At 47.5% G+C, this 107,844-nt stretch overlaps 1 protein-coding gene across 4 annotated transcripts; it reads left to right on the forward strand.

The window, feature by feature from the left end:
* Positions 1-8,382: 8,382 nt before the first annotated feature.
* LOC138674932 (solute carrier organic anion transporter family member 1B3-like) lies at positions 8,383-86,560 on the forward strand. Of its 4 annotated transcripts, none has more exons than XM_069762766.1 (15): positions 8,383-8,558; positions 46,932-47,061; positions 50,850-50,991; positions 51,067-51,199; positions 51,280-51,395; positions 52,557-52,703; positions 52,805-52,903; positions 62,053-62,262; positions 62,752-62,916; positions 63,643-63,838; positions 63,911-64,076; positions 69,750-69,937; positions 82,873-82,937; positions 84,044-84,161; positions 86,231-86,560. In XM_069762766.1, exons 2-15 carry the CDS (start codon positions 46,945-46,947, stop codon positions 86,430-86,432), a joined length of 2,064 nt encoding a protein of 687 aa, XP_069618867.1. In that variant the 5' UTR covers positions 8,383-8,558; positions 46,932-46,944; the 3' UTR covers positions 86,433-86,560. The 4 variants fall into 4 exon arrangements, with proteins under 4 accessions (XP_069618867.1, XP_069618869.1, XP_069618868.1 ...); XM_069762768.1 differs by having other exon boundaries at positions 8,470-8,558; positions 50,876-50,991; XM_069762767.1 differs by lacking the exon at positions 8,383-8,558 and adding an exon at positions 18,718-18,753.
* The last annotated feature ends 21,284 nt before the right edge of the window (positions 86,561-107,844 follow it).

Raw genomic sequence — 107,844 nt, forward strand, 5'->3', positions numbered from 1 at the left:
GTTCTCAGGGATTTCACCCAGCTCTCAGGGATTTCACCCAGCTCTCGGGGATTTCACCCAGCTCTCGGGATTTCACACAGCTCTCGGGGATTTCACACAGCTCTCGGGGATTTCACACAGCTCTCGGGGATTTCACCCAGCTCTCGGGGATTTCACACAGCTCTCAGGGATTTCACCCAGCTCTCGGGGATTTCACACAGCTCTCGGGGATTTCACCCAGCTCTCGGGGATTTCACCCAGCTCTCAGGGATTTCACCCAGCTCTCAGGGATTTCACACAGCTCTCGGGGATTTCACCCAGCTCTCGGGGATTTCACACAGCTCTCGGGGATTTCACCCAGCTCTCAGGGATTTCACCCAGCTCTCAGGATTTCACACAGCTCTCGGGGATTTCACACAGCTCTCGGGGATTTCACACAGCTCTCAGGGATTTCACACAGCTCTCGGGGATTTCACCCAGCTCTCGGGATTTCACACAGCTCTCGGGGATTTCACCCAGCTCTCGCGGATTTCGCACAGCTCTCGGGGATTTCACCCAGCTCTCAGGGATTTCACACAGCTCTCGGGATTTCACACAGCTCTCGGGGATTTCACCCAGCTCTCGGGGATTTCACACAGCTCTTGGGGATTTCACCCAGCTCTCGGGGATTTCACCCAGCTCTCAGGGATTTCACCCAGCTCTCAGGGATTTCACCCAGCTCTCGGGGATTTCACACAGCTCTCGGGGATTTCACACAGCTCTCAGGGATTTCACCCAGCTCTCGCGGAGTTCGCACAGCTCTCAGTAATTTCATGGATCGCCCCCAGACACAGGGCCACGGGTTCTCGGTACCGGGCCTCTCTGGTTCGGTTCTGAGGCTGTCACGGTGGCTAGACCCGGTCCGTGACCCTGCTAAGGGGCGTCCAATGAAGGTGGTGGTACAGTCTGTCATGGGTTCGTGACGCCACCTGTGGTGTTCGGTCAGGGTGACCGATGCTGCTGTGGGGTCCGCTGGAGTGATGAAATGGCAGCTGGATGGTATACCTTCCCACAGGTGAAGTGTGTCCCCAGGGCTTCCCAGTAAGGTGGATGGTGATGGTGTGAGGTGCAGTCAATAACGAGGACACAAGGTTGCAGTCTCTTTACATCTTTACTGAAGACTTCAGGATCCTCAATCCAGAGCACGTTTAACAGGGCTCTCAGAGCCCGGCCGGTCCGATGGCACATCCTGAGTTTCCTTCGCAGATGGAATTCGTTGCCTACCAATAGCGCCTGTGTGTTGTAGTCCTACCCTGCTGAGCATTTGGAATAGTCCTCACAACTGCTGCTCTCGTTCGTTCTCTACAGCTCTCTCTCTCTTTAGTTCCAGATGTTACTAGTTTCTCGTCCCCCAGTATGTTATGGCTAGGACGCACCCGTATGACGGGAAGGCTTGGAGGTCTTCCTGGACCCTAGAGACGCCCCTCTCCCAATGTTGCCCCCTATGTCTTCTTAGGAAATTTAAGGTAGACAGTCGACCTATAATTAACTGTCCAGCGGAGTTTGAAGTAAGGCCTGAAGTCAGTTACTCCTGCGGTGTTCCGGCCACCGACTACGCGCCTCAGTAAGATGTTGCCTCTCTCTTGCGGCACGACTCCTACTGGCTCTCCTTTGTACTTGATCTCGTTTACACTGTTCCACAATATCCTTCCCTTCGTGTCTCTCTCTTGGATACCGCCGCGGGGTGTGCAGGCGCGGTTCCGTTACTTTCTGTTCTGTCGCTAGGCACCTGCCAGGTTCCCACGCCTGACAGGGACCCCCCTGTGCCTTCTCCCTGCAACACCCCCTGCCACGGGATGTTGCCTGAATCTAACCCAGTCAGCTTCTGACTAACTTCTTCCCCAGCCCCTAGTTTTACCAGTGTGAGGAGTGGCCCAATAAATAAAGCCTTTTTCTGCCCCTTGTGGCCGGAGTGTGAAGTGTAATGTGTTCTGGTGATACCTGGTCAGGAGAATTCCTTAGTGCCATCAGACGTACCGCTGCTCTCCTTAGCGGCAGAGTGCCATACTGCAACGACCAGGTCTCTGGGGCGCTGCATTCACACAGCTCTCGGCGATTTCACCCACCTCTCACGGATTTCGCACAGCTCTCGCGGATTTCGCTATGCACATGTGAGGATTCCTCCCTGAATCTATTTCCACACTTAAGCACTTTATATTACTTTATGCAATTTTGCACGGCTTTTTTGTGTGACCTCCACCCATTGCTATTTACATTGTTTATATATTGTTTTTGTATATTTTTTGTTTTTTATATTTGTTATATATATATATTTTTAAACTTTTTTCTGGCACAATGACACAAGAATTTCAGGGAATTGCCTATATTCCGTAAAGGGGAATCATTACCTTGCACATACCCATTGGTGGCACTTATAGGAATTGTGTTCATGGGTTTACTTTTATTATACATACTGTCCTGATTCGCACAACAGTTTGTTTTATTTTAAAAATTATTTTTTTCTGTATTGCTACTATTAGTTATTAAAGATATTATTTTATAATCCAGTTTGGTCTCCCTGGTGCATCCATAATACTGGTGTTTGGGTTTGTTTCTGGTTATGAGTGGTTTCCACTTTTCTTTCTTGTTTTAACACCTAGGGCAATCACTACTATTAATATATTAATCTTATTTTTAAAAAATCTTTTATAGTTTTATATTGTTCCTAGGTGATCCAACTGTATCTTGTGTGTATAGGTTGTGTATGTGACACATGAATTGTCGGCTTTCCAAAGGACATCGGTGGGTAAAAATCAGACGGCACTCGCATGGCCCGTGTGGTGTCCGAGTTTTGCTCGCGCCAATATTCTTGCATTGGCGAGTCTTGGCCGAGTCTTGGTGACAGTCGCAGCATGCTACGATTTTACACACAGTCCGAATACCGCTGAGAAAATAAACGGTGATGTGAGCTGCCCTATAGAGTAACACTGGTCCGAGAGCTGCGATGTTTTCTCGCATCGCATCCACCCGTATTCCACGCAGTGTGACCCCGGCCTGACGCAGTGTGTGCTCTCAGCTCCCGCAGTGCCAGTGTGTGACGGGCTGAAGATTCACATCAGGGAGTGCTCCACAGCCAGTGCTGCCAGACAACATACGGGGACGTGAGGAGGTTTTTAATTGGGGGTGGACCTTTACACTGAGCTCCTGGGCACGCCAGGGGTGCACGCAAGACCCTCAGTTACACATGTAGCAAATGAGTAAAATCTACTGTGCAGGTACACATCACTTGTGTCAGCCACAGCAGGATGGTTGTCATTATTCATTATGGGATCTTTGGCAGCTCTGGTCCCACTGAAATTTAAATGTTGTTTTTCCTTTTTGGTCTGACAAGACTTAGGCCGGCGTCACACTGGCGTATTGCATCGGATGCGAGAACATCAGATGCGATATGCTAATGACACTCGGCTCCTGCTCGCAGTCATGCGTCTGTGCTCCAATTCTCTCGCACCGGGAGGATCGGAGCACAGCTGCGGAGGAGGCGGAGAAATGAATTTCTCCATCTCCCCCATTGCTGGGGTCCGATTATACTGCACAGCACTCGGATGATATCTGTCTCACTCACACTCCTAGGCTTATATGGGTGCGAGCGAGCATGCTGCGATTGTCTCGGACCGAGGAAAATGGCTGACAAAAAAATCGGCTGCTGGGAGCTGCCCCATAGCTTAACATTGGTCCGAGTGCAATGCGATTTTTTATCGCATTGCACTCGGCCGTTTAGAACACCAGTGTGACACCGGCCTTAATGTCAGTCTCTTGCTGGCAGCTTTTTATCGGCTGGTCGTCTGAGGTTGGTTGGTAACCGCTCCCTCCTTCCTTTAAATAGTCACATTACCCATCCCCTGATCATTGGTTATAGAATTCTTCGAGGCAGACCAGCCAGGGGTGAGGAGCTCTCCTGTGACGGTGATGCTGCTGTTATGGGAGTTCAGACTTCTAGTTCCTCTTTCTCTGCTGCTGTGGAGCTTAGCAGCGGAGCCTTAAGCTGAATATTTTGTTCCTTTTTCTTTGTTTGTCCCATGTTTGTTGCTTCCACTGTGTTTACACCATCTGCAGTGGTGAGGCTAGAGTCCTTGCCTGCCAGTGCACTAGCCAGGGTATATTGAGGTGACATTCAGGGACTAGGTACATGACTGCGGCAGGGGGAAGGACCCGCATAGGGCATTAGGGGAGCTTAGGGACAGGGAAGGATTGATGTCAGGAGCTGTCCCATCCCTCGCTCCCCAACGTTAGAGCTTTCCTCTCCCTTTTCCATCTGATCAGTGTATGCTATGTTGCCTGCCAGACTTACCCGTGTTCGGATGTGACTTTATTACCAACTGTACCATTTTCCGGAGACCTTGTGGCTCAAGGTGAAGCTTTCGCATGCCTGATCCAGACCCTCACGGATGAGGATACAGAGTTGTGGGCACAGGTGGTGCAGCAGCTTCAGCTTGGTCTCGGCTCATGCCCAGGCTCAAGTGGAACCTAAGATTTCCCTCCGATACAGGATCTTTGGAGGGAGAGATACATTTATGGTTTTTAAGGAAGCCTGTAAGTTATATTTCAGGCTCCGTCCTCATTCCTCAGGGAGTGAAGTCAGCCTTCTCCCTGCCGCACGACTCTCCATCTTTGTGATAGGTGGTCAAGTCCTATGTAACACCACAGATAACACAGTGATAACTCTCTGAGAAGATAATGTAGTAGATGTCACCTGAGGCCTATATGTCATGGATCCCCCAGTATATGTCGGGGATCCCAACACTATGTCACGGTTCATGGGGAGGATACCTTTATCATCCCCACTACTCACACCAATTTGTCACAAACCGGGATTGTTTGGTTGCCCCTGGTTCCTTCTGAAGGGGATTTATCTATATCCCACTTCCCAGTTCCGGTTTGAAACTTGCAGCTCTCTGGCGCCCCCTTACCCTCAGGTCAGTCAGGGTACTGCAACTAGGGTAATTAGTCACCAGAAGGGCTGCCTGCTATGTACTGGCTATTGGGCGCGCTGCAGCGAGGGCAATATAACTCCTCCCACACAGGCGGGAACAATAATTAACAACGCCGCAGGCCACTGCAAAGACGCCGAATTGCACAGTACAAGGTGTGCTGCTACAAGCTCCAATTTTCAAAGGATTAATGGGTCCGGAGCCAACCCAAAATCAGTAGCGTAATTCACCTCAGAGGACGCGACAGCTCGTTATAGAGCATGGAGAGACAAGCTAGTAATTTTATACTTTACTCCCAAAAAAGGTAGGCAAAGTATAAAAAGATATTATAAAGAAGACAAATCATACGTGCAATAAATTTACAAATAAAATGGGATTAAAATTGAAAAGAACACTTAAATTTCTCTCATATCATTTCAGATCATGGCAAACCATGTAGCTCAGGGGAGAGGCGACATCAAAATGCATTTATGAGCATCTCTCAGCTAGCTTCCTGATCAAAGGCTAGTGAGTACTGAGCTCTCAGGGTCTTATACCATTAGGTCGTGACATCACTGAGTGGGCAGAGCTATGAAATGCACTCCTACTTTCTCAGAGGGACTCAGAGTTAGGGAACATTCATATCCACTGTAGCTCCAGGATGCAACCTCGTATAGCAATGACGAAATTTCCATTGATCTTGTTTTGCGACTAGCATTCTATTAAGAACACACACAACCTGGCTACGCACAGCGAGTAAACAGTAATTCATTTCTCAGATACCAAGGGTACAGAAAATTGGGAAACACACTGGATGATGGCCCAACCAACGCAGGAGCCAAATATGTAACTTGCATAACTCTGTCACTAATTGGGGTCAAGTTATGCCTTACTATAAAGGTTGTACATGAACAAGGTAGCACATGGTATTTCAGACAAAAGGATTCCTACACACTCCTGCCTTCAAGAAGGAGGAGGGGGACAGAGTCCCACACTGGAGTTTCAAGTTACAGCTGTATTCAGGGGGGAGGGAGTTGACTGCAGGCCAAGACAGGGAAGGAGCCTTTTTTCTGCAAAGTGAAGAGGGGGGTCGGAATGGCCCACAGTGTGTCTGTGCTCAGCTTTAAGGGATGTAGCAGAGCTCAGTGAGCGTGATCATAGACAATCAAATACCTCATTTTCCTGACACCTCCCCCTTTTGGACTGCTCTACGGAGGCAGGGCCTCTCGGTAATCCGCCATGCGCACCTCGTCAGGTGGGACAATCCATCTGCATTGCCATGTTTCCTGCCTATTTTGTGTTTGATTGTAAAATCGTTCTGCTGGAGGGCAAGGCTCCAGCATAACAACCTTCCGTTGGTTCCATACATGGCTTGTAGCCAGCACAGAGGGTTGTGGTCGGTCACCACAGTAAAGGTGCGACTGTACAGGTAGGACTGCAAACATTGCAGGGCCCAAACTATGGCCAGGCACTCCTTCTCGATGGTGGAATAGGCCACTTCCCTCGGCAGTAGCTTCCGGCTCAGGTGCAACACGGGGTGCTCATGGTTCCCTGAGTCGACCTGGCTGAGCACATCACCGAGGCCAAACTCACTGGCATCCATCTGCACCAAGAATGGTCGACTGCTGTCGACTGCTTTCAACACAGTGGCGTTGCACAAAGCTGTTTTCAAAGCTTCGAAGGCCCCCTCACAGCCATCGGTCCAGTCGACTCTTTGGGGTAGCTTCTTCCTGGTAAGGTCCGTCAAGGGTTTTGCCAGGCTACTATAGTGCTGTACGAAGCGTCTATAGTACCCTGCAGTGCCCAGGAAGGACATCACCTGTTTCTTGGTCCTGGGTGTTGGCCAGGACACGATCGCATCCACTTTCCCCGGCTCTGGCTTTATGGAGTTCCCACCTACCCAGTGCCCCAGGTAGTGGACCTCTCTCCTGCCCATCTGGCACTTTCCCGACTTGATGGTCAGACCGGCTCAGTGAAGTCGCCTGAGCACCTCCTCGAGATGCTGCAGGTGTTTATCCCAGGTGGAACTGAAGATGGCAATGTCATCCAAGTACGCCACAGCATACTTCTCCAGTCCCTGAAGCAGGTGGTTGACCATCCGCTGGAAAGTGGCAGGGGCATTCTTCATGCCAAACGGCATGACCGTGGACTCATACAGTCCGAAGGGTGTGATAAAGGCGGACTTCTCCTGCGCCTCGGGGCTCAGGGGAATCTGCCAGTATCCTCGACTCAGATCCATTAAGGACAGATATTTTGCGCCAGCTAACTTCTCAAGCAGCTCCTCGATGCGCAGCATTGGGTGCGAGTCAGAGGCTGTAATGGCGTTGAGCCCCCTGTAGTCCACGCAGAACTGGGTGGTCCGGTCCTTCTTTGGCACGAGAACTACAGGTGAGGCCCACGCGCTCTTTGACCGTTGAATCACCTCCAGCTGTAAGATCTCATCGATCTCCTGGCGCATAATCTGCTGCACCTCATCGGAGATACAATAGGGTGTTCGCCGTAGTGGGGCGTGATTCCCGGTGTCCACCTCGTGGACTGATAACTCAGTCCTTCCAGGTCGGTTGGATATGGTAGATGTCACCTGCAGTCCTATGCAACACCACAGATAACAGTGATAACTCTCTGAGTACAGATAATGTAGTAGATGTCACCTGCAGTCCTATGTAACACCACAGATAACACAGTGATAACTCTCTGAGTACAGATAATGTAGTAGATGTCACCTGCAGTCCTATGCAACACCACAGATAACACAGTGATAACTCTCTGAGTACAGATAATGTAGTAGATGTCACCTGCAGTCCTATGTAACACCACAGATAACAGAGTGATAACTCTGAGTACAGATAATGTAGTAGATGGCACCTACAGTCCTATGTAACACCACAGATAACAGTGATAACTCTCTTGAGTACAGATAATGTAGTAGTTGTCACCTGCAGTCCTATGTAACAACACAGATAACACAGTGATAACTCTCTGAGTGCAGATAATGTAGTAGATGTGACTTGCAGTCCTATGTAACAACACAGATAACACAGTGATAACTCTCTGAGTACAGATAATGTAGTAGTTGTCACCTGCAGTCCTATGTAACAACACAGATAACACAGTGATAACTCTCTGAGTACAGATAATGTAGTAGATGTTACCTGCAGTCCTATGTAACACCACAGATAACACAGTGATAACTCTCTTGTGTACAGATAATGTAGTAGATGTCACCTGCAGTCCTATGTAATGCCACAGATAATATATTGATAATTCTCACTGACTAGAGCAACTTGAAAATTCTAATAATTTACAAAATCTTTAATAAAATGTTCTTTCTACACTGACTGCATTGAATTTACATAGGACTGCCTGCAATAGGGAAGCTATCATTGTCTCCTTTGGGGTCTGTCACCCTCAGGATGGTCTCTCCCTCACGCATTCTCCGGGCGCTATCCCTGATCAGGAATGTCGCGGAGACGTCCCGCCGGGCGCAGTCAGAGCACGGAGCCTTTGTGTTGGGATTAGTGAGGTCTCTGTGCCCCGCTGAGATCTCACTCCATGGGAACACGGCGTCCTGAGAAATGTCCTTCCAGTGTCCCCGGTCCGAGGCGCAGAGGCCGATGAATCCGCCGGAACAAGGTGAATTTTTACAGTATTCTCCACTTTTTATTGGCTGCACAAAATGTATGTTCTGGGTCAAAACCAGCACAACAAACAGGGAACTGGAAGAGCTAACACCACATCATAGGGGGCGCCACCAAGAGGACGATGAGGAGCGGTGCTGTGCAGTGTATATATACAGGAGGAGCGGTGCTGTGCAGTGTATATATACAGGAGGAGCGGTACTGTGCAGTGTGTATACAGGACAGGAAGAGTGGTACTGTGCAGTGTATATATACAGGAGGAGTGGTACTGTGCAGTGTATATACAGGACAGGAAGAGTGGTACTGTGCAGTGTATATATACAGGAGGAGCGGTACTGTGCAGTGTATATATACAGGACAGGAGGAGTGGTACTGTGCAGTGTATATATACAGGAGGAGTGGTACTGTGCAGTGTATATATACAGGGGAGAGGTACTGTGCAGTGCATATATACAGGACAGGAGGAGTGGTACTGTGCAGTGTATATATACAGGAGGAGTGGTACTGTGCAGTGTATATATACAGGGGAGAGGTACTGTGCAGTGTATATATACAGGACAGGAGGAGTGGTACTGTGCAGTGTATATATACAGGAGGAGTGGTACTGTGCAGTGTATATATACAGGGGAGCGGTACTGTGCAGTGTATATATACAGGAGGAGAGGTACTGTGCAGTGTATATATACAGGAGGAGCGGTACTGTGCAGTGTATATATACAGGAGGAGTGGTACTGTGCAGTGCATATATACAGGACAGGAGGAGTGGTACTGTGCAGTGTATATATACAGGAGGAGTGGTACTGTGCAGTGTATATATACAGGGGAGCGGTACTGTGCAGTGTATATATACAGGAGGAGAGGTACTGTGCAGTGTATATATACAGGAGGAGCGGTACTGTGCAGTGTATATACAGGACAGGAGGAGTGGTACTGTGCAGTGTATATATACAGGAGGAGCGGTACTGTGCAGTGCATATATACAGGAGGAGTGGTACTGTGCAGTGTATATATACAGGAGGAGTGGTACTGTGCAGTGTATATATACAGGAGGAGCGGTACTGTGCAGTGTATATACAGGACAGGAGGAGTGGTACTGTGCAGTGTATATATACAGGAGGAGCGGTACTGTGCAGTGCATATATACAGGAGGAGTGGTACTGTGCAGTGTATATATACAGGAGGAGTGGTACTGTGCAGTGTATATATACAGGAGGAGTGGTGCTGTGCAGTGTATATATACAGGGGAGAGGTACTGTGCAGTGTATATATACAGGAGGAGAGGTACTGTGCAGTGTATATATACAGGAGGAGCGGTGCTGTGCAGTGTATATATACAGGAGGAGCGGTACTGTGCAGTGTATATACAGGACAGGAAGAGTGGTACTGTGCAGTGTATATATACAGGAGGAGCGGTACTGTGCAGTGCATATATACAGGAGGAGTGGTACTGTGCAGTGTATATATACAGGAGGAGTGGTACTGTGCAGTGTATATATACAGGAGGAGTGGTACTGTGCAGTGTATATATACAGGAGGAGTGGTACTGTGCAGTGTATATATACAGGAGGAGTGGTACTGTGCAGTGTATATATACAGGAGGAGTGGTACTGTGCAGTGTATATATACAGGAGGAGTGGTACTGTGCAGTGTATATATACAGGGGAGAGGTACTGTGCAGTGTATATATACAGGAGGAGTGGTGCTGTGCAGTGTATATATACAGGAGGAGTGGTGCTGTGCAGTGTATATATACAGGAACGGAGGAGAGGTACTGTGCAGTGTATATACAGGAGGAGAGGTACTGTGCAGTGTATATATACATTAGGAGTGGTACTGTGCAGTGTATATATACAGGAGGAGTGGTGCTGTGCAGTGTATATATACAGGAGGAGTGGTACTGTGCAGTGTATATATACAGGACAGGAGGAGTGGTACTGTGCAGTGCATATATACAGGACAGGAGGAGTGGTACTGTGCAGTGTATATATACAGGAGGAGTGGTACTGTGCAGTGTATATATACAGGGGAGCGGTACTGTGCAGTGTATATATACAGGAGGAGAGGTACTGTGCAGTGTATATATACAGGAGGAGTGGTACTGTGCAGTGTATATATACAGGAGGAGCGGTACTGTGCAGTGTATATACAGGACAGGAGGAGTGGTACTGTGCAGTGTATATATACAGGAGGAGCGGTACTGTGCAGTGCATATATACAGGAGGAGTGGTACTGTGCAGTGTATATATACAGGAGGAGTGGTACTGTGCAGTGTATATATACAGGAGGAGTGGTGCTGTGCAGTGTATATATACAGGGGAGAGGTACTGTGCAGTGTATATATACAGGAGGAGAGGTACTGTGCAGTGTATATATACAGGAGGAGCGGTGCTGTGCAGTGTATATATACAGGAGGAGCGGTACTGTGCAGTGTATATACAGGACAGGAAGAGTGGTACTGTGCAGTGTATATATACAGGAGGAGCGGTACTGTGCAGTGCATATATACAGGAGGAGTGGTACTGTGCAGTGTATATATACAGGAGGAGTGGTACTGTGCAGTGTATATATACAGGAGGAGTGGTACTGTGCAGTGTATATATACAGGAGGAGTGGTACTGTGCAGTGTATATATACAGGAGGAGTGGTACTGTGCAGTGTATATATACAGGAGGAGTGGTACTGTGCAGTGTATATATACAGGAGGAGTGGTGCTGTGCAGTGTATATATACAGGAGGAGTGGTACTGTGCAGTGTCTATATACAGGGGAGAGGTACTGTGCAGTGTATATATACAGGAGGAGTGGTGCTGTGCAGTGTATATATACAGGAGGAGTGGTGCTGTGCAGTGTATATATACAGGAACGGAGGAGAGGTACTGTGCAGTGTATATACAGGAGGAGAGGTACTGTGCAGTGTATATATACATTAGGAGTGGTACTGTGCAGTGTATATATACAGGAGGAGTGGTGCTGTGCAGTGTATATATACAGGAGGAGTGGTACTGTGCAGTGTATATATACAGGACAGGAGGAGTGGTACTGTGCAGTATATATACAGGACAGGAGGAGTGGTACTGTGCAGTGTATATATACAGGAGGAGCGGTACTGTGCAGTGCATATATACAGGAGGAGTGGTACTGTGCAGTGTATATATACAGGAGGAGTGGTACTGTGCAGTGTATATATACAGGAGGAGTGGTACTGTGCAGTGTATATATACAGGAGGAGTGGTACTGTGCAGTGTATATATACAGGAGGAGAGGTACTGTGCAGTGTATATATACAGGAGGAGTGGTGCTGTGCAGTGTATATATACAGGAGGAGTGGTACTGTGCAGTGTCTATATACAGGGGAGAGGTACTGTGCAGTGTATATATACAGGAGGAGTGGTGCTGTGCAGTGTATATATACAGGAGGAGTGGTGCTGTGCAGTGTATATATACAGGAACGGAGGAGAGGTACTGTGCAGTGTATATATACATTAGGAGTGGTACTGTGCAGTGTATATATACAGGACAGGAGGAGTGGTACTGTGTAGTGTATATATACAGGAGGAGAGGTACTGTGCAGTGTATATATACAGGACAGGAGGAGTGGTACTGTGTAGTGTATATATACAGGAGGAGAGGTACTGTGCAGTGTATATATACAGGACAGGAGGAGCGGTACTGTGCAGTGTATATATACAGGAGGAGTGGTGCTGTGCAGTGTATATATACAGGAGGAGCGGTGCTGTGCAGTGTATATATACAGGAGGAGCGGTGCTGTGCAGTGTATATATACAGGAGGAGTGGTACTGTGCAGTGTATATATACAGGAGGAGTGGTACTGTGAAGTGTATATATACAGGAGGAGTGGTACTGTGCAGTGTATATATACAGGAGGAGTGGTACTGTGCAGTGTATATATACAGGAGGAGTGGTACTGTGCAGTATATATATACAGGAGGAGTGGTACTGTGCAGTGTATATATACAGGAGGAGTGGTACTGTGCAGTGTATATATACAGGAGGAGTGGTACTGTGCAGTGTATATATACAGAAGGAGTGGTACTGTGCAGTGTATATATACAGGAGGAGTGGTACTGTGCAGTGTATATATACAGGAGGAGTGGTACTGTGCAGTGTATATATACAGGAGGAGCGGTACTGTGCAGTGTATATATACAGGAGGAGTGGTACTGTGCAGTGTATATATACAGGAGGAGTGGTACTGTGCAGTGTATATATACAGGAGGAGTGGTACTGTGCAGTGTATATATACAGGAGGAGTGGTACTGTGCAGTGTATATATACAGGAGGAGTGGTACTGTGCAGTGTATATACAGGACAGGAGGAGGGGTACTGTGCAGTGTATATATACAGGAGGAGTGATACTGTGCAGTGTATATATACAGGAGGAGTGGTACTGTGCAGTGTATATATACAGGAGGAGTGGTACTGTGTGGTGTATATATACAGGAGGAGTGGTACTGTGTAGTGTATATATACAGGAGGAGCGGTACTGTGCAGTGTATATATACAGGACAGGAGTGGTACTGTGCAGTGTATATATACAGGAGAAGCGGTACTGTGCAGTGTATATATACAGGACAGGAGGAGTGGTACTGTGCATTGTATATATACAGGACAGGAAGAGTGGTACTGTGCAGTGTATATATACAAGACAGGAGGAGAGGTACTGTGCAGGGTATATATACAGTATAGGAGAAGTGGTACTGTGCAGTGTATATATACAGGACAGGAGGAGTGGCACTGTGCAGTGTATATATACAGGACAGGAGGAGTGTGTGATGATAATGTATAATATGATTTTTAGTTTTCCCTGTTAGTACACATACTGTGGTCTCTGACCCCCCTTCTCTCTGTGTTTCTGCTTGCTGAGATGCGTTTGTGTGGATCCCAAATCCCTCATGGCCCCCACCACAAGAATTTTTATTGCGCCTGTAGCCACACAAATCTCCCTCCAGTACTAGCTGAGACTGGTCTAGTCTCTCTCAAAAGACATGAGGTTCGTTGTTCTATTATAATAAGATATTGGGCCACCGATTTGGGCTAGAAAAATAAGGAGTATATATTGCTAACTTCCATCGGTAGATCTGTCAAACACTGTAAGCGCGAGCAGCTAAACACAAGTACAAAGTGCGGATTTCTCCAGGACCATGTGGAACAACTAGGACGAATTTAGTATCATTAGAAAGCCAATTTTAAAATAAGATGAATGATGGGTGTGCTGTGATTCTGACATGTTCTCAAGCTAAGATAAGAGAATTACAAGTATTGTTGGTAAAAACTGTACATCTGAGGAGAGGGGAGGGCAATGCTGAATCAAACCCCTTTAATGATGTCACAAGCCTGCAGTTATAAGTTGCTGCACTTGACCCAGCCTTCATTCTTGCCTGGGACTTCAATACAGGCAGCCTCCATGATGCATTGGGACATTTGGGGCTCCGCCTACCAGCATGGTTTGCCTGAAATTATCTAAGCAAATGTGAGTTTATTTTCCTATAATCCATGTTTATTTTATAATTGCTTTGTACATACTTTGTCTCATATTGTAACATCTGTATATACCTTTTATAAACACTGCCTGATCTTTTTATGGAGTAAAACGTATAAAGTACTAGTTTCATTCTCCTGCTCTAAAATGTACCCTAAGTCTTCTGAAGTGAATTGCGCTACTGATTTGGGTTGACTTCGGACCCGTTTAATCGGAGCTGGTGGCAGCATACTTGTTCTGTGCATTTGGGAGTCGTTGTAGTGACGGTGGCGTTAATAATTATTGTTCCTGCCTGAGTGGGAGTAGTTATATCGCCCTCGCTGCAGTGTGCCCAATAGCCAGAAAATAGCAGGCAGCCTTTCTGGCGACTATTTACCCTAGGTGCAGTACCTAGACTGACCTGAAGGTAAGGGGGCGCCAGAGAGCTGCAAGTTCCAAACCGGAACTGGAATGCGGGATATACATAAATCCCTGCAGTTTGTGATTTTGTAGCAGCAGTGAGATAACTAAAATAAGCCCCTGCGGTAAATTGATAGGTCAAAAGACTTGTTTGTGTTTTTATCACATTGTAGCAGTGGAAGGATAACTAAGATAGCCCCCCTGCACATGTGATAGCCGTGTGCTGGCCCAAGGTCATCCCCGATTTGTGACATAGTGGTGTTAGCACAGTGGGAATCATGACAGAGTGGTACTGTGCAGTGTATATATACAGGCCAGACAGGAGGAGCGGTACTGTGCAGTGTACATATACAGGACAAGAGGAGTGGTACTGTGCAGTGTATATATACAGGAGGAGTGGTACTGCGCAGTGTACATATACAGGACAGGAGGAGTGGTTACAGGAGGAGTGGTACTGCGCAGTGTACATATACAGGACAGGAGGAGTGGTACTGTGCAGTGTATATATACAGGAGGAGTGGTACTGTGCAGTGTATATACACAGGAGGAGTGGTACTGTGCAGTGTATATAAACAGGACAGAAGGAGTGGTACTGTGCAGTGTATATATACAGGACAGGAGGAGTGGTACTGTGCATTGTATATATACAGGACAGGAGAAGTGGTACTGTGCAGGGTATATATATAGGATAGGAGGAGTGGTACTGTGCAGTGTATATATACAGGACAGGAGTAGTGGTACTGTGCAGTGTATATATACAGGACAGGAGGAGTGGTACTGTGCAGTGTATATATACAGGACAGGAGGAGTGGTACTGTGCAGTGTATATATACAGGACAGGAGGAGTGTGTGATGACAATGTATAATATGATTTTAAGTTTTCCCTGTTAGTACACATACTGTGGTCTCTGACCCCCACTTCTCTCTGTGTTTCTGCTTGCTGATATGTGTTTGTGTGGATCCCAAGTCCCTCATGGCCCCCACCACAAGAATTTTTATTGCGCCTGTAGCCACACAAATCTCCCTCCAGTAGCAGCTGAGACTGGTCTAGTCTCTCTCTCAAAAGACATGAGGTTCTTTGTTCTATTATAATAAGATAGTGGGCCACCGATTTGGGCTAGAAAAATAAGGAATATATATTGCTAACTTCCATCGGTAGATCTGTCAAACACTGTAAGCGCGAGCAGCTAAACACAACGAGTACGATTTCTCCGGAACCATGTGGAACAACTAGGACGAATTTAGTATCATTAGAAAGCCAATTTTAAAATAAGATGAATGATGGGTGTGCTGTGATTCTGACATGTTCTCAAACTAAGATAAGAGACAGACAGGAGGAGCGGTACTGTACAGTGTACATATACAGGACAGGAGGAGTGGTACTGTGCAGTGTTTATATACAGGAGGAGTGGTACTGTGCAGTGTATATATACAGGACAGGAGTGGTACTGTGCAGTGTCTATATACAGGACAGGAGGAGTGGTACTGTGCAGTGTATATATACAGGATATAAAGGTGGTACTGTGCAGTGTGTATATTTATACACACACACTCAGTCTTCTCCATATGTCACTTGTGCACATATCAGCTATACCTGTCACCCCAATAGAGGTCAGCCTCATGTCAGACATACAGTGGGTACGGAAAGTATTCAGACCCCTTTACATTTTTCACTCTTTGTTTCATTGCAGCCATTTGGTAAATTCAATAAAGTTCATTTTTTTCTCATTAATGTCCACTCTGCACCCCATCTTGACTGAAAAAAACAGAAATGTAGACATTTTTGCAAAGTTAATGAAAAAGAAAATCTGAACTATCACATAGTCATAAGTCTTCAGCCCCTTTGCTCAGACACTCATATGTAAGTCCCATGCTGTCCATTTTCTTGTGATCCTCCTTGAGATGGTTCTACTTTTTCATTGGAGTCCAGCTGTGTGTAATTAAACTGATAGGACGTGATTTGGAAAGGCGCACACCTGTCTATATAAGACCTCACAGCTCACAGTGCATGTCAGACCAAAGGAGAATCATGAGGCCAAAGGAACCGGCCAAGGAGCTCAGAGACAGAATTGTGGCAAGGCACAGATCTGGCCAAGCTTACAACAGAATTTCTGCAGCACTCAAGGTTCCCAAAAGCACAGTGGCCTCCATAATCCTTAATTGGAAGAAGTTGGGGACCTCCAGAAGTCTTCCTAGACCTGGCCGTCCAGCCAAACTGAGCAATCGTGGGAGAAGAGCCTTGGTGAGAGAGGAAAAGAAGAACCCCAAGATCACTGTGTTAGGGGTTGAGTTCCTGCCTCTGCACAGGGGGAATCTCGAGCCACCTCCGCTGCAGTCTCCCATTCTTCTCCAGCCGTGGTGGAGCCTGCTCAGCGGAGACGTCGGTCCCAGCGTCTGGCTCAGCCTAATACTGTGCGGATGGTTTTTTGCTGCTTTCCCAGGCTTAGCCATTGTAGCCAGTACTGGTCAGCGGCGAGCAGACGTCTCTGGGACTAAGTCCTGCTTTTTCCCTTCTGAGCATGCCCAAGGTAAGACCTCTCATTGGCGGTCAGGGGTCACATGCTCAGGTACTGCTGCAGCTCTCATTGGTCCTCTAGGAAGGTCCTGAAGTTGCTCAAGTACTGTAGCAGCTTCCATTGGTCCTCTAGGAAGGTCCTGAAGCTGTTGCAGCTATAAAAGGTTCGCATGGCCACACGGCCATGCGCTAGTATCACTTCATGTTATGAGCTTGCTATTTGTGGTCATGCCTGTATGATTTTATTCATGGACCCGGCTGAAATAAGCTCTTAGAATACCGGCACCTCCGGTGAGGAGTTTGTATGTATGTATTCAGGGCTGGCTCATAGACTCTAGAATTCCGGTTCCACCGGAGAGGAGTGTTTGTGTCCTTCTCTGTGTGCGTGACCACTGACTGCCATCAACTCAGCAGTTAACGGTGTTCCCCTGTGATGCTAACAGGGCACAGCGTGTTCTTTGCAGTGCGACTCAGTGAAGTAACTGAGTTTACTTATATCTCCATATAGTGCCACCATCTTCTAGCAGCAGGTTCTCTCCTGCACGGTGGACCCCGGGCTGCGAACACACCAATTATAACATCTATATTAACTCGGTGCATTCCGCCAGTCCTTACACACTGTGGCTGAGCTCCAGAGATGCATTAGGGAGATAGGTAACTTTGTGGAACTTTCTCCTATCACTGCAGCCCTCCACCAGTCAGGCATTTATGGCAGAGTGGCCCGATGGAAGCCTCACCTCAGTGCAAGACATGAAAGCCGCATAGAGTTTGCTAAAAAACACATGAAGGACTCCCAGACAATCAGAAATAAGATTCTCTGGTCTGATGAGATGAAGATAGACCTTTATGGTGATAATTCTAAGCGGTATGTGTGGAGAAAACCAGGTACTGCTCATCACCTGCCCAATACAATCCCCACAGTGAAGCATGGTGGAGGCAGCATCATGCTATGGGGGTGTTCTTCAGCTGTAGGGACAGGACGACTGGTTGTCATTGAAGGAAACATGAATGCTGCCAATTACAGAGATATCCTGGATGAAAACCTCTTCCAGAGTGCTCTGGACCTCAGACTTGGCTGAAGGTTCACCTTCCAACAAGACAATGACCCTAAGCACACAGCTAAAATAACAAAGGAGCGGCTTCAGAACAACTGTGTGACCATTCCTGACCGGCCCAGCCAGAGCCCTGACCTAAACCCAATGGAGCATCTCTGGAGAGACTTGAAAATGGCGTCCACCAACGATCACCATCCAACCTGATGGAACTGGAGAGGATCTGCGAGGAAGAATGGCCGAGGATCCCCAAATCCTGGTGTGAAAGACCTGTTGTATCATTCCCAAGAAGACTCCTAGCTGTACGAGCTCAAAAGGTGATTCTCCTCAATCCTAAGCGACGGGGCTGAAGACTTATGACCATGGGAGATTTCAGTTTTTCTTTTTAAATAAATTTGCAAAAATGTCTACATTTCTGTTTTTTCAGTCAAGATGGGGTGCAGAGTGAACATTAATGAGAAAAAATGAACTTTATAGAATATAATAAATGGCTGCAATGAATCAAAGAGTGAAAAATTTACAAGGGTCCGAATACTTTCTGTACCCACTCTACGTTATCACCCCTGTACATGTCAGCGACAATTAGAAGAATGTGAAGTTTGGATGGATCCCTGAGTAGAGGGGCTCGGGGCAGGACGAGTTAATCATTGCTATACCTGATTACAACAGCTGTGGGGCAGTTCATCCTGGAGTAGACACTGCATGGAGCCAGCACAGCCGCACAGGTAAGGCATTGCCCTTACTTATATTACTGGAAACATTTGGAGCCTCTATAACCTGGGGGTTTCAGGGGTGGCCCACAGAGGTGGAGGGCACCGGCCTATTATAAGCTTTGCCCTGACCTTAGAAAGTGATGAGCACCATGGCTTACAATTATTGGGCGGATGTTTTGGGTGGGCTCTATACTGAGGGGCTCCAGTACTGTTCCAGCAAGTTTTAGCAGGGCCACTCCAGTATGTGGACACAGGGAGAGAAATTATAATGGCACACCTAAGAGCAGGAGAGAAGTGGGCGCTCCGGAGCCTGTAGGTCTACTCTGCACAATCCGAGAAGTCCTACACTCACGGAAGGTGTAAGCCCAGATCTTCATTATATCACATTGATCCACCTGAACAGTTCAGCCCGGGCTTCCCACCCAGTGTCTCTACTCTGTAGGTCTACTCTGCACAATCCGAAAAGTCCTACACTCACGGAAGGTGTAAGCCTAGATCTTCATTATATCACATTGATCCACCTGAACAGTTCAGCCCGGGTTTCCCACCCAGTGTCTCTACTCTGTAGGCCTACTCTGCACAATCCGAAAAGTCCTACACTCACGGAAGGTGTAAGCCTAGATCTTCATTATATCACATTGATCCACCTGAACAGTTCAGCCCGGGTTTCCCACCCAGTGTCTCTACTCTGTAGGCCTACTCTGCACAATCCGAAAAGTCCTACACTCACGGAAGGTGTAAGCCTAGATCTTCATTATATCACATTGATCCACCTGAACAGTTCAGCCCGGGCTTCCCACCCAGTGTCTCTACTCTGTGGGGCTACTCTGCACAATCCGAGAAGTCCTACACTCATGGAAGGTATAAGCCCAGATCTTCACTATATCACATTGATCCACCTGAACAGTTCAGCCCGGGCTTCCCACCCAATGTCTCTACTCTGTAGGGCTACTCTAACTATGGAGAAAGGAAATTTGTGCACGTTTTACTTAACTGATTTATGTCCACCTCTCCACCTTTATTCTACACAGACCTTACCTCTACTTTTGGGCTATGCTTTCATTGCCACAGAATCGTACCCTGACAGTTTATCACCACAGCTCTCTTTCTTCTGGATTATCAGATACTCACAAAAGCTACAGAGGAATGCACACAGTGAGATAAACTGCAGCTGATACAGGGTAAATAGGGGAATAGACAGAGGACTTTTAGAGGAAAGGCCTCATACAAATGATGTGGACTAGAAAGATGGTATCTTCAGAAGATAACGCTCTATCTCCAAATCTTACATTTCACCCAAAGAATATTCAGTGTGGTACAAAATGTCTATTTTCAAGGATTCCTCAGTCCTAGCGCTTCACCCTGAAATGTGTCCTCAGGCCTAGGGATGTGTCCTCAATCATCTAACTTCACCCATAGATATGTCCTCAGTGCTCGCAAGTCATCCTGGGATGTGACCTCTGTCCTAGCGCTTCACCTCAGGATATGTCATTAGACCTCACATTTCACCATGGGATATGTCCCCAGTCGTAATGCTTCACCCTGGGATGTGTCCTCAGTCCTTACACTTAAAGGGAACCTGTCACCCCCAAAATCGCGGGTGAGGTAAGCCCACCGGCATCAGGAGCTTATCTCCAGCATTCTGTAATGCATTCTGTAATGCTGTAGATAAGCCCCCGATGTATCCTAAAAGATGAGAAAAAGACGTTAGATTATACTCACCCAGGGGCGGTCCCGCTGTTGGTCCAGGTCCGGCGCCTCCCATCTTCATTCCATGACGTCCTCTTCTGGTCTTCAGGCTGCAGCTCCAGTGCAGGCGTACAATGTCTGCCCTATTAAGGGCAGAGCAAAGTACTGCAGTGCGCAGGCGCCGGGAAAGGTCAGAGAGGCCCAGCGCCTGCGCACTGCAGTACTTTGCTCTGCCCTCAACAGGACAAAGTACACCTGCACTGGAGCTGCAGCATGAAGACCAGAAGAGGACGTCATCTGATGAAGATGGGAGGCGCCGGACCCGGACCAACAGCGGGACCGCCCCTGGGTGAGTATAATCTTTTTCTCATCATTTAGGATACATCGGGGGCTTATCTAAAGCATTCCAGAATGCTGTAGATAAGCCCCCGATGCCGGTGGGCTTACCTCACCTGCGATTTTGGGGGTGAAAGGTTCCCTTTAATCCTTGGATATGCTCTCAAACTTCCCTCCCCCTGGATGTGTCCCCAGTCCTATTGCTTCACCCCAGTACATGTCCTCAGTCTCAGTGCTTCATCACTGGATGTATCCTCAGTTCTTAGCTTCATCTAAGGCTACTTTCACATTTCTGTCGGTAGCCGCCCGTCACAAAGCGTAGGCGCGACGTACCGAAGGAAGATTGTTCTTTCACATTTCAGTCTGTATTCTGGGTGAGGAAAGAGAGTGAGTGCGAGATTTCCTACTGGGCAGGTGCGGTCTGAAACACTGGATACTACGTACAGAAAAACGTTCCCTTGAACGAAACGTGTGTCCATCCGTCGCAATACGTCGCTAATACAAGTCTATGGGAAAATGCAGGATCCTGCATTTTCAAAAATCGACGTATTGCGACGGCAGAGGAAAGACGGAAGTATGAAAGTGGCATAAGGAAATATCCTCCATTCTATCGCTTCACCCCGGGATGTGTTCTGCTTTATACCTGGATATATCCTCAGTCTTAGTGCCTCATCACGGGATGTGTCCTCATTCCTAGCGCTTCACCCTGGGATGTGTTCTCAGTTCTATGCTGAGATATGTCCTTAGCCCTAGCACTTCATCACGGGATGTGTCTTAGTCTTCACGCTTCACCCCAGGATGTCTTCTCACTCGTCATGCTTAATCCTGGGAAATGTCCTGACTCCTAAGGCTTCATCCTGGAATATATTGTTAGCCTTCACACTTCATTCCAGTATATGTCCTCAATCATCACCATTGGATGATGCCCCAGGATGTGTCCTCAGCGCTCTGCTGTATTCCAGGATATGTCCTCTGTCCTAGCTCTTCTCTCGGGATCTGTCCTCACGCTTCATTCCGGGATGTGTTCTAAGTCGTCATGCTTAATCCTAGGATATGTCCTCACGCTTCTGCCTGGTATCTGTTCTCAGTTCTTGTACTTCATCCCAGGATATGTCATTACGCTTCACCTGGGATATGTCATCAGTCCTCACACTTTGCCCCAGTGTATGTCCTCAGTCCTAGCACTTCTCCCTGGGATATGTCCTAAGTTTTCTGCTTCATTCCGGGATTTGTCATCAGTCCTAGCGTTTGTCCCGGGATATGTCCTCAATAGAGTGGAGCAAATTTGTTTGGATTCGGTTGCAGAATCTGAATTTGCCATATTCATGCCATATTGGTACCCTATTCATGCCGAATTTATGTTTAATGATCGGTTTGGAACATATTTGGTAATTTCTACTCCCATTGACTCTAATGACATTCGTCTGTGTTTGAATATTTCAAAAACAATATTCGCTGCCGATCGTATTTGGACCCAAATCCGAACAAATTCGCTCAACTCTAGTCCTCTGTCCCAATGCTTCACCACGGGATGAGTCCTTAACTGTCACATTTCACTCTTGGATATGTCCTCACTCTTAACCCTGGAATGTGTCTTCAGGCTTCGCCCTGGGATGTGTCCTCAGTCCTCTGCTTCATCCTGGCATATGTCCTCCGACCTGATGCTTTGTTTCGGGATGTGTCCTCAGTATTTATCATGGGATGTGTCCTCATTTGTTTTGCTTCACTCTGGAATGTATCCTCACTCTTCATCCTGGCATATGACCTCAGTCCTACTGCTTCTCCTGGGTGTGTCCTCAGTCCTGCCGCTTCATCACAGGATGTGTCTTCAATAGTCACTCTTTACTCTGGGATGTGTCCTCACTCTTCACCTAGGGATGTGTCCTCACGATTGACCCCGGGATGTGTCCTCAGTCCTCTTCTTCATCCTGGCATATATCCTCAGTTCTAGAACTTCTCCTGGGTGTGTCCTCAGTCCTGATGCTTCTTCACGGGATGTGTCCTCACACTTCATCCTGGGATATATCCTCAATCCTAGCGCTTCTCTCTGGGATATGTTCTCAGTCCTTATCATCTTTGCCTCGGGATACGTCCTCAGTGCTGATTAATTGTGGGATATGTCCTCAGTCCTTGTGCTGCTCTCTAGGATATGTCCTCAATACTCAACCCAGGATGTGTCCTCAGTTTTAATGCTTAGCCCTGGGATGTGTCCTCAGTGCTCTGCTTCATTCCGGTAAGTCCCCAGTCCTAGCTCTTCTCTGAGGATGTGTCCTCACACTTCGCGCTTAATCCCACAATATGTCCTCAGTCCTAGTATTTCACCCCAGGATATATCCTCACGCTTCACCCCGGAATATATCCTCAGTCCTCACTCTTCACCCTGGATATGCCCTCAGTTCTCAAGCTTTGCCCCAGTGTATGTCCTCAGTCCCTGCGCTTCTCATTGGGATACGTCTCAGTCCTCTCCTTCATTCCGGTATATATCCTCAGTCCTAGAGCTTCTCCCAGTATGTGTCCTCAGTCCTGAAGTTTCTTCACAAGATGTGTCCTTACAATTCATAACGGGATGTGTCCTCAATTGTAACGCTTCACTCTTGGATGTGTCCTCACTCTTCACCCCGGGATGCGTCCTCAGGCATCACGCTTCGCCCAGGGATGCATCTTCAATCCTTCATCCTGGCATATGCCCTCAGTCCTAACGCTTCTCTCGGGTTGTGTCCTCAGTCCTGACGCTTCTTTAAGGGATATGTCCTCACAATTCATCACGGGACGTGTCCTCAATTGTCCTGCTTTACTGTGGGATATGTCCTCACCCTTCACCCTGGGATATGTCCTCAGTCCTTATGCGTTTCACTGAGATGTGTCCTCTGCTTTATCCTGGTATATTACCTCAGTCCTAGCGCTTCTCCTGGGTGTGTCCTCAGTCCTAGCGCTTCTCCTGGGTGTGTCCTCAGTCCTAGCGCTTCTCCTGGGTGTGTCCTCAGTCCTGATGCTTCACCCTGGGATGTACCCTCACGCTTCGCCTCGGATGTGTCCTCAGTCCTGACTCTTCATCACAGGATGTGTCTTCAAATATCACGCTTCACTGTGGGATGTGTCCTCACACTTCACCCCGGAATATGTCCAAAGCCCTTTGCTTCATCCTGGCATATGTCCTCAGTCCTAGCGCTTCTCCGTAGTATATCCTCAGTACTGACGCTTCACCCCGAGATGTGTCCTTAGTCTTCATGTTTTGCTTTGGGATGTATCCTCAGTCCTCTTCTTCATCCCGGGATATGTCCTCAATCCTAGCAGTTCTCCTGGGATGTATCCTCATCCTGACGCTTCATCACGAGATGTGTCCTCACAAATCCTCATGGGATGTGCCTTCAAATGTCACGCTTCACTGTGGGATGTATCTTTAGTCATAGCGCTTCTCCACAGAATGTGCTGTCAGGCTTCACCCTTGGGTGTGTTCTCAGTTGTCACGCTTCACCTCAGGACGTCCTCAATCCTCCCTCTTCACCCTGGGATGTATCCTCAGTCCTAGCACTCCTCCCTAGGATGTGTCCTGAGACCTCAAGCTTCATCACCGCATGTGTCCTCATACTTCACCCTGTGATGTTTCCTCAGGCCTCACATTTCAACACTGGATGTATCCACTCCTCATACTTCATCCTGGGATGTGTACGCAGTCCTAGGGCTTCACCTAGGGATTGAAGTCAGTTTTTATGCATCATCCTGAAATATCTTGTGATGCCTTACATTTTATCCCAGGAGAACTCTTTAATCCTCCACAGATTATTTATTCTGCACTAATTGGTGGTTGAAGTTACTATGACCTTCCATTCCACATGGAATAAGATGCCCCATACAGACCTCCATATAGATTAGATAACGGTTATCTCTCCCAACTTCACCATTAACAAAAATGCTCATTTGAGTTCTACTATATTCTCTGTGAGAGACCTGCTGCCACATTTCTGTCTCTGTCCTCTTCTTCCAATCTCCTCTGTCCTCCTCTTCCAATCTCCTCTGTTCTCCACCTTCCTTCAGACTCCTCTGTTATTCGACTTTCTCCAAACTCCTTTGTCCCTTTGTTCCTCCAGACTCCTCTGCCCTACTTCCTCCACCAGACTCCTCTGTCCTCCTCTTCCACCAGACACCTCTCTTCCTCCAAACTTCGTCTGTCCTCCCCTGTGCTTTTTCCTCCATACCCCTGTTCCCCTCCTTCCTCCTTTGTCCTGTTACTCTCTCTAGAATATTCTGTCTTCCTCTGTCTCCTGACTCCTCTGTCCTCCTTCCACACTTCTGTGTCTTCCTTCTGACTCCTCATCCTCTTTTTCCCCCAGACTCCAATGTCCTTCTGCTCCTCCCCCAGACTCCTCTGTCCTCCCAATTCCTCCAGACTCCTCCGTTCTCCTACTTCCTCCAGATTTCTCTGGATCGCCCCGTCAGGGCAGCGGAGTACTCAGTTCACTTGGGGGATGTCACGGTGGCTGACCCGGTCCGTGGTCCTGGGATGTCTGTATTAAAGGGAAAGGTCTTTAAAGGGGAAATGTTCGTGACGCCACCTGTGGTGTTCGGTCAGGGTGACCGACGCTGCTTTAAGGGGTCCACTGGGGTGATGTTATTGCAGCTAGATGGTATACCTTCCCACAGGTGAATTGTAACCCCAAGGCTTCCCAGTGTGTAGATTGTGGATGATATAAGGTGCAGTTAAGAACGAGGACACAAGGTTGCAGTCTCTTTACCTTTACTGAGGACTTCGGCATCCACAGTCCAGGGCACCAGACTACAGGGCAGGCAGAGTCCGGCCGGTTTGGAGGCAAATCCAGAGTCCCCTTGTCCAGGTAGAAATCAGTAGCCTTCCTCTAGCGCCGTGGTCTTGTAGTCCCTTACTGCTGAGCTTCTCATAAGGTCCTCACAGATGTTGTAGATGTTATGTCTCTCTCTGTGCCCCGGATAGGATAGGACAAACCCGTATGACCGGTGGCTTGAGGTGGTTTATAGGGACTTTATCATGCCCCAGCCTCTAAGGGGTGTCACCTTGCCTCCTGGGTGTAGGGCGGACAGGTAACGTGAGATTAGAGCAAATATATATAGGGGCTGCTGCAGATCCACAGGTCTTCACCGACCAGAGAAAATAATGTCTTCAAAGGGAGATTTGTAGTTAAAGTTCTGCGCTGCCGCTAAGATGAATTTCAGGAGAGTATAGTTGATTCACAGTGGTTTTATTCTACGCGTTTCAGGGGTCTCATGCCCCCTTCATCAGGAAATACCACAGAGAATATACAGGCATCACAGGTATAAATAGTTTTGCCAGATTACAAAAAAAATGGGCACCAACAGGTCAGATGACTGAATAGGAAAAAAAAAAAAAAAGAAGAAACGATCTCTACTTAAATGGAGAACGGTAAGGCATTCGCTTCTGAACTGGAATAACTCCTTTTCTTGCAGGTTCTTGTCCATTTAAGTAGAGATCGGTTTTTTTTTAGTTTTTTTTATTATTATTTCCTCCTAAATGCTGCAAACTTGGACCTATTGTCTAGCAATATATAAGAAATCATTGTATTTTTTTCATTATATATACCGCTCTAATAATTTGAATTGTTAATTGTGTGTTATTATTGAACTTTGACACTGAGTCATCTGACCTGTTGGGACTCTTGAGCAAGGCATAAAGGGTCGTTGCTCCCTCGGTGTTCCGGCTACCGGGATCCTGCGCCTCAGAAGGAGGCAGCCTGTGTAGGGCTGGTCCCCTTCTGGTATCCACTCCTTTGCTATGACTTCTTTTCACCCTCTCTGCAAAACAGTTCTCCTTCTGCGTCTCTTTCTAGGAGCTGCAGCTCTCAGGGCATGCACAGCTCCGTGTCCTTCTGTCTCGATCTCTGACAGGATCCCACCCCTTTCAGGGACCAACTATCTGAGCGAAGTTCAGCCAGCAACTCTCTAACTTTCCCTACAGGCAACCAGTTTTACCAATGTGGGGAGTGACCTAATAAATAGGAGCAGAGCTCCCCCTGGTGGCCTGGAGTGTGAAATGTGTTGCATGTTTGTGATACCTGGATGCAGTTGTCCTTCTTTGCCTCCAAACCTAATATCACTCTCCCCTAGAGGAAAATGACATTACTGCAACGACCAGGACCCTGGGGCGCTGCATCTCCATCTTCTTCTTTCACCAGACTCCTTCCTCCTTTTACTTGCTCCAGACTCCTCTGTCCGTCTAATACTCCCCTAGAGTCCTCTGTCCTCCTACTTCCTCCAGACTCCTGTGTTCTCCTACTTCCTCCAGGCTTCTCCTTCTTCTTCTTTCTCCAGACTCCTCCGTCCTTCTACTTGCTCCAGACTCCTCTTTCTCCAGACTCCTCTGTCCTCTTCTTCCTCCATACTCCTCTGTCCTCCTCCTCCTCCAGATTCCTCTGTTTTAGTTCCTTAAAACTTCTTTGTCCTCTTTTTCCTCCAGTCTCCTCCATCATCCTCTTCCTCCAGAATCCTCTGTCCTTTTCTTCCTCCATACTACTCTGTCATCTTCTTCATCCAGACTCCTCTGTTCTCCTTACTCCTCTGTCCTCCCTCCACACTTCAGTCTTCCTTCAGACTCCTCCTTCTTCTTCTGTCCCCAGATTCCAATGTCCCTTTACTCCTCCCCCACACTCATCTGTCCTCTTCTCCCCCAAACTCCACTGTCCTTCTACTGCTCTCCAGAATCCTCCATCCTCCTGCTTCCTTCTCTTTCTCCAGACTCCTCCTTGCTTCTACTTGCTCCACACTCCTCTGTCTCTCTACTCCTCCCCCAGACTTCTCTGTCCTCCTACTTCCTCCAGACTCCTCCGTTCTCCCACTTGCTCCAGACTTTTACATCCTCCTTTTTCTGCAGACTCCTCTGTCCTTCTACTTGCTTCAGACTCCTCTGTCCTCTTCTTCCTCTAGTCTCCTCTGTCCTCCTCTTCCTCCAGACTCCTCTGTCCTAGTTCCTCAATACTCCTTTGTCCTCTACTTCCTCTTCCTCCAGTCTCCTCCATCATCCTCTTCCTCCAGAATACTCAATCCACTTCCTCCAGACTCCTCTGTCCTCCTCTTCCTCCAGACTCCTGTGTCCTCTTCTTCCTCCAGACTCCTCTGTCCTCCTCTTCCTCCAGACTCTTTTGTCCTTATCTTCTGCCAGACTTCTGTCCTCTTCTTCCTCCAGACTCCTCTGTCCTCATTTTCCTCCAGACTCCTGTGTCCTCTTCTTCCTCCAGACTCCTCTGTCCTCCTCTTCCTCCAGACTCTTTTGTTCTTATCTTCTGCCAGACTTCTCTGTCCTCTTCTTCCTCCAGATTCCTCTGTCCTTGTTTTCCTCCAGACTCCTGTGTCTTCTTCTTCCTCCTTACTCCTCTGTCCTCCTCTTCCTCCAGACTCCTCTGTCCTAGTTCCTCAATACTCCTTTGTCCTCTACTTCCTCTTCCTCCAGTCTCCTCCATCATCCTCTTCCTCCAGAATACTCAATCCTCTTCCTCCAGACTCCTCTGTCCTCCTCTTCCTCCAGACTCTTTTGTCCTTATCTTCTGCCAGACTTCTCTGTCCTCTTCTTCCTCCAGATTCCTCTGTCCTCGTTTTCCTCCAGACTCCTGTGTCTTCTTCTTCCTCCTTACTCCTCTGTTTTCCTCTTCCTCCAGACTCCTCTGTCCTAGTTCCTCAATACTCATTTGTCCTCTACTTCCTCTTCCTCCAGTCTCCTCCATCATCCTCTTCCTCCAGAATACTCAATCCTCTTCCTCCAGACTCCTCTGTCCTCCTCTTCCTCCAGACTCTTTTGTCCTTATCTTCTGCCAGACTTCTCTGTCCTCTTCTTCCTCCAGACTCCTCTGTCCTCGTTTTCCTCCAGACTCCTGTGTCTTCTTCTTCCTCCTTACTCCTCTGTCTTCCTCTTCCTCCAGACTCCTCTGTCCTAGTTCCTCAATACTCCTTTGTCCTCTACTTCCTCTTCCTCCAGTCTCCTCCATCATCCTCTTCCTCCAGAATACTCAATCCTCTTCCTCCAGACTCCTCTGTCCTCCTCTTCCTCCAGACTCTTTTGTCCTTATCTTCTGCCAGACTTCTCTGTCCTCTTCTTCCTCCAGACTCCTCTGTCCTCGTTTTCCTCCAGACTCCTGTGTCTTCTTCTTCCTCCTTACTCCTCTGTCTTCCTCTTCCTCCAGACTCCTCTGTCCTAGTTCCTCAATACTCCTTTGTCCTCTACTTCCTCTTCCTCCAGTCTCCTCCATCATCCTCTTCCTCCAGAATACTCAATCCTCTTCCTCCAGACTCCTCTGTCCTCCTCTTCCTCCAGACTCTTTTGTCCTTATCTTCTGCCAGACTTCTCTGTCCTCTTCTTCCTCCAGATTCCTCTGTCCTCGTTTTCCTCCAGACTCCTGTGTCTTCTTCTTCCTCCTTACTCCTCTGTCCTCCTCTTCCTCCAGACTCCTCTGTCCTAGTTCCTCAATACTCCTTTGTCCTCTACTTCCTCTTCCTCCAGTCTCCTCCATCATCCTCTTCCTCCAGAATACTCAATCCTCTTCCTCCAGACTCCTCTGTCCTCCTCTTCCTCCAGACTCTTTTGTCCTTATCTTCTGCCAGACTTCTCTGTCCTCTTTTTCCTCCAGATTCCTCTGTCCTCGTTTTCCTCCAGACTCCTGAGTCTTCTTCTTCCTCCTTACTCCTCTGTCTTCCTCTTCCTCCAGACTCCTCTGTCCTAGTTCCTCAATACTCCTTTGCCCTCTACTTCCTCTTCCTCCAGTCTCCTCCATCATCCTCTTCCTCCAGAATACTCAATCCTCTTCCTCCAGACTCCTCTGTCCTCCTCTTCCTCCAGACTCTTTTGTCCTTATCTTCTGCCAGACTTCTCTGTCTGCTTCTTCCTCCAGACTCCTCTGTCCTTGTTTTCCTCCAGACTCCTGTGTCTTCTTCTTCCTCCTTACTCCTCTGTCTTCCGCTTCCTCCAGACTCCTCTGTCCTTTTTCCTCAATACTCCTTTGTCCTCTACTTCCTCTTCCTCCAGTCTCCTCCATCATCCTCTTCCTCCAGAATACTCAATCCTCTTCCTCCAGACTCCTCTGTCCTCCTCTTCCTCCAGACTCTTTTGTCCTTATCTTCTGCCAGACTTCTCTGTCCTCCTCTTCCTCCAGACTCCTCTGTCCTTATTTTCCTCCAGACTCCTGTGTCTTCTTCTTCCTCCACACTCCTCTGTCCTCCTCTTCCTCCAGACTCCTCTGTCCTCCTCTTCCTCCAAACTCCCCTGTGTGCCTCTTCCTCTAGACTACTCTGCCCTAATTCCTCAAGTCTTCTCTGTCCTCTTCTTCCTGCAGTCTCCTTCATCATCCTCTTCCTCCAGCACCCTCAATCCTTTCCCTCCAGACTCCTCTGTCCTTTTTTCCATACTCTTCTGTCCTGAATTTAGTCTAATGTGTATGAAAACGTTAAATAATTCACTCTGACTCCACAGCGTGATATGCTGAACGAAGCTGTGTCATGAGGACATTTTTTGATACATGTAATTTATTATGCTTTGCTTTTATATCGCCATGATATTCTGCAGCCACTTTATAATCACTGTCCCCATAGGGGCTCACAATCTAATTACCTTATCACAATGTCTATATGGTTGCATCTTTCTGTTACTATGTGACTGAGTTCTGAGGGAGGTGAAGAGGTGAAGCTAAATCGAAAAAGGTGAATGGGGCACGGGGTGATAACTATTTTCACTGTAAAAAAATGATTGAGTTGGAAACCTTTGTATGTCCATGGAATATAAACCTTTGTCGGATTGGTCTGATTTCCCAGGCACTTCTCCTTCCCCTCCATGTAATAAAAAAACACAGAGACAACTTATATGCAGGAAGAACAGTGTCAAAGAGACGAAAGATTGCACAGATCTAGCCGCTATGAATGACAGAGAGCAGGCACCACTGCCAGGGATCACCTAAAGCATGCTACTGAACAACATGGCATATAAACAAAGAAAGAAAAGGCGTAGCATGCAGACAAGAGGGATCACCACCAAAAGTATATATCAAAAAGTATACATTTTTATTAAACCAACCGCTGTTATCAATTTGTCCGTGAACAACACTCCACTGCCTCCAATCGACAGGACAATTACGAAATTGTCTGACAAGTGATGGACAAGTCCACAGCTGTTTTCACTACTAGGCTGGTTATTAGGAAACTCACTGTGCACATATGGTATATACGCCTCCGATTCCAACACTATCTGTGCCACTATCTGGTCGCTGAGGCAGAAGCTTTGACACTCAGAGCGAAAAAAGTCTATTTGGGGATTAATCGTATTAACCTGGGTAGTGCATTCCAAAGAATTGGCGAAGCACGTGAAAAGTCTTGGAGACGGGAGTGGGAGGTTCTGATTATTGAGGATGCTAACCCTAAGGTCATTAGCAGAATGGAGAGCACGGGTAGGCTGGTAGACTGAGACCAGGGAGGAGATGTAGGGTGGTGCTGAGCCATGGGGAGCACGGGTAGGGTGGTAGGCAGAGACCAGAGAGGATATGTAGGGTGGTGCTGAGCCATGGAGAGCACGGGTAGGCTGGTAGACTGAGACCAGGGAGGAGATGTAGGGTGGTGCTGAGCCATGGGGAGCACGGGTAGGGTGGTAGGCAGAGACCAGAGAGGATATGTAGGGTGCTGCTGAGCCATGGAGAGCACGGGTAGGCTGGTAGACTGAGACCAGGGAGGAGATGTAGGGTGGTGCTGAGCCATGGGGAGCACGGGTAGGGTGGTAGGCAGAGACCAGAGAGGATATGTAGGGTGGTGCTGAGCCATGGAGGGCACGGGTAGGGTGGTAGACTGAGACCAGGGAGGAGATGTAGGGTGGTGCTGAGCCATGGGGAGCACGGGTAGGGTGGTAGACTGAGACCAGGGAGGAGATGTAGGGTGGTGCTGAGCCATGGAGGGCACGGGTAGGGTGGTAGGCAGAGACCAGAGAGGATATGTAGGGTGGTGCTGAGCCATGGAGGGCACGGGTAGGGTGGTAGACTGAGACCAGGGAGGAGATGTAGGGTGGTGCTGAGCCATGGAGAACACAGGTAGGGTGGTAGGCAGAGACCAGGGAGAAGATGTAGGGTGGTGCTGAGCCATGGAGGGCACGGGTAGGGTGGTAGGCAGAGTCCAGGGAGGAGATGTAGGGTGGTGCTGAGCCATGGAGAGCACGGGTAGGGTGGTAGACTGAGACCAGGGAGGAGATGTAGGGTAGTGCTGAGCCATGGAGAGCACGGGTAGGGTGGTAGACTGGGACCAGGGAGGAGATGTAGGGTGGTGCTGAGCCATGGAGAGCACGGGTAGGGTGGTAGACTGAGACCAGGGAGGAGATGTAGGGTGGTGCTGAGCCATGGGGAGCACGGGTAGGGTGGTAGACTGAGACCAGGGAGGAGATGTAGGGTGGTGCTGAGCCATGGGGAGCACGGGTAGGGTGGTAGACTGAGACCAGGGAGGAGATGTAGGGTGGTGCTGAGCCATGGAGGGCACGGGTAGGGTGGTAGGCAGAGACCAGAGAGGATATGTAGGGTGGTGCTGAGCCATGGAGGGCACGGGTAGGGTGGTAGACTGAGACCAGGGAGGAGATGTAGGGTGGTGCTGAGCCATGGAGAACACGGGTAGGGTGGTAGGCAGAGACAAGGGAGAAGATGTAGGGTGGTGCTGAGCCATGGAGGGCACGGGTAGGGTGGTAGGCAGAGACCAGGGAGGAGATGTAGGGTGGTGCTGAGCCATGGAGAGCACGGGTAGGGTGGTAGACTGAGACCAGGGAGGAGATGTAGGGTAGTGCTGAGCCATGGAGAGCACGGGTAGGGTGGTAGACTGGGACCAGGGAGGAGATGTAGGGTGGTGCTGAGCCATGGAGAGCACGGGTAGGGTGGTAGACTGAGACCAGGGAGGAGATGTAGGGTGCTGCTGAGCCATGGAGAGCACGGGTTGGGTGGTAGACTGGGACCAGGGAGGAGATGTAGGGCGGTGCTGAGCCATGGAGAGCATGGGTAGGGTGGTACTGAGACCAGAGAGGAGATGTAGGGTGGCGCTGAGCCATGGAGAGCACGGGTAGGGTGGTAGGCTGAGACCAGGGAGGAGATGTAGGGTGCTGCTGAGCCATGGAGAGCATGGGTAGGGTGGTAGGCTGAGACCAGAGAGGAGATGTACGGTGGAGCTGAGCGATGGAGAGCACGGGTAGGGTGGTAGACTGGGACCAGGGAGGAAATGTAGGGTGGTGCTGAGCCATGGAGAGCACGGGTAGGGTGGTAGACTGAGACCAGAGAGGAGATGTAGGGCGGTGCTGAGCCATGGAGAGCACAGGTAGGGTGGTAGACTGAGACCAGGGAGGAGATGTAGGGTGGTGCTGAGCCATGGAGGGCACGGGTAGGGTGGTAGGCAGAGACCAGAGAGGATATGTAGGGTGGTGCTGAGCCATGGAGGGCACGGGTAGGGTGGTAGGCAGAGACCAGGGAGGAGATGTAGGGTGGTGCTGAGCCATGGAGGGCACGGGTAGGGTGGTAGGCAGAGACCAGGGAGGAGATGTAGGGTGGTGCTGAGCCATGGAGAGCACGGGTAGGGTGGTAGACTGAGACCAGGGAGGAGATGTAGGGTAGTGCTGAGCCATGGAGAGCACGGGTAGGGTGGTAGACTGGGACCAGGGAGGAGATGTAGGGTGGTGCTGAGCCATGGAGAGCACGGGTAGGGTGGTAGACTGGGACCAGGGAGGAGATGTAGGGCGGTGCTGAGCCATGGAGAGCATGGGTAGGGTGGTACTGAGACCAGAGAGGAGATGTAGGGTGGCGCTGAGCCATGGAGAGCACGGGTAGGGTAGTAGGCTGAGACCAGGGAGGAGATGTAGGGTGCTGCTGAGCCATGGAGAGCATGGGTAGGGTGGTAGGCTGAGACCAGAGAGGAGATGTACGGTGGAGCTGAGCGATGGAGAGCACGGGTAGGGTGGTAGACTGGGACCAGGGAGGAAATGTAGGGTGGTGCTGAGCCATGGAGAGCACGGGTAGGGTGGTAGACTGAGACCAGAGAGGAGATGTAGGGCGGTGCTGAGCCATGGAGAGCACAGGTAGGGTGGTAGACTGAGACCAGGGAGGAGATGTAGGGTGGTGCTGAGCCATGGAGTGCTTTGTGGATGAGAGTAGTAGTTTTGTACTGGATTCTTGAGTGGATGGGTAACCAGTGTAATGACTGGCACAAGGTAGAGGCATCGGTGTAACGACTGGTGAGGAATATGATACTGGCAGCGGCATTCAGGACAGATTGGAGCGGGGAGAGTTTGGTAAGAGGGAGGCCGATTATTAGAGAGTTACAACAGTCCAGACGAGAATGAATAAGAGAAACAGTAAGGCTATGTGCACACGTTGCGGATTTTGCTGCGGATCCGCAGCGTTTTTGCAGCTGCGGATCCGCAGCAGTTTCTCATGAGTTTACAGTACAATGTAAACTTATGGGAAACCAAAAACGCTGTGCCCATGCTGCGGAAAAAGCCGTGCGGAAATGCAGCGGTTTATTTTCCGCAGCATGTCAATTCTTTGTGCGAAATCCGCAGCGGTTTTCCATCTGCTCCAATAGAAAACTGCAGATGGAAAACCGCAGCAGAATTTGCATTAAAAACTGCGATAAATCCGCAGTAAAAACCGCAGTGGTTTTGCACTGCGGATTTATCAAATCCGCTGCGGAAAAATCCGCAATGGAATCCGCAACGTGTGCACATAGCCTAAGAGTTTTTGCAGAGTCGAAAGTAAGAAAAGGGCGAATTCTAGAAATGTTTTTGAGATGCAGGTAAGAAGAGCGAGCCAGTGATCGAATGTGGGGGGTGAATGAAAGGTCAGAATCAAGGATGACCCCAAGGCAGCGGGCATGTTGCTTTGGAGTAATGGTGGAACCGCACACGGAGATGGCAATGTCAGGCAAAGGTAGGTTAGTAGAGGGAGAGAACACGAGGAGTTCAGTTTTTGACAGGTTCAGTTTCAGATAGCGGGAGGACATGATGTTAGAGACAGCGGTAAGACAATCACTGGTGTTTTCTAAAAAGGTCGGCGTGATATCAGGAGAAGAGGTGTATAATTTGGTGTCGTCAGCATAGAGATGGTACTGGAAACCAAATCTATTAATTGTTTGTCCAATAGGGGCAGTATACAACGAGAAGAGTAGGGGGCCTAGGACTGATCCTTGAGGAACCCCAACAGTAAGGGGAAGGTGAGAGGAGGAACCAGCAAAACATACAGTGAAGGATCGGTCAGAGAGATAGGAGGAGAACCAGGAGAGAACGGTGTCCTTGAGGCCGATGGAGCGGAGCATAGTGAGGAGGAGCTGATGATCCACAGAATGCTGCGGAGAGATTCAAGAGAATTAGCATGGAGTAGTGACCATTAGATTTAGCTGTTAGTAGGTCATTAGAGACTTTAGTGAGGGCAGTTTCAGTAGAGTGTAAAGAGCGGAAACCAGATTGAAGAGGGTCAAGAAGAGAGTTATCTGAGAGATAGCGGGTAAGACGGGAGTGGACCAGGCGCTCGAGGAGTTTAGAGATGAAGGGAAGATTAGAGACAGGTCTATAGTTAGCGGCACAGTTTTGGTCGAGGGATGGATGTATGATGGCATGCTTAAATGAGGAGGGAAAAATACCAGAAGAGAGAGAGACATAGAATATTTTTGTTTGGTGAGAGGTGACAGCCGGGGAAAGGGACTGGAGGAGATGGGCGAGCGAGAAGATGCAAGGAGCCTGATTACTTCATCTTCTGTGACTGGTTCAAAGTCAGAGAGTGAAATAGATGCAGTGGGAGAGGGAGGACAGTGCATGGTATGAGGGGATTGGGAGATAATTTCCTGTCTGATATGGTCATTTTTTATTTTGAAGTAATTGGCCAGATCGTCAACGCGGAGATCCTTGGTTGGGGCCTGTGCTCTTGGGTTGAGTAGAGAATGAAAAATTTTTCAAAGAGACATCTAGGGTTATTGGACAGGGAGGTGATGAGAGTGTTGAAATAGGTTTGTTTGGAGAGGTGAAGGGCAGAGTTGTATGCTTTTAGCATGAACTTATAATGGATGAAATCTTCGGGTAGATTAGATTTTCTCCACAGGCGTTCGGCGCACCTGGAGCACCGCTGTAGGAAACGTGTTTGCAGCGTGTGCCACGGTTGTCGCCGTCTGTGCCGAGTTGTTCTATGTATAGGAGGTGCAATTTCATCCAGGGCACTTTGCAGGGTTTCATTGTAATGCTTCAGAGCAGAATCAGGACATGAGATGGAGGAGATTGGGGCCAATGAGGACTGCAAGTTCTTCATAAGTTTCTGGGTGTTAATGGCCTGTATGTTTCTATAAGTGTGGAAAGTGGGGGTGACCTGAGCGGGATGGCAGTTCTTGATAGAGAATGAAAGAAGGTTGTGGTCAGAGATTGGGAGAGGGGAGTTTGTGAAATCGTCCGCTGAGCAAAGCTGGGAGAAGACCAAGTCGAGGGAGTTTCCATCTTCATGAGTTGGAGAGTTAGTATGCTGCAAGAGGCCGAAAGAGGAGGTTAGAGATAAAAGGTGAGAAGCAGATGGGGAGAGGGGAGAGGCAATGGGGATGTTGAAATCACCCATGATGAGGGTGGGGGTGTCACAGGATCGAAAGTGTGGAAGCCAGGTGGAAAACTGATCCAGGAACTGATGGGAGGGGCCTGGAAGACGATACACCACCGCCACTTGCATGGAGAAGGGGATGTAGAGTCTGAGAGCATGGACCTCAAAAGAAGGGAAGATAAGTGAGGGTAGTTGGGGGATAACCTGAAAGGTACATTTGGGTGAAAGGAGCAGACCAACCACTCCACCTGCTCTGTCAGCCTCACAGGTTCCTGGATCCCTCTTCTCCTCAGAGGTATCCCCCAAACAGTTCTCACTGACCCCGGTAAGTATCACTCACAGCTGTCAGACCGTCCACTCTGGAGGTATCTCACAGACCTCCTTCCTCTGGCTCAGACTAGCCAGCAATGCTTCCCAGGCTGTGCGATGTCCACCAAGCAGGTTTTGGTCTGTAGCCACACACGCAGGAACACTTGTCCTTCACTGCACACAGACCACTCTGTAGTGTCCAGCGTGGACATATGGAAATCTGTCCACACTGACAGACTCCCAAACACTCATTTTTGGTGACTCAGAACAGGTCTGGTCAGTGATGTGGCTATTTTTTTTTTTTTTTAATTGTAGAATCCCCAACTTCTACGATATCGTCACCCCTGGAGGTCTCAGGCAGGAGATATTACTGCATGTTTTCTACCAACAGACAGGAAACATGGCATATATATCGTCATCCCTCCTGCCGATATTAATTTGGAAGTGTTACCGTAACCGCCCAGTGATGGAAGACAATGTGTTAAATATCCAAGAGATAAAGTATGAAAGGCAGCACTCACCAGTTTCCTCTGTGATTTAAAACTTCTTTATTTTCACTAATCTGTCCGTCCATCTCGCGCTATAGCGGTGTGTGAGGGGAGACATGCGGGGAGGCAGGAGGACCACGACCGTTTTGCGCTCAGGTAGCTCTTCAATGGGTCCAAGATAAAATCATGTGTGATCACTTCCTCTTGTAGGAGGTGAAACACAGACATTAACATACATTTACATATGCATCAACTCGGATGCAACATTACTTACAAAAAAATTAACGTCAAATTTTTCATTTAAGCTTAAGGGGCCCTGTGCTTTGGCATTTAGGATCCATTTTCCCCCTCTGACTAATCATGAATTATTATGACCCTCTCCTTGTAGTTGACATTTTCTAATCCTGAAAATCCCAATAAGTGTCGTTGGGCATTATGGCATTGCTGCACGTGTCCTACTAGATTATGTTTATGTGGCAGGGGGTTTTATTTCTCTGGTAGAAACGTATCGTGTGTTTGGGTGTCTCCTAACGTTTTGCTTTTTCTGTATGAAAATCAGGGTTTGTGTAATGCTCTATCCTGTAGGTCTGAATCACTTTCTATGAGATGTCAGGTTTTTTTGAAAGCGATTTGTATTAAGTTTCTATTCGCATTATGTTTAAAACTAAAAATTATTTTTTTTATTGATTACACTGGTCAACGCATTTTTTCTGGCAAAAGGTTTTAAAACATATTTTAAGTCAATTTTGGCTGCCGATTACGAATATAAACTCCGTTTTTGGCCATCACATCAGGATTTCGAGAGATTTTCTATTTTTGATGAAAATTACTTCTTAATGTTTTATGATAAAAACACGATTTTCGATACTACATTTTGTATATTTTTAATCAAGGAATAACAAAGATTACAAAGTCTATGTACAGCAAATCACATATACTTACAGAATTAACCTACAGAATATAAACACATATATATGGCGCACAGATGATGGACACATGGCCGTTATGTGAACTTTCTTTTCTCGGCTGATCTGTGATGTGCGGCTTCTGGGTTGTCTCTCATCGAGCTCCAGCAATAGTCGCCATCATATGTGAGTCCCACCGGCCCTGATACCGTTCTTTCATTGTTTTAATGTCCTGATGAGAACGTTCCCCTTGTTCCTCGCTCACATCCCCGAGGTTCTCTGTAAATAGTGACTCTCGATCCTCATTCTCCATCCCAGATTTCGCAGACTCGTTAGTAGATCTTCCACAATCTCTTCATAGTTCTCGGCTTTCTTATTCCACATTACACAATCCATTCCAAGCTCTTTCTTCTGTCTCATTCATTGATGTGATCACATTTGGGTCTCTCATAAGTCTTCTTATTTCAGGTCCATCCAATATTCCAGCCTTTTTCTTCTCTTCACTAAGACCAGGAAGAGTTGAACATATATAGATAAAGCATCCTCCACTGTGATTGAGAGCTCTGACGAACTGCTTCATCCATCCAAGCTTTATGTGTACGGGAGGAAAGACAATGTCCTTCCTATAGAGGATCATGGATGACATTCTTATCGCCAGAGGCCAAACTCTGTCGCTGAGGCCGTTCAGTGTTCACCCAATGCTCTGCTGTAGCTCTACTGTCCCAGTAGCCCAGAAAACAAGGGCGTTATCATAACAAATGGGAATTCTGCATGTTCAAAGAAAGCAAAGATATTCTCACATTTATTGGGAGACTAAATGAAAACTACATTTACCTTAGTGAACCGTATAAACCGGCACTTTTCATACACTACTTATATTTATCATGGAATTCATCAAAATGGGCTATATACCTATAGAGCAAAAACGTGATGTGATAGAGAAATTATAAGATCGGATTTGAATTCAGCGCCCTCAAATTAGTCTAAAACTGTTCTTAAAGTCCATGCCAGAAATTTATTTTTTTTGTAGACCAGTGTTATCAGATTGTTTAGAGTCATTAACTTTTTTGAGTTTTTGTCTTTGTTTTTTAATTAATTCCTCTTGTGATTTTTGATATGCCTTATTTTGTGCTTTCTTTAAAAGAGAAGGAGGGTATCCGCGTTTTAATAATCTATCAATTAATTGTTCTGCTTGTTTTAGAAAATGTTCATTTTTGTTGTTCTTCTTCTGGGATATTGGCTGCATGGTTTGGTTTTTTCGTGTGCTGCGGATGTGCACTGCTGAAGTGTTACAGCATATTAGTTGCTGTGCTTTTTCTGATGTTTTTGTGCTGATAATTCCTTGAACTGTGTGGATTTTGACATCTAAAAATTCCAATGAATCTTTCCTGCCCAGTGATGTAAGTCAAGGTGTAACGCTCGACACTTCATCACAACTCTACAAATGTGACTTTCAGAAGTGTCGGACCCCAGGGGTTCATAAAATAATATCCATAACCTGAATGGGAGCTCACATCAGTCTGTGTGCAGCGCTGTGCAGTTAGGGATCCAAGGGCCATAAATCTGTCACCTCCTGTATTCCTAGGCCGCTGGGGGCTGGGATTTGTGTCTGTGATCTATCAGATGACCAACTTTAATTATCTGCTTGTAAGATACAGGAAATATATATATCTCTGTGATTCTTCAGAATTTCTTTTAGACTTTTCCTGATGAAGAGACCTGTGTAGTCTCGAAGCTGCAATTTGTTCCCATCTTTTCAGTTCGCCATTAAAAGGTATCAACCACTGAGGACCCTCAATTCTAAATATATTTCTGCTTATAAGAGGGAGAGGAAGGGGGTCTCAGCCACAGTTAAGGGTCACAAAATCAGACTTTGCTCCATTCAATCCATACTGCAATGTTAATATGAGAACTCCATAGATGTTACCATTATTCCAATAACACCTCCCCTTTTAGAGATGACATGGGAGACGATCTCCTCAGCATCCACCCAAAGGGACGCCCATCACCATTGCCAAGTTTGCTACCCTTCTTGTGTTTACCACTGTCACCGGCCACCCGATGCGGCTACCTGAGAGGGTTGTGGTCAGTCACTATGGTGAAGTTGTGCCCGTATAGGAAGGGCTGTAGCTTCCGCAGGGCCCACACTATGGCGAGACACTTCTCCTCCACAGAGGCGTAGGCCACTTCCTGGGGTAAGAGCTTGCGGCCGAGGAGCTTCACCAGATTCTCTTCCCCCGTTTATCTGGCTGAGCACGGCACCCAGACCAAATGCATTGGCATCTGTATGAACTACAAAACATTGATTGAAGTCCGGGGATTGTAGAACTGGGGAACTGGCAAGGGCGGCTTTCAGTGATGGCATTTAGCCTCCTGCAGTCCACACAGAACCGAGTTGTTGGGTCCTTTTTTTAGGAACAGGACTGTTGTGAATCCTGTTGTCGGGCTCCCTCCTGTGGTCATGAATGGTACTTCGGCTGGTTCTGTCCATGGACTTCCTCTGGTGGGTGTTTCTGAGTTTCCTTCCACAGGTGACGAGGTTAATTCGTTAGCTGCTGCTCTATTTAACACCACTTAGATCTTTGCTCCATGCCACGTGTCAATGTTCCAGTATTGGTCTAGTTCGCTCCTGGATCGTTCTTGTGGCCTGTCTTCCCAGCAGAAGCTAAGTTCCAGCTTGTATTTCTTTGGTTTGCTATTTTTCTGTCCAGCTTGCTATTTTTATTGTTGTCTTGCTTGCTGGAAGCTCTGGGACGCAGAGGGAGCGCCTCCGCACCTTGAGTCGGTGCGGAGGGTCTTTTTTGCGCCCTCTGCGTGGTCTTTTTGTAGGTTTTTGTGCTGACCGCAAAGTAACCTTTCCTATCCTCGGTCTGTTCAGTAAGTCGGGCCTCACTTTGCTAAATCTATTTCATCTCTGTGTTTGTATTTTCATCTTTACTCACAGTCATTATATGTGGGGGCTGCCTTTTCCTTTGGGGTATTTCTCTGAGGCAAGGTAGGCTTTATTTTTCTATCTTCAGGGCTAGCTAGTTCCTTAGGCTGTGCCGAGTTGCATAGGGAGCATTAGGAGCAATCCACGGCTATTTCTAGTGTGTTTGATAGGATTAGGGATTGCGGTCAGCAGAGTTCCCTCGTCCCAGAGCTCGTCCTTTATTATCAGTAACTATCAGGTCGTTCCGTGTGCTCTTAACCACCAGGTCCATTATTGTCCTGACTACCAGGTCATAACACAGGACATCAGGCAAGGTCCACTCACTTTTGGATCGCCCCCAGGCATAGCCTTTCGTCTATCTCCCTTTTGATGTACTTTTGCACCTCTAGGGAGACACGGTATGCAGGTTGGTGGACTGCGGGGGGAAACTCCCTTTCTCTACCTGGTGGATGGCTAGCTGCGTCTTCCCTGGTACACCAATGAAGATGGTCAGGCAATAGTGTAGCTTCTTGGGGGCAGATGGACGGTAACCCTGGGCTCTTCGCTCTGAGGGGACCACTCGGAGCTATGTTACTGTTGACTCTGTTATACTCTTCAGCAGAGCCGGGAGACTCTACCTCCCGCCACAGTCACCTGGCCGCTATAGGGCCCATGCTGGTACCGGACTCCTGCCCGTCATCACAACTTCAACTGTATTGCCTGGATGATGATACAGTTGAAACCAATGATGAGAGTGGAAGCATCACGTTCCCTCTCCCATCATTACCCCTCTGCGTCTGACGTCACTGACGCAGACACTGACAGCGGGCGCAATGACGTTATTACTTGGTACCCAGTGGAGATGTGCGGGCGCTCGGAGCAGCAGGGGAACGAGGAGGAGAGGTGAGAATTGAATTCATTTCTTTTAATGGGGAGTGTGTTATACTATATAGAGTCTGACTATGGGGAGTGCATTATACAATATAGAGTCTGCCTATGGGGAGTGCATTATACAATATAGAGTCTGCCTATGGAGAGTGCATTATACTATATAGAATATGCCTATGGGGAGTGCATTATACTATATAGAGTATGCCTATGGGGAGTGCATTATACAATATAGAGTCTGACTATGGGGAGTGCATTATACAATATAGTCTACCTATGGGGAGTGCATTATACAATATAGAGTCTGCCTATGGGGGATGTATTATACAATATAGAGTCTGACTATGGGGAGTGCATTATACAATATAGAGTCTGCCTATGGAGAGTGCATTATACTATATAGAATATGCCTATGGGGAGTGCATTATACTATATAGAGTATGCCTATGGGGAGTGCATTATACAATATAGAGTCTGCCTATGGGGAGTGTATTATACTATATAGAGTCTGCCTATGGGGAGTGCATTATACTATATAGAGTCTGCCTATGGGGAGTGCATTATACTATATAGAGTCTGCCTATGGGGAGTGCATTATACTATATAGAGTCTGTCTATGGGGAGTGCATTATACAATATAGAGTCTGCCTTTGGGGAATGCATTATACTATATATAGTATACCTATGGGGAGTGCATTATACTATATAGAGTCTGCGTATGGGGAGTGCATTATACTATATAGAGTCTGCCTATGGGGAGTGCATTATACTATATAAAGTCTGCCTATGGAGAGTGCATTATACTATATAGAATATGCCTATGGGGAGTGCATTATACTATATAGAGTATGCCTATGGGGAATGCATTATACAATATAGTCTGCCTATGGGGGGTGTATTATACTATATAGAGTCTGCCTATGGGGAGTGCATTATACTATATAGAGTCTGCCTATGGGGAGTGCATTATACAATATAGAGTCTGCCTATGGGGGGTGTATTATACTATATAGAGTCTGCCTATGGGGAGTGCATTATACTATATAGAGTCTGCCTATGGGGAGTGCATTATACTATATAGAGTCTGCCTATGGGGAGTGCATTATACAATATAGAGTCTGTCTATGGGGAGTGCATTATACAATATAGAGTCTGCCTATGGGGGGTGTATTATACTATATAGAGTCTGCCTATGGGGGTGTATTATACTATATAGAGTCTGCCTATGGGGGGTGTATTATACTATATAGAGTCTGCCTATGGGGAGTGCATTATACTATATAGAGTCTGACTGTGGGGAGTGCATTATACTATATGGAGACCTATGGGGACTGCATTATACTATATAGAGTCTGACTGTGGGGAGTGCATTATACTATATGGAGACCTATGGGGAGTGCATTATACTATATAGAGTCTGCCTATGGGGAGTGCATTATACTATATAGAGTCTGCCTATGGGTGTGCATTATACAATAGAGTCTGCCTATGGGGAGTGCATTATACTATATAGAGTTTGCCTATGGGGAGTGCATTATACTATATAGAGTCTGACTGTGGGGAGTGCATTATACTATATAGAGTCTGCCTATGGGGAGTGCATTATACTATATAGAGTCTGCCTATGCGGAGTGCATTATACTAAATAGAGTCTGACTATGGGGAGTGCATTATACTATATAGAGTCTGCCTATGGGGAGTGCATTATACTATATAGAGTCTGCCTATGCGGAATGCATTATACTAAATAGAGTCTGACTGTGGGGAGTGCATTATACTATATAGAGTTTGCCAATGGTGAGTAAATTATACTATATAGAGTATGTGTGGGCCTCCTCCACAAATAAAAAACACCAAAAAGTGTGTTGGCTGCCTCATCCTTCTCCTATATCGCCATGTCCACATCCTCCTGCAATTGGACCTGTTCCTCGTGGTTCAAGATTCTTATTTTATATTTCTGCTCTGCTTATCGTAGGGACAGGACGCAGCGGTAGTGTGCGTAATTTTACACAAACAGTATCTACGTGTACTCTGCACCCGCCTCTGTGATAGTACTGAGCATACCCAAAACTATTGAGAGTCTACAACTGATTCGGGGGAGTGATGTGTAAACATATTTTTCTACTCTTAAGCAACCATGTCTGTGATAGTACTGTGCCAAAAGGCGCCTGTGTGTATTCCTGACCCCCGGGAGTAGTTTGCTAAACGCTGCTGTGTGCACTCTGTGTCCCTGCCTGTGGGGCCCTGTGGGCCATTGTCTGGGGTGAAATCTGTTATCTGCTTCTGTGGGGGGAACATGCTCTGTTAACTGGACGGCTGGTAGTAAGCCTCACTGCGGACCCCCAGCTCGATCCAAGATCATGCTACAAGCTCTCCATTGGCGGCATTTGTAACAAACCCTACTGGAGCGGACATTGTGGAGCTGTGGGGGTCCTGTGCCCCATGGTCTGTGGGTGACATATTTACCTGGACTGGCAGTAGCTATCCACTGGGAAAATGTCAGTTACTCATTTACTTCTTCTTTTTCCAATGATTGCTCTGGTGACAGAACCCCTTTACGTCATTTCCTTACCCTCATCTGTTTGCCGGGCAATTGTCCAGCTCTTACCCCCATCAGGCCCCTAGCCCTGACTATGGCCACTTGACAGCCATTTTAAAGCTCTGAAGTTCGGGTGCACATTGACTTCTATAGGGGTCGGGTCCAGGGTCAAGTTCGAGATGAAGTTTTGGACCTGAACACAACTTTTTACTGTACGTTCGATGAACCTGAACATCCATGGAGATACATCTGTATGTAGCCATGAAGTTCTATGTCACTGTATTAGAGAGGGAAAATAAAAGTCAGGTTTTTTCTTCCTATAAAATTGCTATAAAATAATGAAAATCAATTATGGTGATTGTTAGATGGCGTAAAAATAGCTTTGTTGATTTATTTTCCTCATTAAATCAAGAACAAAATGTAATAAAAATGTAACTCTGAGGTCGTGTTCACACGTAGCGTAAATGCTGCTTTTTTGATGCATTTTCACTGGTGTTTGATGCATTCTGGTAGAGATGTGAAGACACATTTTTAATGCTTTATAAATGTGCAGAAAACCCTTGATTCTTCTCTTAAAAGATGCAACATCACTGGGTTTTTTTCACAGGTGTTTTTTCAGCATAGAAGCCTATAGCGAAAAATGCATGCAAACCGCAGAGTCCAGCGGCGTCTTCAGAGAGCGGAGTTTTCATGCAATCACTTCCACTTTGCTCGACCATTTAGCCCATGTTCACATGTAGGAGAAATGCTGCATTTTTTCCGCAGAAATTCTGCGGTGTTTAACTGTCCAAGCAAAGCGGATGCGATTTTTGGAGAACTGCGCCCTCTGTGGTGAACTGCGCAGTTTTGGAGATTTTTTCTCTCTCTCTTGTCTTATATGTAGAGCCTTAAAAACACATTTTAAAAAAATATTACATTTTTAAGAACAGAATCAAAGCTTTTTTTTATCATGTAATAAACACTTTAAGTGTTTATTACATGAGAAGTTTAAAAAATATAAAAGTTTAAATCACTGTCCCCAACTGTATAATAAAGAAATAATAATAATCGGCACACATAAAAGTCCCATCTATCAAAATAAAAAATGTTATAAAACAGATGCTGAAAAGAAAAAACAAATGGTAACGGCAGAGCTGCAGGATATAAGAGTCCAAGGTGCCCAAAATACAGCAAACAGTCATGGACACCAGTGCCGGCCACAGTCCGGACCTCACACTGCTCCACTGACAGAAAATAACTGCTGCAAATACAACTTCTCTCTATTAGAAGTTAACAAGTTTGTTTCACTGCTAAAATAATGTAAAAAACAAAATTCTCCACTTTTAGTGTCCGTGTGATCCACTGACCGGAGGTCACTTTTACTCAACAACGAGAATGGTAAAAATGAAACCTGAAAGACAGGAAAGAATTACAGCTTTCTCGTAATTTCAACAGCTTGGAAATATTTCACTATAATGTCCACGACCTGATCCCATCGGGATCCCTGCGGCTCTTGCCACGCGGCGGCCGGAGTCACGTGGCACTGAGGTATTCCGACATGGTATCCAGCGCTCTTCTATGGCGTCTTCTGACTCCGAGCCACAAATGGTTGCAACTTAGCTCCTTTATTTACAGAAAAATCAGCACTGGGAAATAGTCACAAGACGGTAAGTCGCAGACAAGGTGTACAAATGGTTCATCCTGAGACTTTTCAGAGAACTACATTCGTCCTTCAGTCAGAGCTAAATGCTTGGTCATCCCCCGAACCCAGCAAGATACCATCATCCAGCGCTCTTCTATGGCGTCTTCTGACTCCGAGCCACAAATGGTTGCAACTCAGTTCCTTTATTTACAGAAAAATCAGCACTGGGAAATAGTCACAAGACGGTAAGTCGCAGACAAGGTGTACAAATGGTTCATCCTGAGACTTTTCAGAGAACTACATTATTCCTTCAGCCAGAGCCAAATGCTTGGTCATCCCCCGAACCTAGCAAGATACCATCATCCAGCGCTCTTCTATGGCGTCTTCTGACTCCGAGCCACAAATGGTCGCAACTTAGCTCCTTTATTTGCAGAAAAATCAGCGCTGGGAAATAGTCACAAGATGGTGAGTCGCAGACAAGGTGTACAAATGGTTCATCCTGAGACTTTTCAGAGAACTACATTCTTCCTTCAGCCAGAGCCAAATGCTTGGTCATCCCCCGAACCCAGCAAGATACCACCATCCTGCATCATACCTACACCCTTAATGGAGTCAGGCGGAATAAGAGGAAGAGACCGGCCAGGTAGCCAGCGGAACACCAACAGACATCATACCAGCAGAACAGTGACTGCAGCTCTGGAGGTGACTGGAGTAACACGCAGAACTGATGAGGGGCTGACATACCATTGGTGCACCTTATGCAGCCATACAGGGGTCACAAGAGGTTAGGGGGCCATCCTACCTCCAAAACGGATGGAATTGTGCATTGGGATGGGCTATTGGATTGCAGAGGGCCCATATCGTGTCCTTCCATCTGTGTGCCCACTGTAATAACATTATAATAGTTTGGTCTTGATAGGCAGGTTATTGATTCCACATTTACTGCTGTCATTTAGGATAATTGTATAAATGGCGGCAGAGAAAGAGACCAGCGAACTCAACAATCTGAACATCAGCGCACCCACCAATGATGGGGCCATCCCAAACCCCCAGAAGAAGGGGGCGTCCTGCTGCTCTTCACTAAAGGTAACACCATTTGCATGTCTGGGTACTACCGGTGGGTGATGGACAGAATGGACCCTATTAACAATCAGACTTTACCCCGGGTCCAGCTGGATATTTGCAGAAGATAAGAGTATTGAACACACAGCGGTGAAGGGTCACTTCTTCAAAAGAACAATTCTGTCAGCCAAAGTCACTATTTACAAACAGGGTAATAGAGCGATGGACAAAAAAATAGAGAGAAAACTCAAACCCCAGAATCCTACACATCCTCCTACAGATGTCCTACACCCTGTACAGATATCATACATCCTCCTGCAGACATCATACACTCTCCTACAGAGGTCCTACATTCTTCTACAGAGGTCATACATCATCCTACAGATGTCCTAAACCCCCTACAGATGTCCTACACCTCCTGCAGACGTCATACACTCTCCTACAGAGGTCCTACGTTCTTCTACAGATGTACTACACCTTCCTACAGAGGTCATACATCCTTCTGCAGATGCCATACACTCTCCTACAGATGTTCTACGTCCTCCTACAGATGTTCTACGTCCTCCTACAGATGTCCTACACCTCATACAGATGTCATACACTCTCCTACAGAGGTCCTACATCCTCCTACAGATGTCCTAAACCCCCTACAGATGCCCTACATCCTCCTGCAGACATTATACACTTTCCTACAGATGTTCTACGTCCTCCTACAGATGTTCTACGTCCTCCTACAGATGTCCTACACCTCATACAGATGTCATACACTCTCCTACAGAGGTCCTACATCCTCCTACAGATGTCCTAAACCCCCTACAGATGCCCTACATCCTCCTGCAGACATCATACACTTTCCTACAGAGGTCCTACATCCTCCTACAGATGTCCTACACCCCCTACAGATGTCCTACATCGTCCTGCAGACATCATACACTCTCCTACAGAGGTCCTACATTCTTCTACAGAGGTCATACATCATCCTACAGAGGTCATACATCATCCTACAGATGTCCTACACCCCGTACAGATGTCCTACATCCTCCTGCAGACATCATACACTTTCCTACAGAGGTCCTACATCCTCCTACAGATGTCCTAAACCCCCTACAGATGTCCTACATCCTCTTTGCAGACATCATACACTCTCCTACAGAGGTCCTACATTCTTCTACAGAGGTCATACATCATCCTACAGACGTCATACATCATCCTACAGATGTCCTAAACCCCCTACAGATGTCCTACACCTCCTGCAGACGTCATACACTCTCCTACAGAGGTCCTACGTTCTTCTACAGATGTACTACACCTTCCTACAGAGGTCATACATCCTTCTGCAGATGCAATACACTCTCCTACAGAGGTCCTACATCCTCTTACATATGTCCTACACCTCATACAGATGTCATACACTCTCCTACAGATGCCCTACCTCCTCATACAGATGTCCTAAACCCCCTGCAGATGTCCTACACCCTCCAGCATACTGTATATTGCAAACTCCCATGGATTCTACACCAAAAAACAATCTACACTCCTTCAATCACACTCGCAGAATTCCTACACCATCTCCATAAATCCGAACACCATCCTCAATGTGTACTGCACAGGGTCTACTGTTATTATGTATAGTGGATGCTTTCCTGAAACGGAAAGTACTTGCAAGCAGCATAATACAAAGAATAGCAGGTTTACCCAGAATCCTTTGCAGTAGGCGGAGCTATGCAAATCATCTCTTTGGGCTACATTTAGCCCAACTTGGGTCTCTCCCTAAGGTGGCTAGCATGTATGTATCGCTTGCTCACCGAGCCCCACTCCATACAGCCAACCAATTCCAGCCCTGTGCTGATGAGGGCCTAAAGCCCGAAACACGTGTCCACAGGTAGGAATTGGTTGGCTGTGTAAATTTAGAAACTAATCCGCAGCATTGCACGCTTGGCGGTTCCAAGCGCTGTGGATTAGACAGGGGTGGAAAGAGATGATTTGCATAGCTCCGCCTACTGCAAAGGATTCTGGGTAAACCTGCTATTCTTTGTATTATGCTGCTTGCAAGTACTTTCCGTTTCAGGAAAGCATCCACTATGTATTTCCTTTAAGTAGAGGGCTTTTCGGTCTCTTTCGTCCCGCTACATTTAGCCCAACTTGGGTCTCTCCCTAAGGTGGCTAGCATGTATGTATCGCTTGCTCACCGAGCCCCACTCCATACAGCCAACCAATTCCAGCCCTGTGCTGATGAGGGCCTAAAGCCCGAAACACGTGTCCACAGGTAGGAATTGGTTGGCTGTGTAAATTTAGAAACTAATCCGCAGCATTGCACGCTTGGCGGTTCCAAGCGCTGTGGATTAGACAGGGGTGGAAAGAGATGATTTGCATAGCTCCGCCTACTGCAAAGGATTCTGGGTAAACCTGCTATTCTTTGTATTATGCTGCTTGCAAGTACTTTCCGTTTCAGGAAAGCATCCACTATGTATTTCCTTTAAGTAGAGGGCTTTTCGGTCTCTTTCGTCCCGCTACATTTAGCCCAACTTGGGTCTCTCCCTAAGGTGGCTAGCATGTATGTGTTATTATGTATGTCACTCTTACATCACTCCTCCTCTTCATATTCCAGCTCATCCAACTCAGCTCCCTCCACCTAATCTCCCTCCAATCCTCCTCAGCTTCCCCTTTATCCTTCTCCTACTCGTCCTCTGCATCATTCCATAATTTTCCTCCTCAGCATTTTCCTCATGTAGCTTTTACTTCTCATCTTCCGCATCCCCCTCATTTTCCTCCTCACATCAGCTTCTTCATTCTCACCCTCCTACTCTCATAATCTTCCTCCTCCACAGTATCCTCGACCTTATCTTCATCCTTATCACTCCGTTCTTCAGCCTCCTCCTCTAATCCACCTCCTCATCCACTTTATCCTCTTCTTCCTCTTCTATATTATCCTCATCCTCCTCTCTCTCATCTTCTTCCTCCTTTTCAATTTCCTAATCCTCTATTATCCTCCCTATCCTCTTCTCATCTGCCTCCTCACTTTCCTCCTCATCTTTCTCATCTTATTCCTCCTCCCTCTCATCCTCTTCCTCCTCCCATCTTCCTTATCCTCCTCCTCATCTGCCTCTTCCTCCTTCTCTTCATACTCCTCCTCATCCTTGACTTTCTCATCCTCCTCTCTCTTTTTCCTCCTCTCATCCTCTTCATCCTCCCATCTTCCTCTTCAGCCTCCTCCTCTATTCCACCTCCTCACCCACTTTATCCTCTTCTTCCTCCTCTATATTATCCTCATCCTCCTCTCTCATCTTCCTCCTCCTTCTCAATTTCATAATCCTCCATTATCCTCCCTATCCTTTTCTCATCTGCCTCCTCACTTTCCTCCTCATCTTTCTCATCTTATTCCTCCTCCCTCTCATCCTCTTCCTCCTCCCATCTTCCTTATCCTCCTCCTCATCTGCCTCTTCCTCCTTCTCTTCATACTCCTCCTCATCCTTGACTTTCTCATCCTCCTCTCTTTTTCCTCCTCTCATCCTCTTCATCCTCCCATCTTCCTCTTCAGCCTCCTCCTCTATTCCACCTCCTCACCCACTTTATCTTCTTCTTCCTCCTCTATATTATCCTCATCCTCCTCTCTCTCATCTTCCTCCTCCTTCTCAATTTCCTAATCCCCATCATCCGCCTTATCCTCTTCTCATGTGCCTCCTCACTTTCCTCCTCATCTTTCTCATCCTATTCCTTCTCCCTCTCATCTCCTGCCTCCTCCTTCTCATCTACCTCTTCCTCATTCTCTTCATACTCCTCCTCATGATCATCTTCCTCCTTGTCTCCTGTAGACTTTCCTGGTCGCTCTCTGTTTCAGTTACTTCGCCAAGGCGTACTCCGGGAGTTACGTGAAGAGCTCGATCACGCAGATTGAGCGTCGCTTTGACATTTCCTCCTCCACGGCGGGGATGGTGGATGGCAGCTTCGAGTTTGGTAGGCATTGTCTCCTTGATATCAGTTTTGCCCCTGTGGCACTGTCTTGTTGCTCTCACATTCTCCTCCGTCCAGGGAACCTGCTGGTGATCGCCTTTGTCAGTTACTTTGGGGCGAAGTTCCACAGACCGCGGATCATCGCTGCCGGCTGCTTCCTGATGGCGTTGGGCAGTTTCCTGTCAGCGATGCCGCATTTCTTCATGGGGCCGTACGTAAAGCGCCATCGCCCAGCAGTATGTCGTGAGCCTTGGCTCCAGAGTGGCGTTGACCAACATTGTCTCTTCATAGTTACAAATATGAAGTCGCGAGGGCACAAATGACTCCTCTCAACAATTCAACGGGCCGCGCCTACAGCATCTCTCCATGTCTGGCCAACAGGACCCTGACCGAAGACATGAAAGAAGGTAAGAGACCCGACTCCAACTCCGGACCATCAAACGTCCAAAAAGGCGTAAAAACGTACGAGACACATTTCAACTTCAGTAGTATCGCGACATTACAAAAGGGAAGGGTCACACATGGCCGCAACGCTGCAGAAACGGAGTCCGCTAACAGTGGAGGTCACGGTACGGTCACCGCTGGTCCACACAGTGGAGGTCACAGTACGGTCACCACTGGTCCACACAGTGGAGGTCACAGTACGGTCACCGCTGGTCCACACAGTGGAGGTCACAGTACGGTCACCGCTGGTCCACGCAGTGGAGGTCACAGTACGGTCACCGCTGGTCCACGCAGTGGAGGTCAGGGTACGGTCACCGCTGGTCCACGCTCTCCACTAAGCGACACAGACGAGAGGACAGACAAAGCGAGCGAGAAGAAGTCAGGAGAACGCGGCAGACTCTGCACCGCGGCCTGGGCTCATCACCGCTGCCAACAATCTGCCCTGTGCGGCACTCTGTGAATACAGATAACGTGGTGGATGTCACCTGCAGTCCTATGTAACACCACAGATAACAGTGGTCCCTCTCTGAGTACAGATAACGTAGGAGATGTCACCTGCAGTCCCATGTAACACCACTCTGAGTACAGATAATGTAGTAATGTCACCTGCAGTCCTATGTAACACCACAGATAGCACAGTGATAACTCTCCGAGTACAGATAATGTAGTAGATGTCACCTGCAGTCCTATGTAACACCACAGATAACACAGTGATAACTGAGTACAGATAATGGAGGAGATGTAACCTGCAGTCCTATGTAACACCACACAGTGATGACTCCCTGAGTACAGATAACGTAGTAGATGTCACCTGCAGTCCTATGTAACACCACACAGTGATCACTCTCTGAGTACAGATAACGTAGGAGATGTCACCTGCAGTCCCATGTAACACCACACAGTGATCACTCTCTGAGTACAGATAATGTAGTAGATGTCACCTGCAGTCCTATGTAACACAACAGATAACACAGTGATAACTGAGTACAGATAATGGAGGAGATGTAACCTGCAGTCCTATGTAACACCACACAGTGATCACTCTCTGAGTACAGATAACGTAGGAGATGTCACCTGCAGTCCTATGTAACACCACCCTCAGCTCTGCTCCTCTGTCTTCTCAGGGTGTGTGCGGGAGACGAGCTCGTACATGTGGGTCTGTGTTTTGGTGGGGAACCTGCTGCGAGGAGTCGGGGAGACTCCTATTACTCCTCTGGGAATTTCCTACATTGATGACTTTGCTGGGACGGAGAATACGCCGCTCTACATAGGTAATGGTGGTGTCCTGGGGTCCGGGCTACATCAGATGATTTTCTGGGGTCCCCCTGGTGATTATTATGGTGCATTAACCCTTGCCGCTCTTCTCCCCCAGCTTGTCTGCACACCATCTCCATGTTCGGCCCGATGGCCGGGTTCATGCTCAGCTCGCTATTCGCGAAGCTTTATGTCGACATTGGATTTGTGGATCTGGGTGAGTTGATTACGATGTATGATGATGATGATGATGATGATACAGATCTACCGATCCCCGCGCTCACAGAAACGTCATCGTATCATCATGTCCCCTATATACAAGTGTCCCCGGTGGGCGTCACTGCCAGGAGCTGGTGGACCCCAAATACGGGCACCTTAATAATTTACAGGAATTATATATATCATCTAGAGGAGACACATACAGGTCCTTCTCAAAAAATTAGCATATGGTGTTAAATGTCATTATTTCCCATAATGTAATGATTACAATTAAACTTTCATATATTATAGATTCATTATCCACCAACTGAAATTTGTCAGGTCTTTTATTGTTTTAATACTGATGATTTTGGCATACAACTCCTGATAACCCAAAAAACCTGTCTCAATAAATTAGCATATCAAGAAAAGGTTCTCTAAACGACCTATTACCCTAATCTTCTGAATCAACTAATTAACTCTAAACACATGCAAAAGATACCTGAGGCTTTTATAAGCTCCCTGCCTGGTTCATTACTCAAAACCCCCATCATGGGTAAGACTAGCGACCTGACAGATGTCAAGAAGGCCATCATTGACACCCTCAAGCAAGAGGGTAAGACCCAGAAAGAAATTTCTCAACAAATAGGCTGTTCCCAGAGTGCTGTATCAAGGCACCTCAATGGTAAGTCTGTTGGAAGGAAACAATGTGGCAGAAAACGCTGTACAACGAGAAGAGGAGACCGGACCCTGAGGAAGACTGTGGAGAAGGACCGATTCCAGACCTTGGGGAACCTGAGGAAGCAGTGGACTGAGTCTGGTGTGGACACATCCAGAGCCACCGTGCACAGGCGTGTGCAGGAAATGGGCTACAGGTGCCGCATTCCCCAGGTAAAGCCACTTTTGAACCATAAACAGCGGCAGAGGCGCCTGACCTGGGCTACAGAGAAGCAGCACTGGACTGTTGCTAAGTGGTCCCAAGTACTTTTTTCTGATGAAAGCAAATTTTGCATGTCATTCGGAAATCAAGGTGCCAGAGTCTGGAGGAAGACTGGGGAGAAGGAAATGCCAAAATGCCTGAAGTCCAGTGTCAAGTACCCACAGTCAGTGATGGTGTGGGGTGCCATGTCAGCTGCTGGTGTTGGTCCACTGTGTTTCATCAAGGGCAGGGTCAATGCAGCTAGTTATCAGGAGATTTTGGAGCACTTCATGCTTCCATCGGCTGAAATGCTTTATGGAGATGAAGATTTCATTTTTCAGCACGACCTGGCACCTGCTCACAGAGCCAAAACCACTGGTAAATGGTTTACTGACCATGGTATTACTGTGCTCAATTGGCCTGCCAACTCTCCTGACCTGAACCCCATAGAGAATCTGTGGGATATTGTGAAGAGAAAGTTGAGAGACACAAGACCCAACACTCTGGATGAGCTTAAGGCCGCTATTGAAGCATCCTGGGCCTCCATAACATCTCAGCAGTGTCACAGGCTGATTGCCTCCATGCCACGCCGCATTGAAGCAGTCATTTCTGCCAAAGGATTCCCCACCAAGTATTGAGTGCATAACTGAACATTATTATTTGATGGTTTTTTTGTTTGTTATTAAAAAACACTTTTATTTGATTGGATGGGTGAAATATGCTAATTTATTGAGACAGGTTTTTTGGGTTATCAGGAGTTGTATGCCAAAATCATCAGTATTAAAACAATAAAAGACCTGACAAATTTCAGTTGGTGGATAATGAATCTATAATATATGAAAGTTTAATTGTAATCATTACATTATGGTAAATAATGAAATTTAACACTATATGCTAATTTTTTGAGAAGGACCTGTACAGTTTGGACACATCTTCTCATTTAAAGATTTTTCTGTATTTTCATGACTATGAAAATTGTAAATTCACACTGAAGGCATCAAAACTATGAATTAACACATGTGGAATTATATATGCAGCGCCCCAGGGTCCTGGTCGTTGCAGTAATATCATTCTCCTCTAGGGGGAGTGATGTTACGTTTGGAGGCAATAAAGGAGATCTCTTTACCAGGTATCACAAACATGCAACACACGTCACACTCCAGTCCACCAGGGGGAGCTATGCTCCTATTCATTAGAGCACTCTTCGCAATTAGGTAAAACTGGTGGTCTGGATAGGAAGATAGGCAGGGGTGGGATCCTGTCAGAGGCCTAGACGGAAGGTCACGGAGCTGCGCCTGCCCGACGTGCGGCAGCATCCTAAGAAGGTATACAAACAACGAAGAAAGGCGGGCACCGCACATAATATAAAGGCGATCAGCCACGTGCATATAAACAATATCAGAAAGAACACAAGAAAAGGATATGCACAAACTGGGATCAACCATATATAATAAATTTTATTTTAACAAATCATTACAGCAAAAAGGCAATAAACAGGACACACAATTAAAAACATTTAAAAACAAAACAGACCAACCCTCTTCCTCCAGGACTAAATGATGTACATGAACATACAAATAATGCACAGGGCATGAGATCAGAATAGCACAATCATATAGTCCAAAATGGTCACACTAAAAATGATCAAAGCCCCGTGCTATAACCCGTCTAGACCCATACTATAGCAGTTATGGAATAAGATCTATAGCCCCTAATTGGAGAGCAGGCATGCGAAAAGAGTGCACAGAATATCACCACAACCAATACGATGCTGCACCATATGTACGCACGTCTGCTACACCCCTGAATACTGACAACCCCTATCATACATCACCTAATATGGGATCGAATCCAGATCAATACCAATCCAGTCCCTTGGTAGCCAGGGTACTGAAAGAGAAGGGCTTGCCAGAAAGGCAGGTACACAAAATCCGTGTACCCCTTAGAAGGGCTGAAATGTACGGGGAGGGGTAACTGACAGAAGAAAGTCCAAGAGGGGGGTGACGGCCCCACGCGTATCGACGCTACTACGGCGTCTTCGTCAGGGGAAGGTTGTAGAAATTATGTCCCACATACGCCTTTTATATATACACCATAACACAAAAATAAATTTCACCTGTGAGGCTGTGGCGGCGTTGTAATGGATGTCCGGCGTGTAACAAGCGGACCGACTTCCGGTCATGCGCATACGAACACGAAAGTTAGCACTACTCAATAGCAAGAGATTGCGCAGGCACTGTGTTCTCCGAGGGAACGTTCACCGGCATATAGACAGGAGTGAATGCGCAAGCGCCAAAGTAGTGTCCACAAGGGCAATTCAGGCATGCGCACTGCCTGTGCAACTTCCATTCCGTAATGCAAAGAGTCGAAGGGAGGTTAAAATAGAACACATCCTAAGAAGGTACACAAACAGCGAATTGTATTGTAGAGAGTGAGAAGAAGTCATAGCATAAGGAGAGGAAACCAGAAGGAGTTCTGCCCTACACAGGCTGCTTCCTTCTGAGGCGCAGGATCCGGTAGCCGGAACACCGGGGGAGCAACAGTCTCTATGCCTTGCTCCAGAGACCGGCAGGACAGCTAATTCCAAGTTACTGATCTGCCCTATACCCAGGAGGCATGGTGGCAACTTGTGGGGGCCGGGGCGTGCTAGAGTCCCTGTAAAAAGCCTCAGGCCATCAGTCATACGGGTTGTTCCTATCTATCTGGGGGACAGAGAGAGAGACATAACATCTAGAACATCTACAATAGTTGTGAGGACCTTATGAGAGGCTCAGCAATAAGGTACTACAACACCCAGGCGCTAGAGGAAGGCTACTGATTTCCACCTGGATAAGGGGACTCTGGATTTGCCTTCAGACCGGCCGGACTCTGCCTGCCCTGTGGTCTGTGCTCTGGACTGTGGATGCTGAAGCCTTCAGTAAAGGTAAAGAGACTGCAACCTTGTGTCCTCGTTCTTCACTGCGCCTCTCACCATCCACCATCTACACACTGGGAAGCCCTGGGGACATACTTCACCTGTGGGAAGGTATACCATCCAGCTGCCATAACATCACCCCAGCGGACCCCTAAGCAGCGTCGGTCACCCTGACCGAATACCACAGGTGGCGTCACGAACATTATCCCTTTAAAGACCTTTCCCCCATTTTCAATGGAACTCCCGAGGGCCACGGACTGGGTCAGCCACCGTGACATCCCCCTGAGAAACGAAGGACCCGGTACCAAGTACCCCGCTGCCCTACGGGGACGCTCCATATACTTAACAAAAAAGTGTGAAATAACTGAAATTATGGTTCTTCAAAGTAGCCACCTTTTGCTTTGATTACTGCTAGGGGTACTCGGTACCGGGTTCTGTGGTTCACAAGGGGATGTCACGGTGGCTGACACAGTCCGTGGCCCGTGGGACATCCATGTAAAAGGGGAAAGGCCTTTAAAGGGATAATGTTCGTGACGCCACCTGTGGTGTTCGGTCAGGGTGACCGACGCTGCTTAGGGGTCGTCTGGGGTGATGTTATGGCAGCTAGATGGTATACCTTCCCACAGGTGAAGTGTGTCCCCAGGGCTTCCCAGAGTATAGATGGTGGATGGTGAGAGGCGCAGTGAAGAACGAGGACACAAGGTTGCAGTCTCTTTACCTTTACTGAAGGCTTCTGCATCCACAGTCCAGAGCACTGGATTACAGGGCAGGCAGAGTCCGGCCGGTCTGAAAGCGAATCCAGAGTCCTCTTATCCAGGTGGAAATCAGTAGCCTTCCTCTAGTGCCTGGGTGTTGCACTACCTACCTGCTGAGCTTCTCATAAGGTCCTCACAATTGTTGTAGATGTTCTAGATGTTATGTCTTTCTCTGTCCCCCAGATGGATAGGACAAACCCGTATTATCTTGAGGTTTTTTCCAGGGACTCTATCATGCTCCGGCATCTCATGGGTGTCACCTTCCCTCCTGGGTATAGGGCGGGCAGGTAATGTGAAATTAGCTGTCCTGCCAGTCTCTGGAGCAGCGCATAAAGGACTTTTGCTCCCTCGGTGTTCCGCCTACTGGGATCCTGCGCCCCAGAAGGAGGCAGCCTGTGCAGAGCAGAAATCCTCTGATATCCACTCCTTTGCTATGACTTCTTCACCCTCTCTACAATACAGTTCTCTTTCAGTGTCTCTGTCTGGAAGCTGCCGCACTCAGGGCAGGCGCAGCTCCGTGTCCTTCTGTCTCAGGCTCTGACAGGATCCCACCCCTGTCAGGGACCAACTACCTCAGCAAAGCTCAGCCAGCAACTGCCTAACTTCCTATCCAGGCAACCAGTTTTACCTAAGGGTCAAGAGTGCCCTAATAAATAGGAGCATAGCTCCCCCTGGTGGCCTGGAGTGCGAAATGTGTTGTATGTTTGTGATACCTGGATTCAGTTGTCTTTTATTGCCTCCAAATGTAATGCCACTCCCCCTAGAGGAGAATGATAATAGTGCAACGATCAGGACGCTGGGGCACTGCACACACTCTTGGCATTCTCTTGATGAGCTTCAAGAGGTAGTCACCGGGAATGGTTCTCACTTCACAGGTGTGCCCTATTAATAAGTGGGCTTTCTTGCCTTATAAATGGGGTTGGGACCATCAGTTGTGTTGTGCAGAAGTCTGGTGGATACACAGCTGATAGTCCTACTGAATAGACTGTTAGAATGTGTATTATGGCAAGAAAAAAGCAGCTAAGTAAAGAAAAACAAGTGGCCATCATTACTTTTAGAAATGAAGGTCAGTCAGTCCGAAAAATTGGGCAAACTTTGAAAGCGCCCCCAAGTGCAGTGGCAAAAACCATCAAGCACTACAAAGAAACTGTCTCACATGAGGACCGCCTCAGGAAAGGAAGACCAAGAGTCACCTCTGCTTCTGAGGATAAGATTATCTGAGTCACAGCCTCAGAAATCGCAGGTTAACAGCAGATCAGATTAGAGACCAGGTCAATGCCACACAGAGTTCTAGCAGCAGACACATCTCTACCACAACTGTTAAGAGGAGACTTTGTGCAGGAGACCTTCATGGTAAAATAGCTGCTAGGAAACCCCTGCTAAGGACAGGCAACAAGCAGAAGAGACTTGTTTGGGCTAAAGAACACAAGGAATGGACATTAGACCAGTGGAAATCTGTGCTTTGGTCTGATGAGTCCAAATTTGAGATCTTTGGTTCCAAACACGGTGTCTTTGTGCGACGCAGAAAAGGTGAACGGATGGACTCTACATGCCTGGTTCCCACTGTGAAGCATGGAGGAGGAGATGTGATGGTGTGGGGGTGATTTGCTGGTGACACTGTTGGGGATTTATTCAAAATTGAAGGCATACTGAACCAGCATGGCTACCACAGCACCTTGCAGCTGCATTCTATTCCATCCGGTTTGCGTTTAGTTGGACCATCATTTATTTTTCAACAGGACAATGACCCCAAACACACCTCCAGGCTGTGTAAGGGCTATTTGACCAAGAAGGAGAGTGATGGGGGGCTACGCCAGATGACCTGGCCTCCACAGTCACCAGACCTGGACCCAATCGAGATGGTTTGGCGTGAGCAGGACCGCAGAGTGAAGGCAAAAGGGCCAACAAATGCTAAGCATCTCTGGGAACTCCTTCAAGATTGTTGGAAGACCATTCCCGGTGACTACCTCTTGAAGCTCATCAAGAGAATGCCAAGAGTGTGCAAAGCAATTATCAAAGCAAAAGGTGGCTACTTTGAAGAACCTAGAATATAAGACATAATTTCAGTTGTTTCACACTTTTTTGTTAAGTATATAATTCCACATGTGTTAATTCATAGTTTTGATGCCTTCAGTGTGAATGTACAATTTTCATAGTCATGAAAATACAGAAAAATCTTTAAATGAGAAGGTGTGTCCAAACTTTTGGTCTGTACTGTACACCGCGCTCCACATTATTACACAAATGCTGGTATTTTCCTGAACACAGATGAGTCAGTGCAATGTTCAATCACTTTGCTGACGTTGAGACCTTGTTGGGACATGGTGGCCATCCACCAACCATCCATCTGCACCATCCAGCCATCTGTATCCTCTGGAGGATCCGAGACCTTGAGGACAGCTGACTCCACAGACATCAGCAGCTTAATTATCTGTTTGTTGCTTTGAAATGGGATTTTAGCAGCTGTTCTCTAAATCTGATTAATTTGTTTGGCAGAACCTTCCTCATTATGCCTTTATCTGCAGGAACCTTCCTCGTTGTACCATTATCTTCAGGACCTTCCTCATTGTGTCTTTATCTGCAGGACCTTCCTCATTATGCCTTTATCTGCAGGACCTTCCTCATTATGCCTTTATCTGCAGGAACCTTCTTCATCGTGACTATCTGCAAGACCTTCCTCATTGTGCCTTTATCTGCAGGACCCCATCTGCTCTGTATCAGTGACAAATCTCTTCACAATATATTGATCACCATTAAGTTTCCATGAAATATCCAATGTTTTCACACCTTGCTTGAGGCATTGCACTATGTGACACTTTCCAGCAGCAGAGATCCTTTTTCTTTCTCATATTGCTTTGAACCTGTGGCTCTTAATAATATGTAACATCCTTCTTAAGGAGTTTTCCTGTGATTGGGCACCTGACAACTAATTATCACAGGGGTCTGAGATTGATGTCAGTGATCCAAAGATCCCAAAGCACAAACCATCCATGAGGTTATGGGAAAAACAAAAATTTAGATCTTTATGACTCTAAAACCCATTTTGCAGAATAATTTGGAGCACAGTGTATAGTATATAATCTACAGCTGTTATAGACTCGTAAGTAAAATGTGACTGCCAGGCTCCATATCTCACCATCCACCACGGCCTCTCACGTGAGACCGCCATCATCTTACAATCATCTTTTCTATCTCACACATAAATTTGACGTGCAGCTAATTAGCATATGATTAGTTCTTCAGATTCTCCTCATGTCGCTGCATTGTTTCTGTTTTGCTCCTGGTGGTGGAATAATCTTTCTCTGCCGGAATACTACAACATAATCCTGTCCTCAGATTCCCTCACAGCTCCGTGTTATTAGGATGATTCCCAAGTGAAAGATCACTGGTTGGAATTGAGGAGCCGCCATGAAGATTTCCCAAGAAAAGAGAAACCGCATCATCCAGATCACCGATAGCCGTCTCTCGGCCACGAAAATTACCAAACTGCATAATGTGAGCGCCATGACAGCTGGAAGAATATGAAATGAAGTCCGTTCATCCATTCAGAAGCCAAGAGGTGGCCGTCCAGGACAAATATCGGAGTCACCAAGTCGGAGCATCTGAAGGTCTATTGGTTCTGGGGCGACAAACACGACAGTGGAGGAGGCTCGTATAATAGTGAGATCACAGACGTCCATGTTAGCACCCTGCGAAGCGCGTTACACAAGGCTGGAATGGTGACCCGAAAAAAGGTGAAGACGCCTCGACTTCAATATTGTCCTATGGACAGTAGAAGATTGGAAACGGGTGATCTGGAGCGATGAGATGAAAGTCAATAGACGGCTCTGATGGCTGCAAATGGGTCTGGAGGAAACAAGGGAATAAGGAGCTTGAAGAAATGACAAGTTCGGTGGAGGAAGCCTGATGAGCCGGGAATGTCACACATCAAGAAGTGTTGGACACTTGGCCAGTAACGATGGTGGTCTCGATATATGTGAGAATCCTACAAGACGAGCTGCTCCGTACACTCCAGTACTATGGGTATGAAAAGGACGACACAGTGCTCCAGCAGAACAACACGAAGCAAACGGCGAGAATGGAGAAGAAGTGGGTCAGTGACAATGAGGTAGAGGAGCCGGATTGTCCCCAGACCTCAACCCAATCCAACACTTGTGGGGAGAGGAGAAGAAACAGCCATATACAGACCCCAGTGAGGCGACCAATGGGCACCAACAGGGGGAACGTGAAGAAGAGACCTGGGGTCAGATATCGGTGGGGACCTGCTAGAATCTGATGGAAAAGGATCCAGACAGTGGTAAAAGCCAAAGGGGGATTCACAAATACTAATAAAATAATTACAATGTAGATCTTTAGGAGCAAAACAGCAACAAAGCAGCGACCTGACGAGAATCTGCAGAACCGATCATGTGCTAAAGAACCACAAGTCACAGATATGTGCGAGATGGAAGTGATTGTAAGATGATGGCGGTCTCATGTTCAGCAGTGGTGGATGGTGAGATATGGAGCCTGACGGTCAGATCACCGTTACCCTCCTGCACGGCTTTCTGTAAGAGTCTGCTGCCGACTTTCTCCTGTAGACACGCTGACCATAACACCCCAGGACTCGCGCTGGGTGGGCGCCTGGTGGCTCGGGTTCATAGTGGCCGGAGTCGTCAACCTGATGGCCGGGATCCCTTTCTGCTTCCTGCCCAAGGATATGAAGACGAAAGAAACGCAGCCGTCCCCCGAGGGGAAGAAGTTTAAAGAGACGGAACCATCACACATTGATCAAAAAGCGACAGTAGAAGGTGAGAGCAGACAGTACTAACACCGCTGCTTGCTGTCAGTGAATGGTTTTTCCGCTTTGGAAACGCTAAAAAACGCTTACAATCAGCATCCCATTCATTTCTAATGCATTCCGCAATTGATGTGCACATGCTGCGTTTTTTTTCTACGGCGGAAACACATCGCGGAAAAAAACGCACCATGTTCATTATTTTTGCGGAATCGCGGCAATTCCGCACCCATAGACATGCATTAGAAATCCGCTTGTAATCCACTTGAAAAACACATGGAAAATGCAATAAATATGCGGTAAAAACGTGTATAAAGCGCATCTAAATCCGCATGCGTTTTTCCTGCTAAGGGTATGCAGAATTGAAGCAGAAAATTCAGCAAAGTGGGCGCATAGCCTAAAAGTCACTGACACCAAGCAGAAATCCTACATGAGGGGCATAGGGCCTCTGTATATAAGAGCCGTGATGACGGGGGTCCTGACGCCTATCCCTCGGCTGCAGGCTTTGCCCTCTCCCTGAAGGCTCTGGCCGGTAACCGCCTCTACGTCATGCTGCTGCTCATCACCCTCCTGCAGACCAACAGCTTCCTGGGGTTCATCACCTACAAGCCCAAGTACATGGAGCAGCAGTATGGACAGTCCATCTCCAGGGCCAACTTCATCACCGGTGAGTGCCTTGCCACTGTCGGGTGGGTCCTCAGGGTGTCCAGGGCCAACTTCATCACCGGTGAGTGCCGTGCCACTGTCGGGTGTGTCCAGGGTGTCCAGGGCCAACTTCATCACCGGTGAGTGCCGTGCCACTGTGGGGGGTGTCCAGGGCCAACTTCATCACCGGTGAGTGCCGTGCCACTGTGGGGGGTGTCCAGGGCCAACTTCATCACCGGTGAGTGCCGTGCCACTGTCCCCAGGGTGTGTCCTCAGGGTGTCCAGGGCCAACTTCATCACCGGTGAGTGCCCGTGCCACTGTCGGGTGTGTCCAGGGTGTCCAGGGCCAACTTCATCACCGGTGAGTGCCGTGCCACTGTCCTCAGGGTGTCCAGGGCCAACTTCATCACCAGTGAGTGCCGTGCCACTGTCGGGTGTGTCCAGGGCCAACTTCATCACCGGTGAGTGCCGTGCCACTGTCCCCAGGGTGTGTCCTCAGGGTGTCCAGGGCCAACTTCATCACCGGTGAGTGCCCGTGCCACTGTCCCCAGGGTGTGTCCTCAGGGTGTGATCTGCATGCAATCACTCCTGCCTGTAGTCGCACCACTGAGGCCTCGTTCTGACCCCGTCTCTCCCCTATTTTGAGCTTTTCATGGAGATGACACAAGCCCCTTATACATTATACTATTATAGTCTACGGTGATGTTCACATGTGCAGATTATTTTGCGTTTTTTCTATCGTGAGCAGGAGTTTCCACCCTGCCGGCGGCAGCTGTCGGCATGCTCCTGGGCGGCCTCCTGATGAAGAGGTACAAGCTTGGAATCCTGTCCACCTCCAAACTGGTCTTCACTTGCTTTTTCGTGGCCTTCATCATGTCTATGTCTGTCTTCATGATGGGCTGTGATAACGGGGAGGTGGCGGGGATCACCGTGTCTTATAACGGGTGAGTCCGGGGGATTATAGAGATAGAGGCAAAGAATGTGGGGTCAGGACTCTGACGTCTAATGTAACTTAGGAGCAAGCTGGACACGTTAGGAGATGGCCGCTTCTTCTCCCCATGTAACGCCAACTGTTCGTGCTCCACCCAGCAGTGGGACCCGGTGTGCGGGGCGAATAATGTCACCTACATGTCAGCGTGTCTGGCCGGATGCACATCATCCACGGGATCGGGGAAGAACACAGTGAGTGTGAGCCATGGCCAGACGTGATCAGTGCCACGTGTAGAGGTCATCAGTGCAGGGTGATAATCAGTGCAGGATGATAATCAGTGCAGGGTAATAACGAACGGTGATAATCAGTGCAGGGTAATAATCAGTGCCACATGTAGAGGTCATCAGTGCAGGGCGATAATCAGTGCAGGGTAACAATCAGTGCCATGTGTAGTTGTCATCAGTGCAGGGTGATAATCAGTGCAGGGTAATAATCAACGAAGGGTGATAATCAGTGCAGGGTAATAATCAGTGCCACATGTAGAGGTCATCAGTGCAGGGTGATAATCAGTGCAGGGTGATAATCAGTGCAGGGTAATAACGAAGGGTGATAATCAGTGCAGGGTAATAATCAGTGCCACATGTAGAGGTCATCAGTGCAGGGTGATAATCAGTGCAGGGTGATAATCAGTGCAGGGTAATAACGAAGGGTGATAATCAGTGCAGGGTAATAATCAGTGCAGGGTAATAACGAAGGGTGATAATCAGTGCAGGGTAATAATCAGTGCAGGGTAATAACGAAGGGTGATAATCAGTGCAGGGTAATAATCAGTGCAGGGTAATAACGAAGGGTGATAATCAGTGCAGGGTAATAATCAGTGCAGGGTAATAACGAAGGGTGATAATCAGTGCAGGGTAATAATCAGTGCCACATGTAGAGGTCATCAGTGCAGGGCGATAATCAGTGCAGGGTGATAATCAGTGCAGGGTAATAACGAAGGGTGATAATCAGTGCAGGGTAATAATCAGTGCAGGGTAATAACGAAGGGTGATAATCAGTGCAGGGTAATAATCAGTGCCACATGTAGAGGTCATCAGTGCAGGGCGATAATCAGTGCAGGGTGATAATCAGTGCAGGGTAATAACGAAGGGTGATAATCAGTGCAGGGTGATAATCAGTGCAGGGTAATAATCAGTGCCACGTGTAGTAGTCATCAGTGCAGGGTAATAATTAGTGCCACGTGTAGTAGTCATCAGTGCAGGGCAATAATCAGTGCATGATTAATAATTACCGTAGTGCCACGTGTAGGGGTTGGTGAGATGTACAGGTTTTTCTTTTTATCTGACATGAAAATGAAATAAACCTTTCTCGTTTTAGGACAATCAGGATTACCATAATTATTAATATTCACCAAATGCCAGAATAATGAGAGAGAGAGAGAATGTTTTAAGGCGTTTTTATTACTTACGGTAAAGTCAAAAGCTTCCATACACTAAGATCACTATGCCTTTACCAAATCTGGACTGCCCATATGATGAAGTCATGTGTTTGGAAGCTTCTGATAGGTTTCTGGCAACATCAGAGTTAATTAGAGACACACCTGTGGATGTATTTTAATGCACACCTGAAACACACTGCTTCTTTGTGTAGCATCATGGGAAAGTCTCAAGAAATCAGCCAAGATATCAGGAAGAGAATTGTGGACTTGCACAAGTCTGGCTCATCCTTGGGTACAATTTCAAGATACCTGACAATGCCTCGTTCATCCGTACAAACAATTATACACAAGTACCAACAAGATGGGAATGTCCAGCCATCATACAGCTCAGGTAGGAGATGGGTTCTGTGTCCCAGAAATGAACATGATTTGGTCGGATATGTGCATTTCAACCCAAGGTCAAAAGCAAAAGCCCTTGTGAAGATGATGGTGGTAGCTGGTAAGATTGTGTCAATATCCACAGTGAAAAGAGTACTGTATCAACATGGGCTGAAGGCCACTCTGCCAGGATGAAGCCATTACTCCAAAAGAAACATAAAAAAAGCCAGATTAAGGTTTACAAATGCACACAGGAACAAAGACATTCATTTCTGGAGACGTCCTGTGCCCTGATGAAACTAAAACTGAAATTTTTGGACATAATGACCATCTTTACGACTGGAGTAAAGAGGGAGAAGCTTGGAAGCCAAAGAACACCATCCCTACTGTGAAACACGGTGGTGGCAGCAGCATTTTGTGGGGTTGTTTTGCTGCAGGAGGGACTAGTGCACTTCACAAAATAGATGGGACCATGAAGAAAGATTATGTGGCAATACTGAAGTAACATCTCCAGACATCAGCAAGGAAGATAAAGTTTGGGCGGAAATGGGTCCAAATGGACAATTACCCGAAGCATACTGCCAAAATGGTAACAAAGTGGCTTAAAGGGAACCTGTCAGCAGGATTGTGCACAGTAACGTACAGTGTCAGGTCGGCGCCGTTATCCTGATTAGGGCTCATACTCACATGCGAGAAACTTGGATGAGTCTCGAACGTCAATACCCGGCACTGCACCCGGAACTCAGGAGCGGAGCGTGCGGTTGCATGTATTGCTACACGGCTGCATGCTCCGATCCGAGTGCTGGATGCAGTGCCGGGTATTGACGTGCGAGACTCATCCAAGTTTCTCGCATGTGAGTATGAGCCCTAATCGGTATAACGGCGCCGACCTGACACTGTAGGTTACTGTGCACAATCCTGCTGACAGGTTCCCTTTAAGCCACTTTGTTACCATTTTGGCAGTATGCTTCGGGTAATTGTCCATTTGGACCCATTTCCGACCAAGTTCTAACTTCCTGGCTGATGCCTTGAGATGTTTTTTTTTTTTTTTTAACTCTTTTTATTGAAGGAAACAATTGTGCAAGTCCACAATTCTCTTCCTAATACCTTGGCTGATTTCTTGAGACTTTCCCATGATGCGACACAAAGAAGCAGTGTGTTTCAGGTGTGCATCAAAATACATCCACAGGTGTGTCTCTAATTAACTCTGATGTTGTCAGAAACCTATCAGAAGCTTCCAAACACACATCATCATATGGGCAGTCCAGATTGGGTAAAGGCATAGTGATCTTAGTGTATGAAAACATTTGTCTTTGCAGTAATAAAAATGCCTTAAACATTCTCTCTCTCTCTCATTCTGGCATTTGGAAAATATTAATAATTATGGTAATCCTAATTGTCCTAAAACGGGAAAGGTTCATTCTGATTTCATGTCAGATACTGAGAAAAACCTGCAGATGTGTCTGTATATATAGTGGATGAAAACTTCTAGTATCAACTGCACGATGAGATTTATGATGGTCGGTGAGATGTATGATGAGATTTATGATGGTAGGTGAGATGTATGATGAGATTTATGATGGTAGGTGAGATGTACGATGAGATGTATGATGGTCGGTGAAATGTATGATGAGATTTATGATGGTTGGTGAGATGTATGATGAGATTTATGATGGTCGGTGTCACGACTCCCACCGTGCCGACACCAATGGGTCACGGATCGGGGTGACCTTTGGCCAGCACACGGCTATCACATGTGCAGGGGGGCTTATCTTAGTTATCCCTCCACTGCTACAATGTGATGAAAACACAAACAAGGCTATTGATCTATCAATTTACCGCAGGGGCTTATTTTAGTTATCCCACTGCTGCTACAATATCACGAACTGCAGGGATTTACGGTATGTATATCCTGCTTTCCAGTTCCGCTTCGGAACGTGCAGCTCTCTGGCGCCCCATTACCCTCAGGTCAGTGAGGGAACTACACCTGCGATAATTAGTCGCTGGACAGGCCGCTTCTCTGTGGACTGGCTAGCAGACACGCTGCAGCGAAGGAATTATAAATGCTCAGGCCGCAGCCAGACAATAGCTTATAAAACCCCGTTCCATCGCTACCAGCGGTACCCACCTGGCCCAGAACAAACTTCCTTGCCATCAGATCAGATTTCTCACAGAGGCGTTCGAGCCAACCCAAATTAGTAGCGTAATTACTTCAGGTACATGAAAATTTTCACAGAGCATGCAGAACACGAAACTAGTAAATTTATAGTTTACTCCAAAAGATTAGGCAGTGTTTATAAAAGATATAGAAAGATGTTACAATATGAGAAAAAGTATGTACAGCAATTATAAAATAAACAGGGATTAAAGAAAGATAAAACTCACATTTTGCTTAAAGTTATTTCAGGCTAACCATGCTGGTAGGCAGAGCCCAAATATCCCAGTGAATCAGGTCTTTCTGCAGTGCAATCCCAGGCAAGAATGAAGGCTGGGTGGAGTGTAGTCACTTATACCTGCAGGCTTGTGACATCACTAAAGGGGCTGGTTTGCTTTCACCCTCCCCTCTCCTCAAAGTTACAGATTGTACCAGCAATACTTATAATTCTCATACCTTGGCTTCAGAACATGGCAAAGTCACAGCACCCCCATCATTCACCTTATATTAAAATGTGCTTTCTCGGACTAGTTGGTCCACACGGTTCAGGAGAAATCCACACTTTGTACTCACATTTAGCTGCTAGCGCTTACAGTGATTGACAGATGTACCGATGGGAATTCGCAATATATACTCCTTATTTTCCTAGCCCAAATCGGTGGCCCAATATCTTACTATAATAGAACAAAGAACCTCATGTCTTTTGAGAGAGACTAGACCAGTTTAGGCTTGTACTAGATGGGAGAATTGTCTATTGCAGCTAAAGAGGTCTTAAAAATTCTGGCGGGGAAAGGGAATGAGAGGTTTAGAATTCACACACACACAGCAGCAGAAGCAAAGAAAGAAGGGGGGTCAGAGCCCACAGCGTGCGTGATAACAGGGAAAATCAAAAATCCTACTCCATTTTATATATTAGTGTGACAGTTGGTGAGATGTATGATGAGATTTATGATGTTCGGTGAGATGTATGAAGAGATTTATGATGGTCGGTGAGTTGTATAAAGAGATTTATGATGTTCGGTGAGATGTATGAAGAGATTTATGATGGTCGGCGAGATGTACAATGATATTTATGATGGTGGGTGAGATGTACAATGAGATTTATGAGATTGCTGAGATGTACGATGAGATTTATGATGGCTGGTGAGATGTATGATGAGATTTATGATGGTGGGTGAGATGTATGAAGAGATTTATGATGGTCGGTGAGATGTATGATGAGATTTATGATGTTCGGTGAGATGTATGAAGAGATTTATGATGGTTGGTGAGATGTATAATGAGATTTATGATGGTGGGCGAGATGTACAATGAGATTTATGATGTTCGGTAAGATGTATGAAGAGATTTATGATGGTGGGTGAGATGTACAATGAGATTTATGATGGTCGGTGAGATGTATGATGAGATTTATGAGATTGCTGAGATGTACGATGAGATTTATGATGGTTGGTGAGATGTATGATGAGATTTATGATGGTGGGTGAGATGTATGAAGAGATTTATGATGGTCGGTGAGATGTATGAAGAGATTTATGATGTTCGGTGAGATGTATGAAGAGATTTATGATGGTTGGTGAGATGTATGATGAGATTTATGATGGTGGGTGAGATGTACAATGAGATTTATGATGGTCGGCGAGATGTACGATGAGATTTATGATGGTCGGTGAGATGTATGAAGAGATTTATGATGGTCGGTGAGATGTATGAAGAGATTTATGATGGTCGGTGAGATGTATGAAGAGATTTATGATGGTCGGTGAGATGTATGAAGAGATTTATGATGTTCGGTGAGATGTATGAAGAGATTTATGATGGTCGGTGAGATGTATGAAGAGATTTATGATGTTCGGTGAGATGTATGAAGAGATTTATGATGGTCGGTGAGATGTATGATTATAATGATGTATGATAAGAGAAGCGGTCAGACGATGTCCTGGGATATTTCAGGTCTATCACAATTGCTCCTGCATTGAGGCCCTGGATTTGCTACCATCAGTGAATTCGTCGGTGGCGCTCGGCTCGTGTCCACGTGGTGACACTTGTGACAGGATGTTCCTCATCTACGTCATCACACAGATCTTCACAACCCTTGTACATGCAACTGGTGGATCCCCGAGCTACGTCATCCTTCTCTGGTCAGTGCCCAACATCATAACTGACGCTTTACTACCAATTGTAAGAAAATACTCTAATAGGAAAAATATCTACATAGTTTACACAGAGAGACAATGAGGCAGTACTATCTGTACCTACTTAATTTACAGGGAGAGACAAGGAGGCAGTATTATCATCATTATTATTTATTTATATAGCACCATTGATTCCATGGTCTGTACATGAGAAGGGGTTACATACAAATTACAAATATCACATACAGTAAACTAACAATGACGGACTGATACAGAGGGGCGAGGACCCTGCCCCCGGGGGCTTACAGTCTACAGGATGGTGGGGAAGGAGACAGTAGGTTGAGGGTTGCAGGAGCTCCGGTGTTGGTGAGGCGGTAGCTCCGGTGTTGGTGAGGCGGTAGCTCCGGTGTTGGTGAGGAGACAATGGGGTCAGTGCAGGCTGTAGGCTTTCCTGAAGAGGGGGGTTTTCAGGTTCTGTCTGAAGGATCCAAATGTGGTTGATAGTTGGACGTGTTGGGGCAAAGAATTCCAGAGGATGGGGGATATTCTGGAGTAGTCTTGGAGACGGTTGGGTGAGGAGCGAATAAGTGTGGTTGAGAGAAGGAGGTCTTGGGAGGACCAGAGATTACGTGAGGGAAGATATCGGGAGATTAGTTCAGAAATACAGTACAGACCAAAAGTTTGGACACACCTTCTCATTTAAAGATTTTTCTGTATTTTCATGACTATGAAAATTGTACATTCACACTGAAGACATCAAAACTATGAATTAACACATGTGGAATTATATACTTAATAAAAAAGTGTGAAACAACTGAAATTATGTCTTATATTCTAGGTTCTTCAAAGTAGCCACCTTTTGCTTTGATGACTGCTTTGCACAATCTTGGCATTCTCTTGATGAGCTTCAAGAGGTAGTCACCGGGAATGGTCTTCCAACAATCTTGAAGGAGTTCCCAGAGATGCTTAGGACTTGTTGGCCCTTTTGCCTTCACTCTGCGGTCCAGGCCAGGTCATCTGGCGTAGCTCATCTGGCATAGCACCCCATCACTCTCCTTCTTGGTCAAATAGCCCTTACACAGCCTGGAGGTGTTTGGGGTAATTGTCCTGTTGAAAAATAAATGATGGTCCAACTAAACGCAAAGTGGATGGAATAGCATGCCGCTGCAAGATGCTGTGGTAGCCATGCTGGTTCAATATGCCTTCAATTTTGAATAAATCCCCAACAGTGTCACCAGCAAAGCACCCTCTAAGCCCCCCCCCCCCCCCCACACCTCCTCCTCCATGCTTCACGGTGGGAACCAGGCATGTAGAGTCCATCCGTTCATCTTTTCTGTGTCGCACAAAGACACGGTGGTTGGAACCAAAGATCTCAAATTTGGACTCATCAGACCAAAGCACAGATTTCCACTGGTCTAATGTCCATTCCTTGTGTTCTTTAACCCAAACAAGTATCTTCTGCTTGTTGCCTGTCCTTAGCAGTGGTTTCCTAGCAGCTATTTTACCATGATGGCCTGCTGCACAAAGTCTCCTCTTAACAGTTGTTGTAGAGATGTGTCTGCTGCTAGAACTCTGTGTGGCATTGACCTGGTCTCTAATCTGAGCTGCTGTTAACCTGCTATTTCTGAGGCTGGTGACTCAGATAAACTTATCCTCAGAAGCAGAGGTGACTCTTGGTCTTCCTTTCCTGGGGCGGTCCTCATGTGAGCCAGTTTTTTCGTAGCACTTGATGGTTTTTGCCACTGCACTTGGGGACACTTTCAAAGTTTTCCGAATTTTTCGGACTGAATGACCTTCATTTCTTAAAGTAATGATGGCCACTCGTTTTTCTTTACTTAGAATTTGTATTATGGCAAGAAAAAAGCAGCTAACAGTCTATTCAGTAGGATTATCAGCTGTGTATCCACCAGACTTCTGCACAACACAACTGATGGTCCCAACACCATTTATAAGGCAAGAAATCCCACTTATTAAACCTGACAGGGCACACCTGTGAAGTGAAAACCATTCCCGGTGACTACCTCCTGAAGCTCATCAAGAGAATGCCAAGAGTGTGCAAAGCAGTCATCAAAGCAAAAGGTGGCTACTGTGAAGAACCTAGAATATAAGACATAATTTCAGTTGTTTCACACTTTTTTGTTAAGTATATAATTCCACATGTGTTAATTCATAGTTTTGATGCCTTCGGTGTGAATGTACAATTTTCATAGTCATGAAAATACAGAAAAATCTTTAAATGAGAAGGTGTGTCCAAACTTTTGGTCTGTACGGTGTATGGAGGAGACAGGTTGTGGATGGCTTTGTAGGTCAGTGTTAGTAATGTGAACTGGATACGCTGAGGGAATGGGAGCCAGTGGTGGGATTTGCAGAGGGGGGAAGCGGAGGAGTAGCGAGGAGAGAGATGGATTAGTCGGGCAGCAGAGTTAAGGACGGACTGGAGAGGTGCAAGGGTGTTAGCAGGGAGGCCACAGAGGAGGATAATGCAGTAGTCAAGGAGGGAGATGATGAGGGCGTGCACGAGCATTTTAGTAGATTGACGGTTGCGGAAAGGACGGATTCTGGAGATATTTTTGAGCTGGAGGTGACATGACTTTTGGATATGGGACGGACCCCACTCCTTCTTAAAACCACCATAACTACTGTAAACCTAGGTACTAAAATAAATACACAAAACATATTATTTTGGTTGTCAAAATGGCCACAGCTTTTATTCAAATCACAGGATTAAATAATCACAGTAGGAGTCAGGTGGAGTGCTAGTACATTGGGATTCACAAGTACTGCGATATCCCCAGCTGTCTGACATACAGCACCAGGACAGACAGCCATAAAGGGGCGGCACGCACTGGCTTGCCATTCCAGCAGAGCCAGTAAACTTTCAGGGCACCAATGACCCTATTATCCTCACTCCTGTGCTTAACCACTGTGCCCGCCTCTGATTGATGTTACCATTACAAAGTCCTTGAGGCTGGCCACCAAAGCCGAGCCTGCTCACCACCATGAGGTTTTACATCCACTATTAGTTAAAATGAGTCCACCTTAACTTGTCTGCAAGTAGTGTATAATTTAGATGTTTCGTCAAACTCAATCTGACAGGTGCCCCGCCCCCTATCAAAGTGTATCAAAGTGTGTAACCCCGCCCCTCCCCTTGTCTGACGGCTGGTAGTCAGCTGTCCCTCCTTGTTTGATTTCCCCCTTTTGATATAGTTTAATATAGTTTAATTTGTTGCATTTTGATATTATTCCCGTATTTTGTGGAATAACACATGTTTATAATTATAGCCTAGTCGTGTATTTATTTTACACGTGGTTTATAACACCTTTCTCATTTGTTTTATATTAGATTTTATACGTAGCCCCGAGTTTGATTCTGTAAGCTTTGTTTTATTCACAGTGTATTCATATAGTCCAGAACTTAAAGCTGTTTATATGTGTCTCTACTGAACACTAGTACTAAATGGTGAACAGTAACCAAATGTTTATTTTCACAAACAGAGAATCTGCTGTGGGTCAGCGGTTTATAACACCTAGGTCAATTGTTGTTGTATTTGCTATCCCTTCATGCTGTTTGGTGATCTTTGTGAAGCAGAACTTTGTTTTATAACACATTTGTACCTGTATTGTACCTGAAGGTTATGTAGGCTTATCTGCGGGTCAGAGGTTTAAAGAAAAGTTATTGTGTCCTGTAGATGTCATCTGGAGGCTGTCTGAGGTTATTTGTTTTTGTATTAGCTTTCCCAGGGCAGCTGCCTGGAGGTGTTATGGTATATAATTATATCCTAGGATCTGATATATATAATATGACCCAATGTTACAACACAAGCAAGTAAGAAGCGGCGTGTTTTATACGAATATAAACCAAAGACACGATATTGTAAAAATTAAAAAAGATTTATTTCTCACAATAAAACAACAGCTCAAATTTTAAGTTAGCTAACAGCATGATGCTGGCAAATGCATCTTTGCGGTATCTGATAATGACACGATGAACAAAGGACTGCGCCTGAAAATCTTGATGTCACAAAATCTGATACGGCTCGATCATTATTCTGCATGTCAGACGTGAAATTTTGTAAAATCTTCTTAAATGGAAACTCCATTTTATTCAAAGACATCTAACATATACATACTTTTAATGTTTTTGTGTAAAATCGCGGTCAGACAGGCACGAACACACACACACACACACACACACACAACACAGAACCCACACACAACAAACACACAGAACCCACACACACAACACATACAACACACACAAGAAATAGACATTTAGGACTTATTTATGATTAATATGCGATTATTAGTCATTTAGGACTTATGTTATCATGTTTTTGCACTTTATTAATATGCTGACCACATAGGTCAGGCACGAACACACACACACAACACAGAACTCACACACAACAAACACACATAACATACAAAACACACAACACATACAACACATACGACAAACATACACACACACACACAACATACAGAACACATACAACACATGCGACACACACACACACAAACAACACACACACAACAAATACACATGATTTTTTTGCACTTTATTAATATGCGGGCCACATAGGTCAGTGATTTTTGCACTTCATAGGTCAGGGATTTTTTGCACTTTATTAATATGCGGGTATTAGTCATTTAGGCCTTATGTTATCATGTTTTTGCACTTTATTAATATGCTGATCACATAGGTCAGGGATTTTTTGCAATTTATTAATATGCGGTCCACATAGGTCAGTGATTTTTGCACTTTATTAATATGCTGTACACATATAGTATTTTTGATATCTCAAAAGGGTGTGACACATTCCCATATATTATTCCAGCTTTCTTTAATTCTACATTATTTTAGCACATATTAATTTTACAGGTGCCTGTGCTGTCTATAATTTGACTCCTTTTTATTCAAAGACATCTAACATATACAGACTTTTAATGTTTTTGTGTAAAATCGCGGTCAGACAGGCACGAACACACACACACACACACACACACACACACACACACACAACACAGAACCCACACACAACAAACACACAGAACCCACACACACACAACACATACAACACACACAAGAAATAGACATTTAGGACTTATTTATGTTATTATCTTTATGCACGTTGCCTGGGCTGTCTATAATTTGACTCTATCCTTGTTTTGTTGAAAATAACTGGACATACATAAGAAACCGGGCAATATATCTTTATTACATTGGGGTTTACTTTTGGAAACTTACAAATTCCTATAATTATGCTTATACCTTAGGCGTGTATTTACATGGCCCTGTAATTCGCACTTTTACAGACTATATGTGGATTACAGCCTGTATACAGTAACAGGCGGCATGACTGCGTGTAATATTGCACTCAATACTGTGCAAAGGGTCTGAATACTTATGACCGTGTGATATTTCAGTTTTCTTTTTAATAAATTCGCAAAAAATCAACATTTGTTTTGTTCAGGCATGATGGCGTGCAGAGTGTACATTAATATATATATCTCAGGATAAAAAAGTAAATGGGGCGGCACAGCCTTCAAAACAAGGACACAAAGCCAAGTGATGTATTAACACTTCAGTGCTTCATGGGTTAACCAACGCTGCCACATCACACACTTCGGGTGCTCCTCGAGGAAAACAGATCCAACTGCATAGTCCACGTAAAAAAGAAGAAAACGAGGGCACTCACCAGTCTTCTTATTGTGCAAAGATCACTTTATTAGTCCAACATTTAAAAGTCCAAGGTCGGGCAACGGCGGAGCCGAAGCTCAGGTGAGCAGGGGGGAGCGGAGACGACGGCCGTTTCGCGCTGTGCTTGCGCTTCTACGGGTCAATGCATGTGAGAGCAAGACAGCGGAAATATAGTACCGGCCATGGTACCACCCCCCACCGCTACCTCCCTCCCACAAACATAAAAAAACACTCAATAAAAAGCACAACTTTAAAACAATGTGACATATCTAGTGCATCTCACATTCAAATATATACAGAATGTACAGAATGACAAAACATGAGTTTAGTGCGCAAGAATAGACATTACTCAATATCTTCATTTTCATATTCATCACATTTCAAATGTGAACGCTCAAAGATCCTACTGAAACTAATCCCGTGGTTTCCCTATTTCAAAGAAAAATAGACAAATCCACCCTATCGTTAAAACCCAGGGGCCCCATCGCTTCACAGCGCATGATCCACCTAGCTTCAACTCTAAGAAGCAAATTATCTAAATCACCCCCTCCAGCTGGCAAAGACACCTTCTCAAGCCCTGCAAAGGTGAGACAATCTGCTTTACCCCCGTGTTTATCTCTTACATGAGAGATCAGACGCGGCACCCCTTTACCTGTAACGATCGATCTGCAATGTTCCCGGAACCGCATGAACAGAGGTCGTATAGTTTTCCCAATGTAGTAATATTTACAAGGGCACAAAATCACGTATACTACGTGATCCGTCCTACACGTGATAAAATCTTCTACTACATGCGTAATGCCCCCCATTCTAATGACCCGGTCTACTAATCGTTGATTGCAGAATGAGCAATGACCGCACTTGTAATTGCCGTGCGGTATGGTTTTGGTTAGCCAATTCTGATTGGGTTTAGTCAGGCGATTTCTCACCAATTTGTCCCTCAACCTTACACTTCTCTTATTTGCTATAAGGGGACCTCTGGCTGCTACAGCTGCCAACTCTTTATCTTGACCCAAAATGTGCCAATTTCTTTTTATTGCTAACCTGATCTGGTGGTCCATATTGCTATATGTAAAACAAAAAGTAAACCTCTTTTCTTTCCCAAATGCTCGTACCGGCGAAATAACCTTGTTCTCCATATTTCTTTCCCTCATTACCTTCTCCTGCGCTGACAGTAACAAGTTTTCCGGGTATCCCCTCTCTCTGAATCTTTGTGTCATTTCCTCTGATTGTCGTGTAAACCTTCCATCTGTGTTGTTAACTCGACTTACTCGTAAAAACTGGCTACGCGGTAATGCCAACTTAGTGTGCATTGGGTGGAAACTGTCAAACCGCATCATGGTGTTTCCTGCCACTGGTTTACGGTATAAAGATGTGCAGATTTTTCCCTCCTCAATCTCTACTAATACATCTAGGAATTCCAACCGATTTCCTCCAAAACTTGATGTGAAAACCATATTCATATTATTACTTTCATTCAAATAAGAAACGAAATTCCTAAACAAATCTTCTGTGCCATCCCAGATCAATATCACATCGTCGATATATCTCTGATAAAACTTGATGTATTGCAAAAAATTGTTGTTACTGGCGTATACGTATTTTTCCTCGAAAAGCCCTAAAAACAAATTAGCAAACGTACAAGCTACCGGAGTCCCCATCGCACCGCACGGCAATTACAAGTGCGGTCATTGCTCATTCTGCAATCAACGATTAGTAGACCGGGTCATTAGAATGGGGGGCATTACGCATGTAGTAGAAGATTTTATCACGTGTAGGACGGATCACGTAGTATACGTGATTTTGTGCCCTTGTAAATATTACTACATTGGGAAAACTATACGACCTCTGTTCATGCGGTTCCGGGAACATTGCAGATCGATTGCTACAGGTAAAGGAGTGCCGCGTCTGATCTCTCATGTAAGAGATAAACACGGGGGTAAAGCAGATTGTCTCACCTTTGCAGGGCTTGAGAAGGTGTCTTTGCCAGCTGGAGGGGGTGATTTAGATAATTTGCTTCTTAGAGTTGAAGCTAGGTGGATCATGCGCTGTGAAGCGATGGGGCCCCTGGGTTTTAACGATAGGGTGGATTTGTCTATTTTTCTTTGAAATAGGGAAACCACGGGATTAGTTTCAGTAGGATCTTTGAGCGTTCACATTTGAAATGTGATGAATATGAAAATGAAGATATTGAGTAATGTCTATTCTTGCGCACTAAACTCATGTTTTGTCATTCTGTACATTCTGTATATATTTGAATGTGAGATGCACTAGATATGTCACATTGTTTTAAAGTTGTGCTTTTTATTGAGTGTTTTTTTATGTTTGTGGGAGGGAGGTAGCGGTGGGGGGTGGTACCATGGCCGGTACTATATTTCCGCTGTCTTGCTCTCACATGCATTGACCCGTAGAAGCGCAAGCACAGCGCGAAACGGCCGTCGTCTCCGCTCCCCCCTGCTCACCTGAGCTTCGGCTCCGCCGTTGCCCGACCTTGGACTTTTAAATGTTGGACTAATAAAGTGATCTTTGCACAATAAGAAGACTGGTGAGTGCCCTCGTTTTCTTCTTTTTTACGTGGACTATATATATATCTCAGAATGCAACTGAATAGTATTGCTAATTAGACCATATAAATAGAAAATTATGTAGAAACCCAAAGTTTTGATAAGTGTATGAAAATACACCAATATTAACTATTTGTGCTATTTTAGGCGTAAATTTGAACTATATGTATAGCAGTCAGGAGTTGGGGCGATGAAATATGTGTTACAAGCGTAGTGAATTGCAGATATATTCTACAGTGTATGGCATTTTGAGAAATGTGTGGCATAATCAATTACTTATCACGGCCACTAGATGGCATAATATCATATTAATTATACATTGGGGTATACTTTTGAAAACTTACAAATTCATTGGAAATTTTTAAACCATTATTGCTTAGGCAAATATAGAATATAAAAAGTAAAAACATTAAATAGTACAAAAATGTTTTATTGTCAGAACTAATTGGAAATAAAGAACACATTTTAAGCTAACCGCACTCACTTTACACAATCAGAAAAAAGGAAACACACTTTAAGTTAGCTAACAGCATGATGCCGACAAATGCATCTTTGCGGATTCTGAACACAACACATACAACACACACGACATACAGAGCACATACAACACATGCGACACACACAACAAACACACATAACATACAAAACACACACATCACATACAACACACACGACAAGCATACACACACAACATACAGAACACATACAACACATGCGACACACACACAACACACACAACAAATACACATGATTTTTTGCACTTTATTAATATGCTGTTCACATATAGTATTTTTGATATCTCTTATTTCCCTGGTGTAAAATCTCGTTGATGGCTTACAAAGACATTTCAATACTATAAAAATTCTTACAGAATATAAAAATGGTTTACTGGCAGTACTATACTGCGACTGGCTTATTTTTGTACAAATTCAGGCTGTTTGCTGATCCCCTTTCTGTATTTGCAAACCGTGCAATATATCTTTATAGAAATAAAACTTCTGCACCCACGGGCGCTTCTCAGCCAAACAGGCATCCGGTACTCATCAGGCACTGTGAAATAATGCAAAAATACAGCTGTGTGCGGCTGGCTGCAGCAACATTTTGCTATTATAAGTTTATGGTTCTGTAAAGAACACGCATCACATACAGAACTCACACACACACACACACACACACACACACACACACACACACACACACACACACACAACACGCACATATGAAAAATGACAATCATTGTATGTGATTTAAAAGACTTTAGTTAGATTTATCAGGGGTGATTTAGTTTGAAAGCCCGCAGTTCCGCGGTAATGTCTGGTGTTGGACATGCATTTAACAGTCTTTCATATGTATCGCAGATAGATTTTAGTTCCATCTGTGCGAGTTTGCTTTGAGCGTACTGCGCAGACATGTCAGTAAACATTTTGACATGGTCAGCATCCCACGAAGGACGACATGTGTAAGGTGTATGTACAGCAACTTTCTGCTTTCTACCTACACGGCGCCGGGATACGGCGCGTTTCTTTAGAGGTAATACAGGGGCAAAAAACGGTAGAAGAGCCTGCAAGAGCAGTATCTGCAGATTGCACAGTCTGGCACACAGGTATATTGAGGGGCTCTATGGGTGACCACATACCCTCGGAGAGCTGTTCAATTTCTCTGTTTTCAGGAGTAACTTGTGGTATGGCGTCTGGGCTATTGGCGGGCCGAGTTATGCGGGTCCTAGCGTTCTGCGCTGCCCGTTTCTCTCTTGAAACGCGCGTATATTTCTGATGTGAAATCTTGGGGCTTGGATTCCCGGGTTGTTTTGGTGCCGCGGAGCATTCATCACGATACACAACACAGATGGGCGAAAGATGTTGCGCGCACCGCCGTATTAGCTCTTTGCGGTTGATTCTCTGCAGTGCCGTAATTACGCCGGTGCAAAACTCGTTGCTGAAGAGGCGACGTATCTAAAAGAAAAGATACAAGTGGCGGTTAGCCGCGAAACGGATCAAAATTGGAAAAGCTAAACGGCGACGCATAGCTATGATACTGCGTAATATTTGAAAAGTTAACGGGGTCAGGTACCCATGAAATCATTGTAACAATATTTACATAAACATGTATAGAGCAGACCAGATATATACTTACAAGTATGAAGCGGGAATTGTTCCACAACAGCTCCTGATTTAACCGGCGGCGCAATGCTCAAACTCGCAGAGGCGGGAATATTCTCTTTTTCAAGCTGTATTTTCCGGGCAACTAGATTAGCGGGTGTAAGTAAAAATATAACGATTAGCGAACATAGAATTGATTTTCTACACAAAACTGCAGCATTGGGACGGATATATATATATATATATATATATATAATATTTTTTTTTTCAAAATTGAATTTTCTGACAGTTAGCTAGCAGCTGTAAGTAAATAAGAGCATTACACAAAAGTGAGAATCGCCTGTATTCCAGGTGAACAGATACCTTTTCTATTCTTGAAACACCTGCGTAACGAGCTGCCGCGTCTTTTAGGCGCATCGGGTGGCGATGAAATTGCTGGGTTCTTGACATCTATGATCTCCACGTCGGAACCCAGCGTATCGCATGGTTCGGGAACACACCAGTTTTCAGGCATATCGTGCGATGTCTCCGTGTCAGTATCTGTATGAGAAATTGCGCGTAGTTCGTGTTTACATACAAAGGATTAAAGCAACTGACGTAGTATAATATAGTTTTACGGCATAAACATATTTGCGGTGTAAATTAATATAGCAAGACTTATGCCGCTATATATTAATAATTCAGTATTATATTGGTGGCTACCGCTATTATCTATTGTATTACACAGATTAGAATGTAGAATGTAAGCCCGCAAGGCCTGGGTCCTCTGTATCAGTCCGTCATTGTTAGTTTGTTTACTGTATGTGATATTTGTAACGTGTATGTAACCCCGTCTCATGTACAGCACCATGGAATCAGTGGCGCTATATAAATAAATAATAATAATAATAATAATATATATATTTAGCTTTCTTACATGTGATACATGAAAGATAAATATCTTTGTACCGTGTTACAATGAAATTTTTCCCTATCTAAAAGCAAAAAGGCGCGCCTAATTACCCATGATGAGGTGAAGAGCAGGGCCATTATCAGTTAGCGGCTCCACGGCTTCAATGCGCTCATAATTCTGCGTTATGAAATTATTGCGCCAATCGGGCGACCTGCTTCACAAAGATCGCCAAACAGCATGAAGGGATAGCAAATACAACAACAATTGACCTAGGTGTTATAAACCGCTGACCCACAGCAGATTCTCTGTTTGTGAAAATAAACATTTAGTTAATGTTCACCATTTAGTACTAGTGTTCAGTAGAGACACATATAAACAGCTTTAAGTTCTGGACTATATGAATACACTGTGAATAAAACACAGCTTACAGAATCAAACTCGGGGCTACGTATAAAATCTAATATAAAACAAATGAGAAAGGTGTTATAAACCACGTGTAAAATAAATACACGACTAGGCTATAATTATAAACATGTGTTATTCCACAAAATACGGGAATAATATCAAAATGCAACAAATTAAACTATATTAAACTATATCAAAAGGGGGAAATCAAACAAGGAGGGACAGCTGACTACCAGCCGTCAGACAAGGGGAGGGGCGGGGTTACACACTTTGATACACTTTGATAGGGGGCGGGGCACCTGTCAGATTGAGTTTGACGAAACATCTGAATTATACACTACTTCTGCAACTTCCACCTGACTCCTAAACCGCAAAGCCGTGACGGGTTATAAATTCCAAGTCTCATTTGACACCTTTTTTTTTTTTAATAATTAAATCATTTTTGTAAACTTAAAAACTAGGAGTCCCTGCAAAAGCATTAATGGGACTAAACTTAGCAAACCCCCGACTCACAAAGAGTCATCCTACAGCGCTCAGGAGAGGAAAAACCCCCTGTGGAGGAAACCTCCAGGGAACCATGGCTGAAGGATTGCCCTTCCCTTGGGCTTAGAAGGTTACCACAAATAATAACTCTTTATAGCCAATATACAATTGAACCTGGTACAAGATATACAATGACAAATTCAAAAATACAATAAAGCATTTATCATTATACAAGCAATAATTAAAAAGTTTAAGGACAGAGATTATAAACAGGGCGGGAGGGCGGGTAATGTTTCCTCCTGTCCATCCTGTGAGAGAAAGAGGGAGAGCCAGAGTTGCCTCCCGTATATAAGCCCCACTCTCCTCACAGTAATACACCAGGCACAAACATCTAAACTTCCTCGTCAAGCAACAACTCTCTTGTTTAAAATCTACACTGCAATATAAACAGCTGCAGGAGTTCTCAGTCCACCCATCCCCAAGTCATGTCCACCTCCGTCTAGTCTCCGGTGGTTTCTGGAGGTGGAAAGAGCTTGGATGTGCGGTTTGAAGGACAGGGCAGAGTCAAGGGTTACTCCGAGGTAGCGAGGCAGTACTACCTACACCTACATAATTTAAAGGGAGAGACAAGGAGGCAGTACTATCTGTATCTACATACAGTAGTTTACAGGAGAGGGCACAGAAATTACCTTACAAGGATTCTGAGATGCTTCAGCTGCATGATACAGATCGCTGATCCCACAGATGATGACTCACAATATATTTTATGACCTCTAAAGTCTCTGCTCTTCCTGCAGGTGTGTATCTCCGGAGCTGAAATCTCTGGCCGTCGGTGTTTACATGTTACTGATCAGAACATTAGGTGAGAAGAGATCACTATACACAGTGCCAGCGACTAGAGACCAGGAAAACTGACATCCACACTGCTCCCCATAATAACAGTGATATCCACAGTGCTCCCCATAATAACAGTGATAGCCACAGTGCTCCCCATAATAACAGTGATAGCCACAGTGCTCCCCATAATAACAGTGATAGCCACAGTGCTCCCCATAATAACAGTGATATCCACAGTGCTCCCCATAATAACAGTGATAGCCACAGTGCTCCCCATAATAACAGTGATAGCCACAGTGCTCCCCATAATAACAGTGATAGCCACAGTGCTCCCCATAATAACAGTGATATCCACACTGCTCCCCATAATAACAGTGATAGCCACAGTGCTCCCCATAATAACAGTGATATCCACAGTGCTCCCCATAATAACAGTGATAGCCACAGTGCTCCCCATAAAAACAGTGATATCCACAGTGCCCCCATAATAACAGGGATATCCACACTGCCCCCATAATAACAGTGATATCCACACTGCTCCCCATAATAACAGTGATATCCACAGTGCCCCCATAATAACAGTGACGTCCACAGTGCCCCCATAATAACAGTGATATCCACAGTGCCCCCATAATAACAGTGATATCCACACTGCTCCCCATAATAACAGTGATATCCACACTGCTCCCCATAATAACACTGATATCCACAGTGCCCCCATAATAACAGGGATATCCACACTGCCCCCATAATAACAGCGATATCCACACTGCTCCCCATAATAACAGTGATATCCACACTGCTCCCCATAATAACAGTGATATCCACAGTGCCCCCATAATAACAGCGATATCCACAGTGCCCCATAATAACAGTGATATCCACAGTGTCCCCATAATAACAGTGATATCCACAGTGCCCCCATAATAACAGTGATATCCACAGTGCCCCCATAATAACAGTGATATCCACAGTGCCCCCATAATAACAGTGACATTATAGCGCCCCCTTTAGTCAGGATGTTCCTAGTATTACAGGGGTGGTACGGGGTCATGTGACGTTGTGGGGGTCCTGGCTCTCAGCTCGGAGGGTCCTGTGTTGTCTAATCTGCTGCACTTTGTTCCTCCACAGCTGGAATCCCGGCCCCCATGTACTTTGGGGCTCTGATTGACAGGACCTGCTTGAAGTGGGGGACGAAACTGTGCGGAGGGCGGGGGGCTTGCCGCCTGTATGACACCCACTCCTTCAGGTGAGGTCCCCGGGGGTCCTGTGCTGCTGCCGGGCGTCCCCTGGGAGTGTGGGGGTCATATCCGGGTGGTGGTGACTATCGCGGAGCAGAGACGTGACCGGGGTCTCCGGAGATACAAGCCGCTGCTCAAGAGGCAGAGACACCGCCGGGGACGTCCGTGTGCGGGACTGAGGGGGAGTGGCGGCCACTCCAGAGCTGCTCCTGAGGGAAAGTGAAAGCTGCGCTCTGATTGGTCGTTATGGGCAATGAAAGCTGAGCTCTGATTGGACACTCGGAAGACACACAGGGTCTTCCACTCTTCACCCCGTGTCCCCTCAGAGTTCCAGGCCCCTTATGTAGGAGTGTTATGACCAGCAGGGTCCTATGAGTGGGGGTCTTATGGGTCGGGTTCTGTAGTTGGGTAATGGTGGGGTGCTGTAATCGGGTGATGGCGGGGTCCTGTAGTCATGTGGTAGCGGGGTCCTGTAGTCATGTGGTGGCGGGGTCCTCTAGTCGGGTGATGGCGGGGTCCTGGAGTTGGGTGATGGTGGGGTCTTGTAGTGAGGTGATGGCGGGGTCCTGGAGTCGGGTGATGGCGGGGTCCAGGAGTCGGGTGATGGCGGGGTCCAGGAGTCGGGTGATGGCGGGGTCCTCTAGTCGGGTGATGGCGGGGTCCTGGAGTCGGGTGATGGTGGGGTCTTGTAGTGAGGTGATGCCGGGGTCCTGGAGTCGGGTGATGGCGGGGTCCTGTAGTCGGGTGATGGCGGGGTCCTGTAGTCGGGTGATGGCGGGGTCCTGGAGTCGGGTGATGGCGGGGTCCTGGAGTCGGGTGATGGCGGGGTCCTGGAGTCGGGTGATGGCGGGGTCCTCTAGTTGGGTGATGGCGGGGTCCTGGAGTCGGGTGATGGCGGGGTCCTGGAGTCGGGTGATGGCGGGGTCTTGTAGTGAGGTGATGGCGGGGTCCTGGAGTCGGGTGATGGCGGGGTCCTGGAGTCGGGTGATGCCGGGGTCCTGGAGTCGGGTGATGGCGGGGTCCTGGAGTCGGGTGATGGCGGGGTCCTGGAGTCGGGTGATGGCGGGGTCCTGGAGTCGGGTGATGGTGGGGTCCTGGAGTCAGGTGATGGCGGGGTCCTATGGGCGGTGTCCTGTGAGTAAGGGTCCAATGGGCAGGGTTCTGTAGTGATGACGATGGTGTAACAAGTCACGCTCTGTCATCTTCTACCACAGGAGCACCTTCCTGGGCCTCACCGCTGGGATCCACTATGTCTTTCCTCCTGTGGGCAGGTTCCTGTAGTTGGGTGGTGTTGGGGTCCTGTAGTCGGGTGATGGTGGAGTCCTGTGGGCGGGGGTCCTATGGGAGGGGTTCTGTAGTGATGGCAGTAGTGTAATAAGTCGCTCCCTGTCATCTTCTCCAGCAGGAGCACCTTACTAGGCCTCACTGCTAGGATCCATGCTCTGTCCTTCCTCCTGTGGGCGGATTCCTGTAGTTGGGTGGTGTCGGGTCCTGTGAGCGGGGGTCTTTTGGGTGGGGTCCTGTAGTAATGGTAGTGGTGTAACGAGTTGCTCCCTGTCATCTTCTCCCGCAGGAGCACCTTACTAGGTCTCACTGCTAGGATCCATGCTCTGTCCTTCCTCCTGTGGGCGGATTCCTGTAGTTGGGTGGTGTCGGGTCCTGTGAGCGGGGGTCCTATGGGTGGGGTCCTGTAGTAATGGTGGTGGTGTAACGAGTTGCTCCCTGTCATCTTCTCCCGCAGGAGCACCTTACTAGGCCTCACTGCTACGATCCATGCTCTGTCCTTCCTCCTGTGGGCGGATTCCTGTAGTTGGGTGGTGTCGGGTCCTGTGAGCGGGGGTCTTATGGGTGGGGTCCTGTGGTAATGGTGGTGGTGTAACGAGTTGCTCCCTGTCATCTTCTCCCGCAGGAGCACCTTACTAGGCCTCACTGCTAGGATCCATGCTCTGTCCTTCCTCCTGTGGGCGGATTCCTGTAGTTGGGTGGTGTCGGGTCCTGTGAGCGGGGGTCCTATGGGTGGGGTCCTGTAGTAATGGTGGTGGTGTAACGAGTTGCTCCCTGTCATCTTCTCCCGCAGGAGCACCTTCCTGGGCCTCACCGCTGGGATCCGCGCTCCGTCCTTTCTCCTGTTTCTCGTCTTTATTTCTATGGTGAAGAAAAAGTTTTCTGCAAGAAGCGAGAGTGAGCAAGAACATGGCAAAAAGAAGCTGAAAAGCCCCGAAGATAGCAGAAAGGGAGCTCAGGAGGCCCCCGAAATAGAGAAGCAGACTTTTATATAATGTCCACAATCCTGTCATTATGTGACTGATGGGAGGGCGAATCCCCAGATGATGGGGGTGATAGTATGTGTGGTCACATGTCCTCTCCTACCAGGGACTGCCCGAATAAAGTGCACGCAGCCCACCACAACCTTCCGCTCCTTCAGTGCTGGACATAAAGGGGAGCTCGGCTTCTATCACACCAAGGGCTCCGAGGTGTGTACTGGTAATGGAGGGAGATAAGGAGGAGCCCCGGCCTCTATATCACACCGAGGGGCTCCGAGGTGTGTACTGGTAATGGAGGGAGGAAAGGAGGAGCCCCGGCCTCTATACAACACTGGGGGCTCCGAGGTGTGTACTGGTAATGGAGGGAGATAAGGAGGAGCCCCGGCCTCTATATCACACTGGGGGCTCCGAGGTGTGTACTGGTAATGGAGGGAGATAAGGAGGAGCTCCGGCCTCTATATCACACCGGGGGCTCTGAGGTGTGTACTGGTAATGGAGGGAGATAAGGAGGAGCTCCGGCCTCTATCACACTGGGGGCTCCGAGGTGTGTACTGGTAATGGAGGGAGGAAAGGAGGAGCCCCGGCCTCTATACAACACTGGGGGCTCCGAGGTGTGTACTGGTAATGGAGGGAGATAAGGAGGAGCCCCGGCCTCTATATCACACTGGGGGCTCCGAGGTGTGTACTGGTAATGGAGGGAGATAAGGAGGAGCTCCGGCCTCTATATCACACCGGGGGCTCCGAGGTGTGTACTGGTAATGGAGGGAGATAAGGAGGAGCTCCGGCCTCTATCACACTGGGGGCTCCGAGGTGTGTACTGGTAATGGAGGGAGGAAAGGAGGAGCTCCGGCCTCTATATCACACTGGGGGCTCTGAGGTGTGTACTGGTAATGGAGGGAGATAAGGAGGAGCTCCGGCCTCTATATCACACTGGGGGCTCCGAGGTGTGTACTGGTAATGGAGGGAGGAAAGGAGGAGCTCCGGCCTCTATATCACACTGGGGGCTCCGAGGTGTGTACTGGTAATGGAGGGAGATAAGGAGGAGCTCCGACCTCTATATCACACTGAGGGCTCCGAGGTGTGTACTGGTAATGGAGGGAGATAAGGAGGAGCTCCGGCCTCTATATCACACCGGGGGCTCCGAGGTGTGTACTGGTAATGGAGGGAGAAAAGGAGGAGCCCTGGCCTCTATATCACACCGAGGGCTCCGAGGTGTGTACTGGTAATGGAGGGAGATAAGGAGGAGCCCCGGCCTCTATATCACACCGGGGGCTCCGAGGTGTGTACTGGTAATGGAGGGAAAAAAGGAGGAGCTCCGGCCTCTATATCACACTGGGGGCTCCGAGGTGTGTACTGGTAATGGAGGGAGATAAGTGGGAGCCCTGGCCTCTATATCACATTGGAGGCTCTTGTCATGGTTTACACCGTGCTGCCAACACTATGTCACGGATCCCAGCAGTTTGTCAGGGATCCCGGGGAAGATACCTTTATCGTCCCCATTACTCACTGCAATTTGTCACAAACGGGTTGTTTGGTTGCCCCTGGTTCCTTCTGAAGGGGAATTAACTATATCCCACTTCCCAGTTCCGGTTTGGAACTTGCAGCTCTCTGGCGCCCCCTTACCCTCAGGTCAGACTAGGTACTGCACCTAGGGTAATTAGTCGCCAGGAAGGCTGCCTGCTATGCACTGGCTATTGGGCATGCAGCAGCGAGGGCAATATAACTACTCCCACACAGGCGGGAACAATAATTATCAATGCCGCAGTCGCTGCTAAGATTCCCAATCGCGCAGAACAAAGTATGCTGCCACAAGCTCCGATTAACGGGTCCGGAGCTAACCCAAATCAGTAGCGCAATTCACTTCCGAGGACACAGTTCGTTATACAGCAGAAGAGACAAGCTAGCAATTAAATATTTTACTCCATTAAAAATTAGGCAGTGTTTACAAAGTATAAAAAGCTATTAGAAAGGAGACAATTCCTATATACATTACAGATCACAAAATAAAATAGGACTAAGGGAAGAAAAACACACAGGTCATTAGATCATGTCATATCAGCATGGCAGCCGTGTGCTCAGGAGATACATCCAGGTGCATTGGAAACAGCTTGAAGAGCTGTTAGCTTTTTCCCGGGCCAAGACTGAAGGCTGGACAAAGAGTACAGTGACTTATACTTCTGCGCTTGTGACATCACTAAAGGGCTGGTTAATGATATGCACTGATCTTGGTTCTTTATGTTCTTAGAGTCTGGAGACAAAGGCATTCCTGAGTGAGAGGGGAGGAACAACGGGTGGCTTTGCCAGATTGGTCACTTGTAGTTTAAAGCCACACCCTGCTCACACATTAGGTTCAAGTTACACAGTGCATCGTCATAGGGCTTTTTGTCTACACCAACGAATGCAGTGGAAGCTGGAAGAGGGGGTCAAATCTGCAGCATGTGTGTGACATGGTACTTTCTAGACTAATCTCGCATTATGACATTGTTACAGAATCGTGACACCTCCCTCTTTTGGACTGTGCTACGGAGGCAGAGCCTCTCGGTACTCCTCTATGCACACTTCAACTGGTTCACCCCGGCGGGACAACCCATCTGCATTACCATGTTCCCTGCTTGTTTTATGTTCAATGGTAAAGTCACATTGCTGGAGGGCAAGACTCCAGCATAGCAACCTGCCGTTGGTTCCACACATGGTTTGTAGCCAGCACAGAGGGTTGTGGTCAGTCACCACAGTGAAGGTGCAACCGTACAAGTAGGGCTGCAACTGTTGCAGGGCCCAGACTATGGCCAGGCACTCCTCGATGGTGGAATAGGCCACTTCCCTCGGCAGAAGTTTCCAGCTCAGGTACAACACAGGGTGCTCTTGGTTCCCCGAGTCGACCTGGCTGAGCACAGCACCCAGGCCAATCTCGCTGGCGTCGGTCAGCACCAAGAATGGTCGACTGCTGTCGACTGCTTTCAACACAGGGGGGTGCACAGTGCTACTTTCAACGCCTGGAAGGCCCCCTCACAGCCGTCGGTCCAGTTGACGATGTGGGGTAGCTTCCTTCTGGTGAGGTCCGTCAAGGGTTTTGCCAGGCTACTATAGTTCTGAACGAAGCGCCCATAGTACCCAGCAGTGCCCAGGAAGGACATCACCTGCTTCTTGGTCCTGGGGGTGGGCCAGGACACTATGGAGTCCACTTTCCCAGGCTCTGGCTTTATGGACTTCCCACCTACCCGGTGCTCCAGGTGGTGGACCTCTCTCATGCCCATCTGGCACTTTCCGGCATGATGGTCAGACCAGCTCGGTGAAGTCGCCTGAGCACCTCCTCGAGATGCTGCAGGTGTTCGTCCCAGGAGGGAATGAAGATGGCAATGTCATCCAAGTACGCCACCACGTACCTCTCCAGTCCCTGAAGCAGGTGGTTGACTATCCGCTGGAAAGTGGCAGGGGCATTCTTCATGCTGAAGGGCATGACCGTGGACTCATACAGTCCGAAGGGGGTAATAAAAGTGGACTTCTCCTGCACTTCAGGGCTCAGGGGAATCTGCCAGTATCCTCGACTCAGACCCATTATGGTCAGATATTTTGTGCCAGCGAACTGCTCAAGCAGCTCCTCGATGCGCTGCATTGGGTGCACGTCAGAGGCTGTGATGGCATTGAGCCCCCTATAGTCCACGCAGAACTGGGTGGTCAGATCCTTCTTTGGCACGAGAACTACAGGTGAGGCCCACGCGCTCTTTGACCTTTGAATCACCCCCAGATGTAACATCTCATCGATCTCCTGGCGCATAACCTGTTGCACCTCATTGGAGATCCAATAGGGTGTATGCCGTAGTGGGGCATGATTCCCAGTGTCCACCTCGTGGACCGCTAACTCAGTCCTTCCAGGTTGGTTGGAGAACACGGCCCGGAAGGGTTCCAGCTTGGTCCGCAACTGGTGTTCGGTTAGTGAGGTGCTTACCCCCATGTCCTCAATGGACCCACCTGCCTTGGCTTGGGCCAGAATGTCCAGGAGGGTGTCTTCCCCCTAGTCTTCGGGCAGGCTGCAGACCGGTAGGATGTAAGGCTCACATTCATGATGAGCCTTCATCTTGTTAAGTGAAAGGCCTTTCACCTACCCCAAGCGTGGTCATGCGTGACTACGCAGGTGACCGGGTTGAGCTGTTGGTGGATGACGTACGGGCCTTCCCAGGTTCTCTGAAGCTTATCCTTTGGTACAGGGACCAGCACCCACACCTTTTGACCCACGTGGTAGGCCCACTCCCGGGCGTTCTGGTTGTACCAGTGCTTCTGATCAGCCTGTGCCTGCGTCATGTACCAACTGCGTCAAGGTCTGCATCTTGTCACGGAAGCGCCTGACATACTCCACTATGGACACTTCAGAAGGGATCGGCTCCTCTTCCCAGGATTCCCTTACCAAACCAAGGGGTCCCCAGACTCGCCAGCCATACAGGAGCTCGAAGGGGGAGAACCCCGTCGACGCCTGTGGAACCTCTCGGTAAGCGAACAGTGGGTGTGGGAGGTACTGCTTCCAGTCGCACCCTTGAGTCTCAACCAGCATGCGTAGCATCTGTTAGTGGGTACTATTGAAGCGCTCACACAAGCCATTGGTCTGTGGGTGGTACGCACTCGATACCAGGTGCTTCACCTGCATTCTCTTACAGAGAGCCTCCATTAGGCGAGACATAAATTGGGTCCCTTGATCAGTAAGCATTTCCCTGGGAAATCCTACACGTGAAAAGATGGCCAACAGGGCATCCGCCACCTCATCTGCCCTAGTTGAGGACAGATCTACTGCCTCTGGGTAGCGGGTAGCATAGTCTACCACAGTAAGGATGTATTGCTTTCCAGAGCTGCTGGAGACGGCCAGCGGGCCCATAATGTCCACTGCGATCCTCTGGAAAGGCTCCTCTATCACTGGCAAAGGGATCAGGGGAGCCTTAAGAGCAGGCCCCACCTTCCTCACTCTTTGACAGGTGACACAGGAGCGGCAGTAGTTTGACACATCTGTCCCCATCTTAGGCCAATAGAAGTGTTGAGACAGCCGGGCCTTAATTTTGCTGATCCTCAAGTGTCCAGCTAGCGGGATCTCATGGGCAATCCATAACAGCTCACCCCGGAATTGCTGCGCGACAAGCTATCTTTCCCTCAACCACTCCTTTTGCAATTTTCCGGGTACTGTCTCACTGTTAGTATCTAGTCCTGGATTCTGTTTCTCTTGCCCTTAGGCTTGCCCTCAGTTAACATGGATCTTGATGTTTTACGTCGGCCATCTTGCTTCCTGCCAAAGCTGTATATAAAGCCAGCACCCATACCTCCCAACTTTTGAAGATGGGAAAGAGGGACAAAGTTTGCGCCGTGGCAAATTTTAGGCCAGGCCTCTGACCACACCCATTCATAACTAGTCACACCCATATCCACATCCCAACCACACCCATTTAGCACTGCTGATCACACTGTTTCATAAAGAATAATTATAAACAAAAAAATATAGCCACACAGTGCTCCATACTGTATAATGGCCACACAGTGCTCCATACTGTATAATGGCCACATATGATGCTCCATACTGTATAATGGCCCCACAAGATGCTCCACACTGTATAATGGCACACATGATGCTCAATACTGTATAATGGCCGCACATGATGCTCAATACTGTATAATGGCCGCACATGATGCTCCATACTGTATAATGGCCGCACATGATGCTCCATACTGTATAATGACCACATGATGCTCAATACTGTATAATGACCGCACATGATGCTCCATACTGTATAATGGCCACACATGATGCTCCATACTGTATAATGACCACATGATGCTCAATACTGTATAATGGCCGCACATGATGCTCCATACTGTATAATGGCCGCACATGATGCTCCATACTGTATAATGACCACATGATGCTCAATACTGTATAATGACCGCACATGATGCTCCATACTGTATAATGGCCACACACGACGCTCCATACTGTATAATGGCCACACATGATGCTTCATACTGTATAATGACCGCATATGATGCTTCATACTGTATAATGGCCACACATGATGCTTCATACTGTATAATGACCGCATATGATGCTCCATACTGTATAATGGCCACACATGATGCTCCATACTGTATAATGGCCACACATGATGCTCCATACTGTATAATGGCCGCACATGATGCTCTATACTGTATAATGGCCACACATGATGCTTCATACTGTATAATGACCACACATGATGCTTCATACTGTATAATGACCGCATATGATGCTTCATACTGTATAATGACCGCATATGATGCTCCATATTGTATAATGGCCACACATGATGCTCCATACTGTATAATGGCCACACATGATGCTTCATACTGTATAATGACCACACATGATGCTTCATACTGTATAATGACCGCATATGATGCTTCATACTGTATAATGACCGCATATGATGCTCCATACTGTATAATGACCGCATATGATGCTCCATACTGTATAATGGCCACACATGATGCTTCATACTGTATAATGACCGCATATGATGCTTCATACTGTATAATAACTGCACATGATGCTCCATACTGTATAATGGCCACACATAGCTACTCCTACACACGCGGCTGTGCTCCGTACACTGCACACATGGCTCCGATCCGTACACATGCGCTCCGCTCCATACACCTCGCACACATGCGGCTCCGCTCCGTACACTTCGTACACACACGGCTCCGCTCCGTACACCTCGTACACATTCAGCTCCGCTCCATACACCTCATACACACACGGCTCCGCTCCATACATCTCATACACACATGGCTCCGCTCCATACACCTCATACACATTCAGCTCCGCTCCATACACCTCGTACACATTCAGCTCCACTCCGTACACCTTGTACACAGTCAGCTCCACTCCATACACCTCATACACACACGGCTCCACTCCATACACCTCATACACATTCAGCTCCACTCCATACACCTCGTACACACACGGCTCCACTCCATACACCTCATACACACACGGCTCCGCTCCATACACCTCGTACACACACGGCTCCACTCCATACACCTCATACACACACGGCTCCGCTCCATACACCTCGTACACACACGGCTCCACTCCATACACCTCGTACACACACGGCTCCGCTCCATACACCTCGTACACACACGGCTCCGCTCCATACACCTCGTACACACACGGCTCCACTCCATACACCTCATACACATTCAGCTCCGCTCCATACACCTCATACACACACGGCTCCGCTCCATACACCTCGTACACACACGGCTCCACTCCATACACCTCATACACGGCTCCACTCCATACACCTCGTACACACACGGCTCCACTCCATACACCTCATACACACACGGCTCCACTCCATACACCTCATACACATTCAGCTCCGCTCCATACACCTCATACACACACGGCTCCGCTCCATACATCTCATACACACATGGCTCCGCTCCATACACCTCATACACATTCAGCTCCGCTCCATACACCTCGTACACATTCAGCTCCACTCCGTACACCTTGTACACAGTCAGCTCCACTCCATACACCTCATACACACACGGCTCCACTCCATACACCTCATACACATTCAGCTCCACTCCATACACCTCGTACACACACGGCTCCACTCCATACACCTCATACACACACGGCTCCGCTCCATACACCTCATACACACACGGCTCCGCTCCATACACTTCATACACATTCAGCTCCACTCCATACACCTCATACACGGCTCCGCTCCGTACACCTCATACACACACGGCTCCACTCCATACACCTCATACACATTCAGCTCCACTCCATACACCTCGTACACACACGGCTCCACTCCATACACCTCATACACACACGGCTCCGCTCCATACACCTCATACACACACGGCTCCACTCCATACACCTCATACACATTCAGCTCCACTCCATACACCTCATACACGGCTCCGCTCCGTACACCTCATACACACACGGCTCCACTCCATACACCTCATACACATTCAGCTCCACTCCATACACCTCATACACGGCTCCGCTCCATACACCTCATACACACACGGCTCCACTCCATACACCTCGTACACATTCAGCTCCACTCCATACACCTCATACACACATGGCTCCGCTCCATACACCTCATACACATTCAGCTCCACTCCATACACCTCATACACAGTCAGCTCCACTCCATACACCTCATACACAGTCAGCTCCACTCCATACACCTCATACACACACGGCTCCACTCCATACACCTCATACACACACGGCTCCACTCCATACCCCTCGTACACAGTCAGCTCCACTCCATACACCTCATACACACACGGCTCCGCTCCATACACCTCATACACACACGGCTCCACTCCATACACCTCATACACACACGGCTCCACTCCATACACCTCATACACATTCAGCTCCACTCCATACACCTCATACACGGCTCCGCTCCGTACACCTCATACACACACGGCTCCACTCCATACACCTCATACACACACGGCTCCACTCCATACACCTCATACACACACGGCTCCACTCCATACACCTCATACACATTCAGCTCCGCTCCATACACCTCGTACACATTCAGCTCCGCTCCATACACCTCATACACGGCTCCACTCCATACACCTCGTACACACACGGCTCCACTCCATACACCTCATACACGGCTCCACTCCATACACCTCATACACACACGGCTCCACTCCATACACCTCATACACGGCTCCACTCCATACACCTCATACACACACGGCTCCACTCCATACACCTCGTACACATTCAGCTCCGCTCCATACACCTCGTACACACACAGCTCCGCTCCATACACCTCATACACGGCTCCACTCCATACACCTCGTACACACACGGCTCCGCTCCATACATCTCATACACGGCTCCACTCCATACACCTCATACACATTCAGCTCCACTCCATACACCTCATACACATTCAGCTCCACTCCATACACCTCATACACACACGGCTCCACTCCATACACCTCATACACACACGGCTCCACTCCATACACCTCATACACACACGGCTCCACTCCATACACCTCATACACATTCAGCTCCGCTCCATACACCTCATACACACACGGCTCCACTCCATACACCTCGTACACATTCAGCTCCGCTCCATACACCTCATACATACACGGCTCCACTCCATACACCTCATACACATTCAGCTCCGCTCCATACACCTCATACACACATGGCTCCGCTCCATACACCTCATACACACATGGCTCCGCTCCATACACCTCATACACACACGGCTCCGCTCCATACACCTCATACACACACGGCTCCACTCCATACACCTCATACACATTCAGCTCCGCTCCATACACCTCATACACACACGGCTCCGCTCCATACATCTCATACACACACGGCTCCACTCCATACACCTCATACACATTCAGCTCCGCTCCATACACCTCATACACATTCAGCTCCACTCCATACACCTCATACACATTCAGCTCCACTCCATACACCTCATACACACACGGCTCCACTCCATACACCTCATACACATTCAGCTCCGCTCCATACACCTCATACACATTCAGCTCCGCTCCATACACCTCGTGCACATTCAGCTCCACTCCATACACCTCATACACATTCAGCTCCACTCCATACACCTCATACACATTCAGCTCAGCTCCATACACCTCATACACATTCAGCTCCACTCCATACACCTCATACACATTCAGCTCCGCTCCATACACCTCATACACATTCAGCTCCACTCCATACACCTCATACACATTCAGCTCCGCTCCATACACCTCATACACATTCAGCTCCGCTCCATACACCTCATACACACACGGCTCCGCTCCATACACCTCATACACATTCAGCTCCGCTCCATACACCTCGTACACACACAGCTCCGCTCCATACACCTCATAGACACACAGCTCCGCTCCATACACCTCATACACATTCAGCTCCGCTCCATACACCTCGTACACATTCAGCTCCACTCCATACACCTCATACACACACGGCTCCGCTCCATACACCTCATACACATTCAGCTCCGCTCCATACACCTCGTACACACACGGCTCCGCTCCATACACTTCATACACACACGGCTCCGCTCCATACACCTCATACACATTCAGCTCCGCTCCATACACCTCATACACACACGGCTCCGCTCCATACACCTCGTACACAGTCAGCTCCGCTCCATACACCTCATACACACACGGCTCCGCTCCATACACCTCGTACACACACGGCTCCGCTCCATACACCTCGTACACACACGGCTCCGCTCCATACACCTCGTACACACACGGCTCCGCTCCATACACCTCGTACACACACGGCTCCGCTCCATACACCTCATAGACACACAGCTCCGCTCCATACACCTCGTACACATTCAGCTCCGCTCCATACACCTCGTACACATTCAGCTCCACTCCATACACCTCATACACACACGGCTCCGCTCCATACACCTCATACACATTCAGCTCCGCTCCATACACCTCGTACACACACGGCTCCGCTCCATACACCTCATACACACACGGCTCCGCTCCATACACCTCATACACATTCAGCTCCGCTCCATACACCTCATACACACACGGCTCCGCTCCATACACCTCGTACACAGTCAGCTCCGCTCCATACACCTCATACACACACGGCTCCGCTCCATACACCTCGTACACACACGGCTCCGCTCCATACACCTCATACACACACGGCTCCGCTCCATACACCTCGTACACACACGGCTCCGCTCCATACACCTCATACACACACGGCTCCACTCCATACACCTCATACACACACGGCTCCGCTCCATACACCTTGTACACACACGGCTCCACTCCATACACCTCATACACATTCAGCTCCGCTCCATACACCTCGTACACACACGGCTCCGCTCCATACACCTCATACACACACGGCTCCACTCCATACACCTCATAGACACACGGCTCCACTCCATACACCTCATACACATTCAGCTCCACTCCATACACCTCGTACACACACGTCTCCACTCCATACACCTCGTACACACATGGCTCCGCTCCATACACCTCATACACATTCAGCTCCGCTCCATACACCTCATACACACACGGCTCCGCTCCATACACCTCATACACACACGGCTCCACTCCATACACCTCATAGACACACGGCTCCGCTCCATACACCTCGTACACACATGGCTCCGCTCCATACACCTCATACACACACGGCTCCGCTCCATACACCTCATACACACACGGCTCCACTCCATACACCTCGTACACACACGGCTCCACTCCATACACCTCATAGACACACGGCTCCGCTCCATACACCTCGTACACACACTGCTCCGCTCAGTACACCTCGTACACACATGGCTCCGCTCCATACACCTCATACACGGCTCCACTCCATACACCTCATACACACACGGCTCCGCTCAGTACACCTCGTACACACATGGCTCCGCTCCATACACCTCATACACGGCTCCGCTCCGTACACCTCATACACGGCTCCGCTCCGTACACCTCATACACACACGGCTCCGCTCCATACACCTTGTACACACACGGCTCCACTCCATACACCTCATACACACACGGCTCCGCTCCATACACCTCGTACACAGTCAGCTCCGCTCCATACACCTCGTACACACACGGCTCCACTCCATACACCTCACACACGGCTCCACTCCATACACCTCATACACGGCTCCGCTCCGTACACCTCATACACGGCTCCGCTCCGTACACCTCATACACACACGGCTCCGCTCCATACACCTTGTACACACACGGCTCCACTCCATACACCTCATACACACACGGCTCCGCTCCATACACCTCGTACACAGTCAGCTCCGCTCCATACACCTCGTACACACACGGCTCCACTCCATACACCTCACACACGGCTCCGCTCCGTACACCTCATACACGGCTCCGCTCCGTACACCTCGTACACACATGGCTCTGCTACATCCACACTGTAAACCCCTCCTGCCCCCACACATAACAGGCAGCTTACTTACCTCATCCAGCAGCACCATGGCAAGTTGGCAACCAGCACAGCCGAGTCCTGCAATCCACGGAGGTCCCGATCATGTGACCGCTGACTCCTCCCCCTGTGACCTCATCACAGGTCCTGTGCACACGGAGCAGCCAATATGTGGTGTGCTCTGTGGGAGCGGGATGAGGCACACACCTCCCAACCACTGTGGGACAACTAATGTCCCGCCCGGGATCGTGGGGCTGACTGTCAAAATCAGGACAGTCCCGCTGGATCCGGGATGGTTGGGAGGTGTGCCAGCACCTGCTCTGTTTCATTGCTTGTGTATTATGTTTTGGACCTTGTTGCTCTGCAGTCCCCAAGCCTGGACTTACTATCCCTGTTGGTCCTTTCCTAACGGCGGAGTCCTCTGCCAACCTGCACGTCTGGATCCCTGCCTGCTGACCGAGTGATTGCTGGACACCTGACTTCAGAACCTTCTATCCCACCGCACCTGTGGTGAAGTGAGAACTCCAGCCAGCTAGTGTGTTCCTCTGCTCTGTGTCAGTGCCGGACATTCCTGTGCACTCATTGCTCACTGACTTTGCACGCTGTGTCGCAGAGTATCAGCTCTGCTATTACTGTTTATCAGATTGACTGAACATTTATCTGGACTTCTATGCTATATTGCATTCAGATCACAAACACAATATTGCTTGTTTAGACCATTGTGTCTGCAGTCTCTTTGACCTAGCCACTGGTGTCCAGTCAGGGCCGTATTCAGAGTTTCTGCTGCCCCAGGCACTTTTCTTGCTGCCTCCCCCATTGGTGAGTATGACTATTGACTAAGGACTCCTTCTCGCACGGCAATACCGCGGCGCTGCTGCCGGCACAGAGGAGCGGAGCGTGCGGCTGCATCTATTCCTATGCGGATGCACGCTCCGATCTGAGTGCCGGGTGCAGAGCCGGGTTTTAACCATGCGAGACTCGGCCAAGTTGCTCGCAAGTGAGAAGGAGTCCTAATGCAGATACTGTCGGTAATGACTTAGGCTACTTTGACAATTTTTGCCATTTGCGGCAGATCCAGCAGTTTTTCCACATCTGCCACTTAACGGATCACTTACGGCAACACTGTGTCCGGCCTCATTCGTTCAATATGGGACGTGCGGACATGTGTGGCGCTTGCGGTTTTGCCACAATCCGGCTAGCAGTGTTTTTTGTCTCACCACAAGTGCAATACTGCAAGTGCCGCACATGTCCGCAAGCAGCCATCACTACCTGTCCCTGCACCTCGCTAGCTCATCCCTCCCCGACCTAAAACTGCACTATAAAGCTTTAGAAAAACGTATTAACTTCCATATTCCTATGATAATGAGGCTCCAGGCAGTCTCTGGGTCTCCATCCTCTCCCCCTCGCTGCTCTTATCGCGCCCACTGGGCGTCATCATTCCTTCTCTTCTCGCCCCCTATGTTGAAATTTCCCCCTCCTCCTCATAGTAAGTCGGACGTCAGTTCTGGTCCATTGTGGGGGCTTATCAGGTGTACAGGCCAGCTTCAACATGAGCAGTGCGCCTGGACCCAGACCGTGCAGCCTATACACCCTCAGGGGTATGCTAGGGGCAGCTGGAGAATCCTGCCCCTCCAGCAGCTTTAAATAATCGTAATCTTTCTGAGCAGGCCATCACTATGTCTGCAATACTGGTGTGAGATCAGCGGCTCAAAGTCATGTAACCCCTGAAAAATAACACTTAGGGGAAGTTCACACAGGGCGTCTTTGCTGTGTTTTTATCTGCAGCAAAACCTGATCATCTTGGCAGGAAAGAAGCTGCGCCAAAGGCAAGTTTATTTGCCTTTTTGGCAGCGTTTTTGGTGCTTCTTTTTTCTCTTTGTGCATGCTAATAAAGTTGAGTGCACACAGAAAAAACCCCAACTTTCTGTAGATAGACAGATCGATTGATAGAATAGATGGATACATTACCTGCGGTATCCTCTTCCCATGGTGCAGGTTACCTCCGGTCAGGCAGTGAGGGAGCGCAGGCTCAGTGACGGCGCCGCTCGTTCCTGGGCCTGCGCCCGCTCCGTCTCATTCCTTCCCCAGTCTCTTACAGCCGGGGGTGGTCACATTAGCAGCGCTCCCGCTGCTTTATCTCCCCCAGATACGTCGTGGGACACTCGTTATATCTGACTATGACGGATCAGGGAGTATACTGTACTTTCGCTTTTTTATTTTATTTTTATTACAGAAGATCGATGGCTTTGCTTTGGAATGTCAGAACAATAAAAAGATGGTCAAAACAGTGTGGTGTTTTATTTCATTAAAATACTTTTTTTCTGCATGTGTGTGTGTGTTTATTTAACTCTTTGATTACTATAGGATTAGTAATTAACCCCTCGTTACCTCACTTGCCACCGCTACAGGGCAAGTGGGAAGAGGCGGGCAAAGCGCCAGAATTGGCGCATCTAATAGATGCGCCTTTTCTGGGCAGCTGCGGGCTGCTATTTTTAGGTTGGGTGGGCAATATCCATGGCCCCTTACCATCTTGAGAATACCCACCTTTAGCTTGAGCTTTAGCAAGGCTGGTTGTCAAAAATGGGGGGGACCCCATGCCGTTTTTTTAAACTATTTAAATAATTTTTAAAAAACCGTGATATTCTTGATAACCAGCCTTGCTGAAGCCCCCAGCTGTGAGTTTTGTCTGGCTGGTTATCAAAATAAGGGAGGAACCCAAGCCGTTTTTTTTTTTTAAATTATTAATTTATATTGCAAGAGCGGCAGATGAAAACTCCCATCAGCCGCTCCTGCTCTCACTGTAATTAGTGGCTGTAGGTGTCAGATGATGGGAGCAGTAGTCCCATCAGCTGACACCAGTGACCGGAGGTGAAGTTTATACCTCCGATCACAGCAGATCGCGCCCGCTGTCTTCTGACAGCGTGGGAACCGCGGCTCCCTGACCGGTGGGGAGGATTTCCCCGCCAATCAGATGCGGTGTCTGCCGCGCATCATGCACATGACAGCGTGTCAAACACTGTATTGTCGGACCCCCCATTCAAGTGAATGGGGTTCAGGTCTGCTCTGCTGGATGACAGGCTGCATGGACGCATCATACAGCCTGTCATCTAGATGTAGCAGAGCCGAGTGTGACGTCACATCCTGCTGTCCTCGACTTTTCTGCAGAAAATACGCTGCAAGAAAAGTCAACCTGCGTATTTGCAGCGTTTTTTCACCATTCAAGTCAATGGGTGAAAAACGCTGAAAGAAGTGACATGTTCTATGCCAAAAAAAAGGCTGCAAAGCGCAAAATATTGATCACACAAAAAAACAATGTGTGGGCATAAGATTTCTGAAATCTCATAGGCTTTGCTTGTACTGTAAAAAGCAGCTGAAAATTCGCATAAAAAAGCAGCAAAAACGCCCCGTGTGAACATACCCTAAAACATTACTAATAAGGCTGTGTTCACATGTTGCATTTTTGCAGCGTTTTTTGCTGCTTTTTTATGCTGTGTTTTACAGTATCAGGAAAGTCTATGAGATTTCAGAAATCTCATGCACACACTTTGGTTTTATTTCCCTGACTGATTTGGAAAACTACTGCATTTTTAAAAACCGCAACATGTCACTTTCAGCCTTTGTTTTTTTAAAAAAAAGACAAAAAAAATGCAGAAAGTGGCATGTTGCAGTTTTTAAAAACACAGCAGAAATTGCAAGTAGCAGTTTTTGGAGCAAAAACCTGAGAGTTAAATCAGACTTTTTTTGGGGAGGTGTGTGTGGGGGGGGGAGGGGGCACCAAACTTTATCCACATGCACGAGAGACAACAAAACACAGCAAAAACTGCTTTTTGTAAGCAGCTTAAATGCAGCTTTAAATTTGCATTAAAAAAAGCAACATGTGAACATAGACTAGCAGTTCCATACATCCCGCCCCCACTATGTACAGCGCTGCCTAAGGCCAGTCTCACACGTCCAGATAATTCTGGTACCGGAGAAAACGGTACCGTAGTTGTCCGTGTGCTTACGTAGCACATCAGTGTGGCACAAGTGCGGCAGCCGTGTGCCACCCGTGTGCCTCCTGAGGATCACACGGACCGTGCAGGAGAGACAGTGCTACAGTAAGCACTGTCCCCAGCATGTCCTGCTGAAGGCGGCATTCATCTCTTCACCCCTGCAGGAGAGAAGAGATGAAAAATCAATTTTTTTTTTTTAAAAATAAAGTTTGGGGTCACCTTCCGCCTTCCATCCCCTGCGCGCCCACCCGTTTGCAGAGAAATACTCACCCAGCTCCCGCGAAGCCTCCTCTCAGAGCCGGCAGCTCGTCCTGTGTGAGCGGTCACGTGGTACCCCAAACTTTAATTTAAACAAAAAAAAACTTGATCTTTCATCCCTTCTCTCCTGCGAGCGCTGCTTTCAGCTGAGCAGGACAGAAGGGATGAATGGCGGCTTCAGCACCACACACAGGGGACAGCACTTACTGCAGCGCTGTTCCGTGTGGTCCTCAGGCAGCACACGGATGGCACATGGACAGCATCCGTGTGCGGTACGTGTTTACACGGACCCATTGACTTTAATGGGTCCGTGTGATCTGTGCGCTCCCACGAACACTGACATGTTTCCGTGTTTTGCAAACGGACACACGGTTCGTGAAAACACGCTGACATGTGCAGAGACCCATTTATTTTAATTGGTCTACGTGAGTCAGTGTCTCCGGTACGTGAGGAAACTGTCACCACACAGGAGCCACTGACGTGTGAAACCGGCCTAAAAGAAAACAGTGGACAAGCTGCTAAGTATCAGAAATGTCACAATAACAATCAGTCATAAATGCTGAGAACCCCACATGTAGGCGCAGACCGTATGCCAGGGTAGTGTACCACCTAGTATTATCCCACATAGTGACCCCTACATGACAGGCGGGTGCAGACCATCTGCTGACCTCCAGTGACATGATGAAGGTGCCAGGACTTGCAGGTTGGATGGTGAACGTTGGTGGACGCCATTTTCAGGTCTCCAGAGATGCTCCATTGGGTTTAGGTCCGGGCTCTGGCTGGGGCGGTCAGGAATGGTCACAGAGTTACGATACGATACGATACACTTTATTGATCCCGTGGGAAATTATGGTATCACAGCAGCACAACTTAAATCATAAAAATCATAAAGGAATTACATAGTTGACATGACAGTTTGTTGACAGAAGAACATTATACATTAGAATAGGACATACACAACGAGTGAACTGAATGTAGAGAAATAAGTAGACATTCACCTTGGTGGTTTAACCCTAATGTTATTGTTGTACATTCCCATGGCAGTTGGCACAAACGATTTCCTATATTTTTCCTTCTTACACCTCAGAAGTATTAGCCGGTTGCTGAAGGTGCTCTTCTGTCTCATGAATAGCTCATATAATGGATGTGCATTATTGTTCATAATTGCCATACACTTTTTCAGAGTTCTTCTCTCCACTACCTCCCCAAAAGAGTCCAGATTACAGCCCACAGCAGAACTTGCCTTCTTGATAATCTTATTCAGCTTATTAGCATCAGAGGCCGCACACTACTACCCCAGCACGTGATTGCAAAAAAGATGGCACTTGCCACCACAGATTGGTAGAACATTTCTAACATTTTGCTGCACACATTAAAAGACCTCAGTTTCCTTAGGAAATACAGTCTGCTCATCCCCTTCTTGTAGACAGTCTCTGAGTGGCATCTCCAGTCCAGTTTGCTATCCAAATGGACCCCCAAATATTTGTACCTCTCCACCCGCTCTACCTCCTGACCAGCAATAGTGATCGGTAAGCATTCCATCTTTATCCTGCTATAGTTGGCCACCAACTCCTTGGTTTTCTTAACATTTAGTTGTAGATAGTTACCATTGCACCAATCCACGAAATTCGACACCACCCTTCTATATTCCTCATCCCCCGATCTCCCCTAATACAACCCACAACCACGGAGTCATCCGAAAATTTTTGAAGGTGGCAAAGTTCAGATTTATACTGAAAGTCTGAAGTATACAGTGTGAATAGAAAGGGCGCAAGCACCGTTCCCTGGGGGGCACCTACACTGCTCAATAATCTGCTTGACACCACTGCTCCCATCTGTACAAACTGTGGCCGATCTGATAGGTCGTCAGTTATCCAATTTCTCATCCCCTCCTCAACCTTCATATCAGTCATCTTTTTGTGTAGTAAAAGTGGCTGCAGGGAGTTAAATGCACTCGAGAAATCGAAGAACATCGCTCGCACCGTGGTACCATCAGTCTCCAGAAATGAATGTACCCTATGTAACAGAGAAAGAATAGCATCATCCACCCCCAATCTATGTCGGTAGGCAAACTGAAGGGGATCGATAAAAGCATTGACCCTTGGTCTTAAGTGAGTGAGTTGTTCTGAACCCACTCCTTTGTTATTTTAGCTGTGGGCTTAGGGTCATTATCTTGTTGGAAGGTGAACCTTCGGCCAAGTCTGAGGTCCAGAGTCTGGAAGAGGTTTTCATCCAGGATATCTCTGTACTTGGCCGCATTCATGTCTCTTTCAGTGACAACCAGTCGTCCTGTCCCTGCAGCTGAAGAACACCCCCATAGCATGATGCTGCCTCCACCATGTTTCACTGTGGGGATTGTATTGGGCAGGTGATGACCAGTGCCTGGTTTTCTCCACACATACCGCTTAGAATTATCACCAAAAAGGTCTATCTTCATCTCATCAGACCAGAGAATCTTATTTCTCATAGTCTGAGAGTCCTTCATGTGTTTTTTAGTAAACTCTATGCGGCTTTCATATGTCTTGCACTGAGGAGAGGCTTCCTTCGGGTCACTCTGCCATAAAGGCCCGACTGGTGGAGGCTGCAGTGATGGTTGACTTTGTGGAACTTTCTCCCATCTCCCTACTGCATCTCTGGAGCTCAGCCACAGTGATCTTGGGGTTCTTCTTTACCTCTCTCACCAAGGCTCTTCTCCCACGATTGCTCAGTTTGGCTTGATGGCCAGGTCTAGGAAGACTTCTGGTGGTCCCAAACTTGTTCCATTTAAAGGGAACCTGTCACTCCCAAAATCAAAGGTGAGCTAAGCCCACCGGCATCAGAGGCTTATCTACAGCATTGTGTAATGCATTCAGTAATGCTGTAGATAAGCCCCTGATGTATCCTGAAAGATGAGAAAAAGGTTAGATTATACTCACCCAGGGGCGGTCCCGGTTCTGTTTTGGTCCGATGGGCATCGCGGTCCAGTCCGGGGCCTCCCATCTTCATAGGATGACGTCCTCTTCTTTTCTTCATGCTGCAGCTCCAGTGCAGGCGTACTTTGTCTCCCCTGTTGAGGGCAGAGCAAAGTACTGCAGTGCGCAGGCGCCGGGAAAGGTCAGAGAGGCCCGGGTCGCAGCCACAGTGACATCCCCTGGGCGCGTCAACTTTTGGCATCATGAACAGGATTTCATGCCCTGGCATCACCAGGTACTGTGCGCCATGGATTACAATGGACTGTGCTATACTGTGTGATAGTGAAATATGGCCACCATTGCTGCACCAAGAGGCGGATAAAGCAGGAAGATGTGTTGCCATTGGTGGAGTTCAAGAACCGGCGTGATCTACCCCTTTCAATTCAGAGACTGAAATGGTAAACAAAGATGTCCGTCACCAGGACGGGTCCATCCCAGAGATGGCTGGCGGGAAAGTGCGTGAGGCACAGAAAAGAGAAGCACGTGGACCAGCACAGCAGCAGGATGGCTGTGTGCAACCTGGTCAAGTCCCTGGTAAACAGCGAAGAAGCGCTGCCAGAACTAAGAGAAACCCCAGAAGATGTCCCCGGTCCGCAGCGGCATGAAACTTCAGACCTGCAACCTACTGTACCCTGGTCCCGGAGCTCTTCGCTGCAGAGATGGAGGAGCTGGCCCAGCAACTGGTGAAGACCCAGATGACAGCGGTGGCCACCTGGAAAGATTCCCTGGTCTGGAGAATGAATACCGCCCAGTCTCCATGCCAACACTTACCAGCCGCGTTCCCAGCCCTGGCGGAGCCGGCACCTTCAACCTCGGTGGAGCTGGAAGGTGATGCGCTGATGGAGGAGAAGACGCCGCCGACAGGAGATCCAGAGCCCGCTCCTACAGCCCCAACGGAGCAGGAAAGTGAGATACTGACAAGCGAGACTCCGCAACTGGAGACGATGACACCGCCGCACTAGGCCCTGCAGCCCGCGGATCAAGCACAGTGGCAACAAGTGATCCAGACCCCAGCGGAGACGGAACAGAACACTGGCACCAGTGAGACAGGTATGTTCACTTCCCCAGTAGCTGAAGACACTTTAGTGGGACCACTAGCACCCCCGCCAACCTTAGTGCTCAAACAAGTGACAACTGCCATGACTTGGGACTGCATAACTGAAGCATGTGACACATTGACTGAGCCCATGACCCCAGTAACATCGCCCCTGAAGGCATGTAGACCTAAGGAGTCAGTCCACTGGAAACATCCCCACACAGACCTTAAGGGATTTCCTATAGAAGCCCAATCTGCAGGTAATAGCGCGACAATAACTGCGGACTACTGCAAACAGCAGATTCTAGAACTGGCAACTGAAGGACAACAACGTAGAGCTCAATGGGCGGCCATGGAGCAGCAGAACAGCAGAAGCTCAATCCCGTGTAATAATCCTGCCCTTAGAGGCCACTAGAACTGGAGTATGCTTTCACCTGGACAGAGGTTGGGGGTTTATCAGAGAGAACTGCTTGTAAAACGCAGGGATGTGGAGTCACACCTGTCAAGGGGACACCCTGACCGTGATTTGTACCCTGGTGACAAGGTCACTTATACCCGGCCCCACGGGGAAAGGGGATACTACGCCCTTCATGTGAAACGGTGCCATAACCTTTACGCAGAGGCGTAGCTAGAGCTTTTGCCGCCCGGGGCTGTTCCCGAGTTTGGCGCCCCCCCCCCCCCCCCCCCCGGCTCAATACACACGAAGGTTACCAAAAATGGTTTTCCTGTTTTGTAGAACTTAAACTGGGCCTAATGGTGTCACCCCCACATGCCAAACCTGTGACTTAATACCACCACACCGTGACCAGACCACATAGTGACCGAATAATACTACATACAAGGGACAAATACCACCGCACCATTTCCAGACCACATATTACCACCACATAGTGACTGAATACTACAATACTGATCAGTAATAAAAAAAAAAAACCACAATACTATCACCATAAGTGCCAGTATTCACAGGAGATCTGTACTTAGTATGCAGTGTCTGTGTAGAGGTAATACAGTGATCACTGGTGACATTATACACAGGACCTCTATATAGTATACAGTGAATAGTGTCAGTGTATAGGTAACACTGACTCACCAGTGACGTCTCTAGGTGAAGTCCTTCATC

Source organism: Ranitomeya imitator, chromosome 4 (genome assembly GCF_032444005.1).
Source record: "Ranitomeya imitator isolate aRanImi1 chromosome 4, aRanImi1.pri, whole genome shotgun sequence".
NCBI lineage: Eukaryota > Metazoa > Chordata > Amphibia > Anura > Dendrobatidae > Ranitomeya > Ranitomeya imitator.

Coding starts and splice junctions, on each gene's coding strand:
- LOC138674932 (XM_069762766.1), top strand. CDS start 46,945: ATGGCGGCAGAGAAAGAGACCAGCGAACTCAACAATCTGAACATCAGC. Junction 69,938..82,872: donor AGCTACGTCATCCTTCTCTG/GTCAGTGCCCAA, acceptor CTCTTCCTGCAG/GTGTGTATCTCCGGAGCTGA. Junction 84,162..86,230: donor TATGACACCCACTCCTTCAG/GTGAGGTCCCCG, acceptor CTTCTCCCGCAG/GAGCACCTTCCTGGGCCTCA.